Below are 144,179 nucleotides of genomic sequence, written 5' to 3'. Positions count from 1 at the left end.
TTGTAAGGCCACGCCTATTTTCCTAGGAGAGCGCGTGCATTAGGGGTGGGGCTTAAAAAAATGGCCCGCGAATGATGTCGAAAAAATCCAAATGGCCCTTGGCAGGAAAAAGGTTCCCCACCCCTGGTATAGAGAATACGCAAGTGTGATTTGTGTATAAGTGTATAGGGAGTTTTCGCTGGTCTCTCTAAGGAAAATCTCCAACGGTGTATATTCACTGGAAATAGGTAAGTCACTCCTAAACACTTCCAGTGAATAGAAATCAGATAGGGACCTCACTGGGTACGCGGTGGTCATTCTTGGAGTGAGTCGTGGTACCCGGCGGAGAAGGAGTGGGTGATAACGCTTTAAGAACTTTCACCGTCTATTCGTATTGTGCATTGGGGATTGCGTAATAGGAAAAAGTCCGCGATGGGATCCAATTGCACAATCGGTGGACGTTTAACCAGGGTTCAGGTTGAGGTGCCGCGGCCCAAGGGGTCAGTGAGGTTTGTTATGTGTGGTAAATATGGATCACACACTGAAGACTTTTTGTCTGAATGGGTACGTATGACTGACAAAGATAGGGTACCATTCCCTAAAGTGGGCAGTTTTGAACCAGAGGTATTGCAGAATTTAAGGATAAGGATATGTCTAATAAAATCCAGAAAACAAAGGATTAGACATACAGATTGTTTAAATTTATGGCAGCAAGAGGGGGATATACAAAGAGAATAAGCTCGCGCAGCAGGTTCCAAACCTAGCGGGAAAATAATGGCGACCGCACCACCACCGTATATTGTGGGGGAGAAAGTGGCTACAGACAATGGCACATTGGTACAAGATAACAGTGCTACGGGTATGTTTACCCTCCAATATTGACCCCGCGAAGTTCATAACTGATTGTAACCTAGACGCAGAGGTACCTCTCACTGAGGAGTACACTCAGGAGAATGTGCGGCAAATAAATCTGCATTAGGAGTATATTTCCCTACTGTTGTCAAATGGAATAAAATCTTTTCCATAAGACAAAAAGAAGGTGAAATGGCATCTGAATATTTCCATCCAGCACTGCAGGAAATGGCTAGATACACTGGGGTTGAGGATATTAAGGACAATGCACATCACAGGCAGGTAGCCGTTTCTGTATTAATGGACGGGATGAAGGACACACTGAGGACAAGGGTACAGACCTCTCTACCAAACTGGAGAGGTATCTCAGTGGCTGCATTGAGAGAGTCCGCTGTCGAGCATGATAGGAACATTGTTAAACACAGGGAGTCACAGGGGGAAAAACTGATGACTGTAAGTATAGGTGCACTTACCACAAAGCGACATCAGCCGAAACCCCAGACCCCTGATGGTAAGTCACGTGAAGCAACATGCTATAATTGTCACAAGGTAGGACATTACTCAAGGGAATGTAGGAATAAAGGTTCACATAATGTATACCGACCCCCTAGACCAGGATATGAACCACACTACAATACACATAATTGGGATCAGGGACCGCATAGGAGAAGTTACGAGCCACATGCAGGGGAAACAAGGAGGTACCCCCCAAGGAGAGATGGGCAGACCTATGAAAATTCTCAGCTACACCCCTCACATATTGTAGCTGCCAGTGCGCTGCGGGACGGTCTCACCACACAATAGGGGTTGGGCCACACCTGTAGTCTGCAGCCAGTGAAGTTGATTGCTAGCCTTGGTAGTGAACCTGAGGTCACGGTTGATGTAGCTGGCATACCATTACCTTTTCTTGTAGACACAGGGGCGGCCAGGTCAGTGTTAAATTCGACTGTAGGTATAAAAACCACGGGTAAAACAATTGCGGCAATGGGAGTAACAGGAACAGTGCAACACTACCCTTTGAGTAGACCTGCAGAGATTACGATAGGGCCCTTGCAAACCAAGCATTCTTTTTTGCTGGCTGCAGCGGCTCCGACTAACCTGCTTGGAAGAGATTTATTGTGTAAAATGCGGTGTGTCATATACTGTACTCCTGAGGGTGTCTTCTTGGATATACCTGAGAATCACGTTCAGGAAGTACAAGATATATTAGACACCCCTCAAAGGCTAATGTCGCATTCTGCTGTTATAGACAAGTGTCCAGCAAAGGTAGAGGAAATGATCTCACAAATACCAGGTTCCCTTTGGACCAAAGATGGACAAGACACTGGATTGATGGCTCCTGTAGTAGTGCAAGTAAAAGACGGTAGGATAGCTCCAAAAATCCCCCAGTATCCTCTGAAGCCAGAGGTAGAATTAGGAGTGTACCCCGTCATAGAGCGGTTGCTACAACAGGGCATACTAGTCAGGACGTCCAGCACTGCCAATAGTCCCATCTTCCCTGTGAAAAAGAGTGGGGGGAGGGGTTAAAGGCTAGTGCAGGATCTAAGGGGGGTAAACAAGATAGTTGAGAGCCAATTCCCCGTAGTGCCCAATCCAGCTGTTATCCTCATGCAAATTCCTCCTACTGCAACATTTTTCACTGTCATCGACCTCTGTTCTGCTTTCTTTTCTGTCCCTCTGCACCCTGACAGCCAATACCTCTTTGCATTTACATACAGGGGAGTACAGTACACCTGGACTCGTCTCCCCCAAGGTTTCATTGGCAGCCCAAGTATTTTCTTCCAGGCTTTGCATGACTGTTTACAATCCTTTCAACCTGAGAGTGGATCAGTGCTAATACAGTATGTCGATAACTTATTGTTGTGTTCTGATTCACTCGAATCGTCCTTGAAAGACACAAAACAGCTTCTGTTTCATCTTTCCCAAACGGGACACAAGGTTTCTAAGGATAAGTTACAGTTGTGCCAGACCAAGGTAAAATATTTGGGACATTGCTTGACTCAAGGACTTAGACATCTCACCGCTGATAGAATACAGGCGATTCGCGACATGACTCTGCCACAAACCCAGCAACAGATCCGCACTTTCCTTGGAATGTGTGGTTACTGCCGAAACTGGATCCCAGGGTTCTCCATGCTGGCTTTACTTTTGCAAGAAATGGTCTCTTCGAACAAACCAGATCAGATCTCGCACACAGATGAGTCCGAACTGGCGTTTGAGACTCAAACAGTGCCTATCACAGGCACCTGCATTAGGTATGCCAGATTATGGGAAGCCCTTTGAATTATACGGTACAGAAAGTGCAGGGTGCGTGGCAGGTGTCTTAACCCAGAGACATGGTGATGCCAGCAGGCCGGTAGCTTACTACAGTGCACAGTTGGACACCGTAGCACGGTCTCTCCCCACATGCTTGCGAAGTGTTGCAGCGATAGCTTTGCTAGTAAGTAAAAGCGAAGACGTAGTGTTAGGACACAACCTGACCATCCATACACCTCATGCAGTATCAGCCTTACAAAACTCCGCCCAAACCAGACATGTCTCATCGGCACAGTTTACAAAATGGGAATTATCACCGATTTGTGTTCTTCACAGGAAAAGGCGGTCTGGAGGTCAAAGGGGTATGGCCAGGAGTCCTCAGGACTCTGGACAGGTGGGCACGGTAAGCCAGTAGCCCCCAGAGCATATCTTCCAGGTCTAGCTGAGGCGGCACACGGTCTGAGTCACCTAGGCAAAGAGGGTATGTGCAAGCTAGTGAGAGCCTACTGGTGTGCGCCAGGATTCTCTACTCATGCAGGTAAGAGAGCAATGACATGCCTTACTTGCTTGAGGAAGAATATTGGAAAGTCAATACCAACAGAGCCATCCCATATCCCTCCGACAGACGGCCCTTTTCAGGTAATACAAATTGATTTCATGGAGTTACCACCCTGTAGGAATTTAAAATATGTGTTAGTCTGTATTGATGTATTTTCCAATTGGGTAGAAGCGTTCCCTGCTGCCACAAATACTGCTACGTTCACTGCAAAGAAAATTGTGCAGGAATTTGTGTGTAGATATGGTATTCCTAGAATAATTGAAAGCGATAGGGGTACCCATTTTACAGGTGAAGTCTTTCAGGTCATGTGCAAACTAATGGGAATTAATAGCAAGCTGCATACTCCGTACCGACCACAGGCGAGTGCGAAGGTGGAGAGAATGAACAGCACTATTAAGAACAAGCTGAGCAAAGTGATGGCTGAGACTGGATTGTTGTGGCCAGAAGCTTTGCCACTAGCATTGTACAGCATCAGAACCACTCCCAGGTCTCCCCTTAACCTATCACCCTTTGAGATTCTTTTTGGTCGACAACCTCATGTAATGATAGACCCCCAGGATGATTTGAAATGCAATAATGAAGTGACTGTGAAATATTTGGTTGGGATGAGCCAGCAGCTGAGAAATCAAAATAGAAATCTAAAGCTGGTGATTCCTGACCTACCGAACAGTAATTGTCATGACATTGAACCTGGGGATTATGTAATGATTCGAAATTTTCTACGCTCAGGTTGCCTCATTGACAGGTGGGAAGGACCGTACCAAGTCTTGCTAACCAGCACGACAGCATTAAAGGTTGCCGAAAGAGAGACTTGGGTCCACTCGTCCCACTGTAAGAAGGTCGCTGACCCGGAGAGAACCCGTGACAAAGAGCAGAGTGTAGAGAACATCGTATCACTGGAGTGTCTGTTCCGGAAAGGTTGAGAGGCAGGACTGTTGAGACGGCACCTGAGCGCGGAGAACAACAAGACCAGAGGCGGCTTTCGCACCAGTTTTTTTTCTTTTTCCATCTCGCACTACCCTCCTTCTCTTTCTCCCCCCCCCTTCTTTTCTCCCTTCTCTCCCCTTAACAAGATGGATCTACCCCAAGAGACTGTGTTTCTGGTTTTTCTGTTAATCCTGTTGTTGACCAGGATAGTCTGTTACGGTGAGGGTCCCAGAGAGGTCGAGCAAGGATCTGGAATGGGTTCTGATGGCGAGGATGGATTTGTAGAATCTCAGGAGCAACACATCACTCGAGCAAAGGCGGGTATCAGAAAGCACTCTGGTAGTCAGGGAGCTTGGAGGCACTGTGAAGGGTTATTGTCTGAGGAAAATTGCATTTATAGGAATTGTGAGAACATAGTCAAGGATGGGTGCATCCAGAGATGTCAGTCCAGCCTTAATATTGACATGGACCGTCATCCATTGAGTGATTACCACTCACTAGTGGGTAAGGTCTTAAACCAGACAGAATGCTGGGTGAGCTCACAAGTACCTCAAGGTCAGAGCAAGTCAGGATTAATACCGTACCCTTTAGCAATAGATGAGGTACTCGAATTACGGGGTGGGAGACCGGTGGACAAGAAATTCAATATTTTTAGGCCCCCTAGTTTGAAGCTCCACCAGTATCATGTAGATAGATCCTTATTATGTTTCAATATTTCCAATTACCAAAAACCAGGAAATTGGGAAGTGACGTGGAATAACCAGACAATTACCTTTTCACACAGAGCTGATAGGATACCCATAGACTCTGAACTTGTACGCCAAATAGCCAACAGTGGAAGGTATTTCCGGTATAGGTATACTCGTGGAAGCAAGACCATGTGGGTTGGAAAAGTATCGCCAGGGTATTGTGCCCATATCATCCAGCCCGATACTTGTACTGAGCAGATGGGAGAACTAGGGATTGGTTTCTTCACTTGGAAAGTTTGTAATATGGTGATGTCATATTCTGTCCCCTATGTTCTCCCGGATGATGCCTATTTCATATGTGGGAGGAAGGCGTACAAGTGGCTTGCCCCGAGCTCAGAGGGATTGTGTTATATTGGGAGAGTACTGCCAGAGGTCATGACCATAACCCATGATAAGATGAAAGATGTTCACCGCAGTGCTCAGGCTCCTAATACTCATACTCACTACGAACACATCATCAAGAGACACCTCATAAATAGGGCAGAGCACGCAGCCTCTGATTTGATCCACGAATCCACCGGGATTCAATTCCTTCTCGCATTAGACATCACCCGTACTGTCAGGGAATTATAAATTATAGGTATATCCATGCGCTAGCGAACTTAATAGATAATATCACTGAGATGTATGACGACACCTTCAAGTATACGGGAAGGGAGTTGCAAGCTTACAAGAAGGAATTGATCCAGCACAGGATGGTCCTTAATTATATCACAGCCGTGACGGGTGGGTATTGTGTCACTTTGGCAACTCAATATGGTGTGAAGTGCTGTACGTATATTACAAACAGCACTGACGACCCCACAGAGATTATCGATCAAAAGATGGACGATATCTTGCAGTTGAAGTGGGAGTTCCAGAGGAGACACAACCTTACCCTGACGGCTGTGGGTAATGAGCTGACCGGCTGGGTCTCATGGTTGAACCCACGAAATTGGTTCTCAGGATTAGGAGAGTGGGCTCAAAATGTTATTATGAGTGTAGGGAAGTTTCTCCTTTGTATCCTGGGAGTCGTCATAATTATTGGTCTGATATTTAGGTGTGTTCGAATTCTGACGCGGTGCAAGCACGGCACAAAGTTGATGAGTCTAGGGAGCGAGGGCATTGTTATAGCAGCAGATTTAATTTACGACCCATCCATAGAGACAGTGTTATGATAAGGATTGCAAATGAATTCCATGGCCTGTTTCTTTCACCCGTTTTTATTTTGTCTCCCCCTCTGCCCAGATACACCCATCCGGAAAAGATATTAGCCCTACCCAAGAATGTTTATGTAAATGTTTATGTGAATGTATTTTAGATATGTGTCTTATCTTCATCTCTACAACCTTCAGTTAACGACACACATAGTCGACAGGTGATATCTACATATACTAGCACTCACATATGTTCCCCCTCCATGTATCATCAACTAAATGTGCACCCCATTTGTTGGAACAAGAAGCCAAAAAGAGCTCGGTAGTGTTTGTTGGCCCATTTACAGACCCTTAATACGGGATGAGAAGGATTTAATGTATACTTCGCAATACCTTGAAGCTTATTTAGAACATATACGGCACGATGATACATGCCCCTCAGACATGGAATCATACATACATGCTTTTTACTATCCCACTAGGTCATACATTTCCTACCTACCACTCTCCCCCGACCATCCAAAACTTCTGTAGATATTGTGTAGATATTTTTCTGTTTAGTGATTAGATAGTGGCAGTTATTGGTGACTGCCAAAGGGTGGACTGTCAAAGTCGAAAAATATTGCAGTACACACATTACGTACGAACTACACACAGATGGCCTCCGCGCGTGTACTCGTTCTGCTGTGCGTGCACATATTCGCAATTTGCGTATGGTCACTCCCGCGGGCGTGCGCATCAGTGCGTGGTATGGGTATTTACCGTAGAGTTTGTGAACGCATGGAGAGCTATCAAAACACATTACATATTTAATCCAAATAGTGCACAATGTACACATAGTCCCCCTGCACCACACCAGAAAATAACAACAGTTTAAATGGTTTCAGAACAAGGGGATTCACCTTTACAGAATAGGAGGGGACAGAACAAGGTCATAAGGTGGTGTTTGGTATCCAGCTGTAGGGTATTTTAAGGGTAACATTCCGGTGTTGGTTTGAGGAAGATCGCATGTTCCTGCGGATAGTTATGTGCAGAAGCAGAATATAGATAAAAACTGTATTTACTGTACATTATGTATGCGGCGGGAATCCAGAGGAGACCACCCACAAGAGCAGTTAGAATAGACATCGCCCACCAATTCAAATCGACCTATGACCTCTCCTGTACTGTAAAAGTGCATTCCTGTGTCCAATGTACAAAGGGATTACAGTATCCATTGTATTGCTTTTGGAAGAATTGTATAAATAAAGTCTGCTGCAGCCTGGTCTGGCACAAGACTCACAACGTTATCTATTAGATTACGGAGGACCGGACCGGGAAGCGCACACGAATCCACTCACGTATGTACCATTAACTGTAGCCATTATTCTGTTATATTGTCTTATATTGTATTGTATATATTGTTACTCCCTTTCAGCAATATTACGCTGTGGTGTCGGAACCCAGTGATTTAACTACAACTCGGTGTTGTGTCTTCCTTTCCCCGCTATGGTTTAAAGTGTATTAGTAACGCATTGCATTGCTGTAAAAGGTTTAAAGCGTATTCATTGGGTGTGTACGCGCTGCGGGTGCATTGTACCGTCAGCACGGCGTTTGTACACAGAGTCCGTACATCGTACAGGACTCTGTACGCTAATAGCGTAAAAAGTACGTAGCGTGTGTACCAAGTATAGCGGCCGCAGCGGCTAAAGGTTTAAAGTGTGTTTAGAGTGTATAGAAGGTATAGCTTTTCATTCCTGTATATAAATCGACATCAAAACCACGTCCTCGACCTCGTCTACCAGGCATGGCTGTTCCTCTGCCACGCCCGCGAAAGGACTGAGGTCTAAAGGATTTGAACGCAGGTCCAGAGTATCTCCGTCTAGGTACTGTTGGAGGCAATGGTAAGAAAACAGACTTTCCTCCCGTGGCCTCAGAAATCCATTTGTCCAATTCAGGACCAAACAACTTCTCGCCACCGTAAGGTAACGCCTCTATACCTTTTTTGACCTCCGCTTGCCAAGACCGCAGCCAGAGTGCTCGTCGTGCTGTAACTAGCGAGGATGAAATACGAGAAGTGAGCTGACAGACGTCAGTAGAAGCTGTACATAGATAATCAGCAGCTTCCCAGATTTGATCAGCGAAAAGTATAAGGTGATCGTCACTTAAGGCAGACTTGAGTTCTGTTATCCATACCATTAACGCCTTAGTTACCCAAATGCCAACCAACCCAGGTCTAAGCAACACTCCTGCTGCTGTATACATGGACTTTAGCATAGCTTCTATTTTACGGTCCGTAGGGTCTTTAAGCGTAGTAGCAGTTGGTACTGGAATGGTTAATTTCTTTGTAAGTTTAGACACAGACGAATCCACCAATGACGGATTCTCCCATGTAGCTGTCACAGACTCTGGAAACGGGTAATTAGACTTAAATCTGCGAGGTATAGAAAACCGTGTATCCGGATTCTTTCGTGTTTCTAGTAACATCTTATTAAGAGATTCCGAAACAGGAAAACACATTGGAGTTCTCTGTCGTTTAGTAAAGACGACCTTATCATTTGTCAGAGGCTCCTCAGTTTCTGTAAACTTCAGAGACTGACGCACCGCTCTGATGAGATTATCAATGCCCGGGCTGTCAAAATCGTCACTATCTGACTGCTGGTCTACTTCGCCCTCCTCACCGTCATCTTGCGCAAAGAGGTCTGGCATAGAATCGTCAAAATGCAACATAGCAGAAACTGGTAAATCATAAGACAAATGAAATTTCTCCCTTTTACCCAAAGTGGACTTGGACTTTTGGCAAGGCTGAGACCCCTCCGGTAGTTCTAGCGGTCTCACCCTAGACTCAGATCTTGCCGCTTCCCGCTCTTGTCGAGCAGCGGCCAATTCTGATTGCAATCCAGCCATAACCTGTGTTAGCATAGCCCATGGAGGGTCCGGGGATGAAACCGGCTTTGTAACCGGAGTCAAACTTGTATTCGTAGCTGAATCCACAAAACATACTGTACATGTGGTAGATCCATCCGGTAACACATTCTTACAGACATGGCAGTGAAACTGCTTTTTTGTTTTTGCTGGTGCCTTACTCATTATGCAGACAGACAACACAAAATACAAAGACAGCCAACTTGCACGACTCAGTAAAATTGTAATAAGGTGTCTCTATATATATATATCTATCCAAGTGCAGTGCACGCCAGTCTATATGAAATCTGATCCCAAATTCCCACTAACACCCCTGCGCCTTCTGTGGAGTAGAGATGTAGTACAGGAAAGTCTGGAATCACAACAGGAAGAAACTGGAAGCATGGTTAAAATGGACCCCCCATGCTTACAGTATAAAACAAAGTGCAGATTATAACTTCCCAAACAGATATAATCAGTGAATATCCTGTTAAAAAAGGCTTAATAGCCTCTCTATCTAATAACCCATGCAGCGTTCTGCTGCTGCTATGGGCACACTCTCCCCCCTTGTGTGTGTGCTTCTCCCCCCCCCCCCCCCCCCGTACTCCGTGTACCGCTATCTATTACACGGTGCCGGGGATTACCTGCGGGGAGCTGAGGAAGAGGGAGCCGGGGAGCGGTAGCGGGAGCCGGGGAGCGCACTGCATAGAGCCGTAGAGCGGCGGCTATGCAAGGTGAATGCGGCCGGCGCGGATCTGTGAGCGGCGGGAGGCAGCACAGCGGCGGTGACCAGGTAGCGGCGGCGGGCCATCACATAGCGGCGGTGTTCCTGGAAGCGGCGACGGGCGGCTACAAACAACAGTGTCCCCACACAGCGGGGCGGCAGCGTGAGCTGACGCCCCGTCCCCAACATACCTGGACGCCTTGTAGTGAGGGCTATGACGGGGCTTCTTCTGCAAGCTCCGTCCAGCTTCTCCTGCAGGTAATCCTGCACGTGGCTGTGAGGGAGCTCTTTTTAGAGAGGCCCGACACGCCAGTAGCTGCTTGTAAGCAGCTTCCACTATCCCGGACCCACGCCTATTGGAAGGGGGGAAGAGATGTGGAAAATGTTGTAAAAAAATAAAAAAATTAAAAAAAAAATATTCAAAAAATAGTGTGGATATTCCACACAAGCCTTGTTGCTACTATGAACACAGAAAAAACACTGAGGTACTCTGGGATATTGAGGGGAGGAGAGTTCTAAATTTAACTATTCAGTGCCTTGTTCCTATGGAAGCCGTCCATATCCCAAGAGTACTCCAGTGACCCCTAGTGATGAAAAAGAAAAGGGTTTCTTCGTAGAAGGCGTAGCTGATGGAAGAAAAGGTGACTTACCCGTGGTTGCCGTGGAAATCCACGCATCCAACGCTTCCCCAAATAGAGCCTGACCTGTGCAGGGTAGGTTCTCCACACTTCTCCTGGATTCTGCATCTGCCGACCATTGGCGTAGCCAGAGTCCCCTGCGAGCTAAGACAGACATGGAAGATATCCGTGCATTCAGCGTACCCAGGTCCTTCATGGATTCCACCATGAACACTGCAGAATCCTGTATGTTATGTAAAAACAGTTCAATGTCACTTCTATCCATTGTATCTAAATCTTCTAGTAACGTGTCTGACCACTTTACTATAGCTTTTGAGATTCATGCACAGGCAATAGAAAGCCTTAACGCCACCCCTGAAGCAGTGTCTATGGATTTGAGCGTAGTGTCAAGCTTACGATCAGCCGGTTCTTTTAACGCGGTAGATCCAGGGACAGGTAAAACCACCTTTTTAGACAGTCTGGAGACAGATGCGTCAACTATGGTTGGGTTATACCATCTTTTTCTATCCTCCGACGAGAAGGGCATCTGGAATTTTTTCTCCGGGGTTTCCCAGGAGTTATCAAATAAAGCATTTAATTCTTTAGATGCAGGGAAGGTTAGCGAGGCTTTCTTATTGTCAGTAAGCACATCCCCATCACCATCTGCCGTGTCAGAGTCAGTATCCGTGTCATCTTGCATAATCTGGGCAAGTGCACGTTTCTCTGGGAATATGCTAGGGGATTGAGAAGGAATCGGAACAGAACCTGACCAAACAGCCATAGAATTCTTTAAAACCTGAGTTTCCGTCTCAGTATGAGCTACCCTAGTATAGATCTGAGAGATCATTCCCTTAATAGAAGTCAGCCATTCTGGCTCTTTAATAGGAATCTGAGACAATACATAAAATTCCTGGGTACATGGAATGGATTCCTCTGGGGATGAAACGTCCTCTGCAGCATAAGACACAGAGGGGGTCACTCCGAGTTGATCGCTAGCTGCCGTTGTTCGCAGCGCAGCGATCAGGCAAAAAAAATCAGCATTTCTGCGCATGCGTATGAGCCGCAGTGCACACACGCGGCGTACTTTCACAAAAAAAACTATGCAGTTTCACACATGGTCTAGTGACTCTTTTAAGTCGCTCTGCTGATCGGTGAGTGATTGACATGAATGGGGCGTTTCTGGGAGGTAACTGACCGTTTTCCGGGAGTGTGCTGAAAAACGCAGGCGTGTCAGTTGAAAACGCAGGCGTGTCTGATGAAAACGCAGGCATGCCTGGGGAAACGGGGGAGTGGCTGGCCGAACGCTGGGCGTGTATGTGACGTCAAAACAAGAACTAAACTGTCTGAACTGATCACAAGGTAGGAGTAGGTCTGGAGCTACTTAGAAACTGCATGAAAAAATTTTTCCCAGCAGAACTGCGAACCTTTCGGTCGCACTTCTGCTAAGCTAAGATACACTCCCAGAGGGCGGCGGCTTAGCGTTTGCACTGCTGCTAAAAGCAGCTAGCGAGCGATCAACTCGGAATGAGGGCCCGGTCCCTGGACATGACTATGTGAGGAAACATACACCCACACACACAGGAAAATGTCAGACACAGTTTCCCCCAAGTACTTTCAGAGAAACACAGAGCTTGGAGCCAGCACGCACAGAGCGCTTCCCTAGGTATAAATAATACAAATACCTGGCGCTGACTGTGTACCTTAATACACTACACAGTAATTACACAGCCCCCCCTTCTACAACCCCCTGGTACCGCACAGGATAGCTGGAGTCATGTGGAGGGACAGCTCTCCCTGTCAGCCTCTCTGTAGCTGGATCTGCAGGGAGGAAAATGGCGCCGAACACTGCTGAGTCCGCTGTGAGAAGAAGCTCCGCCCCCTGATACATGGCGCTGTTTCCCGCATTTTACATCTTTATACTGGCCTGAGGTATGATGCTGGCAGCGTTACCGAGGTCCCTGACAGCCTGAGTGACCAGTGTAGGGTATAGGCGCTGGCTCAGGGTGCCCATCATAGCGCCGCACTGTGTACCACTGAGCCTCTGGTTAGTACTGCGTTCCCACCCTGTTGCCGCCATCTTCACACCGGCTCCCCGCTTGCCGGGGCGCCAGTGACTCACTCGCCACCGGAATCTTCTGGCTCTGTTAGGGGGTGGCGGCATGCTGCGCGATTGAGCGGTCGCCTCGGGCGGCTAACGATCATCACCCTCAGGAGCTCAGTGTCCTGTCAGCGGAGATAGTGACCATTAACCTCTCAGGGTTGGACACTACTCCCCCCCCCTAAGTCCCACGAAGCAGGGAGGCTGTTACCAACAGCCTCCCTGTGCCTAACTCTAAGAAAAATAATAAAACTAGAAAAACTCCTATGGAGCTCCCCTAGCTGTGACTGGCTCCTCCGGGCACATTTTCTAAACTGAGTCTGGTAGGAGGGGCATAGAGGGAGGAGCCAGCCCACACTGTTAAACTCTTAAAGTGCCAGTGGCTTCTAGTGGACCCGTCTATACCCCACATAATAATGTGGACCCCAGCATCCTCTAGGACGTAAGAGAAAATAATAATAATAATAATAATAATAATAATATACTGCCTGTCTCTCCCCCTCTCTAACACACAGCATCTCGCTCCCTCTCATACACACACACACTGCCTGTCTCTCTCTCACACACATACACACACACAGCATCTCGCTCCCTCTCATACACACACACACTGCCTGTCTCTCTCTCACACAGACTGTCTTTCTCTCACACACAGCATCTCACTCCCTCTCTCATACACACACACACTGCCTGTCTCTTCCCCCAGTAGTGTCAGATACTCATAATACCCCCAGCAGTGCCAGATACACGTAATACCCCCAGGAGGGCCACATACACGTAATACCCCCAGGAGTCCCAGATACACGTAATATCCACAGTAGTGCCAAGTACACGTAATACCCCCAGTAGTGCTAGATACACATAATGTCCCCAGTAGTGCCAGATACACGTAATACCCCCAGGAGTGCCAGATACACGTAATACCCCCAGCAGTCACAGATACACGTAATACCCCCAGCAGTCCCAGATATACAAAATACCCCCAGTAGTACCAGATACACGTAATATCCCCAGTAGTGCCAGGTACACGTAATACCCCCAGTAGTGCTAGATACACATAATGTCCCCAGTAGTGCCAGATACACGTAATACCCCCAGGAGTGCCAGATACACGTAATACCCCCAGCAGTCACAGATACACATAATACCCCCAGCAGTCCCAGATATACGTAATACCCCTAGTAGTGCCAGATACACATAATACCCCCAGCAGGCCAGATACACGTAATACCCCCAGCAGGCCAGATACACATAATGTCCCCAGTAGTGCCAGATACACAATTTCCAACAACACAGTGCCGGATACACATAATACCCCCATGAGTGCCAGATACATGTAATACCCCAGCAGTCCCAGATACACATAATACCCCCAGTAATGCCAGATACCCATAATACCCCCATGAGTGCCAGATACATGTAATACCCCCAGGAGTCCCAGATACATATAATACTCCCAGTGATGTCAGATACACATAATATCCCCAGCAGTGCCAGATACACATAATACCCCCAGGAGTGCCAGATACACGTAATACCCCCAGGAGTGCCAGATACACGTAATACCCCCAGCAGTCCCAGATACACGTAATACCCCCAGCAGTCCCAGATATACAAAATACCCCCAGTAGTACCAGATACACGTAATATCCCCAGTAGTGCCAGGTACACGTAATACCCCCAGTAGTGCTAGATACACATAATGTCCCCAGTAGTGCCAGATACACGTAATACCCCCAGGAGTGCCAGATACACGTAATACCCCCAGCAGTCACAGATACACGTAATACCACCAGCAGTCCCAGATATACGTAATACCCCTAGTAGTGCCAGATACATATAATACTCCCAGTAATGTCAGATACACATAATATCCCCAGCAGTGCCAGATACACATAATATCCCCAGCAGTGCCAGATACACATAATACCCCCATAAGTGCCAGATACATGTAATACCCCCAGCAGTCCCAGATTCATATAATACCCCCAGTAATGTCAGATACTCATAATACGCCCATGAGTGCCAGATACATGTAATACCCCCAGCAGTCCCAGATACACAGAATACCCCCAGTAATGTCAGATACACATAATACCTGCAGCAGTGCCAGATACACCTAATAACCCCAGGAGTGCCAGATACACATGCCCCCCAATAGTGGCAGATACACGTAATGCCCCCAGTATAATGAAAGATACACATACTGCCCTCAATAGTGTCAGATACATATAATGCTCCCCAATAGTGGCAGCTACACATAATGCCCCCCAGCCCCTGCTCGGCACTGCTACTGCTTCTGGTTTCTGCTGCTGTTGCTACTACTGGCGGCTGGCCTCTGTGTCACAGTGTCCGAGGGAAAGAGTTCGGTCTCCCTCTCCCGTCTCTGGCCATCTCAAATATGGCGCCGGTTCATGAGCCAATCAAAGCTTGTGGTCCGACAGCCAATCAGGAGCCGATGTTGCTAGTCCACGAGCTCTGATGGGCTGACACCGCAGTAAAAATGGACGGCTGTCCTTAAAAGCCCAGTGACCCGTGCGGCCGCTCGGGTCGAATGTGTCTGGAGCCAGCCCTGCCTACACCATCTCTCCCTCTCACAACTTTAGACCATTTCTCTCGCAGCCTGTCTCAGATCATATCTCTATGACAGCCTGCCTTAATACCATCTCTGTCTCTCTCAAAGCCTCTCTCAGACCATGGCCGGGAAGTGTGGACTTCATTAAATCCTGGTCACATGTCTCTCACAGTCTTTCTCAAATCGTCTCTTTCTCTTACAACCTGTCTCACACCCTCTGTCTCTCCATCCCACATCCTGTCTCATGCAATATCTCTGTCTCTCAGACCATAGCTCTCTCTTTCCATCTTCCCCCCTGTCACTGCCTTTCTTAAACCATCTATCTTATTCTATAATCCATGTCTAATGCTAGCCATACATCAGAACGATTTCTTTCCAGCCAGCCAGTGGCAGTGTGTGGGATGAAACGATGATCAGCCGTTTGCTCCCACACTCTAAAAAACGTCCAGAAACGTGTAGGGGGAAAGTTTCCCCCAACAGAACGATTAGTAGGCGGACACTTCCGCCTACTTCTGTCACCAATGTGCCTGTACTACAGCAACTCTATGTGGTGCCGCTCCATGCCAGCAGCACACCTGAGAAAGGTGCAGCCTCCAGAACCAGTTGGGGTTCCAGTCCCGGGGGTGAGGCCGGGACCCCTCGTCGCACTGATAGGGTCTCTTCAGCCAGTACATGCGCTTCTCCAGCGGGTTCAGGCTGCACTCGAAGGATTCACACTGCGCCCCCAGGAAGCGTTGACACATGGCGCACAACCGGGCACTGACCCCCGGGATCAGCGGCTCCGACCCGGGTACAGGGGAACAAAGCGCAGCCCTCCTGGGTACCAGACTGTCAGCCGGACCTCACGCCCCCGGGGCACCCCTCTCCCGCAGATGAAGCAGTAGAGCAGCAGCCCATCACCCGCTGCCAGCAGCCGCTGCTTGTGGGACAATGGGGCGGCCCCAAGCTCACTCTTGCCCCCCGGGCGCATCTCAGCCCGAGCCCGGAGTTGGCACAAAGTTTCTGTGGGTGTCAGGGGCGGGTTGAGAGGGCTGTGCGCTGACCCGCCCCCCTGGGGTTCCCGACAGTCGCTGCTGGTCTGGGAGTAGTGAATGACTCGCCCGCTGTGAGCTGAGGCTGAGCACAGGATTTAGGATCAGCCCCCACCATACCCGTCCCCTGGCAAAGCACATGGCCACCCGGTGCAGGAAGGGGGCAACACAGCGGCAGCAGCACACCCCACTGCCAGTTACCCCTGCTTTGCCAGGCTCACCCGCTGCACAGTGATCGTGTATTAGGGCTGAGTATCTCCCAGAGCAGGAGAGTCAGCGGGTGTCACCCTCTACAGTGTACTGACTATAATACTAAACTCATCCGCTGCTGTATACGTCAGTCCTGAGTATCTCCCAGAGACAGGACAGTATATTAATACAGACTACACCCATCAGTGAGTGACTTATAGAGCAGCTGACTATAGTCAGCACTAATTCACTATATAGGGAACCCACTGACTGTGCTGTCTGTGAGCTACTTATTACTGACCATTCTCATCAGCTGCACTATAGGGCAGTACTGAGTATCTCCCAGAGACATGACAGGGGATCAGTACGAGCTCCCGGCGGTCAGAAGACAGACGCTGGGAGCCTGACAGCCGGGATCCGGGCGGCTAGCGCAGCGTGTCCTGCTCGCCATGTGTCGGTCGCCCCAGGGTTATATTCCCCTCTTGTTGGTGGCGTGGACCACAACCCCAGAGGGGTAACCAGCCAGCGGTTGGGACTCCGACCGCCGGTATTTCAGCTGGTGTCGTGATTCTGGCGTAGGTATCCTGACCGCTGTGATCCCTACAGGCGGGAAATTGCCTCCCTATGACAGGAACTGGGTGCCCTTTATAGTATATCAGTACAGAGTGTACTCTTCAGCTGCTCTGCAGGTCAATATGGAGTATGTGGCAGAGACAGGACAGTGCTACTAGTACTGACCATCATCTTCCAGTATTACTGTAGCTGCACCATACTGTAGGTCCACACTGAGCATGCAGCCCAATGCGTCTTCTTTCATCCCGGCATGAACAGGCTGTATCCCCTGCCCCCCTCACCTGACAGCAGTGGCTAATGCTAGCCATACATCAGGAGTGTGTGGGGGTGCGAGATAGACGTGATGGAGATCGGCCGAGGGTATGGTGCCATCGAAGGGAGTATAGAGTATAACATAGTGTAAGAGAAGGAAAAGCACATGAGGGGAGAGGGCCCTGCTCGTGAGAGCTTACATGTACAGTAATAATGAATGGTGTTTAGCTGCAGTGAGAATACCATTCTTAGGGGGGAAGCCAATTTGGTGTGAACAGCTCGAAAGTAGGTGGTTAGAATAAAAATCTGAGTCCGGTGGTAGTGCGAGTACCACATACAGCCACACTTATTTGTAGGTGCGAGCTGTTTGTCAATGTAATAAATGTATGGTGGTGAAAGAAAAGCCCAGTTTCACTGACACTGTCCACCTACTTTGGTGACTTCACAAGTTGGACAGAAGTTGGCAGGTTGGTTGGTCTGATGAAAAGTTGGTTAGATGTGTGGAGCACTGATTAAAAGTTGGTGAGATGTGTGGAGCACTGATGGAAAGTTGCTTAGATGTGTGGAGCACAATGAAAAGTTGCTTAGATGTGTGGAGCACTGATGAAAAGTTGGTTAGATGTGTGCAGCACTGATGGAAAGTTGGTTAGATGTGTGCAGCACTGATGGAAAGTTGGTTAGATGTGTGCAGCACTGATGGAAAGTTGGTGAGATGTGTGGAGCACTGATGGAAAGTTGGTGAGATGTGTGGAGCACTGATGGAAAGTTGGTGAGATGTGTGGAGCACTGATGGAAAGTTGGTGAGATGTGTGGAGCACTGATTAAAAGTTGGTGAGATGTGTGGAGCACTGATGGAAAGTTGCTTAGATGTGTGGAGCACAATGAAAAGTTGCTTAGATGTGTGGAGCACTGATGAAAAGTTGGTTAGATGTGTGCAGCACTGATGGAAAGTTGGTTAGATGTGTGCAGCACTGATGGAAAGTTGGTTAGATGTGTGGAGCACTGATGAAAAGTTGGTTAGATGTGCGGAGCACTGATGGAAAGTTGGTGAGATGTGTGGAGCACTGATGGAAAGTTGCTTAGATGTGTGGAGCACTGATGGAAAGTTGGTGAGATGTGTGGAGCACTGATGGAAAGTTGGTGAGATGTGTGGAGCACTGATGGAAAGTTGGTGAGATGTGTGGAGCACTGATGGAAAGTTGGTGAAATGTCTGGAGCACTGATAGAAAGTTGCTTAGATGTGTGGAGCACTGATGGAAAGTTGGTGAGATGTGTGGAGCACTGATGGAAAGTTGATGAGATGTGTGGAGCACTGATGAAAAGTTGGTTAGATGTGTGGAGCACTGATGGAAAGTTGGTTAGATGTGTGGAGCACTGATGAAAAGTTGGTTAGATGTGTGGAGCACTGATGGAAAGTTGGTGAGATGTGTGAAGCACTGATGGAAAGTTGCTTAGATGTGTGGAGCACTGATGGAAAGTTGGTGAGATGTGTGGAGCACTGATGGAAAGTTGGTTAGATGTGTGGAGCACTGATGGAAAGTTGGTGAGATGTGTGGAGCACTGATGGAAAGTTGGTTAGATGTGTGGAGCACTGATGGAAAGTTGGTGAGATGTGTGGAGCACTGATGGAAAGTTGGTGAGATGTGTAGAGCACTGATGGAAAGTTGGTGAGATGTGTGGAGCACTGATGGAAAGTTGGTGAGATGTGTGGAGCACTGATGGAAAGTTGGTGAGATGTGTGGAGCACTGATGGAAAGTTGGTGAGATGTGTGAAGCACTGATGGAAAGTTGCTTAGATGTGTGGAGCACTGATGGAAAGTTGGTGAGATGTGTGGAGCACTGATGGAAAGTTGGTTAGATGTGTGGAGCACTGATGGAAAGTTGCTTAGATGTGTGGAGTACTGATGGAAAGTTGGTTAGATGTGTGGAGCACTGATGGAAAGTTGGTGAGATGTGTGAAGCACTGATGGAAAGTTGCTTAGATGTGTGGAGCACTGATGGAAAGTTGGTGAGATGTGTGGAGCACTGATGGAAAGTTGGTTAGATGTGTGGAGCACTGATGGAAAGTTGGTGAGATGTGTGGAGCACTGATGGAAAGTTGGTTAGATGTGTGGAGCACTGATGGAAAGTTGGTTAGATGTGTGGAGCACTGATGGAAAGTTGGTGAGATGTGTGGAGCACTGATGGAAAGTTGGTGAGATGTGTGGAGCACTGATGGAAAGTTGGTGAGATGTGTGGAGCACTGATGGAAAGTTGGTGAGATGTGTGGAGCACTGATGGAAAGTTGGTGAGATGTGTGAAGCACTGATGGAAAGTTGCTTAGATGTGTGGAGCACTGATGGAAAGTTGGTGAGATGTGTGGAGCACTGATGGAAAGTTGGTTAGATGTGTGGAGCACTGATGGAAAGTTGCTTAGATGTGTGGAGTACTGATGGAAAGTTGGTTAGATGTGTGGAGCACTGATGGAAAGTTGGTTAGATGTGTGGAGCACTGATGGAAAGTTGGTTAGATGTGTGGAGCACTGATGAAAAGTTGGTTAGATGTGTGGAGCACTGATGGAAAGTTGGTGAGATGTGTGAAGCACTGATGGAAAGTTGCTTAGATGTGTGGAGCACTGATGGAAAGTTGGTGAGATGTGTGGAGCACTGATGGAAAGTTGGTTAGATGTGTGGAGCACTGATGTAAAGTTGCTTAGATGTGTGGAGTACTGATGGAAAGTTGGTTAGATGTGTGGAGCACTGATGGAAAGTTGGTTAGATGTGTGGAGCACTGATGGAAAGTTGGTTAGATGTGTGGAGCACTGATGAAAAGTTGGTTAGATGTGTGGAGCACTGATGGAAAGTTGGTTAGATGTGTGGAGCACTGATGGAAAGTTGGTGAGATGTGTGGAGCACTGATGGAAAGTTGGTGAGATGTGTGGAGCACTGATGGAAAGTTGGTGAGATGTGTGGAGCACTGATGGAAAGTTGGTGAGATGTGTGGAGCACTGATGGAAAGTTGGTGAGATGTGTGGAGCACTGATGGAAAGTTGGTGAGATGTGTGAAGCACTGATGGAAAGTTGCTTAGATGTGTGGAGCACTGATGGAAAGTTGGTGAGATGTGTGGAGCACTGATGGAAAGTTGGTTAGATGTGTGGAGCACTGATGGAAAGTTGCTTAGATGTGTGGAGTACTGATGGAAAGTTGGTTAGATGTGTGGAGCACTGATGGAAAGTTGGTTAGATGTGTGGAGCACTGATGGAAAGTTGGTGAGATGTGTGGAGCACTGATGGAAAGTTGGTGAGATGTGTGTGAAAGGATTTGCCCTTATATTCATTAACCCTCGATGTGATGGCCTCTTAGACGTCTGGAGTGTAAATCTTTAGCCACAAGGTACATGCACAACACAAGCAGTAAAAATTCACACTGTTTTATTATGAGGTTAACAAAAGTATATAAGGCAATGCATATGGGTGTAACTGACATGTCGTTACACTCCCATTGGCTCGTTAATAGTTACCAGGCAGAACAGAAAAGGCGGATGTCCATATATGGGTTTTCTACAAGTTTCTCAAACATTTAACAAAGTTTTTGTAACACAGTATATTTGGGTAGAAAGAACAAGTTTCATCTGGTATGGAACTGACCTTGGATGCCAGACCCACACAGGCCTGGTATCTGTATGAGAGACAAAGGCACCTAGCACAGGGCAGCACGCATCCATGCAAACACATAAGAGTTCATATAGCATGTTTTAACCCTTCACTAGGGAAATAGAGATATTCACTTTTACACTGTAACCATTATAAGGAAATTGATCATATAAAAAGTAATATTTACAAAGCACAGAAGAGTTAACCCTTCAATCCCCTCTTAGAATCATGATTATTATATGACATGATTCTTGAGTGAGGCTCCTTTTAAATTTCTCCCTGTGGTGGTGTTAGATGTATAACAGGTATAGTTTCCAGGATATATGGTTATGGTGCTTCCTGGGTTGGGATTTTTTGACAATATGGGATATTCCCTTTTCCACATTTCGCACTGACTGTCATTTGTTTTGGTGTCATTGGAAAGGCTGAAAAAACAATTTTCCTGTTCTAGGGGTGTATTAAGGGGCACTGTACCTAGGTGGGGCCTAGATTTGCCACAGACATAACAGTTGCTTTTATTGTGTTTGTTAGCACTATACTTCATCCATTCCAACCAAAAATTAATGTCAGGGAAACCAGTTTCAATAGCTAGGGTGTCTTCAAAGGTAGGGTTAGTAATAGCCACCATATCTTTAGAAGTGGCAATATGGGGCTTTAAAGGTTTGTTTTGGGGATATTTGCTATATCTATTTTTTGCAAATGATGGGCCATATTTCCAATCTGCTCCTGTATTCCACCCCACAGCTTCCCAGGAATTACAATTAGATCCATAATATCTAATGTCATAGTACCATTCGTCAGTAACACAAATATATACTGTCTCAGACATTCCTGATTTCCTTTTCTGCTGTATGAAATGTTTGTTGTCAGCAAGTTTAGGGAACATGAAATAATCAAGGATGTATGTGGCTACGTGTGTATTGGAGGAATTGTACCACAAGGTGGGGACCCCATCTGTTTGTGTGATGTCGACTTCACATAGTGTGAGGTGAATGAGGGCCAGTAGGGCTATCGAGATAGTCCCCAGGATAAAGATAGGGGACAGGTTCCTCATCTTCTTCTGTTCTTCTTTCTTCGCTAGGTGGGAGGTCAGGGCTGTCTGCCCCGGTTCGTACCTCACTGGAATCACTTGCTTCCCTCTCTAGGTCTGGTCTAGGAACCTTTTTTACTCGGGATGCATGGATCCAGGCAGGACTTTCCTCTGTCAGGACTGCTGTTCGGGTAACTGCTACGACCTCTGTCTCTGACTTTAAAGGGGTGTGTAGGTTCCTGTGGATTCAAAGGGTTTTTACAAACAACCTCATGTTCAATTTCATTCAGTTTTGTTATCAGGGACCTGACATACTCTTCTCTGATGAGTTCTAGATCTCCTTCCTGTATTACTAGTGGTTTCTTAGCCCAGGGTGTAGGAAAAGGGTCTACCCATTAGTATTTCAAAGGGTGAGTATCCTAGAGTTTTCTGTGGGGTATTCAAGATGCTGGTGTTTAGCTTTATTAGGGTTGTTCCTGAGGCAAGTGATGCATCTGCTAACATACTGGTCCACAAGTGATTTGGCATTAGTAACATAAAAATCATTGGTTAGTAGGAGGAGTGTTGTGGCTTCACCACGGTGACCAACACCACGGCACTGGGCAACGAGCAAAGGGGCACTGGACTGGGGTACACAGGGTTTCCCCTCTTTGCAGATTAATCCTGATTTAGGATTTTTTCTGCAGAATTGGGTAAGTTCAGTCGGAGAGATCAGTATTAGTCGCAGCAGCTTGAAGTTGAGTGAGCAGATGGACGTTGTCAAGGGAGGGACATGCTCTAGTGAGTGCAATGAGTTCTGCAGCTTGCGCGGACTGATAAGGTATTGGTAGGGTTTCCAACACAGTGTCAGGGAGGGTGACAATGGCATAGCCAGCCTGGTATGTATTGTCATTGGGCCCACTACAGGAGCCGTCAACAAAAACTATGTCTGCGCCTGGTATGGGAACGGGAGACATGTCAAGTCTGGGAGAGGTTTCAGCTTCAATGGAAGCAGCACAGTCATGTAGGTCGGGTGGTTCATCCTCGGGACCTTTCAAGCCTAAAAGGGCATTGAGAATGGGTGCAGGGCCAGAAGAACTAGCAGTGTACTTAATGGTAAGGGTAGGGTTACTCAAAAGGAGTACTTCATATCCACTAAGGCGTTGTGCTGACATGTGCTGTGTGTGTAAGCCTTTAAGTATTGCCAGGACATCATGTGTGGTGTGGAGTACTGTGATGTGGCCTAAAGTGAGGGTAGTGGCCATTTCTGCAACCATTGCACAGGCTGCCAAAGCCCTGAGGCAGGCAGGCATACCTTGCACAGACACTGGCATGACTTTGGAAAAAAATGCCACGGGGCGCAACTTCCCTCCATGAAACTGTGTGAGCACCCCCGCCATGGTTTTACAATTGTCCCTTGCATATAGATGGAAAGGTAGCACATAATTGGGGAGGCCAAGTGCCGGACTTTTTATCAACATACATTTTAAACTTTCATATGCAGTTAACATTTCTTGTGACCATTGTACAGTTTTAGGTTTGTCCTTCAGTGTGGCTTGTCTCAAAATGTTATCATAATAAGAGCAATCAGATATCCACTGTCTGCAGTAATTTACCATACCCAGGAAGGACAGTAGTTCCTTCTGGGTAGTTGGGGTGACCAGGCCCAATACAGACTGTATGCGTTGTGGACTGACTTTCCTCTCTCCCTGAGTGAGCACAAAACCTAAGTAATCAACATGCTTTTTACACCATTGCATTTTTATTTTGGACACCTTGTGTCCACATTCACAAAGCCAGTTTAGTAATGAAACACCATCCACTCGGCAGGCCTCCTCAGTTTTACTACAGAGCAGCAGATCATCTGCATACTGTAGCAGGACTGAACCATGGTGAGGTTGCCAGGGCCTCAATGTGGCCTGGAGACAACAGGTGCGTCAATAATCTGCACCAGGTAAGTTGTTTACCCTCAAAAGAAAAGGCAAAAGTAATTGTGTCTGTGAATCTACAGGTATGCTGAAAAAAGGCATTCTTCAAATCAAATACAGAGAAGAACGCAGCATCTGCAGGGATTGCAGAAATGAGTGAGTTTACATCTGGAACAATTGGTGCAATTGGGACAATTAGCTGATTGATCGCTCTGAGATTCTGTACGAATCTTATACTGCCATCAGCTTTGGCAACAGGGTTCACAGGAGTACAGTATGGTGATACAATATGTCTGAGAATACCCTGTTGTAAGAATTGCTGTATCATGGGGCGGAGACCTTCTATCTTTTCTGGTGAGAGGGGACACTGCATAGGTCAGAACACAAAACACTGGTTGTTGCACCGCTGTCCACTAAAAAGGGAATTTTACTTCCATTTATAATAAGTGGCAGCAGAGGTGATTTTTACTATGACGGGTGAGTTGAATAAAGGCTGGGATACCCTCCTCCGGGCCCCGTCAGTGCGCGGGGTCTTTGGAATGTTCCCTGACTGCGGGGTTGGTTCTGTCTGTCAAAGCGTCTGGAGTTCTGATAGGCATGAGTGGGTGGGGAAATGAGTAAGCTTTCTGAGTTAAGCAAAGGTAAGCCAGCGTCATCTGTCCAGCAGTCCTTAAACCTTTTCCAAAACGCAGTAACAGACTATGAAGGTTTCTGTTTACAAGCCACAGCGACAGGCAAAACAAAAAAAAAAAGCACAGGCAAAAAAGCCTTCCTTCATATGTGTATAGCTGCGTCCTTTGCAAGCTTTGCGCAAATAAGATATACAGCCATCGAGGGTAATAGTGGGCTTGGGACAGTGTTTTACTATTATCTAAACTCTGGGTTATTGGTGCGTTAGGGATAGAGCTAGTGGACGCACTCTCCAGCAGTGGAGCTGGAGGCAATCCCATTTGGTGTGAAAGGGTTACTGCTGCCAAGAGATCTGTGTCCTCAAGCGCAGGATACATTGGAATGCAAGGGGGGGAGGCGAGAGGGATTTAAAAGATTTACAGTTCTCTGCAGTTTCGCTTCTGTGCTAAACTGACATTTTTTCTTAAATCTCCATATAGAAAGGGTAATTACTGCCTTCCCGTAGGAATGGGTCCTGTCCTGCTTTCTCTGTCCATCCCGCTAAATTATCCACCCATGGGTTAACTAAGTAATACTCTGAGGTAGAGTTGCGGGCGACATACATCTTGCATGTCTCACCAGGGAGGGGCGGGGAATATGCAGGTTTTTTTACTCTGACTAGAGCCCATTGTCAGACAGTAATATAAATCAACAGTACAACTTTAAAGGAAAATATCTAAAATTTACAACTCTACTATACATGCATCAGCTAACCAGTTAATTAGTCATTGACAATATCACAATATTATCTGTATAGTGAGAACATGAAATCTTTTGACGGTACGATACTTACCATTCGTACAAGATGTCAGAAAAATACAGCGTTTTAGACAGGAAGCAAGAAAAGTGTTTGAGTAAAGATATCTGGCAGACGAAAACTTACCAGCCGTCTGGACCAAATATAAGAACTTATCTCACTACAAACATACAAGAATATAGACGATCAAATCGAGGTATTCTCTACGTTACGTATAGACTCCCAGGTCTATTTTTTTTAAGTATCCCAGATACTGACGTCTTTGGAGAATTGCGCTTGGACCCCGGGTCCTTTCTCAGACGTATCTTTAAGTCCCAGACATTAAAGATTCTATGGTATCCCTGATACCTGTTTTATGCTTTTACATAAAACTTCGTAATATTAAGTCCCGGACTTAAATATTACCTTGTCACGTGTTCCCGGAACACTGACACGGATTCAGCTTCAGTGTATGACCGCAATCCTGTATGGCAAAGACAGACAATAAATTCTCTATCTTACCATTCAGGGACGATCACTGAATTCCGGACATAGCCCCCAGCTGAAAGGATTTGCCCTTATATTCATTAACCCTCGATGTGATGGCCTCTTAGACGTCTGGAGTGTAAATCTTTAGCCACAAGGTACATGCACAACACAAGCAGTAAAAATTCACACTGTTTTATTATGAGGTTAACAAAAGTATATAAGGCAATGCATATGGGTGTAACTGACATGTCGTTACACTCCCATTGGCTCGTTAATAGTTACCAGGCAGAACAGAAAAGGCGGATGTCCATATATGGGTTTTCTACAAGTTTCTCAAACATTTAACAAAGTTTTTGTAACACAGTATATTTGGGTAGAAAGAACAAGTTTCATCTGGTATGGAACTGACCTTGGATGCCAGACCCACACAGGCCTGGTATCTGTATGAGAGACAAAGGCACCTAGCACAGGGCAGCACGCATCCATGCAAACACATAAGAGTTCATATAGCATGTTTTAACCCTTCACTAGGGAAATAGAGATATTCACTTTTACACTGTAACCATTATAAGGAAATTGATCATATAAAAAGTAATATTTACAAAGCACAGAAGAGTTAACCCTTCAGTGTGGAGCACTGATGGAAAGTTGGTGAGATGTGTGGAGCACTGATGGAAAGTTGGTGAGATGTGTGGAGCACTGATGGAAAGTTGTTTAGATGTGTGGAGCACTGATGGAAAGTTGGTGAGATGTGTGGAGCACTGATGGAAAGTTGGTGAGATGTGTGGAGCACTGATGGAAAGTTGGTGAGATGTGTGGAGCACTGATGAAAAGTTGCTTAGATGTGTGGAGCACTGATGGAAAGTTGGTGAGTTGTGTGGAGCACTGATGGAAAGTTGGTGAGATGTGTGGAGCACTGATGGAAAGTTGGTGAGATGTGTGGAGCACTGATGGAAAGTTGCTTAGATGTGTGGAGCACTGCTTTTGTTGGACAGACCAGTTGGACGGTTGGAGGTTTGGAGAAAAGTTGGTCTGATGTATGGCTAGCATTAGTCGCAATGCGATGCAACTAGGACGCACCAGGAGACTGTGCTATATATTTCATATAATAAGAATTTACTCACTGGTAATTCTATTTCTCGTAGTCCGTAGTGGATGCTGGGAACTCCGTAAGGACCATGGGGAATAGCGGGCTCCGAAGGAGGCTGGGCACTCTAGAAAGATCTTAGACTACCTGGTGTGCACTGGCTCCTCCCACTATGACCCTCCTCCAAGCCTCAGTTAGGATACTGTGCCCGGACGAGCGTACACAATAAGGAAGGATTTTGAATCCCGGGTAAGACTCTTACCAGCCACACCAATCACACCGTATAACTCGTGATATGAAACCCAGTTAACAGTATGAAACAACTGAGCCTCTCAACAGATGGCTCAACAATAACCCGATTTAGTTAACAATAACTATTGTAACACTGTAGGGGTGCAAGGTGCCTTTTCCTGGGGAATATGGCCGCACGCAGCAGCTGAGGAACAACACAAGTCCAGTTTCTGGTACAACTGACCCCGGCCAGTTTTATTGAAACAGAAAATAAAACAAACCCCAAAATAAAAATACCTTGCCTGTCCGGCACTAACTAAACATAAGATGTTCCTAACTGTCACTAAACAAAACACAGAGTTCTTCAGTACATACTGTATAGCTTACTTGCATCAGAAAGCGTGTCTCTCACACACAGATCCTGCAGCCTTCCCAGGCAGTCTGCCCATACTAATCAGGTTAGAAGCACTATATCACTCTTACACAGCTGAAACCCTGATTAGCCCTCTGTGAGGCCAAAGACCCGAACTGGGCCCAATGTCTAGAACTCGCCTTATCTCTCTCTCAGAGCCTTTTCCCAGCTTTTACAGCAAACTGAAAAGGTTCAGACAAAACAAAAAGCATTTTTCCTAGAAGTTAACATTTTCTAAAACATGTAAGACAAGAACCTGGGACAAATATACCTGCCCTCAAACACTATCCCAGTGTTCTTGTCACATATCCCCCTCCCCTGTTTCGACCTAGGGGCCGGAACACTTGTAGCCCCCAAACAGAAGATGCGAGACAATGCATCTGCGTTGGCCAATTGTGTTCCCGGTCTATGTTCGACAGTAAACTTAAAGTCCTGCAACGCTAGAAACCATCTAGTTACACGAGCATTCTTGCCTCTATTTACATACATCCATTTTAAAGGGGCATGGTCTGTCACTAGTCTGAATTGTCTACCCAAGAGGTAATATCTCAAGGTATCTAGTGCCCACTTAATGGCCAAAGCCTCCTTTTCCACAATGGCATACCTTTTTTCATGCTCATTGAGTTTCCTACTCAAATAAATGATAGGGTGTTCGTCCCCATCTCTGGTTTGGGACAGCACAGCACCTATCCCTACCTCTGAGGCATCTGTCTGTACCACAAATTCTTTTGAAAAATCTGGTGTTATCAACACCGGTTGTGAACACAAAGCCACTTTTAACGCTTGGAACGCCTTTTCTGCATCAGGGTTCCATTTCACCACATTTGACTGCTTCCCTTTGGTAAGGTCTGACAACGGCACCGCTGTGGTCGCAAAATTAGGAATAAACCGTCTATAGTACCCAGTAATTCCCAAAAAAGCCCTTACCTGTTTTTTATTCACTGGACGAGGCCAGTTTTGAATAGCATCAACTTTATTCAATTGGGGCCTAATCAGACCTCTGCCTATGGTGAAGCCCAAGTATTTGACCTCCTCCATTGCGAGGCAGCACTTCTTTGGGTTAGCAGTTAACCCTGCCTCTCTGATTGAGTCCAGTACTGCTTGTACTTTAACCAAATGTGACCCCCAGTCTGTACTGTGAATTACCACATCATCCAAATAGGCAGCTGCATATTTTCTATGGGGCCTCAAAATTTTATCCATCGCCTGTTGAAAGGTTGCTGGAGCCCCATGCAACCCAAAGGGTAACATCTTATACTGGTACAGCCCCTCCGGAACCGAAAAGGCTGTTTTTTCTTTGGCGCTATCAGATAAAGGTATTTGCCAGTAACCTTTGGTCAGGTCCAATGTGGTGAGAAACCTGGCTGTTCCCAGCCTTTCTACAAGCTCATCCACACGGGGCATGGGGTATGCGTCAAACTTGGACACCTCATTTAACTTACGAAAGTCATTACAGAAGCGTATGCTACCGTCGGGCTTCGGGATGAGCACTATGGGACTGGACCACTCACTGTTAGACTCCTCTATGACTCCAAGTTCTAACATGGTTTTAACTTCCTTAGAAATAGCTTCTCGCTGAGCTTCAGGAATCCTATATGGCTTTAAATGAACCCTGACCCCTGGTTCTGTGACAATGTCATGTTTTATTATGGTCGTTCGGCCAGGCAGCTCTGAAAATACCTCCCTATTTTGGATGAGAAATTCTTTAACCTGATTGTTCTGATCAGCTGATAATGTCTCTGACACCTTCACTGCGGGAAGCAACCGGGGTGAAGACACCGAAGGGCAAGGCTCCGCTGACAGAGACAACCTATCTTTCCAGGGTTTGATTAAGTTAACATGGTAGATCTGTTCGGGTTTTCTCTTTCCCGGCTGGTATACTTTGTAATTAACCTCATTCACTTTTTCCCTAATCTCAAATGGACCCTGCCATTTAGCTAGGAATTTGCTTTCCACAGTGGGTACCAAAACAAGAACTCTATCTCCAGGAGCAAATTCCCGTATCTTGGCACTCCGGTTATAGACCCTCTGTTGAGCACTTTGGGCCTGTTCCATGTGCTCTCTGACAACAGGTACCACGGCTGCAATCCTATCCTGCATTTGTGTTACATGCTCAATAACGCTTCTATAAGGAGTGGGCTGTCCTTCCCACGTCTCTTTGGCAACATCCAACAGCCCTCTGGGGTGTCTACCATACAACAAATCAAATGGAGAAAACCCCGTAGAGGACTGAGGAACTTCTCTGATGGCCATTAACAAGTAGGGCAACAACCAATCCCAGTTTTTCCCATCTCTCTCAACAACCTTTTTTAACATACTTTTTAATGTTTTATTAAACCTTTCCACCAACCCGTCAGTTTGGGGATGGTAGATGGACGTCCTGAGGTGAGTGACCTTAAATAACTTGCACAATTCTTTCATGATCCTTGACATAAATGGAGTACCTTGGTCAGTCAAAATTTCTTTTGGTATTCCCACTCTACTAAATACCTGCACCAGCTCCCTAGCTATCGCCTTGGTTGTGATAGTGCGTAAAGGGACAGCCTCAGGATATCGAGTGGCATAGTCCATAATTACCAGGATATACTGATGGCCCCGAGCAGACTTTAACAAGGGCCCCACGAGATCCATGGCTATTCTGTCAAACGGGACCTCTATAATAGGCATGGGAACTAGTGGGCTCCTGAAATGGGGTCTAGGGGCATGATACTGGCATTCAGGACAGGAAGAACAATATTCAGACACTTCTTTATAAACCCCTGGCCAAAAGAACCTTTGTAAAACTCTTTCAGTGGTTTTTTCTGCCCCTAAATGTCCTGCGGTAACGTGACTATGAGCTAAATCTAGTACCGTTCTCCGATAAGGCTGGGGAACTACCAGCTGTTCCACCACATCCTCACCCCTTTTGACAATGTGGTACAAGAGCTCATTACAGATGGCCATGTGGGGATACGTAACCCTGTCACCTGGTACCACAGGTTCCCCATTAACAATCTTAACATTCTCTCTAGCCTTTATTAAGGTAGGATCCTTTAACTGTTCAGACGCAAACAGATCCTTCTTTACCTCCAGGTCAGGCACGCTTTCAGTTCTAACTACTATGTCTCTGTTCCCGGCAAGAGGGTCCTCACTGGACTCCCCATCTGTCACTTCCCCAGCCAAACTAGCAAAAGGCAAAGGGCAAGAAAGTTCCGAAGACCCACGTACATCCATAAAATCACCGGTATTATCAACTGGCTTTTTACTTCTCACATCTGTTGATAACCGTGATTCCCACAGTTTCCAAAAATGAGGAAAATCCCTCCCTATTATGGCCTCATGCACCAAGGTAGGGACCAGTCCCACTTTAACCATTGCTGACCCACAACAAGTTTCTATATTCACCTCAGCAGTGGCATAATGTTGGGTATCCCCATGTATGCAAGTTACCCCAATAGGTATTTGCTGGACCTTTAAGGGGTTCACTAACCCAGCTTTCACGAGGGTAACTAAACTTCCTGAATCTAGCAAGGCCTCTACCCGGTTACCTTCTAAGAACACATCACACATTTGTTTTTCCAGCTCAGGTGAAGGTACCACAGTACAGGCTAACCTAGCAAAGAAAGACATTCTGCGACATTCAAAGGCAGCATCACATTGCATGGGTTCTTGCGTGACTGGGCAATTGGCAATAACATGACCTGGCATACCACACCTAAAACATTTAACCACACGATTATCAACCCATTTGGGCAGCATAGACCGTTCTAGCCCCATTGGCCTGTTTCCAGGGCCAGTGTTTACAGTCTCTCCAGCCTTGCGTTCTCTTAACCGCCCAGCAACGTTTTCCCACGGAACAGTCTTACCAGTCTTTACTGAAGGGCGCTGTCGAGGATCTATGGGTTGCTGGGTGGTCATCAGTAGTTCCTCTGCTGCCAAATACCTCTCTACCATGTCCACTAATTGGTCAGCAGTACCCGGGTTTCCATGGCTCACCCACTTGCGCAGGACCATGGGCAAAGATCTCAAGTAGCGGTCCATGACGACTCTTTCCACCATCTGGGGACCAGTTAATGTCTCTGGCTGTAGCCATTTTTTTGTTAGCTGAATAAGGTCGTGCATCTGGGAGCGCGGAGGCTTCTCCATGGCGTACAGCCAACGGTGCACCCGTTGTGCTCGTACTGACAGCGTGACTCCCAGGCGGGTCAGGATCTCAGTCTTTAGTTTATCATAGTCCCGAGCCTCAGCAGGGCTTAAATCAAAGTAAGCTTTTTGGGGCTCACCTGACAGGAAAGGTGCCAGCAGACTGGCCCACTGTGCTTTCGGCCAGTTCTCACGCTCGGCAGTCCTTTCAAACGTGGTCAGATAGGCCTCCACATCATCAGCCTCTGTCATTTTCTGCAGGAAGTGACTGGCTCGTATAGAACTAGAGCTGGTTGGAGCACTGACGGCCACATCTCCAACCCGAGCTGCAAGTCTCTGCACCACTTCTGCTAAGGCCTCTCTATCCTGACGCTGTTGCCTGTAAAGTTCATCAACAACTGCCTGCTGTTGTCTCTTATTTTCCTCCATTGCCACCTGCTGCTGTCGGTTGGCCTCCTGCTGAGCCGCTGTAGCTTGCAGCAAGGCTTTAAGCAGATCCTCCATGTCAACAGATTTTTCAGGCGGCTTTGCAGCTGCTTTCACCCAGGACATATATCAAACCCTCAGGGGTGAGTCTCAGTAACTTCACACTGGGCTGTATCTGCATAAACCACCGTTTTCTGCAGGCCTCACAAAGCTGCTGCTTTCACTTATGCGCAGAACGGTGTGCTCGCATTCTCCACCAAGTTGTAACACTGTAGGGGTGCAAGGTGCCTTTTCCTGGGGAATATGGCCGCACGCAGCAGCTGAGGAACAACACAAGTCCAGTTTCTGGTACAACTGACCCCGGCCAGTTTTATTGAAACAGAAAATAAAACAAACCCCAAAATAAAAATACCTTGCCTGTCCGGCACTAACTAAACATAAGATGTTCCTAACTGTCACTAAACAAAACACAGAGTTCTTCAGTACATACTGTATAGCTTACTTGCATCAGAAAGCGTGTCTCTCACACACAGATCCTGCAGCCTTCCCAGGCAGTCTGCCCATACTAATCAGGTTAGAAGCACTATATCACTCTTACACAGCTGAAACCCTGATTAGCCCTCTGTGAGGCCAAAGACCCGAACTGGGCCCAATGTCTAGAACTCGCCTTATCTCTCTCTCAGAGCCTTTTCCCAGCTTTTACAGCAAACTGAAAAGGTTCAGACAAAACAAAAAGCATTTTTCCTAGAAGTTAACATTTTCTAAAACATGTAAGACAAGAACCTGGGACAAATATACCTGCCCTCAAACACTATCCCAGTGTTCTTGTCACACTATGTACAAGTATTGCAGATAAACCGCACTTGGGATGGGCGCCCAGCATCCACTACGGACTACGAGAAATAGAATTACCGGTGAGTAAATTCTTATTTTCTCTGACGTCCTAGTGGATGCTGGGAACTCCGTAAGGACCATGGGGATTATACCAAAGCTCCCAAACGGGCGGGAGAGTGCGGATGACTCTGCAACACCGAATGAGAGAACTCCAGGTCCTCCTTAGCCAGGGTATCAAATTTATAGAATTTTGCAAACGTGTTTGCCCCTGACCAAGTAGCAGCTCGGCAAGTTGTAAAGCCGAGACCCCTCGGGCAGCCGCCCAAGATGAGCCCACCTTCCTTGTGGAATGGGCATTGACAGATTTTGGCTGTGGCAGGCCTGCCACAGAATGTGCAAGCTGAATTGTACTACAAATCCAACGAGCAATAGTCTGCGTAGAAGCAGGAGCACCCAGCTTGTTGGGTGCATATATGATAAACAGCGAGTCAGATTTTCTGACTCCAGCCGTTCTGGAAACATATATTTTCAGGGCCCTGACCACGTCTAACAACTTGGAGTCCTCCAAGTCCCTAGTAGCCGCAGGCACCACAATAGGCTGGTTCAGGTGAAACGCTGACACCACCTTAGGGAGAAACTGGGGACGAGTCCTCAATTCTGCCCTATCCATATGGAAAATCAGATAAGGGCTTTTACATGATAAAGCCGCCAATTCTGATACTCGCCTGGCCGAAACCAAGGCCAATAACATGACCACTTTCCAAGTGAGATATTACAGATCCACGGTCTTTAGTGGTCCCAAGGTGCCACAGGAGGCACAAACGGGGGCTGAATATGCAGCACTCCTTTTATAAATGTCTGAACTTCATGTACTGAAGCTAGTTCTTTTTGAAAGAAAATCGATAGAGCCGAGATCTGTACCTTAATGGAACCTAATTTAAGGCCCATAGTCACTCCTGCTTGCAGGAAATGCAGAAATCGACCTAGTTGAAATTCCTCTGTTGGGGCCCTTTCGGCCTCACACCATGCAACATATTTCTGCCATATGCGGTGATAATGATTTGCTGTAACCTCTTTCCTGGCTTTAGTAAGCGTAGGAATGACTTCCTCCGGAATGCCCTTTTCCTTCAGGATCCGGCGTTCAACCGCTATGCCGTCAAACGCAGCCGCGGTAAGTCTTGGAACAGACAGGGCCCCTGCTGCCGCAGGTCCTGTCTGAGTGGCAGAGGCCATGGGTCCTCTGATATAAATTCTTGAAGTTCTGGGTACCAATCTCTTCTTGGCCAGCCCGGAACCACGAGTATCGTTCTTACTCCTCGCCTTCTTATTATTCTCAGTACCTTTGGTATGAGAGGCAGAGGGGAGAACACATAAACCGACTGGTACACCCACGGTGTTACCAGAGCGTCCACAGCTATCGCCTGAGGGTCCCTTGACCTGGCGCAATATCTTTTATAGCTTTTGTTGAGGCGGGACGCCATCATGTCCACCTGTGGCCTTTCCCAATGGTGTACAATCCTTTGGAAGACTTCTGGAGGAAGTCCCCACTCTCCCGGGTGGAGGTCGTGTCTGTTGAGAAGATCTGCTTCCCAGTTGTCCACTCCGGGAATGAACACTGCTGACAGTGCTAACACATGATTTTCCGCCTATCGGAGAATCCTTGTGGCTTCTGCCATCGCCATCCTGCTTCTTGTGCCGCCCTGTTGGTTTACATGGGCGACTGCCGTGATGTTGTCTGATTGGATCAGTACCGGCTGGTTTTGAAGCAGAGGCCTTGCCGGCCTCAGGGCATTGTAAATGGCCCTCAGGTCCAGAATGTTTATGTGTAGGGAAATCACCTGACTTGACCAAAGTCCCTGGAAGTTTCTTCCCTGTGTGACTGCCCCCCCAGCCTCAAAGGCTGGCATTCATGGTCACTAGGACCTAGTCCTGTATGCCGAACCTGCGGCCCTCTTGAAGATGGGCACACTGCAGCCACCACAGTAGAGATACCCTGGTCCTTGGAGACAGGGTTATCAGCCTATGCATCGGAAGATGCGATCCGGACCACTTGTCCAACAGGTCCCTCTGAAAAGTTCTTGTATGGAACCTCCCTAATGAGATTGCTTCGTAGGAAGCTACCATTTTTCCCAGGACTCGCGTGCCATGATGCACCGCTACCTGTTTTGGCTTCAGGAGGTCTCTGACTAGAGATGACAACTCCTTGGCTTTCTGGTTTATGTCCAGAACCATCCCCAGGAACAGTAGACGTGTCATAGGAACCAGCTGTGACTTTGGACTGTTTAAAATCCAACCGTGCTGTTGTAGCACTTTCCAAAATAGTGCTACCCCGACTACCAACTGCTCCTTGGACCTCGCCCTTATAAAGAGATTGTCCAAGTGCGGGATAATTAAAACTCCCTTTTTTCGAAGGAGTATCATCATTTCGGCCATTACCTTGATAAAACACCCTCGGTGCCATGTACAGTCTAAACGGCAGTGTCTGGACTTGGTAATGGTAATCCTGTACCACAAATCTGAGGTACTCCTGGCGAGGATAGTAAATGGGGACATGCAGCTAAGCATCCTTGATGCCCCGGGATACCATGTAATCCCCCTCGTCCAGGCTTGCAATAACCGCCCTGAGCGATTCCATCTTGAACTTGAATTTTTTATGTATGTGTTCAAGGATTTTAAATATAAGAAGGGTCACACCGAACTATGCGGTTTCGGTACCCCAAACCGTGTGGAATAGTAACCCCGTCCTTGTTGAAGTAGGGGCACCTTGAGTATTACCTGCTGGGAATACCGCCTATTAATTGCCTCTAGCACAGCCTCCCTGCCTGAGGGAGTTGTCAGCAAGGCATATTTAAGGAAACGGCTGGGGGGAGACATCTCTAATTCCAGCTTGTACCCCTGAAATACTACTTGAAAGAAACAGGGATCCACCTGTGAGCGAGCCCACTAATTGCTGAAATTTTTTGAGACGGCCCCCCACCATACCTGGCTACACCTGTGGAGCACCCGCGTCATGTTGTGGACTCACAGGAAGCGGGGGAAGAATTTTGATTCTGGGAACAAGCTGCTGGTGCAGCTTTTTCCCTCTTCCCTTGTCTCTGTACAGAAAGGAAGCGCCATTTGACCCGCTTGCTTTTCTGAAGCCGACTTTTTAGGACTGTACCTTTTTCTGTGAGGAAACCTGAGGTAAAAATATTTCTTCCCAGCACATTGCTGTGGATACGAGGTCCCAGAGACCACCCCCAAATAATTCCTCACCCTTATAAGGCAGAATCTCTATGCGCTTTTTAAGTCAGCATCACCTGTCCAGTGACAGGTCTCTAATACCCTCCTGACAGAATGGACATTACATTCATTTTGGATGCCAGCCGGCAAAATATCCCTCTGTGCATCCCTCATATATAAGACGACGTCTTTAATATGTTCTCATATTAGCAAACTAGTATGCTTAACAGGGTCACCGACCATGCTGCAGCAGCACGATCTGCAGGTTTCAGTCTAGTACCTGAGTGTGTAAATACAGACTTCAGGATAGCCTCCTGCTTTTTATCAACAGGTACCTTCAAAGTGGCCGTTCCTAAAACGGCAGTGCCACCTTTTTTTTGACAACCGTGTGAGCGCCTTATCCACTGATAAAGCTAAATATTTATCTTATATAATATCCTTTATGAGGTCTAAGAACACTGTACGCTATTTACGTATGGAGTACCGTAAGGGTACGCATGTTGCGTAACAATCGCTTAGCCGTAGTCGAGACGCTCAAGCGTCACGTTCGCTCACGGCCAAGAGATCACAGGCAGGCACGCTATTGGCTGCCGACTAACGTAATGATTCGCTATAGCGTAGCGGACGCTCGGGACCACGAGGAGATCACCAGCGGCGCTGACGCTCACAATGTTAAACCTTTATATCTAAACCATAAACAGTGTATTATGCAGTAAGACCTTAGTGTAGATATAGAGTGTAAATGCAGCACAGTATAACCTTATTAACTTAAAAGCTGTTCGAGCGTCACCGACGCTCTGAGAATACTTAACACTATAAGAAATACACAGATACCGTGCTTAGGGTCCAACGCCTTATATATATATTATGAATGTTATACTTGCAAAAGAATTAATACAATACAAGTCATACACTACAATATAACATAGACTAACTAACCAGATAACTACACGGGAAATACAATACAATTACGTTTTAAGGGAAAATAAGAGAGAAAGAGGAGAAAAGAGAGAGAGAGAGAGAGAAATGGCTCACAATAACAGTAAGATCAATATGATTGCGGATAAAACTACACATGTGAGAGACAATCGCTGCGCAGTTAGTCAATGCTGAGAATCTTTGTGGAGAAAATACTTGACCTTACCCATACTGGCTGTCCCTATATACACAACCCTACAATACCGCATGGGACAGAAGCTAGACTCCATTTTGGGAAAACTCCCATGATTCCAAAGACTGCACCACATGGTTGAAAGGGGGAGGGGAAAATACCCGGCAGCAGCCATTTTAGATTTGCAGGTCCAAACACATGGCACTCTCTGCTACACCACAATCACATAGCAGAAGACACAAGACTCCATTTTATTCCAAAATGTCCAAGCCTCAAAACAATGCATATGTTCTGATTTTACAATTCCAAACCATCTAAATCACCTTTCACAATTACAATCCAACTTCCTAGAACCATCTTATTCAATTTCACATTCCAAACAACTTCAGTATCTCAATAACCAGAGCATATTCATCACAAGACCAGATCACAATGTAACCACACATATCAGCCTGCCATTGCTACCAGCACATATTCCCAGATCTATCACACAAACAAGTTACAATATCCTATTTAAACCAGCACCATTGACCTTAAAGCAATCTGTCTATATTTCCTTATCTAGCCATGTGAATTCAATACTTAGCCTTTAGTTTGGAGGTCAGTCCTGGGGATGTAGCCGCCATGCTGCTGGGTGCCAGGTAGCTGTGTGAGTAGCTACAGTATATCTGTCCTCAGAGGCCCCAAGCAAACTGAAACTGACTTCTTTTCTAGCCATGCCTGTTTTCCTAGTTCCTGGGGGAGGGGTCTCTTTTGCTTTGTATATGCTAATCAGGTTCAGCCCTGAAATCTTAGTAAAGGGTTGGCTTGATCATTCATTGTTCTAACAAAATGATCTTAGCTTTTATACATATAATCATATCTATCCGCTGCAATGTCCCACAACTTCACAACAATCCTCAAACTAACCCACACATCAATCTGCTTGCTTCAATACCAAACATGACGGGCGCATCTGGTTCTGTTCAAATAATACACATTCATGACATCAATTCATCAGCCAATTCTAAATCTCCATGATGTCTGGTGCCCGACATTATCATAACCATGTACTGTATGAAACAAGCGCCGAATCCATCTCCGTGCCATGTCTGAGCAAATGCGTGTGTTACCATATATTGCTGTGCTCGCTGCGCATATTTGCAAGTATAGCGACTTAAATGTGTGTAGTTTGTATGTTCTCTCTATGTAATATTTTTGACTTTGGCAGTCACCAATAACTGCCACTTCCTAAAACATTTCAAAAAGAGAAAAATATATGTCATATGTAAATACATTTCTATGATTGGGTAAGGGAGGAGAGAAGAAGGTGGGAAAAAGGTATGACCTAGTGAGATAGCAGAAGCATGTGTGTATGAATCCATGTTTGGGGGGTCATGTATCATCGTGCCGTACATGTTTTAAATCAAGCTTCGAGGTATTGCGAAGTATACATTTGAATTCCTTCTTATCCCGCGGTACGGGTCTGTGGATGGGCTGTCAAACTTTACCGAGCTCTTTTCGGATTTTGGTTGCAACAAAATGGGGGAGCACATTTTAGTTGATGATACATGAATGGGGGAGGTATGTGATTGCTGATATCTGTGCCTGTATTCCCTATCGACTATGTGTGTCATTACCTGAGGGTCGTAGAAATGAAGATAAAGAACACTTATGGTAAATGCAGTGGTATTCTATGTCAGGTTAATGTACATTTGTCGGTTGAAGTCTTGTTCGGTGTCTGTTGGTTGCAGTCTTCTTTGTGCTTTTGCCCATAAGGTGCGAGCAAAAGCTTTGTCAATGTCCATAGGCTTACAAAAGTGTTGGGCTAGCGTAATTTTAAAATTTCTAGGGAAACTGGGGGTCTATGGCATTGTTCATCAAAAATCTGTGTATAAGGTTGTCAAAACTTCTTCTTTAATCCATCAGTTGTCTGTATACAGGATCATCAAATTCCTCGTCCAAGTGGGTCTTTTTACCTTGGAGAAAAAGGAAAAACAGGTGAAAGAAACGGACCGTAGAAATCGCATTTTCATCACATCATTGTTTCTACATTTGGGTCATAAATCAAATCCTTTGGAATTACAATTTCCTCACTCCTTAAACTCATTACCCTGGTACGACGTTTGCACTTCATTAAAGCCTGACCGCATCTAAATATCAAGCCAATGGCTATGACAACACCTAAGATACATAGAAGAAACTTCCCAACATCCATTATGACTCCTTGAGCCCATTCTCCTAAACCAGAGAACCAATTTCGCGGGTTCAACCATGACACCCAACCAGTCAGCTTATTACCTACAGCAGCAAGAGTGAGATTGTGTCTCCTGCGAAATTCCCACTTCAATTGGAGAATATCGTCCATCTTTTGGTCTATGACCTCGACCGGGTCCTCGGTGCTATTCGTAATATATGTGCAGCATTTCACGCCGTACTGCGTTGCCAGTGTGACGCAATATCCGCCTGTCACTGCTGGGAGATAATTAAGAACCATTCTATGCTGGACCAGTTCTGTTTTATAAGCTTGAAGTTCTCTTCCAGTATACCTAAACGTGTCATCATACATTTCTGTGATATTGTCTAACAAATTTGCAAGCGCAGATATGTATTTATAATTCAACACTCCTCTGGCGGTGCGAGTGATGTCTAACGCGATTAGAAACTGAATCCCGGTGGATTCATGGATCATGTCAGAGGCCGGATGCTCTGTTCTTTCTATCAGGTACCATTTAACTACGTGCTCGTAATGGGAGTGAGTATAAGGAGCTTGGGCAACACGGTGTATATCTTTCATTTTGGCATGTGATACAGTCATTACTTCAGGCAGTACTTTTCCAATATAACACAATCCTTCAGAGTTTGGGGCAAGCCACTTATACGCCTTCCTCCCGCATATGAAATATGCATCATCGGGGAGAACATATGGGACGGAGTAAGACATAACCATATTACACATCCTCCATGTGAAATCTCCTACCCCTAATTCTCCCATTTGTTTAGTACACGTATCAGTTTGTACGATATGTGCGCAGTATCCTGGTGATACCTCTCCAACTCTCGTAATCCTACTTCCTAGGGTATACCTATATCGGAAAGATTTTTCTCTACTGGCTATGTGGCGTATAAGTTCTGTATCTGTAGGCATTCTATCTGCTCTATATGAAAAGGTCATGGTTTGGTTGCTCCATGACACTTCCCAACTTCCCGGCTTTCGGGGATTGGTAATGTTAAAACATATTAGGGATCTATCCACATGATATTGGTGGAGCTTCAAACTAGGAGGACTGGAGATATTAAACCTCCTGTCCACCGGTCTCCCACCCTTTAGCTCAAGTACCTCCCCTATCGTTAAAGGAAATGGTACTAGTCCTGATTTGCTATGACCTTGAGGTACTTGAGAGCATACCCAACAATCTGTTTGATTTAACACACACTACCCACTAAGGAGTGATAGTCACTCAATGGATGCCGGTCCATGTGGATATTAAAACTGGATTGGCATTTCTTAATGCACCCATCCTCAACTACGTTGTCACAGAGCCTACAGATACAGTTTTCTTCAGCTAACAATCCAAAAAAAAAATGTTTACAAATAACATGGCTGTTAGATTGTTTCCGGTACTCGCCTTTGTTCGGTGCTTGTGTTGCTATTGGAAATTTACACCTCCGTCTCAGTCATCAGAAACCCATTCTGGATCCTTTCTCGACCTCACTGGTACTCTCACCGAAACAGACTGCTCTGGTCAACATCAGGGTCAACATGAAAACACGGATCACAGTCTCTTGAGGCGAGTCCATCTTACAGGAGGAGAAAAGGAGAAATTTGTAATGGGGGTACAGGAAAACCAGTTTGAGGGGGAGAGAAACTTGTTACGATAATTAAGTTCTCTAGTCTTTGTCGTTCTTCCTGTTCTGTCGTCATCTCAAAGGTGCTGTCTCTCAGTCTTCCAACCGAACATTCCGGTGATGCAATATTCCTTCCAAACCAGCGATCTCTCTGTAAGGAGCAAAAATCTTGCATTACCATTTGTCTAACTGATGTGTGACATACCATCTTTAAAACATGAAAACATGAGAAAGAAGAGAGAAAACAAAAAAAAACAAAAGAGAGAGAGAACAATTCATATATGTATATATCACATAAATCAACAGAGAACAACAACAGGAAAAAAAAACATTTTTCAAACATTTTAAAACATTGTCAGATCATCAGGCTGTCATATCTACATGTCCAATGGTTTCCTTGCGCAGTCCCTCCCACCAGCACCTCCATACTCCACCCTCTGTATCTGGCCAGAATACATTGATGCGGATAGGTCATGCTGGGGTTTGGTAGACTTCTGCAAAGACCAAGTAGATATGCAATGTTTGAGTCCTATCAATAATCGTCAGAGATGGGGAGAGAGAGAGAGAGAAAAAACATTTTTCACAAATACATTTACAACGTTTCACCTTGTCATTCCTGTGTCTTCAGTGAATGACCTCCCAATTTATTAACCGTTACCTCAGGCTTACCATCAGTCCTAATGATCACCTTTCCTGACTACATATCATGGGTGTGGCCCAAAATTCTTCCTAAAAGATCCCTGATTATAATTGTGTGTGTTATAATTTTGCTCATTTCTTGGTCTAGGGGGTCTGACTTTATGTGGGTTATTACAGTTGCTGGCATAATGCCCTTCTCTTCTACAATGATAACAAATCCTTGGCTTTCTCCATGTGCTAGGGGCCTGGGGTTCCGGTCGACTTGATGCCTCCTCTAGTGCTTGGATGCTCAGTACCATCAACCGCTCTCCCTGTGCTTCCCTGGTTCTTTGGATATTTTGGTCATGCTCGATAGCGGACTCTCTTAATGCAGCCACCGAGATACCTCTCCAATGAGATATAGAGGTTTGTACCCTAATTTTTAGTGTGTCTTTTAAGCTGTCCATTAATACAGACACAGCTACCTCTCTGTGGTGTACGTTAGTTTCAATGTCATCTATACCAGTGTACCTAGCCATATCCTGCAGAGCCCGGTGAAAATACTCTGATGCGGATTCACCTTCTTTTTGTTTTATTGTAAAGATTTTATTCCACTTTACTACTGCAGGAAAATATTCTTTCAACTGTAGATTGATTCTTTTTACATTATCTTGGTTATACTTGTCTGTTAGTGGTACTTCCTCATCTAGCTTACAATCAGCGATAAATTTCAATGAATCAACATCGGGGGGTAAACATGCCCTCAAAACTGTCCTCCAATCTTTGTTATTTGGCTCTGCAGTGTTTCCTAGCACTCTAATGTATTTTTGACAAGCAACTAAGTCTTTCCTGGGATCAGGAAATTCAGACAGAATTGTTCTTAATTCTGTTCGGGAAAAGGGGCAGTACATGGCGATGTTCCTGACAGGAGTGACTCCTGAAGAGTCAGTTTTCCCATTTGGTACTGCAATTACCCTGACAGGATTAAGTCCAGTAACGTCATTCTGAATTGATTCCACGATATGAGGTACATTTGTTTGTGCGTGATGTATAATACCATACGTGCCTGTGGACACGACCTCACCTGACCCTCCGTTAGGGGGTTTGATTACAGTCTTTACCGATTTGGTCGCGTCCACCTGGATGTCTTGTGTGATGGCTGCTGGAAAAGGCTCCGACATTGTGCTGGGCTCACTTTCTTGTTGGTGTTCCTGAGGAAAGTTTAACAAGGGGTGCGACTTGCATGGGTTAATAGTTGTCCATTTAACACTTTCATTTTTATAAACCTTATTACGTTTGTTACATTCATTCTTAATATAGTTACTAAGTGCACTTTTATCGCACCCCATTGTGCCTTTCTCCGCAACCATAATCCTCTCCATTGCCATGTCTCTCCTCTCAAGATGAAAGTTAGGTATGTAAGTTACATTTCTTTGCATGTCACTTTCCTGTAGCCATATCTGCAAACAATCATCATGTTTAACTCGTTGTTTCCAGGATTTTATGAGACAGATCCTTTGCCTTAAATTATGCAATACCTCTAAGTCAAAACTACCTATCCCGGGAAATGGTGCCTTATCCCCCGCAGTCATTCGTGTCCATTCATCACAAAAGGTCTCAGTGTGGGGACCATACCTCCTCCACATTACTAACCGAGCAGACCCTCGGGGTCTGCAAGCCTCTGCAGTCTGAACCCTGACTGCTGAACGTCCCTGTGTTGTGCACTTGGCTTCCATTGTGGACCTTACACAGAAAAACGTCCTAAAATGCACCAAACACAGTCTACGGTGGGAGTTTTCCAAGCTCTTCCACCAGCTTCTTCTGCTCCGGGTATCTCCGGTCCGCCTTCTAGCCGACACGTGTAACCGTTGCAGGCCCTATCTCTAGAGATTTTCCTGTGACCAGTGAAAATTCCCTTCCTTTTTCTTTACACAAATCACGCTTGCATGTGCTTCCCACAACACGTATGAGGGCAATTTACCTCGTATCACGTTGCGTTATTGGTCACACCTACAACCGTGCGGTCCAATCGTACCACTTATAAACACTTGTTGCCCATAAATGGTAGGATCATTGGAGTCTCCCTACTGTGCTCCAAAACAGCCAGAGCGTAATACAACGAAAACGTTATCACACTCTGTTGCACGTTTTCACTCAGACCGTGCTCATCACGTTCCACCAAAGATCACCCAGATCACTCAGTTCACAAAGCGGGATTCAATACACTCATACCGTTTTCAACCCACTATCATTCTTATAGTTTTCTGATCAGAAAAATCATTTCCCGTAGTCTGATAGCTGTCCCCAGAGGCATTACAGTAAAGTAAGGTATTTAAACTAAGTTTTGGAAAAACTGAAATCAATTTGTGCTATTATCACGTGGCTATGCTATACCGCCCCCACTAAAACAATGCTATTGTGCGATTTGAGTTTCGGTGGGCGTACCCAGATGCTCCGTTGCGTAATATACGCTGCGTGCGTCGGCCTTTGGGTTGTGTTCGCGAGTCTCAGCCTTTTGTTAGAGACACGTGTACGCTGGCCACAAAATACAATTAGCACGTTTATTAATTATACAATGGCAAACAGGAGAGTGATATGAATATACACGAAAAAGGAATGCAGATATATGCGTGTGTATACAAAACAGAAATAAACAGTTTTAAAAGACACTAGTGTGTTGTTCTTACCTCCGGTTCCCGGATTCCTTCAGCACCCTTTACTAAGCGAAGCAGACGCTTATCCCGTCAGCACTGCGAAGAATATGATCTCCCGCCCTTTGCTGATGGATAATGTCTGCTGAAATTACCTAGCAGAGATATGTGAAGGACTGGACGAGCAGCCAATTGACAATGTCTATAATATTTGTCCTATTAAAAACACGTTAAAGAACACAGTACGCAATTGGCGCAAAAGGTACCGCAAGGGTATGTGCAGACGCTGTGCACAGGGTGTGAACACAGGCATTGCAGATACTTACAGAATTAAACTAGAATAACTATACCTTAAGGAATGTACTTATACTGTAAACCTCTGTGTAGATATAGAGTGTAAATGCAGCACAGTATAACCTTATTAACTTATAAGCTGTTCGAGCGTCACCGACGCTCTGAGAATACTTAACACTATAAGAAATACACAGATACCGTGCTTAGGGTCCAACGCCTTATATATATATTATGAATGTTATACTTGCAAAAGAATTAATACAATACAAGTCATACACTACAATATAACAGACTAACTAACCAGATAACTACACGGGAAATACAATACAATACAATTACGTTTTAAGGGAAAATAAGAGAGAAAGAGGAGAAAAGAGAGAGAGAGAGAAATGGCTCACAATAACAGTAAGATCAATATGATTGCGGATAAAACTACACATGTGAGAGACAATCGCTGCGCAGTTAGTCAATGCTGAGAATCTTTGTGGAGAAAATACTTGACCTTACCCATACTGGCTGTCCCTATATACACAACCCTACAATACCGCATGGGACAGAAGCTAGACTCCATTTTGGGAAAACTCCCATGATTCCAAAGACTGCACCACATGGTTGAAAGGGGGAGGGGAAAATACCCGGCAGCAGCCATTTTAGATTTGCAGGTCCAAACACATGGCACTCTCTGCTACACCACAATCACATAGCAGAAGACACAAGACTCCATTTTATTCCAAAATGTCCAAGCCTCAAAACAATGCATATGTTCTGATTTTACAATTCCAAACCATCTATATCACCTTTCACAATTACAATCCAACTTCCTAGAACCATCTTATTCAATTTCACATTCCAAACAACTTCAGTATCTCAATAACCAGAGCATATTCATCACAAGACCAGATCACAATGTAACCACACATATCAGCCTGCCATTGCTACCAGCACATATTCCCAGATCTATCACACAAACAAGTTACAATATCCTATTTAAACCAGCACCATTGACCTTAAAGCAATCTGTCTATATTTCCTTATCTAGCCATGTGAATTCAATACTTAGCCTTTAGTTTGGAGGTCAGTCCTGGGGATGTAGCCGCCATGCTGCTGGGTGCCAGGTAGCTGTGTGAGTAGCTACAGTATATCTGTCCTCAGAGGCCCCAAGCAAACTGAAACTGACTTCTTTTCTAGCCATGCCTGTTTTCCTAGTTCCTGGGGGAGGGGTCTCTTTTGCTTTGTATATGCTAATCAGGTTCAGCCCTGAAATCTTAGTAAAGGGTTGGCTTGATCATTCATTGTTCTAACAAAATGATCTTAGCTTTTATACATATAATCATATCTATCCGCTGCAATGTCCCACAACTTCACAACAATCCTCAAACTAACCCACACATCAATCTGCTTGCTTCAATACCAAACATGACGGGCGCATCTGGTTCTGTTCAAATAATACACATTCATGACATCAATTCATCAGCCAATTCTAAATCTCCATGATGTCTGGTGCCCGACATTATCATAACCATGTACTGTATGAAACAAGCGCCGAATCCATCTCCGTGCCATGTCTGAGCAAATGCGTGTGTTACCATATATTGCTGTGCTCGCTGCGCATATTTGCAAGTATAGCGACTTAAATGTGTGTAGTTTGTATGTTCTCTCTATGTAATATTTTTGACTTTGGCAGTCACCAATAACTGCCACTTCCTAAAACATTTCAAAAAGAGAAAAATATATGTCATATGTAAATACATTTCTATGATTGGGTAAGGGAGGAGAGAAGAAGGTGGGAAAAAGGTATGACCTAGTGAGATAGCAGAAGCATGTGTGTATGAATCCATGTTTGGGGGGTCATGTATCATCGTGCCGTACATGTTTTAAATCAAGCTTCGAGGTATTGCGAAGTATACATTTGAATTCCTTCTTATCCCGCGGTACGGGTCTGTGGATGGGCTGTCAAACTTTACCGAGCTCTTTTCGGATTTTGGTTGCAACAAAATGGGGGAGCACATTTTAGTTGATGATACATGAATGGGGGAGGTATGTGATTGCTGATATCTGTGCCTGTATTCCCTATCGACTATGTGTGTCATTACCTGAGGGTCGTAGAAATGAAGATAAAGAACACTTATGGTAAATGCAGTGGTATTCTATGTCAGGTTAATGTACATTTGTCGGTTGAAGTCTTGTTCGGTGTCTGTTGGTTGCAGTCTTCTTTGTGCTTTTGCCCATAAGGTGCGAGCAAAAGCTTTGTCAATGTCCATAGGCTTACAAAAGTGTTGGGCTAGCGTAATTTTAAAATTTCTAGGGAAACTGGGGGTCTATGGCATTGTTCATCAAAAATCTGTGTATAAGGTTGTCAAAACTTCTTCTTTAATCCATCAGTTGTCTGTATACAGGATCATCAAATTCCTCGTCCAAGTGGGTCTTTTTACCTTGGAGAAAACGGAAAAACAGGTGAAAGAAACGGACCGTAGAAATCGCATTTTCATCACATCATTGTTTCTACATTTGGGTCATAAATCAAATCCTTTGGAATTACAATTTCCTCACTCCTTAAACTCATTACCCTGGTACGACGTTTGCACTTCATTAAAGCCTGACCGCATCTAAATATCAAGCCAATGGCTATGACAACACCTAAGATACATAGAAGAAACTTCCCAACATCCATTATGACTCCTTGAGCCCATTCTCCTAAACCAGAGAACCAATTTCGCGGGTTCAACCATGACACCCAACCAGTCAGCTTATTACCTACAGCAGCAAGAGTGAGATTGTGTCTCCTGCGAAATTCCCACTTCAATTGGAGAATATCGTCCATCTTTTGGTCTATGACCTCGACCGGGTCCTCGGTGCTATTCGTAATATATGTGCAGCATTTCACGCCGTACTGCGTTGCCAGTGTGACGCAATATCCGCCTGTCACTGCTGGGAGATAATTAAGAACCATTCTATGCTGGACCAGTTCTGTTTTATAAGCTTGAAGTTCTCTTCCAGTATACCTAAACGTGTCATCATACATTTCTGTGATATTGTCTAACAAATTTGCAAGCGCAGATATGTATTTATAATTCAACACTCCTCTGGCGGTGCGAGTGATGTCTAACGCGATTAGAAACTGAATCCCGGTGGATTCATGGATCATGTCAGAGGCCGGATGCTCTGTTCTTTCTATCAGGTACCATTTAACTACGTGCTCGTAATGGGAGTGAGTATAAGGAGCTTGGGCAACACGGTGTATATCTTTCATTTTGGCATGTGATACAGTCATTACTTCAGGCAGTACTTTTCCAATATAACACAATCCTTCAGAGTTTGGGGCAAGCCACTTATACGCCTTCCTCCCGCATATGAAATATGCATCATCGGGGAGAACATATGGGACGGAGTAAGACATAACCATATTACACATCCTCCATGTGAAATCTCCTACCCCTAATTCTCCCATTTGTTTAGTACACGTATCAGTTTGTACGATATGTGCGCAGTATCCTGGTGATACCTCTCCAACTCTCGTAATCCTACTTCCTAGGGTATACCTATATCGGAAAGATTTTTCTCTACTGGCTATGTGGCGTATAAGTTCTGTATCTGTAGGCATTCTATCTGCTCTATATGAAAAGGTCATGGTTTGGTTGCTCCATGACACTTCCCAACTTCCCGGCTTTCGGGGATTGGTAATGTTAAAACATATTAGGGATCTATCCACATGATATTGGTGGAGCTTCAAACTAGGAGGACTGGAGATATTAAACCTCCTGTCCACCGGTCTCCCACCCTTTAGCTCAAGTACCTCCCCTATCGTTAAAGGAAATGGTACTAGTCCTGATTTGCTATGACCTTGAGGTACTTGAGAGCATACCCAACAATCTGTTTGATTTAACACACACTACCCACTAAGGAGTGATAGTCACTCAATGGATGCCGGTCCATGTGGATATTAAAACTGGATTGGCATTTCTTAATGCACCCATCCTCAACTACGTTGTCACAGAGCCTACAGATAGTTTTCTTCAGCTAACAATCCAAAAAAAAAATGTTTACAAATAACATGGCTGTTAGATTGTTTCCGGTACTCGCCTTTGTTCGGTGCTTGTGTTGCTATTGGAAATTTACACCTCCGTCTCAGTCATCAGAAACCCATTCTGGATCCTTTCTCGACCTCACTGGTACTCTCACCGAAACAGACTGCTCTGGTCAACATCAGGGTCAACATGAAAACACGGATCACAGTCTCTTGAGGCGAGTCCATCTTACAGGAGGAGAAAAGGAGAAATTTGTAATGGGGGTACAGGAAAACCAGTTTGAGGGGGAGAGAAACTTGTTACGATAATTAAGTTCTCTAGTCTTTGTCGTTCTTCCTGTTCTGTCGTCATCTCAAAGGTGCTGTCTCTCAGTCTTCCAACCGAACATTCCGGTGATGCAATATTCCTTCCAAACCAGCGATCTCTCTGTAAGGAGCAAAAATCTTGCATTACCATTTGTCTAACTGATGTGTGACATACCATCTTTAAAACATGAAAACATGAGAAAGAAGAGAGAAAACAAAAAAAAACAAAAGAGAGAGAGAACAATTCATATATGTATATATCACATAAATCAACAGAGAACAACAACAGGAAAAAAAAACATTTTTCAAACATTTTAAAACATTGTCAGATCATCAGGCTGTCATATCTACATGTCCAATGGTTTCCTTGCGCAGTCCCTCCCACCAGCACCTCCATACTCCACCCTCTGTATCTGGCCAGAATACATTGATGCGGATAGGTCATGCTGGGGTTTGGTAGACTTCTGCAAAGACCAAGTAGATATGCAATGTTTGAGTCCTATCAATAATCGTCAGAGATGGGGAGAGAGAGAGAGAAAAAAAACATTTTTCACAAATACATTTACAACGTTTCACCTTGTCATTCCTGTGTCTTCAGTGAATGACCTCCCAATTTATTAACCGTTACCTCAGGCTTACCATCAGTCCTAATGATCACCTTTCCTGACTACATATCATGGGTGTGGCCCAAAATTCTTCCTAAAAGATCCCTGATTATAATTGTGTGTGTTATAATTTTGCTCATTTCTTGGTCTAGGGGGTCTGACTTTATGTGGGTTATTACAGTTGCTGGCATAATGCCCTTCTCTTCTACAATGATAACAAATCCTTGGCTTTCTCCATGTGCTAGGGGCCTGGGGTTCCGGTCGACTTGATGCCTCCTCTAGTGCTTGGATGCTCAGTACCATCAACCGCTCTCCCTGTGCTTCCCTGGTTCTTTGGATATTTTGGTCATGCTCGATAGCGGACTCTCTTAATGCAGCCACCGAGATACCTCTCCAATGAGATATAGAGGTTTGTACCCTAATTTTTAGTGTGTCTTTTAAGCTGTCCATTAATACAGACACAGCTACCTCTCTGTGGTGTACGTTAGTTTCAATGTCATCTATACCAGTGTACCTAGCCATATCCTGCAGAGCCCGGTGAAAATACTCTGATGCGGATTCACCTTCTTTTTGTTTTATTGTAAAGATTTTATTCCACTTTACTACTGCAGGAAAATATTCTTTCAACTGTAGATTGATTCTTTTTACATTATCTTGGTTATACTTGTCTGTTAGTGGTACTTCCTCATCTAGCTTACAATCAGCGATAAATTTCAATGAATCAACATCGGGGGGTAAACATGCCCTCAAAACTGTCCTCCAATCTTTGTTATTTGGCTCTGCAGTGTTTCCTAGCACTCTAATGTATTTTTGACAAGCAACTAAGTCTTTCCTGGGATCAGGAAATTCAGACAGAATTGTTCTTAATTCTGTTCGGGAAAAGGGGCAGTACATGGCGATGTTCCTGACAGGAGTGACTCCTGAAGAGTCAGTTTTCCCATTTGGTACTGCAATTACCCTGACAGGATTAAGTCCAGTAACGTCATTCTGAATTGATTCCACGATATGAGGTACATTTGTTTGTGCGTGATGTATAATACCATACGTGCCTGTGGACACGACCTCACCTGACCCTCCGTTAGGGGGTTTGATTACAGTCTTTACCGATTTGGTCGCGTCCACCTGGATGTCTTGTGTGATGGCTGCTGGAAAAGGCTCCGACATTGTGCTGGGCTCACTTTCTTGTTGGTGTTCCTGAGGAAAGTTTAACAAGGGGTGCGACTTGCATGGGTTAATAGTTGTCCATTTAACACTTTCATTTTTATAAACCTTATTACGTTTGTTACATTCATTCTTAATATAGTTACTAAGTGCACTTTTATCGCACCCCATTGTGCCTTTCTCCGCAACCATAATCCTCTCCATTGCCATGTCTCTCCTCTCAAGATGAAAGTTAGGTATGTAAGTTACATTTCTTTGCATGTCACTTTCCTGTAGCCATATCTGCAAACAATCATCATGTTTAACTCGTTGTTTCCAGGATTTTATGAGACAGATCCTTTGCCTTAAATTATGCAATACCTCTAAGTCAAAACTACCTATCCCGGGAAATGGTGCCTTATCCCCCGCAGTCATTCGTGTCCATTCATCACAAAAGGTCTCAGTGTGGGGACCATACCTCCTCCACATTACTAACCGAGCAGACCCTCGGGGTCTGCAAGCCTCTGCAGTCTGAACCCTGACTGCTGAACGTCCCTGTGTTGTGCACTTGGCTTCCATTGTGGACCTTACACAGAAAAACGTCCTAAAATGCACCAAACACAGTCTACGGTGGGAGTTTTCCAAGCTCTTCCACCAGCTTCTTCTGCTCCGGGTATCTCCGGTCCGCCTTCTAGCCGACACGTGTAACCGTTGCAGGCCCTATCTCTAGAGATTTTCCTGTGACCAGTGAAAATTCCCTTCCTTTTTCTTTACACAAATCACGCTTGCATGTGCTTCCCACAACACGTATGAGGGCAATTTACCTCGTATCACGTTGCGTTATTGGTCACACCTACAACCGTGCGGTCCAATCGTACCACTTATAAACACTTGTTGCCCATAAATGGTAGGATCATTGGAGTCTCCCTACTGTGCTCCAAAACAGCCAGAGCGTAATACAACGAAAACGTTATCACACTCTGTTGCACGTTTTCACTCAGACCGTGCTCATCACGTTCCACCAAAGATCACCCAGATCACTCAGTTCACAAAGCGGGATTCAATACACTCATACCGTTTTCAACCCACTATCATTCTTATAGTTTTCTGATCAGAAAAATCATTTCCCGTAGTCTGATAGCTGTCCCCAGAGGCATTACAGTAAAGTAAGGTATTTAAACTAAGTTTTGGAAAAACTGAAATCAATTTGTGCTATTATCACGTGGCTATGCTATACCGCCCCCACTAAAACAATGCTATTGTGCGATTTGAGTTTCGGTGGGCGTACCCAGATGCTCCGTTGCGTAATATACGCTGCGTGCGTCGGCCTTTGGGTTGTGTTCGCGAGTCTCAGCCTTTTGTTAGAGACACGTGTACGCTGGCCACAAAATACAATTAGCACGTTTATTAATTATACAATGGCAAACAGGAGAGTGATATGAATATACACGAAAAAGGAATGCAGATATATGCGTGTGTATACAAAACAGAAATAAACAGTTTTAAAAGACACTAGTGTGTTGTTCTTACCTCCGGTTCCCGGATTCCTTCAGCACCCTTTACTAAGCGAAGCAGACGCTTATCCCGTCAGCACTGCGAAGAATATGATCTCCCGCCCTTTGCTGATGGATAATGTCTGCTGAAATTACCTAGCAGAGATATGTGAAGGACTGGACGAGCAGCCAATTGACAATGTCTATAATATTTGTCCTATTAAAAACACGTTAAAGAACACAGTACGCAATTGGCGCAAAAGGTACCGCAAGGGTATGTGCAGACGCTGTGCACAGGGTGTGAACACAGGCATTGCAGATACTTACAGAATTAAACTAGAATAACTATACCTTAAGGAATGTACTTATACTGTAAACCTCTGTGTAGATATAGAGTGTAAATGCAGCACAGTATAACCTTATTAACTTATAAGCTGTTCGAGCGTCACCGACGCTCTGAGAATACTTAACACTATAAGAAATACACAGATACCGTGCTTAGGGTCCAACGCCTTATATATATATTATGAATGTTATACTTGCAAAAGAATTAATACAATACAAGTCATACACTACAATATAACAGACTAACTAACCAGATAACTACACGGGAAATACAATACAATACAATTACGTTTTAAGGGAAAATAAGAGAGAAAGAGGAGAAAAGAGAGAGAGAGAGAAATGGCTCACAATAACAGTAAGATCAATATGATTGCGGATAAAACTACACATGTGAGAGACAATCGCTGCGCAGTTAGTCAATGCTGAGAATCTTTGTGGAGAAAATACTTGACCTTACCCATACTGGCTGTCCCTATATACACAACCCTACAATACCGCATGGGACAGAAGCTAGACTCCATTTTGGGAAAACTCCCATGATTCCAAAGACTGCACCACATGGTTGAAAGGGGGAGGGGAAAATACCCGGCAGCAGCCATTTTAGATTTGCAGGTCCAAACACATGGCACTCTCTGCTACACCACAATCACATAGCAGAAGACACAAGACTCCATTTTATTCCAAAATGTCCAAGCCTCAAAACAATGCATATGTTCTGATTTTACAATTCCAAACCATCTATATCACCTTTCACAATTACAATCCAACTTCCTAGAACCATCTTATTCAATTTCACATTCCAAACAACTTCAGTATCTCAATAACCAGAGCATATTCATCACAAGACCAGATCACAATGTAACCACACATATCAGCCTGCCATTGCTACCAGCACATATTCCCAGATCTATCACACAAACAAGTTACAATATCCTATTTAAACCAGCACCATTGACCTTAAAGCAATCTGTCTATATTTCCTTATCTAGCCATGTGAATTCAATACTTAGCCTTTAGTTTGGAGGTCAGTCCTGGGGATGTAGCCGCCATGCTGCTGGGTGCCAGGTAGCTGTGTGAGTAGCTACAGTATATCTGTCCTCAGAGGCCCCAAGCAAACTGAAACTGACTTCTTTTCTAGCCATGCCTGTTTTCCTAGTTCCTGGGGGAGGGGTCTCTTTTGCTTTGTATATGCTAATCAGGTTCAGCCCTGAAATCTTAGTAAAGGGTTGGCTTGATCATTCATTGTTCTAACAAAATGATCTTAGCTTTTATACATATAATCATATCTATCCGCTGCAATGTCCCACAACTTCACAACAATCCTCAAACTAACCCACACATCAATCTGCTTGCTTCAATACCAAACATGACGGGCGCATCTGGTTCTGTTCAAATAATACACATTCATGACATCAATTCATCAGCCAATTCTAAATCTCCATGATGTCTGGTGCCCGACATTATCATAACCATGTACTGTATGAAACAAGCGCCGAATCCATCTCCGTGCCATGTCTGAGCAAATGCGTGTGTTACCATATATTGCTGTGCTCGCTGCGCATATTTGCAAGTATAGCGACTTAAATGTGTGTAGTTTGTATGTTCTCTCTATGTAATATTTTTGACTTTGACACCACCCTAGGGGATACCTCCCAGCGTAACTTATCCTCCTGGCGGGAAAGGGTACGCCATCAGTAACTTTTTATAAATTACCAGTTTCTTAACGGGGGAACCCACGCTTTTCACACACTTCATTTATTTATCTGATGGGGGAACAAAACACTGCCTGTTTTTTCTCCCCAAACCTAAAAACCCATTTTCAGAGGTGCTTGGGTTAATGTCAGAAATGTATAACACATTTTTTATTGCCGGGACCAAGTCACGGCTGTTCCTAGTGGATTTTGTATATGTCTCAACCTTGTCGACACTGGAGTCAAACTCCATGTCGACATCTGTGTCTGCCATCTGAGAGAGCGGGCGTGTTTGAGCCCCTGATGGCCTTTGAGACGCCTGGGCAGGCGCGGGCTGAGAAGCCGGCTGTCCCACAGCTGTTACGTCATCCACCCTTTTATGTAAGGAGTTGACACTGTCGGTTAATACCTTTCACCTAACCATCCACTCTGGTGTCGGCCCCACAGGGGGCGACATCACATATATCGGCCTCTGTTCCGTCACCATATAAGCCTCCTCATTCAACATGTCGACACAGCCGTACCGACACACCGCAGACACACAGGGAATGCTCTAAACGAGGACAGGACCCACAAAAGCCCTTTGGGGGGACAGAGTGAGAGTATGCCAGCACACACCAGAGCGCTATATACTGCAGGGACTAACTGAGTTATGTCCCCTATAGCTTTATATATAATGTATACTGCGCCTAAATTTAGTGCCCCCCCTCTCTTTTTTTAACCCTTTTCTGTAGTGTAGACTGCAGGGGAGAGCCAGGGAGCTTCCCTCCAACGGAGCTGTGAGGGAAAATGGCGCCAGTGTGCTGAGGAGATAGGCTCCGCCCCTTTTTCGCGGCCTATTCTCCTGCTTTTTATGGACTTCTGGCAGGGGTATTTACCTCATATATAGCCCCTGGGGCTATATATTGAGGTATTTTAGCCAGCCAAGGTGTTTTTATTGCTGCCTCAGGGCGCCCCCCCCCAGCGCCCTGCACCCTCAGTGACCGGAGTGTGAAGTGTGTATGAGGAGCAATGGCGCACAGCTGCAGTGCTGTGCGCTACCTTGGTGAAGACAGGATGTCTTCTGCCGCCGATTTTCCGGACCTCTTCTTGCTTCTGGCTCTGTAAGGGGGACGGCGGCGCGGCTCCGGGACCGAACATCAAGGCTGGGCCTGCGGTCGATCCCTCTGGAGCTAATGGTGTCCAGTAGCCTAAGAAGCCCAATCCGGCTGCAAGCAGGCGAGTTCGCTTCTTCTCCCCTTAGTCCCTCGCTGCAGTGAGCCTGTTGCCAGCAGGTCTCACTGAAAATAAAAAAATCTAAGACTATAACTTTCTAAGAGCTCAGGAGAGCCCCTAGTGTGCATCCAACCTCGGCCGGGCACAAAATCTAACTGAGGCTTGGAGGAGGGTCATAGTGGGAGGAGCCAGTGCACACCAGATAGTCTAAGATCTTTCTAGAGTGCCCAGCCTCCTTCGGAGCCCGCTATTCCCCATGGTCCTTACGGAGTTCCCAGCATCCACTAGGACGTCAGAGAAAACTGTGTGCGATTAAGTCTGAATCTTTATACAAAGTGCTGCAATGTAGTGCCTGTGGCTTTTTGTCACGCCACGTTCGTATACAGATTCAGTGCCTATCAGATGAATCAGCGCAGTCAGCTGGTGCGTCCTGGTCACATCGCGTTGCAGCGAAGATGCATTTTTGGCAATCACTAGCAGAGGTGCGAGGCATATTGTGGCCAGCTGTATTTATAGGCCAGTGTCTGCGCACTGTCTCTGTCGGTACATACAGTGAAATCAAGTTTGAAATAGACTTTTTCTTTAGAAGATACACCTGTAGAAATTAGTTGTATAGCTGATATAGCTTTTTTTTAAAAGAAACAGTCCTCAGAATTTGAAACAGTGTTAATCTGTGTAAAGTGTCCTATTGTAGCGATCTTTGCTACAAATTAGCTTTGTTTAAAATGGACAAAGTTCACTGAGTCACTGCTGTGCACAGCTTTTGGTGTTATTATTAAGCATGCATTATGGATTATTACACCACTTGACCAAATAACACAGCTTGATCCCTCCAGACTTATAGTACCTCTATTCGGTTGCCGTGTTTGTATTCTGCCGGGATTCAGGTGTTGCTGCTGGTTCCGATTTCTTTGGGGTCCGTGGCTGTCACCGTGGTGATTATGAATGGGCTCCTTTGAACGTGTAACGCGTTTCTCCGCCTTATTCCGTTGATATCAGCGGCTTCTTCAGAACCAGCAGCAACACCTGAATCCCGGCAGAATACAAACACGGCAACCGAATAGAGGTACTATAAGTCTGGAGGGATCAAGCTGTGTTATTTGGAACCAGGGGAAAATAACGTGGATGCAAGGTCAAGTGGTGTAATAATCCATAATGCATGCTTAATAATAACACCAAAAGCTGTGCACAGCAGTGACTCAGTGAACTTTGTCCATTTTAAACAAAGCTAATTTGTAGCAAAGATCGCTACAATAGGACACTTTACACAGATTAACACTGTTTCAAATTCTGAGGACTGTTTCCTTTAAAAAAAAAAGCTATATCAGCTATACAACTAATTTCTACAGGTGTATCTTCTAAAGAAAAAGTATATTTTAAACTTGTGCCCAGCAATACATGCTTTTATATTGATGGAAAAATAAAAAATAAATTATAAGTTTTTTATAAGTTGTTTATATATGAAATTCTTTAAAAATAAATCATAACTTTTTGTTTTATGGAATTGTGTGAGGAGTATTAAACCCTTTCTTTATACATGAATATAGAGTATCATATGTACATGTTTATGAGCATTTTTATTCCTTTGCTAGTGGTGTAGCGCATCCCCAAAACAAAAAATTCTTCTTCAGTTTACTATCTTGAGGTTGGCAATTGCCTCATTAGGGGGAAGCAGCAGCACACACTAACAAATTAATGAAAAGCTAATTAACCTGAACTCCACCCAAGTCAGCGCACTTGTTTTTGTTTGTGTTTTGTAAATCACTGTAATACCAGAGTTGCTGGGTCACAGTTGTGCCTGCATGAGGCAAGATGGAGGCTACTCACTAACTCTACTCACCCTGGTATGCATTGTCGTATCTGTAATGGGTGCAGTATGCGGGGCACATGGACCCCGGAGTCCAGGGGGGCCCACCCTGCACTTATTTGTTTAATACTTACCTCTCTGGAGTTCCCCGTCGGAGCCATCCCTTCACTGCAGCGCAATAGTGTGTTAACACTAGGGGGAACAAACTCTATTGCACCTGCTGGAAACTCCATAAACGTGGCGGGTGTGGTTCATCAAATCGACAGTGTCTAGGTCGACAATGTTTAGGTCGACCACTATAGGTCGACAGTCACTAGGTCGACATGGATGGAAGGTCGACATGGTTTATAGGTCGACATGTGATAGGTCGACAGGTCTAGAGGTCGACATGAGGATTTTTTTTTTGTGTCGTTTTCTTCGTAGAGTGACCGGGATCCCAAATTAGTGCACCGCGTTCGCTCGCCATGCTTCGGGCATGGTGCCTTCGCTCCGCTACCGCTTCGCTCGGCACACTTTACCGTTCCAATCGTAGTCCACGTGGATCGTTAAGTATGAAAAAAATCCAAAAAATAATTTTTTTTTTAAAAACTCATGTCGACCTTTAGACCTGTCGACCTAGCACATGTCGACCTAGAAACCCTGTCGACCTTTCATCCATGTCGACCTAGTGACTTTTGACCTATAGTGGTCGACCTAAACATTGTCGACCTAGACACTGTCGATCTTCAGACCGGATCCCAAACGTGGCACGGCGGCAATGTTTCCGGAGTTTAGCACATGTGCATTAGGAAAATCTTCTGGAAAAAGGCCGCCGCGCCGTGTTCCCGGAGGTCTGTGCACGCACAATAGAGTCTGTGCTCAGACTCTCATGCCGCCGCGGAAAAGAATGGAACCACCGGGGGACTCCGGAAGAGGTAAGTATTAAAACCTGTGCATCGGCTGCACACGGGCCTCCTCCTCTCTTAAAACGCCCCTGCTGATATGTCACCCCCCTTGTGTAACACACAGACACAACGTGCTACCGCAACCTTACCCTGTGCTGTGTGATGGACCTACAAACTAGACGTGGTACACTATACATCCTCCACTGCAACTACACAATGCAAGCACAATACAGCGCAGCAGACAGTATGGTGACACTACACACAATGACGTACAGGACAGATACAGTAACACAACACTTACTACCAACACACTCATAGAAGACAGGTAGATAAATAGACCACACTTATGCTGTTGACAATGAAAACGCAGACATAATGTTGACGGGAGAATGCTGACACGGTGCTGACGTAACTTTGAACATGATGGTAAAACATTATGGGGGCTATTCAGAGATGGACGTAATCTTGTATCCGCAGCAAGACCTGCTTCCATCTGCTGACATGCGGGGGAGGGGGGGGGGTGCCCCAGCACAGGACAAGGCCGCACAGCATGCGTTTGGCGCCGCCGCGCAATTAAATTGCGAACGCATCAATTTGAGGTCGACCCCTGCCTGTGCAGCTTAGCTGCGCTGACAGCCGGTCCGGCGCCATTTTTTTTCTCAGATTGGCTGCGTGTGACGTCACGCAGCCACCCTGAAAATGGTCCGGACACGCCTGTGTTGTCTGGACCATGCCTGCAAAACGCCACGTTGACAGCCCCCCCCCCCTCCTCCCCCCAAGATGGTCGCCGCTGTCACACACTTTGTGGCCGCATCATTCCGGGATGTGGGCGTATGGTGATGGGTCACGCACGCGAACTATGACCGGTGCGAATGCGCAGACCTGATGGACGCGGCCGCTGCATGCCCTATGTTTATAATGCAGACAGTTCAAATACTACCAATGACATTACTACTGCGTCAGCACCTTCTATCGACATCACGTTGTCAACATTTTGCTTTCAACAGCATAACTGTCAATCAATCCCTTGTGGAAATAATAACAGGCCCCAGCCCTGGTTCTCACAGGTATTTATATAGCGCACACCTATTCTGTAGCGCTTTACAGAGAACGTATCAGTCACTTACATCCGTCCCTGCTCCAGGGGGCATTTTGGCGATGTAGCCGACAGATTTAAAGCGACACATTTTATAAGGCCACACCGGGCTGGTTTTGCCGGAGGACAAATTGCTGCTACAAATCTGGCAGCCACATTGCAGCAATCTTGCTGCTGCCGCATGTCACTGTTGCATGTGGGTGTCTGTGTCTCAGCCTGCGTCAGACACCCACCCCTCTCTCTGAGTATCAAATCACCCCTCTCACCCCATTCTGTGAGTGTCTCTATTCAGAGGGTCCAGTATTGCACTTAGTAGAGTCCTAGATGTAGGTTGAGAAGCAGCTGAAAAGGGTTCCTGGTTACAGACTCCGTATGCTAGAGTGTCAGCTCTTGTGACTACTGTCTATGCAACAAATAAGTGAAGTGTGCTGAAGAGTAGAGATGAACAATGGAGGTCATTCCGAGTTGTTCGCTCGGTAAAAATCTTCGCATCGCAGCGATTTTCCGCTTAATGTGCAATGTCCGCACTGCGACTGCGCCAAGTAAATTTGCTATGCAGTTAGGTTTTTTACTCACGGCTTTTTCATCGTTCTGGCGATCGTAATGTGATTGACAGGAAATGGGTGTTACTGGGCGGAAACAGGCCGTTTTATGGGCGTGTGGGAAAAAACGCTACCGTTTCCGGAAAAAACGCAGGAGTGGGCGGAGAAACGGGGGAGTGTCTGGGCGAACGCTGGGTGTGTTTGTGACGTCAAACCAGGAACGACAAGCACTGAAATGATCGCAGATGCCGAGTAAGTCTGAAGCTACTCAGAAACTGCTACGAGGTGTGTAATCGCAATATTGCGAATACATCGTTCGCAATTTTAAGATGCTAAGATTCACTCCCAGTAGGCGGCGGCTTAGCATGAGCAAATCTGCTAAAATTCACTTGCGAGCGAACAACTCGGAATGAGGGCCAATGTACTGTAATTAATGATCCAGTGCAGTGGCTCCCAAACTGGCTGCCCCGGGGCACTTACAGGTGTGCACGGACAGAAGCGAATCCCCCACCACACAACTGACCCTAAGGCTGGCATACAAACACAATATACTTCATTTGTTTTTCTGAATTCCACAATAAGGAACGTTTGGCCTAGGGGTGCCGTGAAAATAATTCTGATACCTTAGGGAGCCAGTGATCTAGAACATCACTGGAAACTGCTCCGTCCACTGTGTCTGCATTCCCGGGAGACAGACCGAGCTAGAGCCGGGGCACAGCAGAGGTAGGTAATGGATGAATGCACCGCCAGCAGGACAGGAAGTGAGACTAGCACAGTGTGAGGCCGGAGCACAGCAGAGGTAGGTAATGGATGAATGCACCGCCAGCAGGACAGGAAGTGAGACTAGCACAGTGTGAGGCCGGGGCACAGAGGTAGGTAATGGATGAATGCACCGCCAGCAGGACGGGAAGTGAGACTAGCATAGTGTGAGGTCAGGGCACAGAGGTAGGTAATGGATGAATGCACCGCCAGCAGGACAGGAAGTGAGACTAGCACAGTGTGAGGCCTGGGCACAGCAGAGGTAGGTAATGGATGAATGCACCGCCAGCAGGACAGGAAGTGAGACTAGCACAGTGTGAGGCCGGGGCACAGAGGTAGGTAATGGATGAATGCACCGCCAGCAGGACAGGAAGTGAGACTAGCACAGTGTGAGGCCGGGGCACAGAGGTAGGTAATGGATGAATGCACCGCCAGCAGGACGGGAAGTGAGACTAGCACAGTGTGAGGCCGGGGCACAGCAGAGGTAGGTAATAGATTAATGCACCGCCAGCAGGACAGGAAGTGAGACTAGCACAGTGTGAGGCCGGGGCACAGCAGAGGTAGGTAATGGATGAATGCACCGCCAGCAGGACAGGAAGTGAGACTAGCACAGTGTGAGGCCGGGGCACAGCAGAGGTAGGTAATGGATGAATGCACCGCCAGCAGGACAGGAAGTGAGACTAGCACACTGTGAGGCCGGGGCACAGCAGAGGTAGGTAATGGATGAATGCACCGCCAGCAGGACGGGGAGTGAGACTAGCACAGTGTGAGGCCGGGGCACAGAGGTAGGTAATGGATGAATGCACCGCCAGCAGGACGGGGAGTGAGACTAGCACAGTGTGAGGCCGGGGCACAGCAGAGGTAGGTAATGGATGAATGCACCGCCAGCAGGACGGGAAGTGAGACTAGCACAGTGTGAGGCCGGGGCACAGCAGAGGTAGGTCATGGATGAATGCACCGCCAGCAGGACGGGAAGTGAGACTAGCACAGTGTGAGGCCGGGGCACAGCAGAGGTAGGTAATGGATGAATGCACCGCCAGCAGGACAGGAAGTGAGACTAGCACAGTGTGAGGCCGGGGCACAGCAGAGGTAGGTAATGGATGAATGCACCGCCAGCAGGACAGGAAGTGAGACTAGCACAGTGTGAGGCCGGGGCACAGCAGAGGTAGGTAATGGATGAATGCACCGCCAGCAGGACAGGAAGTGAGACTAGCACACTGTGAGGCCGGGGCACAGCAGAGGTAGGTAATGGATGAATGCACCGCCAGCAGGACGGGGAGTGAGACTAGCACAGTGTGAGGCCGGGGCACAGAGGTAGGTAATGGATGAATGCACCGCCAGCAGGACGGGGAGTGAGACTAGCACAGTGTGAGGCCGGGGCACAGCAGAGGTAGGTAATGGATGAATGCACCGCCAGCAGGACGGGAAGTGAGACTAGCACAGTGTGAGGCCGGGGCACAGCAGAGGTAGGTCATGGATGAATGCACCGCCAGCAGGACGGGAAGTGAGACTAGCACAGTGTGAGGCCGGGGCACAGCAGAGGTAGGTAATGGATGAACGCACCGCCAGCAGGACGGGAAGTGAGACTACCACAGTGTGAGGCCGGGGCACAGCAGAGGTAGGTAATGGATGAATGCACCGCCAGCAGGACAGGAAGTGAGACTAGCACAGTGTGAGGCCGGGGCACAGCAGAGGTAGGTAATGGATGAATGCACCGCCAGCAGGACAGGAAGTGAGACTAGCACAGTGTGAGGCCGGGGCACAGCAGAGGTAGGTCATGGATGAATGCACCGCCAGCAGGACAGGAAGTGAGACTAGCACAGTGTGAGGCCGGGGCACAGCAGAGGTAGGTCATGGATGAATGCACCGCCAGCAGGACAGGAAGTGAGACTAGCACAGTGTGAGCCCGAGGCACAGCAGAGGTAGGTAATGGATGAATGCACGCCAGCAGGACAGGAAGTGAGACTAGCACAGTGTGAGGCCGGGGCACAGCAGAGGTAGGTCATGGATGAATGCACCGCCAGCAGGACAGGAAGTGAGACTAGCACAGTGTGAGGCCGGGGCACAGCAGAGGTAGGTCATGGATGAATGCACCGCCAGTAGGACAGGAAGTGAGACTAGCACAGTGTGAGGCTGGGGCACAGCAGAGGTAGGTAATGGATGAATGCACCGCCAGCAGGACGGGAAGTGAGACTAGCACAGTGTGAGGCCGGGGCACAGCAGAGGTAGGTCATGGATGAATGCACCGCCAGTAGGACAGGAAGTGAGACTAGCACAGTGTGAGCCCGAGGCACAGCAGAGGTAGGTAATGGATGAATGCACCGCCAGCAGGACGGGAAGTGAGACTAGCACAGTGTGAGGCCGGGGCACAGCAGAGGTAGGTCATGGATGAATGCACCGCCAGTAGGACAGGAAGTGAGACTAGCACAGTGTGAGCCCGAGGCACAGCAGAGGTAGGTAATGGATGAATGCACCGCCAGCAGGACAGGAAGTGAGACTAGCACAGTGTGAGGCCGGGGCACAGCAGAGGTAGGTAATGGATGAATGCACCGCCAGCAGGACAGGAAGTGAGACTAGCACAGTGTGAGGCTGGGGCACAGCAGAGGTAGGTAATGGATGAATGCACCGCCAGCAGGACAGGAAGTGAGACTAGCACAGTGTGAGGCCGGGGCACAGCAGAGGTAGGTCACGGATGAATGCACCGCCAGCAGGACAGGAAGTGAGACTAGCACAGTGTGAGGCCGGGGCACAGTAGAGGTAGGTAATGGATGAATGCACCGCCAGCAGGACAGGAAGTGAGACTAGCACAGTGTGGGGCCGGGGCACAGCAGAGGTAGGTCACGGATGAATGCACCGCCAGCAGGACAGGAAGTGAGACTAGCACAGTGTGAGGCCGGGGCACAGCAGAGGTAGGTAATGGATGAATGCACCGCCAGCAGGACAGGAAGTGAGACTAGCACAGTGTGAGGCCGGGGCACAGTAGAGGTAGGTAATGGATGAATGCACCGCCAGCAGGACGTGAGACTAGCACAGTGTGAGGCCGGGGCACAGCAGAGGTAGGTAATGGATGAATGCACCGCCAGCAGGACAGGAAGTGAGACTAGCACAGTGTGAGGCCGCGGCCTTGGATGTACAAATACGGGAATTATGTTCTGGGAATACTTTTCATTAATTAGCTATCAACATTTACTTATATAGCGCAGGCATATACCATTGCGATTTACAAATGGGAACAAATCCGTAATAACACTGGACAATAGGTGTCCGGTCTTTAGATCAACCACACTTAGGTTGACAGTCATTTGGTCGACATGAGTTTTTCACATTTTTGTTTCCATTTCTTGAACTTTTGCATACTTTATGACCCACGTGGACTACGTTTGCGAATAGTAACCTGTGCCGAGCGGAGCGGTAGAGGAGCGAAGCATGGCGAGCGAACATGGGCCCTCATTCCGAGTTGTTCGCTCGTTGCCGAGTTTCGCTATATTGCGATTAGTCGCTTACTGCGCATGCGCAAGGTTCGCAGAGCGCATGCGCTTAGTTATTTTACTCAAAAGTTTGGTATTTTACTCACGGCATTACGAGGATTTTTCATCGTTCTGGTGATCGTAGTGTGAGTGACAGGAAGTGGGTGTTTCTGGGCGGAAACTGGCCGTTTTATGGGAGTGTGCGAAAAAACGCTGGCGTTTCTGGGAAAAACGCGGGTGTCTGAAGAAACGGGGGAGTGTCTGGGCGAACGCTGGGTGTGTTTGTGACGTCAAACCAGGAACGAAACTGACTGAACTGATCGCAGTGGCAGAGTAAGTCTGGAGCTACTCAGAAACTGCTAAGAAGTGTCTATTCGCAAATCTGCTAATCTTTCGTTCGCAATTCTGCTAAGCTAAGATACACTCTCAGAGGGTGGCGGCTTAGCGTGTGCACTGCTGCTAAAAGCAGCTAGCGAGCGAACAACTCGGAATGAGGGCCATGGTCCTCATTCCGAGCTGTTCGCTCACTGCTATTTTTAGCAGAATTGCTAATAGGCTAAAATCCGGCAGTTCTGCGCATGCGTATGCACAGCAGGGCGCACGCGCTAAGCAAATTTACACAAAACTATGCTATTTTACTCACGGGCTTATGAAGCTTTTCAATCGCTCTGCTGATTGACAGGAAGTGGGTGTTTCTGGGTGGTAACTGGCCGTTTTCAGGGAGTGTGCTAAAAAAACGCAGGCGTGCCAGGTAAAAACGGAGGAGTGGCTGGAGAAACGGAGGAGTGGCTGGTCGGACGCTGGGCGTGTTTGTGACATCAAACCAGGAACTAAACGGACTGAGGTGATCGCAGTGTAGGAGTAGGTCTGGAGCTACTCAGAGGGGGTCATTCCGAGTTGTTCGCTCGGTAAATTTCTTCGCATCGCAGCGATTTTCCGCTTAGTGCGCATGCGCAATGTTCGCACTGCGACTGCGCCAAGTAAATTTGCTAAGCATTTAGGAATTTTACTCACTGTTTTTTCTTCGGTCTGGTGATCGTAATGTGATTGACAGGAAGTGGGTGTTTCTGGGCGGAAACTGGCCGTTTTATGGATGTGTGTGAAAAAACGCTACCGTTTCTGGGAAAAACGCGGGAGTGGCTGGAGAAACGGAGAAGTGTCTGGGCGAACGCTGGGTGTGTTTGTGACGTCAAACCAGGAACGACAAGCACTGAACTGATCGCAGATGCCGAGTAAGTTTCGAGTTACTCAGAAACTGCACAGAGAAGTCTTATCGCAACATTGCGAATCTTTCGTTCGCAATTTTAAGAAGCTAAGATTCACTCCCAGTAGGCGGCGGCTTAGCGTGTGCAAAGCTGCTAAAAGCAGCTTGCGAGCGAACAACTCGGAATGACCACCAGAAACTGCAAAGAAATTGCTTTCGTTAGCAATTGCTAATCTTTCATTAGCAATTCTGCTATGCTAAGATACACTCCCAGAGGTCGGTGGCTTTATGTTTGCATTTCTGCTAAAAGTAGCTAGCGAGCGAACAACTCGGAATGAGGGCCATGGTGCACTAATTGGGGTTCCTGGTCACTTTACAAAGAAAACAACACCCAAAAAATAAAAAAAAGCAAATTTTCGACCCTTTTCCATGATGACCTTCTTCACGTCGACCTATTTCAGGTGTCGACGTAACGACTGTCGACCTAAGTAGGGGTGACCCTATGATCCACACCCGGACAATGGCAGATAGACATAGAGGATGAGAGGCCCTGCTCGCAGGCTTACACTATATATGTATATAGGTGTGTGGTGCCCATTGCATATTGGTCCATCCAGATTTCAGCACCTCTTAGTGGGCTGTATGACCAGTGGTGGTTTTTACCTATGGGTTGCAGGACTGCAGCCCCCCAGGTAACAGCATACTTACCTACATTTTGGCTGCTCTCTGCGGGATAGAGCAGCCAGGTCAGCTCAGAGGGCGGGCAGGGGAGGCTGTGACGTCGTGGAGGGGGTGGGTCGGAGGCGGGACGGGGCGGAGAAAGGGTGGAGCAGGGGCGGAGCAAGGGTGGGGTCATGACAATGCCTCTTTTAAGCCACGCCCCCGCTCTGTAATGCCGCGATCATCGGCATTACACGGCAGGGGGCGTGGCTATGATGACGCGATTCAGCAAGAATCGCGTCATCAACTGCCCGGACCGCCCACTTTACACACTAAGTGGGTGGACGGGCAGGGGGGACCCCACGAATCGGGAGACTTGCCTGCTCTTCCGGAGGGCCGGGAGGGTCACCCGATTTTCGGGAGCCTCCCGGCCATTCCGGGAGAGTAGGCAAGTATGGGTAACAGCCACCACCCCGCTCAGTGTCACTGAGCCAGATGCAGTCCGTGAGACTGCCCTGGCTACACAGTGACTGACAGTGACTTCCTATTGGAAGACCTACCTGCCAATCACAGACACTGCAGACCATTCTATTGGGAGGTGTTTCCTCCCTCCAGGACTGCCAGGCCGGGCTACAATAGGTAGAGAGCTGGCTTCCTGTAGGGAGCCACTGACTGCCTCTCCAACCCTAGACGGCTTCTATGGGCTGCAGCCGATGCAGTCCGCAGAAGCTGCAGTTTTGCGCATGCGCAGTACCATCGCCGCAACTGCACATAGCACAGGCACCGGGACCCAGGCAGTGGGGCCAAGGAGGGGAGGACCGGTAGCATAGCAGCGGCAGCCCTCCTCCTACAGCAAGGTAGAAGCCGCCGCCAGTGTCGGACTGGAGCATGAAGGGCCCACCGGGGGTATGCAGTGGTAGGGGCCCATGATTAGAGGTGTGGCCAACCTCCAAAGGGGGTGTGGCCAGCCACCACACAGTTTTGGCTAACCATTATAGAAAACCTGGTCTGGACTCCTTGATAATTTATATAGTAATTAATGCAAGTGCATGTGTAATACCCTGCTAGACCCCTGTGTGGGGAAATGGATAATATAGATTTATTTTCTTTTGTTATGTCTATATATATAATCTGTACTAAGAAAAGCTAAAAAAATACATATGTACAAATACCCTCACAGAGGGATGTTAAGGTGCTACTGGTTGTACTCTCACAGAGAGGAGTTCTGTACTAAATAGTCCCCTCCCTGAGGAGAATTGAGATGTTCCCCGTCACCGGAGTTAGATACTGTATGGATATGGAACTATAGAGCCCAGGCGAGTCCATATTCCTGAAAGAAGGGGGGTTATCTCATAAGGGACAGAGAGACCCTGTCCAACTCGTGCGGGCAACAGCCGATGAGGTGAATCCGGGCACCTTAAGGAGAAAGTATAAGAGGAGGTACCTTGAAGACCGTTGGTGTCGCAGCAAGGGGAACGGACCTGGACGGAGAGGCAGTGATCCACAAGTAGAAAGCCCGCCGCCAATCCACAGAACCCGTATCCGGTGTGTGGGTGCCCGACCTGAATCTCCGTTAGCCGCGGTGTATTTTGAATAAACTCCGGGAGAGGTGTTGAGAGGGGCGGCGATCAGACTGAGGAGGACGGCGTCGGCGATCCGAGCCCCTGCATGCTAGAGAGAGAGAGGCGGCACATGTCTGACAGCACCCGCCCAGAAGGGACAGCCCAGCGGTGAGTGACGGTGAGAGGCGGGACTGGACGGAGCTTGGAACCGCAGGAGTGGGCGGCAGCTACCCAGTCACTCCAACCCCTGGGAGGGGGCGCCAGGCGTGAGTGACAGCGGAAGAGAGAGCTCCCTGTAAAGTATTAGTCACCGCCGTTCAGCCGGGGAGAGGCATTAACTGCTTTCAGTGTCATCAGCAGGTAATTGGACACTCTCATCCCAAAACCCATCACTACTATTACCAGCAGCTTTGACTAACCGCTATCCTAGGGCACTTCATCCCAATGAGAACCATCCTACTAACACCCGGCCAGCTGGCTTAAGAGCCGTCAGGGAGTGCGGAATTACATAGCCTGTATTGAACTCCCTTTCCGAGGTCAGTAACAATTAGTCGGAGTTACAGGATCCTAAAGGGACACAGTGGCAGGTGGACAAATAGACTTTGGTAAGGGTTAGTAGTCTATGCCCTTTTGCCTTCCGTAGCCATAAGACAGGCATTGGAGAGTCTCGATAGTTCGTGGACCTCGTAAAAGAGAGAAGCCTAGGATTCACAGGAACTAACCATAAGTAAACAGGGAGGAATTGCAGGAGTTACAATAAATAGCCTTTGCACTCCTATAGGAACGCTAACCCAACACGCTAACACTGATTAAAGATACTAATAACCGGCGAGCCAGCCACTTCCAGAGTCTCCTAGTTCACTAGATCGACCCCGACTCCCCGGTCACCATAATAGCCGCTATTAAAGTATCCTATCCTAACGCAGCGGCTTGCCGGAGGCCCGGAACGCATTAACTTTATAACCCCTTCGGATGTACATAACCGTGGAAACTAAGGAGGATTAGACATAGTATCACCGACCTAGGGTTTTGTCCTAAAAGTGAGACTAACCCCAGTTAACTGTAGCCTAAGCCTGATAGAACATCATTACCAGCGTACCACTCTAATGTGCACCAACGAGAGGTAAAAGAGTACTCCGGGAAAACCGGGACATTTTGTTGGGGAATAGAGGGGTTCCTCCTTCAGTTGGCAGTCGCCATACTGAGCGAACGATTAAGTAGCTGTACTGCTTTATTTGGTATATAGAGAAAGTAACGTATATGGTGATTTACTTGAAGTATTGTACAGCAAATGTTACGAGAATTTACCTAACCTTTTACATTTAGGGACCTGATACGACGGAGGGTCGTCCTGGATACAAATAAGGGTTCCAGTATAATAAACATTGCTTTAATATTCTACATTGTCATTGACGCTTAAGGTTGAGATGTTACCGCTAGTTAACCCTATGAGTGCCTTCAATTCCTTCTTCTTTTGTAAAGGATAAATATCATTAAATACATCACTTATAACCCTTCTTCATCGCTGGTCAGTGTGAAATTCTTGCCATACTCCGGAGCAGGACCATAAAGGGATTTTCTGAGGATCATAAGGTAATAGGGTAATCAGTATATCTTTGTTGGAACGACTACAAAAATAGTGCAGCGCAGTCACACCTGAAAATACGTGACTTAAAATACTCAGGTTATTACACATGCATGATAATGTGCCAGATTAATGACAGCAATGTACTGTAGAGAATACACCATAGTCCTGTGCAGTATAATGTAACATATGTATAATGTATAATGTACTGTAGAGAATACATCATAATCCTGTGCAGTATAAGGTAATATATGTATAATGTATAATGCACTGTAGAGAATACACCATAGTCCTGTGCAGTATAATGTAACATATGTATAATGTATAATGCACTGTAGAGAATACACCATAGTCCTGTGCAGTATAATGTAACATATGTATAATATATAATGCACTGTAGAGAATACACCATAGTCCTGTGCAGTATAATGTAACATATGTATAATGTATAATGCACTGTAGAGAATACACCATAGTCCTGTGCAGTATAAGGTAACATATGTATAATGCACTGTAGAGAATACACCATAGTCCTGTGCAGTATAATGTAACATATGTATAATGTATAATGCACTGTAGAGAATACACCATAGTCCTGTGCAGTATAATGTAACATATGTATAATGTATATTGCACTGTAGAGAATACACCATAGTCCTGTGCAGTGTAATGTAACATATGTATAATGTATAATGCACTGTAGAGAATACACCATAGTCCTGTGCAGCATAATGTAACATATGTATAATGTATAATGCACTGTAGAGAATACACCATAGTCCTGTGCAGTATAATGTAACATATGTATAATGTACAATGCACTGTAGAGAATACACCATAGTCCTGTGCACTATAGGGTAACATATGTATAATGTACAATGCACTGTAGAGAATACACCATAGTCCTGTGCAGTATAATGTAACATATGTATGATGTATAATGCACTGTAGAGAATACACCATAGTCATGTGCAGTATAATGTAACATATGTATAATGCACTGTAGAGAATACACCATAGTCCTGTGCAGTATAAGGTAACATATGTATAATGTATAATGCACTGTAGAGAATACACCATAGACCTGTGCAGTGTAATGTAACATATGTATAATGTATAATGCACTGTAGAGAATACACCATAGTCCTGTGCAGTATAATGTAACATATGTATAATGTATAATGCACTGTAGAGAATACACCATAGACCTGTGCAGTGTAATGTAACATATGTATAATGTATAATGCACTGTAGAGAATACACCATAGTCCTGTGCAGTATAATGTAACATATGTATAATGTATAATGCACTGTAGAGAATACACTATAGTCCTGTGCAGTATAATGTAACATATGTATAATGTATAATGCACTGTAGAGAATACACCATAGTCCTGTGCAGTATAATGTAACATATGTATAATGCACTGTAGAGAATACACCATATACCTGTGCAGTGTAATGTAACATATGTATAATGTATAATGCACTGTAGAGAATACACCATAGTCCTGTGCAGTATAATGTAACATATGTATAATGTATAATGCACTGTAGAGAATACACCATAGACCTGTGCAGTATAATGTAACATATGTATAATGTATAATGCACTGTAGAGAATACACCATAGGCCTGTGCAGTATAATGTAACATATGTATAATGCACTGTAGAGAATACACCATAGTCCTGTGCAGTATAATGTAACATATGTATAATGTATAATGCACTGTAGAGAATACACCATAGACCTGTGCAGTATAATGTAACATATGTATAATGCACTGTAGAGAATACACCACAGTCCTGTGCAGTGTAATGTAACATATGTATAATGTACTGTAGAGAATACACCATAGTCCTGTGCAGTATAAGGTAACATATGTATAATGCACTGTAGAGAATACACCATAGTCCTGTGCAGTATAATGTAACATATGTATAATGTATAATGCACTGTAGAGAATACACCATAGAGCTGTGCAGTATAATGTAACATATGTATAATGCACTGTAGAGAATACACCACAGTCCTGTGCAGTGTAATGTAACATATGTATAATGTATAATGCACTGTAGAGAATACATCATAATCCTGTGCAGTATAATGTTACATATGTATAATGTATAATGCACTGTAGAGAATACACCATAGTCCTGTGCAGTGTAATGTAACATATGTATAATGTATAATGCACTGTAGAGAATACACCACAGTCCTGTGCAGTATAATGTAACATATGACTAATGTATAATGCACTGTAGAGAATACACCATAGTCCTGTGCAGTATAATGTTACATATGTATAATGTATAATGCACTGTAAAGAATACACCATAGTCCTGTGCAGTGTAATGTAACATATGTATAATGTATAATGCACTGTAGAGAATACACCACAGTCCTGTGCAGTATAATGTAACATATGACTAATGTATAATGCACTGCAGAGAATACACCATAGTCCTGTGTAGTATACGGTAACATATGTATAATGTACTGTAGATAATACACCATAGTCCTGTGCAGTATAATGTAACATATGTATAATGTATAATGCACTGTAGAGAATACACCATAGTCCTGTGCAGTATAATGTTACATATGTATAATGTATAATGCACTGTAGAGAGTACACCATAGTCCTGTGCAGTGTAATGTAACATATGTATAATGTATAATGCACTGTAGAGAATACATCATAATCCTGTGCAGTATAATGTAACATATGTATAATGTATAATGCACTGTAGAGAATACACCATAGTCCTGTGCAGTATAAGGTAACATATGCATAATGCACTGTAGAGAATACACCATAGTCCTGTGCAGTATAATGTAACATATGTATAATGTATAATGCACTGTAGAGAATACACCATAGTCCTGTGCAGTATAATGTAACATATGTATAATGTATATTGTACTGTAGAGAATACACCATAGACCTGTGCAGTGTAATGTAACATATGTATAATGTATAATGCACTGTAGAGAATACACCATAGTCCTGTGCAGCATAATGTAACATATGTATAATGTATAATGCACTGTAGAGAATACACCATAGTCCTGTGCAGTATAATGTAACATATGTATAATGTACAATGCACTGTAGAGAATACACCATAGTCCTGTGCAGTATAATGTAACATATGTATAATGTATAATGCACTGTAGAGAATACACCATAGTCCTGTGCAGTATAATGTAACATATGTATAATGCACTGTAGAGAATACACCATAGTCCTGTGCAGTATAAGGTAACATATGTATAATGTATAATGCACTGTAGAGAATACACCATAGACCTGTGCAGTGTAATGTAACATATGTATAATGTATAATGCACTGTAGAGAATACACCATAGTCCTGTGCAGTATAATGTAACATATGTATAATGTATAATGCACTGTAGAGAATACACCATAGACCTGTGCAGTGTAATGTAACATATGTATAATGTATAATGCACTGTAGAGAATACACCATAGTCCGGTGCAGTATAATGTAACATATGTATAATGTATAATGCACTGTAGAGAATACACTATAGTCCTGTGCAGTATAATGTAACATATGTATAATGTATAATGCACTGTAGAGAATACACCATAGTCCTGTGCAGTATAATGTAACATATGTATAATGCACTGTAGAGAATACACCATAGACCTGTGCAGTGTAATGTAACATATGTATAATGTATAATGCACTGTAGAGAATACACCATAGTCCTGTGCAGTATAATGTAACATATGTATAATGTATAATGCACTGTAGAGAATACACCATAGACCTGTGCAGTATAATGTAACATATGTATAATGTATAATGCTCTGTAGAGAATACACCATAGGCCTGTGCAGTATAATGTAACATATGTATAATGCACTGTAGAGAATACACCATAGTCCTGTGCAGTATAATGTAACATATGTATAATGTATAATGCACTGTAGAGAATACACCATAGACCTGTGCAGTATAATGTAACATATGTATAATGCACTGTAGAGAATACACCACAGTCCTGTGCAGTGTAATGTAACATATGTATAATGTACTGTAGAGAATACACCATAGTCCTGTGCAGTATAAGGTAACATATGTATAATGCACTGTAGAGAATACACCATAGTCCTGTGCAGTATAATGTAACATATGTATAATGTATAATGCACTGTAGAGAATACACCATAGACCTGTGCAGTATAATGTAACATATGTATAATGCACTGTAGAGAATACACCACAGTCCTGTGCAGTGTAATGTAACATATGTATAATGTATAATGCACTGTAGAGAATACATCATAATCCTGTGCAGTATAATGTTACATATGTATAATGTATAATGCACTGTAGAGAATACACCATAGTCCTGTGCAGTGTAATGTAACATATGTATAATGTATAATGCACTGTAGAGAATACACCACAGTCCTGTGCAGTATAATGTAACATATGACTAATGTATAATGCACTGCAGAGAATACACCATAGTCCTGTGTAGTATACGGTAACATATGTATAATGTATAATGCACTGTAGATAATACACCATAGTCCTGTGCAGTATAATGTAACATATGTATAATGTATAATGCACTGTAGAGAATACCCCATAGTCCTGTGCAGTATAATGTAACATATGTATAATGTATAATGCACTGTAGAGAATACCCCATAGTCCTGTGCAGTATAATGTAACATATGTATAATGTATAATGCACTGTAGAGAATACACCATAGTCCTGTGCTGTATAATGTAACATATGTATAATGCACTGTAGAGAATACACCATAGTCCTGTGCAGTATAATGTAACATATGTATAATGTATAATGCACTGTAGAGAGTACACCATAGTCCTGTGCAGTGTAATGTAACATATGTATAATGTATAATGCACTGTAGAGAATACATCATAATCCTGTGCAGTATAAGGTAATATATGTATAATATATAATTCAAGTGCACAGTCTAGAACCTGATCCCTAGAGGAGGAGGGCCCCCCAGGCAGTGGGGCCTAACGGTGGTTTCCCCTGTAACCCTGTGGGCCAGTCCGAGCCTGGCCGCCGCTATGTATGACACACAGCATTGTTGGGGTCAGTGTGATGTGTGAGTGTAGAAAGAGAACATATGTATAGTTATGTGTGGACTGTACAGAGGGGATGTAAGTGATCTTATGAAGGTTATGCGAGCGGTTCTGGAATGTGATAAGCTGCCTGTAGAGGTGAGTTCTCAGGGAATGCCTGATGGTTTGGAGACTAGAGGAAAGTCTTATTGTGTGTGGGAGGGCATTCCTCAGAGTGGGTGCAGCTTGAATATAGCCCTGTAACAGTGACTGGGAGTGGGTATTGCTTGTGGATGAGAGAGCGGGGACGTCGGGTTGGGAGATAGAGATTAAAGGCTCTGGCATAGTGCCATAGTATTTGCTTCACTGCGCAGCGCCATCTTCGCATAGCTGTCAGGCGCCGCGGCGGAGGGACCTGCTTGCCGGCACAAGGTAGGTACAATGTTTCCGATGTGAAAACAGTTACATCTAGGTGATTTCAGCATGTGAAGAACAAATATGATAATTAAAGCTCTGAGCTCCGCGATACAGCCCATTTATAGTAATGTGGGGATATTTTGGCAGATACTGGGGAAGTTTAGGGTCTAGAGAATACACATGTGGGCAAACCAGATTACAGGGACACGGAGTGATTGTATGTAGGCCATGTCTGGTTTATTGTCTGCGTATTGCTTGCATGAAGTGAAGGTTATGAGAGAGGTTCCTGTCATTGTTTCAGTTTTGTGGTTAGAACTTATGTTAAAAGCCAGGATGCCACGAACATGTGATAAGATTGCTGACAATATGTGTTATGTGTGTGGTGATGTGACACGTCCCACCCAGAACGCCAGATGACTGCTCTCGTGAGGGCGTCCTGTCATTACTTTGGTGTCAAAGTAGGGGCACAGGACAAACCCTGGGCACCTCGTATTTGCTGTAATGCAAGTTCTGTGATCTAAACTCATCTCTTCAGGCAGCTTATAACATCCCAGACCCACCCACATTACCTTCATAAGCTTTCCTATCCAATTACATCCCCTCTGTACAGTCCTCACATATCATCACATAAGCTTTCCTATCCAGTTACATCCCCTCTGTAAAGTCCTCACATATCATCACATAAGCTTTCCTATCCAGTGGCATCCCCTCTGTACAGTCCGCACATATCATCACATAAGCTTTCCTATCCAGTTACATCCCCTCTGTACAGTCCACACATATTATCACATAAGCTTTCCTATCCAGTGACATCCCCTCTGTACAGTCCGCACATATCATCACATAAGCTTTCCTATCCAGTTACATACCCTCTGTACAGTCCTCACATATCACATAAGCTTTCCTATCCAGTGACATCCCCTCTGTACAGTCCACACATATCATCACATAAGCTATCCTATCCAGTGACATCCCCTCTGTACAGTCCACACATATCATCACATAAGCTATCCTATCCAGTTACATCCCCTCTGTACAGTCCACACATATCATCACATAAGCTATCCTATCCAGTTACATCCCCTCTGTACAGTCCGCACATATCATCACATAAGCTTTTCTATCCAGTTACATCCCCTCTGTACAGTCCTCACATATCACATAAGCTTTCCTATCCAGTTACATCCCCTCTGTACAGTCCTCACATATCATCACATAAGCTTTCCTATCCAGTTACATCCCCTCTGTACAGTCCGCACATATCATCACATAAGCTTTCCTATCCAGTTACATCCCCTCTGTACAGTCCTCACATATCATCACATAAGCTTTCCTATCCAGTTACATCCCCTCTGTACAGTCCGCACATATCATCACATAAGCATTCCTATCCAGTTACATCCCCTCTGTACAGTCCTCACATATCATCACATAAGCTTTCCTATCCAGTTACATCCCCTCTGTACAGTCCTCACATATCATCACATAAGCTTTCCTATCCAGTGACATCCCCTCTGTACAGTCCTCACATATCATCACATAAGCTTTCCTATCCAGTTACATCACCTCTGTACAGTCCTCACATATCATTACATAAGCTTTCCTATCCAGTTACATCCCCTCTGTACAGTCCTCACATATCATTACATAAGCTTTCCTATCCAGTTACATCCCCTCTGTACAGTCCTCACATATCATCACATAAGCATTCCTATCCAGTTACATCCCTTCTGTACAGTCCTCACATATCATCATATAAGCTTTCCTACCCAGTTACATCCCCTCTGTACAGTCCTCACATATCATCACATAAGCATTCCTATCCAGTTACATCCCTTTTGTACAGTCCTCACATATCATCACATAAGCTTTCCTATCCAGTTACATCTCCTCTGTACAGTCCTCATATCATCACATAAGCTTTCCTATCCAGTTACATCTCCTCTGTACAGTCCTCATATCATCACATAAGCTTTCCTACCCAGTTACATCACCTCTGTACAGTCCTCACATATCATCACATAAGCATTCCTATCCAGTGACATCCCCTCTGTACAGTCCTCACATATCATCACATAAGCTTTCCTATCCAGTTACATCCCCTCTGTACAGTCCTCACATATCATCACATAAGCTTTCCTATCCAGTTACATCCCCTCTGTACAGTCCTCACATAAGCTTTCCTATCCAGTTACATCCCCTCCGTACAGTCCGCACATATCATCACATAAGCTTTCCTATCCAGTTACATCCCCTCTGTACAGTCCTCACATATCATCACATAAGCTTTCCTATCCAGGTACATCCCCTCTGTACAGTCCGCACATATCATCACATAAGCATTCCTATCCAATTACATTCCCTCTGTACAGTCCTCACATATCATCACATAAGCTTTCCTATCCAGTTACATCCCCTCTGTACAGTCCTCACATAAGCTTTCCTATCCAGTGACATCCCCTCTGTACTGTCCTCACATATCATCACATAAGCTTTCCTATCCAGTGACATCCCCTCTGTACAGTCCGCAATATCATCACATAAGCTTTCCTATCCAGTTACATCCCATCGGTACAGTCCGCACACATCATCACATAAGCTTTCCTATCCAGTTACATCACCTCTGTACAGTCCACACATATCACATAAGCTTTCCTATCCAGTTACATCCCCTCTGTACAGTCCTCATATCATCACATAAGCTTTCCTATCCAGTTACAACCCCTCTGTACAGTCCTCACATATCATCACATAAGCTTTCCTGTCCAGTGACATCCCCTCTGTACAGTCCACACATATCACATAAGCTTTCCTATCCAGTTACATCCCCTCTGTACAGTCCTCATATCATCACATAAGCTTTCCTATCCAGTTACATCCCCTCTGTACAGTCCGCACATATCATCACATAAGCTTTCCTATCCAGGTACATCCCCTCTGTACAGTCCTCACATATCATCACATAAGCTTTCCTATCCAGTGACATCCCCTCTGTACAGTCCTCACATATCATCACATAAGCTTTCCTATCCAGTTACATCACCTCTGTACAGTCCTCACATATCATTACATAAGCTTTCCTATCCAGTTACATCCCCTCTGTACAGTCCTCACATATCATCACATAAGCTTTCCTATCCAGGTACATCCCCTCTGTACAGTCCGCACATATCATCACATAAGCATTCCTATCCAATTACATTCCCTCTGTACAGTCCTCACATATCATCACATAAGCTTTCCTATCCAGTTACATCCCCTCTGTACAGTCCTCACATATCATCACATAAGCTTTCCTATCGAGTGACATCCCCTCTGTACTGTCCTCACATATCATCACATAAGCTTTCCTATCCAGTGACATCCCCTCTGTACAGTCCGCAATATCATCACATAAGCTTTCCTATCCAGTTACATCCCATCGGTACAGTCCGCACACATCATCACATAAGCTTTCCTATCCAGTTACATCACCTCTGTACAGTCCACACATATCACATAAGCTTTCCTATCCAGTTACATCCCCTCTGTACAGTCCTCATATCATCACATAAGCTTTCCTATCCAGTTACAACCCCTCTGTACAGTCCTCACATATCATCACATAAGCTTTCCTGTCCAGTGACATCCCCTCTGTACAGTCCTCACATATCATCACATAAGCTTTCCTATCCAGTGACATCCCCTCTGTACTGTCCTCACATATCATCACATAAGCTTTCCTATCCAGTGACATCCCCTCTGTACAGTCCGCAATATCATCACATAAGCTTTCCTATCCAGTTACATCCCATCGGTACAGTCCGCACACATCATCACATAAGCTTTCCTATCCAGTTACATCACCTCTGTACAGTCCACACATATCACATAAGCTTTCCTATCCAGTTACATCCCCTCTGTACAGTCCTCATATCATCACATAAGCTTTCCTATCCAGTTACAACCCCTCTGTACAGTCCTCACATATCATCACATAAGCTTTCCTGTCCAGTGACATCCCCTCTGTATAGTCCACACATATCACATAAGCTTTCCTATCCAGTTACATCCCCTCTGTACAGTCCTCATATCATCACATAAGCTTTCCTATCCAGTTACATCCCCTCTGTACAGTCCTCACATATCATCACATAAGCTTTCCTATCCAGGTACATCCCCTCTGTACAGTCCTCACATATCATCACATAAGCTTTCCTATCCAGTGACATCCCCTCTGTACAGTCCTCACATATCATCACATAAGCTTTCCTATCCAGTTACATCACCTCTGTACAGTCCACACATATCACATAAGCTTTCCTATCCAGTTACATCCCCTCTGTATAGTCCTCATATCATCACATAAGCTTTCCTACTCAGTTACATCCCCTCTGTACAGTCCGCACATATCATCACATAAGCTTTCCTATCCAGTTACATCCCCTCTGTACAGTCCTCACATATCATCACATAAGCTTTCCTATCCAGTGACATCCCCTCTGTACAGTCCTCACATATCGTCACATGAGCTTTCCTATCCAGTGACATCCCCTCTGTACAGTCCGCACATATCATCACATAAGCTTTCCTATCCAGTTAGATCCCCTCTGTACAGTCCGCACATATCACATAAGCTTTCCTATCCAGTTACATCCCCTCTGTACAGTCTGCACATATCATCACATAAGCATTCCTATCCAGTTACATCCCCTCTGTACAGTCCTCACATATCATCACATAAGCTTTCCTATCCAGTTACATCCCCTCTGTACAGTCCTCACATATCATCACATAAGCATTCCTATCCAGTGGCATCCCCTCTGTACAGTCCTCACATATCATCACATAAGCTTTCCTATCCAGTTACATCACCTCTGTACAGTCCACACATATCATCACATAAGCATTCCTATCCAGTGATATCCCCTCTGTACAGTCCTCACATATCATCACATAAGCTTTCCTATCCAGTTACATCCCCCTCTGTACAGTCCTCACACATCATCACATAAGCTTTCCTATCCAGTTACATCCCCTCTGTACAGTCCTCACATATCATCACATAAGCTTTCCTACCCAGTTACATCCCCTCTGTACAGTCCTCACACATCATCACATAAGCATTCCTATCCAGTTACATCCCCTCTTTACAGTCCTCACATAAGCTTTCCTATCCAGTGACATCCCCTCTGTACAGTCCGCACATATCACATAAGCTTTCCTATCCAGTGACATCCCCTCTGTACAGTCCTCACTTATCATCACATAAGCTTTCCTATCCAATTACATCCCCTCGGTACAGTCCGCACATATCACATAAGCTTTCCTATCCAGTTACATCCCCTCTGTACAGTCCACACATATCATCACATAAGCTTTCCTATCCAGTTACATCCCCTCTGTACAGTCCACACATATCACATAAGCTTTCCTATCCAGTGACATCCCCTCTGTACAGTCCGCACATATCATCACATAAGCTTTCCTATCCAGTTACATCCCCTCTGTACAGTCCGCACATATCATCACATAAGCTTTCCTACCCAGTTACATCCCCTCTGTACAGTACGCACATATCATCACATATACTCTCTTCACTTTCCCTTCATCTGACCACAGGACAACATTGCTGTGTGACCATATCATGCAGCCCACCAAGCAGGGGCATTTCAACAGAGGAGGGGGCCCGTGTGCAGACTCTAGGCGGGCCCCCTCCTCTCCACGGTGCAGTAGGGTCCAGCATTGTGCCGAACTCTACTGCACATGCGCAGGTCTCCAGAAACATGGCGCCCACCATGTTCTGGAGACTAATTTCACTACTGCGCAGCGCCCATTTTGGCTGCAATTTTTGCCGCGGCTGCAGCGCCAGACCTTGGATTCTGGAAAGGTATTTAAATATGGGTGCAGGGTGTGCCTTGTGGGACCCTCCTGGACACAGGGGCCTGTGTGCACCGCACACACTGCACCGATGATAGAAACACCAATGTCACCAAGTATCTTTGCAACCTGGTGGACCAATATGCAATAGGCAGCACCTATTCTTGTGTACCAATGCCTATTTCCCTATAGACTGTAAGTTTGCGAGCAGGGCCTTCCTACCTCTAACTCTGGGGGTCATTCTGAGTTGATCGCTCGCTAGCTACTTTTTGCAGTGCTGCGATCAAGTGTACAAACGCGTGTGCAGCTGAGCGGTACAAAAAAGTTTTGTGCAGTTTCTGAGTAGCTCAGAACTTACTCAGCCGCTGCGATCACTTCAGCCTGTCAGCGTCCCAGAATTGACGTCAGACACCCGCCCTGCAAACGCTTGGACACGCCTGCGTTTTTCCTACCACTCCCAGAAAACGATCAGTTGACACCCACAAACGCCCTCTTCCTGTCAATCTCCTTGCGATCGGCTGTGCGAATGGATTCTTCGTTAAATCCATCGCTCAGCAACGATCCGCGTTGTACCCGTAGGCTGCGCCTGCACATTGCGGTGCATACACATGTGCAGTTCTGTCCTGATCGCTGCGCTGCGAAAAGCGGCAGCGTGAGATCAGGTGGGAATGACCCCCTCTGTCTGTTATTAACCAGTTTTGTGTTTTCACTGTTCTTTCCAATTGTAAAGCGCAATGAAATATAAATATATACAAGAAACTGTTAATAAATGTGGATGGTTGAATAAAAAAGAACATCCAATGCCTTGTAGCATTCCAGGGATTAGGAGGAAGCCTGCAAATCATACGGATAACTGCTATTTCTGCATGCTAGCTCCTCATCGGCATGGCAAGAAAAAACGAGTTTTATGGTAAGAACTTACCTTTGTTAAAACTCTTTCTGCAAGGTACACTGGGCTCCACAAGGAAAGACATAGGGTGTAGAGTAGGATCTGATCCGAGGCACCAACAGGCTGAAAAGCTTTGACTGTTCCCAGAATGCACAGCGCCGCCTCCTCTATAACCCCGCCTCCCAGCACAGGAGCTCAGTTTTTAGTTAACCAGCCCAATGCAGTAGCAGGAAAAGAGACGACAACAGTTAGTAGCCACATACACCACACTCTCACGACAGGAGAAGTGTCAGCGGCTAATGCCATACCAACCCAAAGAAGCTAAGTGCGTCAGGGTGGGTGCCTTGTGGAGCCCAGTGTACCTCGCAGAAAGAGTTTTAACAAAGGTAAGTTCTTACCATAAAACTCGTTTTCTGCTGTGGGGTACACTGGGCTCCACAGGGAATGACATTGGGATGTCCTAAAGCAGTTCCTTATGGGAGGGGGACGCACTGTAACGGGCACAAGAACCCGGCGTCCAAAGGAAGCATCCTGGGAAGCGGCAGTATCGAAGGCATAGAACCTTATGAACGTGTTCACTGAGGACCACGTAGCCGCCTTGCACAATTGTTCAAGGGTCTCACCACGTTGTGCCGCCCAAGAAGGTCCAACAGACCGAGTAGAATGGGCCTTAATGTGATCAGGAGCAGATAGACCAGCCCTCACATAAGCATGTGCAATCACCATTCTAATCCATCTGGCCAAAGTCTGCTTGTGAGCAGGCCAGCCACGTTTGTGAAATCCAAACAGCACAAAGAGAGAATCAGATTTCCTAATAGAAGCAGTTCTCTTCACATAGATACGGAGAGTCCGTACCACATCCAAAGACCGCTCTTTGGGAGACAGATCAGGAGAAACAAGTGCCGGAACCACAATCTCCTGGTTAAGGTGGAACGAAGAAACCACCTTAGGCAAATATCCGGGACGAGTCCGAAGAACCGCCCGGTCACGGTGAAATATCAGATATGGGGAACTACAGGACAAGGCACCCAAATCCGACACTCTTCTAGCAGAGGCAATAGCCAGCAGAAACACCACCTTAAGGGAAAGCCACTTAAGATCAGCGGAACCAAGAGGTTCAAACGGAAACTCTTGTAGCGCCTCCAAAACCACCGACAAGTCCAAAGGAGCCACAGTCGGGGCATAGGGAGGTTGGATACGCAACACACCCTGAGTAAAGGTATGCACATCAGTTAAGGTCGCAATTTTTCTCTGAAACCACACCGACAAGGCAGATATTTGAACCTTGAGGGAGGACAGACGCAGGCCTAAGTAAAGGCCCTGCTGAATAAAAGCCAACAACTTGGCTATACTAAACTTGGAAGCGTCATAATCGTTAGATGCGCACCAAACAAAGTAAGAATGCCAGACCCTATAGTAAATCCAAGCCGAAGCCAGTTTCCGGGCCCGCAACATAGTTTTAATGACCGCGTCAGAAAACCCTTTAGCCCTTAAGATGGAAGCTTCAAGAGCCACGCCGTCAAAGACAGCCGGGCTAGGTCCTGGTAGACACAGGGGCCCTGATCGAGGAGGTCTGGGCGTTGTGGATGTAGAATTGGACGCTCTGACGATAGGCCCTGCAGGTCTGAGAACCAGTGCCGTCTGTTCCACGCTGGAGCTATAAGAAGCAGATTTCCTTTTTCTTGCTTGAACTTCCGAATTACCCTGGGCAGGAGTGACACCGGAGGGAACACGTACGGCAGCCGAAACCTCCACGGCACTGCCAGCGCATCCACGAATGCTGCTTGAGGATCCCTTGTCCTTGCTCCGAAGACCGGAACCTTGTGATTGTGTCGAGACGCCATCAGATCCACGTCTGGAAGGCCCCACTTTTCCACTAGTAGTTGAAAAACTTCTGGATGGAGGCCCCACTCGCCGGCATGTACGTCCTGACGACTGAGAAAGTCTGCTTCCCAATTCAGGACTCCCGGAATGAAAATTGCCGATATGGCGGGTAGATGGCGTTCCGCCCAATGAAGAATCCGTGAGACTTCCTTCATTGCCAAGCGGTTTCGAGTGCCGCCTTGATGATTTATGTAAGCCACTGTGGTGGCGTTGTCCAACTGTACCTGAACAGGACGGTTCTGAATTAAATGCTGGGCCAGGTTCAATGCATTTAAGACCGCCCGCAATTCCAGAATGTTGATCGAGAGGAGAGATTCCTTCTTGGTCCACCGACCCTGAAGGGAGTGTTGCTCCAGCACTGCGCCCCAACCTCTTAGACTGGCATCTGTCGTCAACAGGACCCAGTTGGATATCCAGAATAAATGGCCCCTGCACAATTGTCGGTCCTGGAGCCACCATAGCAGCGACAGACGGACCTCCAGAGTCAATGAGATCATGTGAGACCTGATCCGGTGAGGCAGGCCGTCCCACTTGGCTAGAATCAGCTTATGGAGGGGGCGAGAATGGAATTGAGCATACTCCACCATGTCGAATGCTGACACCATGAGGCCCAGCACCTGCTTTGCCGAATGTATCGACACTTGCTCACGAGAAAGGAAGCAACGATTCCTGTCCTGAAGCTTCAGGACTTTCTCCTGAGACAAGAACAACCTCTGGTTGTGAGTGTCCAAAAGCGCTCCCAGGTGCACCATGCTCTGAGCAGGGACCAGGGAGGATTTCTTCCAGTTGATGAGCCACCCGTGGGCTTGTAGAAACTGGACAGTCATATCCAGATGACGTAGGAGAAGTTCTGGGGAATTTGCCTGGATTAACAAGTCGTCCAAATACAACAGTATCCTGACCCCTTGACGGAGGAGTACCACCGTCATTACCGCCATAACTTTGGTGAAGACTTGCGGAGCCGTAGTTAAACCAAAAGGTAACGCCCGAAACTGGTAATGGAGGTTGCCAATCGCAAACCTCAGGTATTGCTGATGTGACGCTGCTATAGGAATATGCAGGTAAGCATCCTGTATGTCCAGGGAGACCATGTAGTCCTCAGGTTCCAAGGCCAGAACTATAGAGCGAAGGGTTTCCATACGGAACTTGGAAACCTTCACAAACCTGTACAATGCCTTGAGGTTGAGAATGGGCCAGGAGGACCCATTCGGTTTCGGGACTAGAAACAGCGGAGAATAGTACCCCCTGGCCCCTCTGCGCAAGAGGCACCTGTACTACGACTCCTGTATCCAGGAGGGTCTGTACCACCGAATGTAGAGTGTTTGCCTTTGTCTGGTCCAACAGGACGTCTGTCCAGCAAAATCGATGAGGAGGTCGGCTTTTGAAGGCTATGGCGTAACCTTGAGTGACGACTTCCCGTACCCAGGCATCTGAAGTGGTCTTCAACCATTCCTGGGTATACCCTAGAAGCCGGCCCCCCACCCTGGGATATCGGTCTTGGAAGCTGGCTGACGGGCCGCCCAGGCTCTTTTGGGCTTTGGCTTACCAGGTTTGGAAGTGCGGGCCTGCTTGTTGTACGCCTGACCTTTTGCTTTACCTGAAGGACGAATGGGGCGAAAGGAAGTACCTTTAGCCTTCGAGACAGAAGGAGCGGTACTTGGCAGACAGGCGGTTTTGGCCGTAGCCAAATCAGCCACAATATTATTTAAGCCCTCCCCAAACAGAATATCTACCTTGAAAGGGAGTACCTCCAGGGTTTTTCTAGAGTCCAGATCCAGAGACCAGGATCTCAGCCACAATATCCGGCGAGCCAGGACAGACGAAGTAGAGGCCTCGGCTGCTAGGATACCGGCATCAGAAGCCGCCTCTTTAATATAGCGAGAAGCTGTGACAATATAAGACAAGCATTGTCTAGAATGGTCAGAAGAGATTTCAGCTTCTAACTCCAAGGCCCATGCTTCAATAGCCTCTGCAGCCCATGTAGCTGCAATAGTGGGCCTTTGTGCAGCACCCGTGAGGGTGTAAATCGCTTTCAGACAACCCTCCACACAGTTATCCGTAGGCTCTTTTAGAGACGTGATGGTAGTGACAGGTAGAGCTGAGGAAACCACCATCCTAGCCACATGTGAGTCTACTGGAGGTGTTTCCCAATTTTTAGACAGCTCTGGCGCGAGGGGATAGCGAGCCAGCATCTTCTTTTGAGGCACAAACTTCTTACACAGGTTTTGCCAGGGTTCCTGACGTATATCCACTAGGTGGTCAGAGTGAGGTAAAACTTGTTTAACCACCTTCTGACGTTTGAACCTATCTGGTTTCTTAGGAGGGACGGATGGCTCGGGATCATCCGTAATCTGTAAAATCAACTTAATAGCCTCCAAAAGATCAGGAACATCCACATGTGAATCACCCTCCCCACAGCAGTATCTGAGTTAGAATCTGTGGGGTCAGTGTAAGTGCCGTCTTTATCAGACGAGGGGTCAGTGACAGCAGTGGATTGTGAGGAGATAAGAGCTCGCTTAGAGGACCCCTTGGGCTTAGGCGAGCGATGGTCAGACTTTTTAGTAGTCAGGGACTGGTTCAACTTCTTCAACTGAGCAGATAAATTGTCCGCCCACGGCGGATTAGCTGCAGGGACCACATACGGTTGTACCGCATAGTGGGTCCCATAGTGGGTGTTAATTTATTAACTAGCGTATGCAGAAGCGTGGAAAAAGCAGCCCACGGTGGGTCATTATGGACCTCCGTTGCCACAGTTCCACTGGGGGGCAAGGAGCCCCCAGAACCAGAACCCACAGCTGCTATATTCTCCTCATATGGATCTGTGGCTTCAGCAACACCAGCAGTGTGTTCCGCCCCAGAACCGTTACAGTCAGAAGCAGACATGATACAACTTGCAGTATCAGGTAACACAGTACAATTGGCAGCAGCACAATACCTCTTACCCAAACCCCTGCGCAGTGTAGTCAGCACAAGCAGGGACACAGGAGAGATACGGTGACTAAAATCACAGAGAAAAATACGTACTAGAGTATATCTTGTGAATATCCTATATTATTATAAGACCTGACGCACCAAGCCCCCTCAGGTTATAGAATATAGGGATAGCAAGTTGAGTGAGAGACATGAAATGGAAACCACTCAGCAAGCTAATGCACACACAGATAGTCACAGTTATACAATGCAGAGGTTATTACCAACAATAATACTGCACTGGACCAGCTGATATAGCTATGTAGTCAATAGATATAACACTGCACAGGATGTATATCACAGGGTAATTGTATATCACAGGGTAATTGTACTAGAAAACCCTGACTAAGGGGGTAATTCCAAGTTGATCGCAGCAGGATTTTTGATAGCAATTGGGCAAAACCATGTGCACTGCAGGGGAGGCAGATATAACATGTGCAGAAAGAGTTAGATTTGGGTGGGTTATTTTATTTCTGTGCAGGGTAAATACTGGCTGCTTTATTTTTACACTGAAAATTAGATTGCAGATTGAACACACCCCACCCAAATCTAACTCTCTCTGCACATGTTACATCTGCCCCACCTGCAGTGCACATGGTTTTGCCCGACTGCTAACAAAAATCCTGCTGCGATCAACTTGGAATTACCCCCTAAATGCACTCTTTCTTACTAACACTGTCTAATTGACATGTAGAATACTTAAGTGTCATGTACAGTCACAGCGCTGACAACCAGGCGGCTTTGCATAGGAGGATTTGACCAAGCAGTCCCAGGAACAGTGTAGCTGAGAGAAATGGCGCCCAGACACTGACAGGGAGTGAGGAAAACACAGATATGCAGCTCCAGGGCGGGAACATTTGAGGGAAATGGCGCCGCCCTGGGGCTGGGGGAGGGGCTCCAGGTCTAAGCCTTATCCCCCTGCTGGCAAAACCACCAGGTACTGTGGGCTACTATTAAAATGGCTTTAAGAGAAAACCTGACCTGCACTAATGCCCTGGTGATCTAGTGGGATCGCCTGTACTGCCACAGTGTCCACCGCCAGAGCGCGCGGCCCGCCTCCCACTGACCGCGCTGGATCGCGATAAAGTACGGGTCCCGCAAGCGGGACCCACTCACCACCTCCCGAAGCGCGTCCACGCGATCCCGGAGAGCCCCCGTCGTGTGTGCCTGACCATGGAAGAAAACCGGAGCCTCCTGCTGTAGTTACCCGGCAACCAGGGCTCGGGAGTGTACAGCGCCGCTGGGGAGAGATGGAGCTGCAGCAGTGAATGTCAAAAGACATATACCACCGCTGCTGCCCTTGAAGTCTTCACTTTTCTTCTAAAAAGCTCTTCTCAGGGCTGCCCAGCGCAGCCCCTCTGTTATGTGCCTGCTATCTGCGGCACCAACTACAAAACTGAGATCCTGTGCTGGGAGGAGGGGTTATAGAGGAGGCGGCGCTATGCATTCTGGGAACAGTCAAAGCTTTTCAGCCTGTTGGTGCCTCAGATCAAGATCCTACTCTACACCCTATGTCTTTCCTTGTGGAGCCCAGTGTACCCCGCAGCAGAAAGAGGAATAATGTGAAAAGCTTCAACATCCTGGGTAACAAGAAAAGTATCATCAATAAGACTGCAACACGTCACTAAAACCCACTTTCTCCACTCACATCGAGGCTTCTTCCCTGACAACTGTGGCGCAGGAAGGGATTCCGCCAGGACAAGAATGGAAGGGTGATATCGGGGTAGGCGGAAACCTTCCATGCTTGCTGACTACTGTTGGACAGTGGGCCTGATTCATATTTGTAGGCAATAATGTATAAATTTGTGCAGAAATCTGATCCAGGTGCAGAACAGGTCTTGCGGTGTCGCTTGCAGCCCTGTCAGCCTTAGCAGAGGGCGGCACCTGGTACTGTTCTGCAAATATGCATTATCGGATACACCAGAGGTTCTCAAACTCGGTCCTCGGGAGCCCACACGGTGCATGTATTGCAGGTAACCCAGCAGGTGCACAGGTGTATTAATTACTCACTGACACATTTTAAAAGGTCCACAGGTGGAGCTAATTATTTCACTTGCGATTCTGTGAGGAGACCTGCAAAACATGCACCGTGTGGGCCCCCGAGGACCGAGTTTGAGAACCTCTGGGATACACGGTTCCTGGACCCCGGTTTCGGAATCCTACGGCCAGCCTGAGTACGCTTCAGTTGTTTCGATTTGTGAATATGCAATTGATTGATTGATTTTATATGTATCAAAATAATATCAGATGATTTTAAAGCTGCTCTTCCCTAGGACTATATTACTAAGCACACACAGCGCAGAATGTAGCGCTGATAAAATCATTCTGCAAATCAGATTAGTGTTTCTTGACCTGAAATTAGTAAAGTATGACTATATTTCTTTATTATTGTACAGTGTAACCAGTGCAGGAGGTAGTGATAAGATGGCTGACAGCGTTTGCTGCGTCCTGTGTAAGACGTATTCTGGATACATTAGTTACATGTATGTAACATGACTGTGAAACAGACTGAATGTGGGGAACACAGGACAGTTAGAGTGACGGAGGAGGCGAGCGGGTGGGGTGCGGCTGGTTTTTATCAGCTGTGATAGAGATATCGGTCTGGTAACTACTACTGGCCGGTGGAAATATCATGCGTTCAGTTCGGAAAGATTAAGCTTGAGGCTGCGAGAGGACATCACATAGAGAGATAACCGATACAAGATAAAGAGGAGGCGAGGGGCACGTCACATAGAGAGATAACCGATACAAGATAAAGAGGAGGGCGAGGGGCACGTCCCATAGAGAGATAACCGATACAAGATAAAGAGGGGGCGAGGGGCACGTCACATAGAGAGATAACCGATACAAGATAAAGAGGAGGGCGAGGGGCACGTCCCATAGAGAGATAACCGATACAAGATAAAGAGGAGGCGAGGGGCACGTCACATAGAGAGATAACCGACACAAGATAAAGAGGAGGCGAGGGGCACGTCCCATAGTGAGATAACCGATACAAGATAAAGAGGAGGCGAGGGGCACGTCCCATAGAGAGATAACCGATACAAGATAAAGAGGGGGCGAGGGGCACGTCACATAGAGAGATAACCGATACAAGATAAAGAGGAGGCGAGGGGCACGTCACATAGAGAGATAACCGATACAAGATAAAGAGGAGGGCGAGGGGCACGTCCCATAGAGAGATAACCGATACAAGATAAAGAGGAGAGCGAGGGGCACGTCACATAGAGAGATAACCGATACAAGATAAAGAGGGGGCGAGAGGCACGTCCCATAGAGAGATAACCGATACAAGATAAAGAGGAGGCGAGGGGCACGTCCCACAGAGAGATAACCGATACAAGATAAAGAGGAGGCGAGGGGCACGTCACATAGAGAGATAACCGATACAAGATAAAGAGGAGGCGAGGGGCACGTCCCATAGAGAGATAACCGATACAAGATAAAGAGGAGGCGAGGGGCACGTCACATAGAGAGATAACCGATACAAGATAAAGAGGAGGCGAGGGGCACGTCACATAGTGAGATAACCGATACAAGATAAGAGGAGGGCGAGGGGCACGTCCCATAGATAGATAACCGATACAAGATAAAGAGGAGGCGAGGGGCACATCCCATAGTGAGATAACCGATACAAGATAAAGAGGAGGGCGAGAGGCACGTCACATAGAGAGATAACCGATACAAGATAAAGAGGAGGCGAGGGGCACATCCCATAGTGAGATAACCGATACAAGATAAAGAGGAGGCAAGGGGCACGTCCCATAGTGAGATAACCGATACAAGATAAAGAGGAGGCGAGGGGCACATCCCATAGTGAGATAACCGATACAAGATAAAGAGGAGGCGAGGGGCACGTCCCATAGTGAGATAACCGATACAAGATAAAGAGGAGGGCGAGAGGCACGTCCCATAGAGAGATAACCGATACAAGATAAAGAGGAGGCAAGGGGCACGTCCCATAGTGAGATAACCGATACAAGATAAAGAGGAGGCAAGGGGCACGTCCCATAGTGAGATAACCGATACAAGATAAAGAGGAGGGCGAGGGGCACGTCACATAGAGAGATAACCGATACAAGATAAAGAGGAGGCGAGGGGCACATCCCATAGTGAGATAACCGATACAAGATAAAGAGGAGGCGAGAGGCACGTCCCATAGAGAGATAACCGATACAAGATAAAGAGGAGGCGAGGGGCACATCCCATAGTGAGATAACCGATACAAGATAAAGAGGAGGCGAGGGGCACGTCCCATAGTGAGATAACCGATACAAGATAAAGAGGAGGGCGAGAGGCACGTCCCATAGAGAGATAACCGATACAAGATAAAGAGGAGGCAAGGGGCACGTCCCATAGTGAGATAACCGATACAAGATAAAGAGGAGGCAAGGGGCACGTCCCATAGTGAGATAACAGATACAAGATAAAGAGGAGGGCGAGGGGCACGTCACATAGAGAGATAACCGATACAAGATAAAGAGGAGGGCGAGGGGCACGTCCCATAGAGAGATAACCGATACAAGATAAAGAGGAGGGCGAGGGGCACGTCCCATAGAGAGATAACCGATACAAGATAAAGAGGAGGGCAAGGGGCACGTCCCATAGAGAGATAACCGATACAAGATAAAGAGGAGGGCGAGGGGCACGTTCCATAGAGAGATAACCGATACAAGATAAAGAGGAGGGCGAGGGGCACGTCACATAGTGAGATAACCGATACAAGATAAAGAGGGGGCGAGAGGCACGTCCCATAGAGAGATAACCGATACAAGATAAAGAGGAGGCGAGGGGCACGTCCCATAGAGAGATAACCGATACAAGATAAAGAGGAGGCGAGGGGCACGTCCCATAGAGAGATAACCGATACAAGATAAAGAGGAGGCGAGGGGCACGTCACATAGAGAGATAACCGATACAAGATAAAGAGGAGGGCGAGGGGCACGTCCCATAGAGAGATAACCGATACAAGATAAAGAGGAGGCGAGGGGCACGTCACATAGAGAGATAACCGATACAAGATAAAGAGGGGGCGAGGGGCACGTCACATAGAGAGATAACCGATACAAGATAAAGAGGAGGCGAGGGGCACGTCACATAGTGAGATAACCGATACAAGATAAAGAGGAGGGCGAGGGGCACGTCCCATAGTGAGATAACCGATACAAGATAAAGAGGAGGGCGAGGGGCACGTCCCATAGAGAGATAACCGATACAAGATTAAGAGGAGGCGAGGGGCACGTCCCATAGAGAGATAACCGATACAAGATAAAGAGGGGGCAAGGGGCACGTCCCATAGAGAGATAACCGATACCAGATAAAGAGGAGGGCAAGGGGCACGGTCCCATAGAGAGATAACCGATACCAGATAAAGAGGAGGGCGAGGGGCACGTCCCATAGTGAGATAACCGATACAAGATAAAGAGGGGGCGAGGGGCACGTCCCATAGTGAGATAACTGATACAAGATAAAGAGGAGGCGAGGGGCACGTTCCATAGTGAGATAACCGATACAAGATAAAGAGGAGGGCGAGGGGCACGTCCCATAGTGAGATAACCGATACAAGATAAAGAGGGGGCGAGGGGCACGTCCCATAGTGAGATAACCAATACAAGATAAAGAGGAGGCGAGGGGCACGTCCCATAGAGAGATAACCGATACAAGATAAAGAGGAGGCGAGGGGCACGTCCCATAGTGAGATAACCGATACAAGATAAAGAGGAGGGCGAGGGGCACACCCCAGAGAGAGATAACCGATACAAGATAAAGAGGAGGGCGAGGGGCACGTACCATAGAGAGATAACCGATACAAGATAAAGAGGGGGCGAGGGGCACGTCCCATAGAGAGATAACCGATACAAGATAAAGAGGAGGGCGAGGGGCACGTCCCATAGTGAGATAACCGATACAAGATAAAGAGGAGGGCGAGGGGCACGTCCCATAGTGAGATAACCGATACAAGATAAAGAGGAGGCGAGGGGCAAGTCCCATAGAGAGATAACCGATACAAGATAAAGAGGAGGGCGAGGGGCACGTCCCATAGTGAGATAACCGATACAAGATAAAGAGGGGGCGAGAGGCACGTCCCATAGAGAGATAACCGATACAAGATAAAGAGGAGGGCGAGGGGCACGTCACATAGTGAGATAACCGATACAAGATAAAGAGGGGGCGAGAGGCACGTCCCATAGAGAGATAACCGATACAAGATAAAGAGGAGGCGAGGGGCACGTCCCATAGTGAGATAACCGATACAAGATAAAGAGGGGGCGAGGGGCACGTCCCATAGTGAGATAACCGATACAAGATAAAGAGGGGGCGAGAGGCACGTCCCATAGAGAGATAACCGATACAAGATAAAGAGGAGGCGAGGGGCACGTCCCATAGAGAGATAACCGATACAAGATAAAGAGGGGGCGAGGGGCACGTCCCATAGAGAGATAACCGATACAAGATAAAGAGGAGGCGAGGGGCACGTCACATAGAGAGATAACCGATACAAGATAAAGAGGAGGCGAGGGGCACGTCCCATAGAGAGATAACCGATACAAGATAAAGAGGGGGCGAGGGGCACGTCCCATAGAGAGATAACCGATACAAGATAAAGAGGAGGCGAGGGGCACATCACATAGAGAGATAACCGATACAAGATAAAGAGGAGGCGAGGGGCACGTCACATAGTGAGATAACCGATACAAGATAAAGAGGAGGGCGAGGGGCACGTCCCATAGTGAGATAACCGATACAAGATAAAGAGGAGGCGAGGGGCACGTCCCATAGAGAGATAACCGATACAAGATAAAGAGGAGGCGAGGGGCAGGTCCCATAGAGAGATAACCGATACAAGATAAAGAGGAGGCGAGAGGACATCACATAAAGAGATAACCGATACAAGATAAAGAGGGGGCGAGGGGCACGTCCCATAGTGAGATAACCGATACAAGATAAAGAGGAGGCGAGAGGACATCACATAGAGAGATAACCGATACAAGATAAAGAGGAGGCGAGGGGCACGTCCCATAGAGAGATAACCGATACAAGATAAAGAGGGGGCGAGGGGTACGTCCCATAGAGAGATAACCGATACAAGATAAAGAGGAGGCGAGGGGCACGTCCCATAGAGAGATAACCGATACAAGATAAAGATGAGGCGAGGGGCACGTCCCATAGAGAGATAACCGATACAAGATAAAGAGGAGGCGAGGGGCACGTCCCATAGAGAGATAACCGATACAAGATAAAGAGGGGGCGAGGGGCACGTCACATAGAGAGATAACCGATACAAGATAAAGAGGAGGCGAGGGGCACGTCACATAGGGGGTCATTCCGAGTTGTTAGCTCGTAAGCGGATTTTAGCAGATTTGCTCATGCTAAGCCGCCGCCTACTGGGAGTGAATCTTAGCATCTTAAAATTGCGAACGATGTATTCGCAATATTGCGATTACACACCTCGTAGCAGTTTCTGAGTAGCTCCAGACTTACTCGGCATCTGCGATCATTTCAGTGCTTGTCGTTCCTGGTTTGACATCACAAACACACCCAGCGTTCGCCCAGACACTCCCCCGTTTCTACGGTCACTCCTGCGTTTTTTCCGGAAACGGTAGCGTTTTTTCCCACACGCCCATAAAACGGCCTGTTTCCGCCCAGTAACACCCATTTCCTGTCAATCACATTACGATCGCCAGAACGGTGAAAAAGCCGTGAGTAAAAACCCTAACTGCATAGCAAATTTACTTGGCGCAGTCGCAGTGCGGACATTGCGCATTAAGCGGAAAATCGCTGCGATGCGAAGATTTTTACCGAGCGAACAACTCGGAATGACCCCCATAGTGAGATAACCGATACAAGATAAAGAGGAGGGCGAGAGGCACGTCCCATAGTGAGATAACCGATACAAGATAAAGAGGCGGCGAGAGGCACGTCCCATATAGAGATAACCGATACAAGATAAAGAGGAGGGCGAGGGGCACGTCCCATAGTGAGATAACCGATACAAGATAAAGAGGAGGCGAGGGCAGTCACATAGTGAGATAACCGATACAAGATAAAGAGGAGGCGAGGGGCACGTCCCATAGAGAGATAACCGATACAAGATAAAGAGGAGGCAAGGGCCACGTCCCATAGAGAGATAACCGATACAAGATAAAGAGGGGGCGAGAGGCACGTCCCATAGAGAGATAACCGATACAAGATAAAGAGGAGGCGAGGGGCACGTCCCATAGAGAGATAACCGATACAAGATAAAGAGGAGGCGAGGGCCACGTCCCATAGAGAGATAACCGATACAAGATAAAGAGGAGGCGAGGGCCACGTCCCATAGAGAGATAACCGATACAAGATAAAGAGGAGGCGAGGGGCACGTCCCATAGAGAGATAACCGATACAAGATAAAGAGGAGGCGAGGGGCACGTCCCATAGAGAGATAACCGATACAAGATAAAGAGGAGGCGAGGGCCACGTCCCATAGAGAGATAACCGATACAAGATAAAGAGGGGGCGAGAGGCACGTCCCATAGAGAGATAACCGATACAAGATAAAGAGGAGGCAAGGGGCACGTCCCATAGTGAGATAACCGATACAAGATAAAGAGGAGGCGAGGGGCACGTCCCATAGAGAGATAACCGATACAAGATAAAGAGGAGGGCGAGGGGCACGTCACATAGTGAGATAACCGATACAAGATAAAGAGGGGGCGAGAGGCACGTCCCATAGAGAGATAACCGATACAAGATAAAGAGGAGGCGAGGGGCACGTCCCATAGAGAGATAACCGATACAAGATAAAGAGGGGGCGAGGGGCACGTCCCATAGAGAGATAACCGATACAAGATAAAGAGGAGGCGAGGGGCACGTCACATAGAGAGATAACCGATACAAGATAAAGAGGAGGCGAGGGGCACGTCCCATAGAGAGATAACCGATACAAGATAAAGAGGGGGCGAGGGGCACGTCCCATAGAGAGATAACCGATACAAGATAAAGAGGAGGCGAGGGGCACGTCACATAGAGAGATAACCGATATTGATTTATGGAATCATATTTATGAATATTAATATTTAATATAACATATATGGTTATTAATATATGGATATATTTAAATTAATATGCGTTATCATATATATCTGCAAATATATTATGTCAGGCTTACAAACTAATTGGCTGATACATATATGCAGTCCTTATACATATGACTTATGAAGTTATTAAGTTAAGATTCCTTAAAGAGAGTTCAAGCTTGAATATTACCGCTCTTTTTATATGATTCTTTATTTACAGGCAGATCAAATCGTACAGAATAAGATATACACAGTAGTGATATATATACTAATTATAATTATATATGCTTCCTTCGTTACATAACATAAAACAACATGACATAAGTTTCACAAACAGTTTCAATTGCTAACATAAAATGTATACTTGCAAGTTAAAGATTGCCATCCCAAGAATCATTCCTTCTGCATGTTCTCCATGACTTCTCCTCCTGACTGACTTCCTTCCTTCTCCTTCTTCTTCTCCCTCTCCCTCTTCCTTCTAACTCCTAACTACAAGTCTGGTCCTTTTATCTCATATTTTACCAATTCAAACTATCATATTCTCATAGTTTCCAATGGAATAGGTAATTATAGGTTTGTCAGATTCCAAGGTGTAATAAAACAAACATTGAACTGGGCTGTCGTGTCCTGTTCACGGAGGCATGGTGTCATAAAAGTGTGGTGTCCACACTGCCTTAAGCAAGTATAGTATTGTAAAATCTGGAATGTCTTTTCATCCAAAGTTCTGTTGTATTGACAAGTTTTCCTGGGGTCGGTTACACAATGTTTTATCAATGGATGTGATCTCTTTTCATAGTAGTTAATTTATACTCCCTAGCTTTTAACCTTCACTGGACAATAGACAAACCAGTAGATTCTGATCTACTGTAAGCACACCTGTGAATTCCAATGACCAACAGAGCTCTGTCACATACCTATTATCATTTATGGCCTAATACCTTTTCTCTACAATGACTCTTGATCTTACTGTAACCTCTCTGGCCTTATTTATGACTAGAGCAGAATAAACCTGTTCCCTACACTATTTTTTACCATCTTGCTGTAAAACACAAATATACAGTATATCTATATAAACACATACACAAACCTAATCTCTTAAATCAGCTAAACATTACCTCATACATTCAAACTTATTTCATATCTATTCCTTACTATATATATCCAGTATACTGTCCACTATGGTAACATCGCCTATTTATAATGAATTATATTTTGATTCAGACAATATCCATTGCCCTAATATTATACTAAGTGCAGACAATTACCTATAAGGCAACAGTCGCCCCCTTGTGGCCATGAGAAATTCTTTTGATTGGCCACACATTAAACTAGCGTAATTGCTTCCAAATACATTTCAAAATATTCCTTCAAACATAACTTTCGTTGTAACCATAATATATACCATAAGTGTAATAATAATAACCATTATGATTTTAAAAATCTCTAAAAATTCTTAGCTTACCTAACCTTATTCTACTTTTTAACTAAAGCAGACAAAACTGAGGTTTTTATTCAGTATTCATGAGGAAAACTAATTTCTACAGACATTTGGAATACCATAGCCCAATTGTAGACCTTTTTTCTGTATCTGGATCAGTACGTTTGGACATTTTTGCTGTTCTTGTATGTAGCAATTTACTGGGATAAGACTGTCATCTGCGTGGTTTGCTTGCAATTGGAGATGCCTTGCGTTTGCATTATGGCCTTGCGTTTGCAACATTTGCACCATTACTAGAAGTAGAATTCTTCGTAGCAGCTGCTCCTTTGCTTGCCATTTCGCTGTTTGAGGCAGAGGGCTGTGTACGTCGAGTGCTGTGTCTTGAACATTCAGTACTTGTGACGACCCTCAGTAATAGTAATAGTCTTTATACAGTCTTTAGCAGTTCTGTTTCCTTTGCGTTTATCCAATGCCGCAGTTGTGACCAGTGTCCATATTGCTTTTGCACAAACAGGTTGTGATTTTGAATAGAACAGGCATATATGAAACAGTCTTTTTTTTTTTTTCTTTCTTTCTTTCTTTCCTTGCTTGTTAATAGTAGGTCTTAATTGTCTTCGGGCAATAGTACCACAAATGGCTGTGAGTAGTACACCTACTCTGTTCTGTATTTCCTCACTGAATAAATTACCATGCAGTCTTAAATCTCCTTATTCTACCTTGTACCTATTTATACATCTCAATCTTACATAAACTTATACCAGTTTAACCCATATAAAGGCGTTTTCTATCCTACCTATATTTTGACTAATAATTATTTAAAATGCTTTTGATGTGTATATAGTAACATCCTATCAATACAATAAATGAATATAATTTTGCTTCAAACAGATATTAAATATCATTTAGGAATGGCTTTAAATATATCTAATTCCATCCAATATTATTTTATATGCAGCCATGTGCATATACAGTGACCCTGTTATGCTACAAATAATTATCTTAGACTTGTGACAGTCTTTATTAAGAGAATTATTCATCCCACTTAATAATCTCGGCCCAATTTGTTATAACGTGGTATACCATCCTGTATTAGATATTTAATTACTTTTGAAGCTTTTACGAAGGAAGCATAGGTAGTATCTACTGTGTAATATTAAAAAAAACATAAAATATTTACAAGGTATATAATACAATTACATAATATATATATATATATCAGACAAATGTTTACATATATGTGATTAAGGTATATGAAGGGATGAGACAGTTCTGTATAATCACAGTGATGAGATGTGCTGTACACTGTTTTGGGAGTGTACATGTAGTTTGAAAGACAAGTAATGATTACTTGTGATGAAAAGGTTAATGAAAACATTCCCCTTTCTTGTGAAACTAGAAAACTCCTTGAGGATTTGTCCATATATCAGTCTTTAGGGATGCTATGTAGATTTTGCTGGATAGCAGCGATGAAAGGGTTAATGAAGACCTTTTCCCTTGTAAATTGGAGTCTTTTTGGAGTCTTGCACCATTCTGTATACAGGTTGCCAGGATTACTATGAATCAAACAAAAATACATACAATGACTATCACAGATATTTATACAGTGATTTAACATAGCTTGCTATGCATTCTGTCCTATCTGCTGCATGTTATCAGGTACAGAATTTACAAATGTGTCTTTTAACGATTGAATAACAAACAAACAATTGTTTCTGGCCTGTGCCAATCTTTCCTGTCACATTGTGTGTCAATGACAGCACAATTGTCGCTGCAGATATGATGCAGGTTTAATTTGGAAACTGTGGCTGTTTGAACATCAAAGCAAACAATGGCTTCATTGGATCTAACAAGTAAAGGAATGATACTACCGTATTCACTTGTGACCATACTCCCTTGTGATGCAGCCTGGTCCCAGACTGTCTTTAACCATAGCGTTTGCTGCTTGGTGTGGCTCCTTAGTTTGGAAGAATCTTGGAGCTTCTGAAAAAACCTACTTTTGTGGGGAGAGAAACTTGTTAAACTTTGCCAAATATGTATTGCAGGTCCCAGGGCTTTCTGTCTTTCCACACCTGTAATAAAATGGTTATGGCACCAGGGCATAAAAACATTTTCATCCTGGTGATCCTTTTTGTCATTGTTAATTGGTGTGTGGTTTGCAGAATGACACTCTGCATGTGGTCTCTCTGAGAGCATGCAAACATTTGCACCATCACTAGAAGTCTCTGAGTGCTCTGTGGGGGTTACATAAGTTTGGGAACTTTGTTTGTAAACATGCATTCCTGAATTAATTTCATGGATTTTCCCTTTAAACATGTTTCCAGGTGAATACATTTCAAGGTTTGCAACTCTGGTTGCCATGGGAGTTTTCACCATGGGGAACTTCCCCACCCCTGTGTGCACTGTACTGCTGCTATCAGTGTTTAAATCTGCTGACAATTCACCTTTGCCTAAGGGCATAACAAATTCTTCATTTACATTGGGAACTCTGAGAGTGTATTCAGCAGAATACTCATAATCTGAGTTACAATGATCTTCCCCCTTACTAGACACAGTATAGGGGACATCTCCTATTGCTGCTACCTCCTTTACATTAATGTGCTGTCTGATGATAGACACATCCGGCACATTGCTACTTTCTTCCTTTACCACAGAGGCTGTTCTGCTGGTGGTCTGTGTGACCATAGCAGACTCCATGCGCTGCACATTGATGCAGTCCTGCAACATGTAACTTTCCTTAATTTTAGGATCTTGACTGATTAAGTCATTTCTGACTCCTGTAGACTCTGTGTACAGAGTTTCACATACCTCAACACTATTCCTGTTTGGTGTTTCTATCTCAGCTTGCTTGCTGGATGTTATCTCTTCATCAGAGATCTTGACAATTTGATTACAAACTGTCAGGCTTTTCGCTTCTGCCCCAAACTTTTTCTGTTTATTTTTCTGTTTAAGGGACTTAAATAACGAATGCATTTTTGCATTAATGGTCAGGCACGCCTTACGAAGACGTGAACCTGATTCTTCTTTACATTTCTGTTTGGCTTCTAGAGCCGCAGTTCTGCGCATTTTTCTAAATGCTACAGAAAACTTTTGCATTTTTAACATTTCAATGCTAAATTTATATATTCTTTGTTTTTAGTACTGAAGGTATCCTCTCCTTAAGATTGACCGGTGTCTTAAGGTTAAACTCTAATACCTGGTACATTTATACATTTATTTGGAAATACTCTTTTCCACTGTGCACATTTTCTATTCTAGGCCTTTAAATTCTTTATTCTCATTTGTAACCTATTCCACTGTGATCTTGTATTTTGCCAGCAGGCTTATAGCCTTTGGTGCTGCTTCCTAATAGATATTATGTTAGTTAAAATAACGTATATTGCACTAACACATTTATCCTAGGTTATACAGAATACAAAATTGACATTACACAATGGTAATAAATTTTCATAGATACATCCCCACCGTGATTCTGCAGATTTGGTAGCCAGCTTATAGCATCTGCTACTCCTCATAAATATTATAGATCAGATAATCAGATTCAGTAATAACAAGTCCAATTCGTGGTCGCCAATATTGATTTATGGAATCATATTTATGAATATTAATATTTAATATAACATATATGGTTATTAATATATGGATATATTTAAATTAATATGCGTTATCATATATATCTGCAAATATATTATGTCAGGCTTACAAACTAATTGGCTGATACATATATGCAGTCCTTATACATATGACTTATGAAGTTATTAAGTTAAGATTCCTTAAAGAGAGTTCAAGCTTGAATATTACCGCTCTTTTTATATGATTCTTTATTTACAGGCAGATCAAATCGTACAGAATAAGATATACACAGTAGTGATATATATACTAATTATAATTATATATGCTTCCTTCGTTACATAACATAAAACAACATGACATAAGTTTCACAAACAGTTTCAATTGCTAACATAAAATGTATACTTGCAAGTTAAAGATTGCCATCCCAAGAATCATTCCTTCTGCATGTTCTCCATGACTTCTCCTCCTGACTGACTTCCTTCCTTCTCCTTCTTCTTCTCCCTCTCCCTCTTCCTTCTAACTCCTAACTACAAGTCTGGTCCTTTTATCTCATATTTTACCAATTCAAACTATCATATTCTCATAGTTTCCAATGGAATAGGTAATTATAGGTTTGTCAGATTCCAAGGTGTAATAAAACAAACATTGAACTGGGCTGTCGTGTCCTGTTCACGGAGGCATGGTGTCATAAAAGTGTGGTGTCCACACTGCCTTAAGCAAGTATAGTATTGTAAAATCTGGAATGTCTTTTCATCCAAAGTTCTGTTGTATTGACAAGTTTTCCTGGGGTCGGTTACACAATGTTTTATCAATGGATGTGATCTCTTTTCATAGTAGTTAATTTATACTCCCTAGCTTTTAACCTTCACTGGACAATAGACAAACCAGTAGATTCTGATCTACTGTAAGCACACCTGTGAATTCCAATGACCAACAGAGCTCTGTCACATACCTATTATCATTTATGGCCTAATACCTTTTCTCTACAATGACTCTTGATCTTACTGTAACCTCTCTGGCCTTATTTATGACTAGAGCAGAATAAACCTGTTCCCTACACTATTTTTTACCATCTTGCTGTAAAACACAAATATACAGTATATCTATATAAACACATACACAAACCTAATCTCTTAAATCAGCTAAACATTACCTCATACATTCAAACTTATTTCATATCTATTCCTTACTATATATATCCAGTATACTGTCCACTATGGTAACATCGCCTATTTATAATGAATTATATTTTGATTCAGACAATATCCATTGCCCTAATATTATACTAAGTGCAGACAATTACCTATAAGGCAACACCGATACAAGATAAAGAGGAGGCGAGGGGCACGTCACATAGAGAGATAACTGATACAAGATAAAGAGGAGGCGAGGGGCACGTCACATAGTGAGATAACCGATACAAGATAAAGAGGAGGGCGAGGGGCACGTCCCATAGTGAGATAACCGATACAAGATAAAGAGGAGGCGAGGGGCACGTCCCATAGAGAGATAACCGATACAAGATAAAGAGGAGGCGAGGGGCAGGTCCCATAGTGAGATAACCGATACAAGATAAAGAGGAGGCGAGAGGACATCACATAGAGAGATAACCGATACAAGATAAAGAGGGGGCAAGGGGCACGTCCCATAGTGAGATAACTGATACAAGATAAAGAGGAGGCGAGAGGACATCACATAGAGAGATAACCGATACAAGATAAAGAGGAGGCGAGGGGCACGTCCCATAGAGAGATAACCGATACAAGATAAAGAGGGGGCGAGGGGCACGTCCCATAGAGAGATAACCGATACAAGATAAAGAGGAGGCGAGGGGCACGTCACATAGGGAGATAACCGATACAAGATAAAGAGGAGGGCGAGGGGCACGTCCCATAGTGAGATAACCGATACAAGATAAAGAGGAGGCGAGGGGCACGTCCCATAGAGATAACCGATACAAGATAAAGAGGGGGCGAGGGGCACGTCCCATAGTGAGATAACCGATACAAGATAAAGAGGCGAGGGGCAGTCACATAGAGAGATAACCGATACAAGATAAAGAGGGGGCGAGGGGCACGTCCCATAGAGAGATAACCGATACAAGATAAAGAGAAGGCGAGGGGCACGTCCCATAGAGAGATAACCGATACAAGATAAAGAGGAGGCGAGGGGCACGTCCCATAGTGAGATAACCGATACAAGAAAAAGAGGAGGCGAGGGGCACGTCCCATAGAGAGATAACCGATACAAGATAAAGAGGAGGCGAGGGGCACGTCCCATAGAGAGATAACCGATACAAGATAAAGAGGGGGCGAGGGGCACGTCCCATAGTGAGATAACCGATACAAGATAAAGAGGAGGCGAGGGGCACGTCCCATAGAGAGATAACCGACACAAGATAAAGAGGAGGGCGAGGGGCACGTCCCATAGAGAGATAACCGACACAAGATAAAGAGGAGGGCGAGGGGCACGTCCCATAGAGAGATAACCGATACAAGATAAAGAGGAGGCGAGGGGCACGTCCCATAGAGAGATAACCGATACAAGATAAAGAGGAGGCGAGGGGCACGTCCCATAGTGAGATAACCGATACAAGATAAAGAGGAGGCGAGGGGCACGTCCCATAGAGAGATAACCGATACAAGATAAAGAGGAGGCGAGGGGCACGTCCCATAGAGAGATAACCGATACAAGATAAAGAGGGGGCGAGGGGCACGTCCCATAGTGAGATAACCGATACAAGATAAAGAGGAGGCGAGGGGCACGTCACATAGTGAGATAACCGATACAAGATAAAGAGGAGGCGAGGGGCACGTCCCATAGTGAGATAACCGATACAAGATAAAGAGGAGGCGAGGGGCACGTCCCATAGAGAGATAACCGATACAAGATAAAGAGGGGGCGAGGGGCACGTCCCATAGTGAGATAACCGATACAAGATAAAGAGGAGGCGAGGGGCACGTCCCATAGAGAGATAACCGATACAAGATAAAGAGGAGGCGAGGGGCACGTCCCATAGAGAGATAACCGATACAAGATAAAGAGGGGGCGAGGGGCACGTCCCATAGAGAGATAACCAATACAAGATAAAGAGGGGGCGAGGGGCACGTCCCATAGAGAGATAACCAATACAAGATAAAGAGGAGGCGAGGGGCACGTCACATAGTGAGATAACCGATACAAGATAAAGAGGAGGCGAGGGGCACGTCCCATAGAGAGATAACCGATACAAGATAAAGAGGAGGCGAGGGGCTCGTCCCATAGAGAGATAACCGATACAAGATAAAGAGGAGGGCGAGGGGCATGTCCCATAGTGAGATAACCGATACAAGATAAAGAGGAGGCGAGGGGCACGTCCCATAGAGAGATAACCAATACAAGATAAAGAGGAGGGCGAGGGGCACGTCCCATAGAGAGATAACCAATACAAGATAAAGAGGGGGCGAGGGGCACATCCCATAGAGAGATAACCGATACAAGATAAAGAGGAGGCGAGGGGCACGTCCCATAGAGAGATAACCGACACAAGATAAAGAGGAGGGCGAGGGGCACGTCCCATAGAGAGATAACCAATACAAGATAAAGAGGAGGCGAGGGGCACGTCACATAGTGAGATAACCAATACAAGATAAAGAGGAGGGCGAGGGGCACGTCCCATAGAGAGATAACCAATACAAGATAAAGAGGAGGCGAGGGGCACGTCACATAGTGAGATAACCAATACAAGATAAAGAGGGGGCGAGGGGCACGTCCCATAGAGAGATAACCAATACAAGATAAAGAGGAGGGCGAGGGGCACGTCCCATAGAGAGATAACCGATACAAGATAAAGAGGAGGGCGAGGGGCACGTCCCATAGTGAGATAACCGATACAAGATAAAGAGGAGGCGAGGGGCACGTCCCATAGTGAGATAACCAATACAAGATAAAGAGGAGGCAAGGGCAGTCACAGCTGTGTAGAGGCATCTCTGCACCAGCGCTAATGTGATAAATGTAATAAAGATAGCTTCCAGGTGGCCTCAGACGCATGGTTTTGCCCATTAGAAAAAAAATAGGATTTCTCTGACGTCCTAAGTGGATGCTGGGACTCCGTAAGGACCATGGGGAATAGCGGCTCCGCAGGAGACTGGGCACAACTAAAGAAAGCTTTAGGACTACCTGGTGTGCACTGGCTCCTCCCACTATGACCCTCCTCCAGACCTCAGTTAGAATCTTGTGCCCGGCTGAGCTGGATGCACACTAGGGGCTCTCCTGAGCTCCTAGAAAAGAAAGTTTAATTTAGGTTTTTTATTTTCAGTGAGATCTGCTGGCAACAGACTCACTGCTACGAGGGACTAAGGGGAGAAGAAGCGAACCTACCTGCTTGCAGCTAGCTTGGGCTTCTTAGGCTACTGGACACCATTAGCTCCAGAGGGATCAAACACAGGGCCCGACCTCGATCGTCCGGTCCCGGAGCCGCGCCGCCGTCCCTCTTACAGAGCCAGAAGCAAGAAGATGGTCCTGAAAATCGGCGGCAGAAGACTTCGGTCTTCAACAAGGTAGCGCACAGCACTGCAGCTGTGCGCCATTGCTCCTCATGCACACCTCACACTCAGGTCACTGATGGGTGCAGGGCGCTGGGGGGGGGGGGGGGCGCCCTGAGCAGCAATATTAACACCTTGGCTGGCAAAAAAAATCACAATATATAGTACTAGAGGCTATATATGTGAAAAATACCCCTGCCAGAGATCCATAAAAAAGCGGGAGAAGTCCGCCGAAAAAGGGGCGGGGCTATCTCCCTCAGCACACTGGCGCCATTTTTCCCTCACAGCTCCGCTGGAAGGATCGCTCCCAGGCTCTCCCCTGCAGTTTCAAGACTACAAAGGGTAAAAAAGAGAGGGGGGGCACTAAATTTAGGCGCAGCAGTGTATATATATATAAGCAGCTATAAGGGAAAATCACTCAGTTATAGTGTTCATCCCTGTGTTATATAGCGCTCTGGTGTGTGCTGGCATACTCTCTCTCTGTCTCCCCAAAGGGCTTTGTGGGGTCCTGTCCTCTGTCAGAGCATTCCCTGTGTGTGTGTGGTGTGTCGGTACGGCTGTCTCGACATGTTGGATGAGGAGGCTTATGTGGAGGCGGAGCAGATGCCGATAAATGTGATGTCACCCCCTGCGGGGCCGACACCTGAGTGGATGGATAGGTGGAAGGTATTAACCGACAATGTCAACTCCTTACATAAAAGGCTGGATGACGTAACAGCTGTGGGACAGCCGGCTTCTCAGCCCGCGCCTGCCCAGGCGTCTCAAAGGCCATCAGGGGCTCAAAAACGCCCGCTACCTAAGATGGCAGACACAGATGTCGACACGGAGTCTGACTCCAGTGTCGACGAGGTTGAGACATATACACAATCCACTAGGAACATCCGTTGCATGATCTCGGCAATGAAAAATGTGTTACACATTTCTGACATTAACCCAAGTACCACAAAAAAGGGGTTTTATGTTTGGGGAGAAAAAGCAGCCAGTGTTTTGTTCCCCCAGCAGATGAGTGAATGAAGTGTGTGAAGAAGCGTGGGTTCCCCCGATAAGAAACTGGTAATTTCTAAAAAGTTACTGATGGCGTACCCTTTCCCGCCAGAGGATAGGTCACGTTGGGAGATATCCCCTAGGGTGGATAAGGCGCTCACACGTTTGTCAAAAAAGGTGGCACTGCCGTCTAAGGATACGGCCACTTTGAAGGAGCCTGCTGATAAAAAGCAGGAGGCTATCCTGAAGTCTGTATATACACACTCAGGTACTATATTGAGACCTGCAATTGCCTCAGCATGGATAGTGCTGCTACAGCGTGGTCTATTACCCTGTCAGGACAGGGATTCTATTTTGCTAATCATAGAGCATATTAAAGACGTCGTCTTATATATGAGGGATGCACAGAGGGATATTTGTCGGCTGGCATCCAGAATTAATGCAATGTCCATTCTGCCAGGAGGGTATTAGGGACCCGGCAGTGGACAGGCGATGCTGACTTTAGAAGGCACATGAAGATTCTGCCTTATAAGGGTGAGGAATTGTTTGGGGATGGTCTCTGGGACCTCGTATCCACAGCAACAGCTGGGAAAGAAATTTTTTTACCTCAGGTTTCCTCATAGCCTAAGAAAGCACCGTATTATCAGGTACAGTCCTTTCGGCTTCAGAAAAGCAAGCGGGTCAAAGGCGCTTCCTTTCTGCACAGAGACAAGGGAAGAGGGAAAAAGCTGCACCAGACAGCCAGTTCCCAGGATCAAAAATCTTCCCCCGCTTCCTCTGAGTCCACCGCATGACGCTGGGGCTCCACAGGTGGAGCCAGGTGCGGTGGGGGGCGCGTCTCGGGAACTTCAGCGACCAGTGGGCTCGCTCACAGGTGGATCCCTGGGTTCTGCAAGTAGTATCACTGGGATACAAGCTGGAGTTCGAGGCGACTCCCCCTCGCCGTTACCTCAAATCAGCCTTGCCTGCTGCCCTCGAGGGGAGGTAGTACTGGCGGCAATTCACAAGCTGTACTCCAGCAGGTGATAATCAAGGTACCCCTCCTTCAACAAGGCCGGGTTACTATTCCACAATGGTTGTGGTACCGAAACCAGACGGTTCGGTGAGACCCATTCTAAAATTGAAATCCTTGAACACTTATATACGAAGGTTCAAGTTCAAAATGGAATCGCTCAGGGCGGTTATTGCAAGCCTGGACGAAGGGGATTACATGGTATCACTGGACATCAAGGATGCTTACCTGCATGTCCCCATTTACCCTCCTCACCAGGAGTACCTCAAAATTGTGGTACAGGACTGTCATTACCAATTCCAGACGTTGCCGTTGGTCTGTCCCCGGCACCGAGGGTATTTACCAAGGTAATGGCCGAAATGATGATACTCCTTCGAAAAAAGGGAGTTATAATTATCCCGTACTTGGACGATCTCCTTATAAAGGCGAGGTCCAGGGAGCAGTTGTTGGTTGGAGTAGCACTATCTCGTGAAGTGCTACAACAGCACGGCTGGATTCTGAATATTCCAAAGTCGCAGCTGGTTCCTACGACGCGTCTACTGTTCCTGGGTATGGTTCTGGACACAGAACAGAAAAAAGTGTTTCTCCCGGAGAAGGCCAAGGAGTTGTCATCTCTAGTCAGAGACCTCCTAAAACAAATACAGGTGTCGGTGCATCAATGCACGCGAGTCCTGGGAAAGATGGTAGCTTCTTACGAAGAAATTCCATTCGGCAGGTTCCATGCAAGGATCTTCCAGTGGGATCTGTTGGACAAGTGGTCCGGGTCGCATCTTCAGATGCATCGGCGGATAACCCTGTCTCCAAGGGCCTGGGTGTCGCTGTTGTGGTGGCTGTAGAGTGCTCATCTTCTAGAGGGCCGCAGATTCGGCATACAGGACTGGGTCCTGGTGACCACGGATGCCAGCCTTCGAGGCTGGGGGGCAGTCACACAGGGAAGAAACTTTCAAGGACTATGGTCGAGTCAGGAGACTTCCCTACACATAAATATTCTGGAACTAAGGGCCATTCACAATGCCCTAAGTCAGGCTAGACCCTGCTTCAACACCAGCCGGTGCTGATCCAGTCAGACAACATCACGGCGGTCGCCCATGTAAACCAACAGGGCAGCACAAGAAGCAGGATGGCGATGGCAGAAGCCACGAGGATTTTCCGATGGGCGGAAAATCATGTGTTAGCACTGTCAGCAGTGTTCATTCCCGGAGTGGACAACTGGGAAGCAGACTTTCTCAGCAGGCACGACCTCCACCCGGGACAGTGGGGACTTCATCCAGAAGTCTTCCAAATGATTGTACACCATTGGGAAAGGCCACAGGTGGACATGATGGCGTCCCGCCTCAACAAAAAGCTAAAACGATATTGCGCCAGGTCAAGGGACCCTCAGGCGATAGCTGTGGACGCTCTGGTAACACCGTGGGGGTACCAGTCGGTGTATGTGTTCCCTCCTCTGCCTCTCATACCTAAGGTACTGAGAATAATAAGAAGGAGAGGAGTAAGAACTATACTTGTGGTTCCGGATTGGCCAAGAAGAGCTTGGTACCCAGAACTTCAAAAAAATGATCTCAGAGGACCCATGGCCTCTGCCGCTCAGACAGGACCTGCTGCAGCAGGGGCTCTGTCTGTTCCAAGACTTACCGCGGCTGCGTTTGACGGCATGGCGGTTGAACGCCGGATCCTGAAGGAAAAGGGCATTCCGGAGGAAGTCATCCCTACGCTGATTAAAGCTAGGAAAGAAGTAACCGCAAACCATTATCACCGCATATGGCGAAAATATGTTGCGTGGTGTGAGGCCAGGAAGGCCCAACAGAGGAATTTCAGTTGGGCCGTTTTCTGCACTTCCTACAGTCAGGGGTGACTATGGGCCTAAAATTGGGTTCCATTAAGGTCCATATTTCGGCTCTGTCGATTTTCTTCCAGAAAGAACTGGCTTCACTGCCTGATGTTCAGACATTTGTTTAGGGAGTGCTGCATATTCATCCCCCTTTTGTGCCTCCAGTGGCACCTTGGGATCACAACGTGGTGTTGGATTTCCTAAAGTCATATTGGTTTGAGCCACTAAAAAACGTGGATTTGAAATATCTCACGTGGAAAGTGGTCATGCTGTTGGCCTTGGCTTCGGCCAGGCGTGTGTCAGAATTGGCGGCTTTGTCATATAAAAGCCCTTATCTGATTTTCCATATGGATAAGGCAGAATTGAGGACTCGTCCCCAGTTTCTCCCTAAGGTGGTATCAGCTTTTCATTTGAACCAACCTATTGTAGTGCCTGCGGCTACTAACGACTTGGAAGATTCCAAGTTGTTGGACGTAGTCAGGGCCCTGAAAATTTATGTTTCCAGGACAGCTAGTGTCAGGAAAACTGACTCGCTATTTATCCTGTATGCACCCAACAAGCTGGGTGCTCCTGCTTCAAAGCAGACTATTGCTCGCTGGATTTGTAGTACGATTCAGCTTGCACGTTCTGCGGCTGGACTGCCGCATCCTAGATCAGTGAAAGCCCATTCCACGAGGAAGGTGGGCTCTTCTTGGGCGGCTGCCCGAGGGGTCTCAGCTTTACAACTTTGCCGAGCAGCTACTTGGTCGGGGTCAAACACATTTGCTAAATTTTACAAGTTTGATACCCTGGCTGAGGAGGACCTAGAGTTTGTTCATTCGGTGTTGCAGAGTCATCCGCACTCTCCCGCCCGTTTGGGAGCTTTGGTATAATCCCCATGGTCCTTACGGAGTCCCAGCATCCACTTAGGACGTCAGAGAAAATAAGATTTTACTCACCGGTAAATCTATTTCTCGTAGTCCGTAGTGGATGCTGGGCGCCCATCCCAAGTGCGGATTGTCTGCAATACTTGTATATAGTTATTGTTAACTAAAGGGTTATTGTTGAGCCATCTGTTGAGAGGCTCAGTTATATTTCATACTGTTAACTGGGTATAGTATCACGAGTTATACGGTGTGATTGGTGTGGCTGGTATGAGACTTATCCGGGATTCAAAATCCTTCCTTATTGTGTCAGCTCTTCCGGGCACAGTATCCTAACTGAGGTCTGGAGGAGGGTCATAGAGGGAGGAGCCAGTGCACACCAGGTAGTCCTAAAGCTTTCTTTAGTTGTGCCCAGTCTCCTGCGGAGCCGCTATTCCCCATGGTCCTTACGGAGTCCCAGCATCCACTACGGACTACGAGAAATAGATTTACCGGTGAGTAAAATCTTATTTTTAATTACCTGCCGGTAAATCCTTTTCTCGTAGTCTGTAGAGGATGCTGGGGTCCATATTAGTACCATGGGGTATAGACGGGTCCACCAGGAGCCATTGGCACTTTAAGAGTTTAAGAGTGTGGGCTGGCTCCTCCCTCTATGCCCATCCTACCAGACTCAGTCTAGAAACTGTGCCCGAGTAGACGACATACTTCGAGAGAAGGAATTACACAGGTAGTGACGAGATTCATACCAGCTCACACAAACATGCGAATCCGGCCAACATGCCGGAACAACTCAGCAACAGCTGAAACATAAATAACGCAAAACTTACCTAGGAACCAGGTAACACTGAACCACAAACCCAAGGAAGGAAAACGCAGCATTCTCTACAGACGAGAAAAGGATTTAACAGCAGGTTATTAAAATCCTATTTTCTCTTACGTCCTAGAGGATGCTGGGGTCCATATTAGTACCATGGGGATGTACCAAAGCTCCCAGTACGGGAGGGAGAGCGCGGAGGCTCCTGCAATACTGCCTGAACAAACTTAAGGTCATCAGAGGCCAAAGTATCGAACTTGTAAAACTTAGCAAACGTGTTCGAACCAGACCAAGTTGCAGCTCGCCACAGCTGTAAGGCCGAGACACCCCGGGTAGCCGCCCAGGAAGAACCCACTTCACGAGTAGAGTGGGCCTTAACTAATTTCGGACACGGCAATCCTGCCGTAGAATACGCATGCTGGATAGCGAACCTGATCCAGCGCGAAATCGACTTCTTAGAAGCAGGACACCCAATTTTCTTGGGATCGTAGAGGACAAATAGAGAGTCAGATTTCCTATGACGAGCAGTCCTCTTCACATAGAGCTTCAAAGCCCGTACAACATCCAAGGCCTTTGAAGCAATTGAGGAGCCAGTAGCCACTGGCACAACAATAGGTTGGCTGATATAGAAAGCCGATACAACCTTAGACAGGAACTGTGGACGAGTCCTAAGTTCCGGCCTGTCTTCATGGAAGATCAGATAAGGACTTTTGCAAGATAAAGCCCCCAATTCCGACATGCGTCGAGCAGAAGCCAAGGCCAACAGAGTGACAGCCTTCCACGTGAGAAACTTGATGTCAGCCTCCAGTAGAGGCTCAAACCATGCTGATTGTAGGAACTGCAACACCACATCTAGATTCCAGGGTGCCGTGGGCGCCACAAAGGGAGGCTGGATGTGCAGAACCCCTATCAAAAAGGTCTGAACCTCACGGAGGACAGCCAATTGTTTTTGAAAGAAGATGGACAAAGCAGAGATTTGGACCTTGATGGATCCCAATCTCAGGCCCATATCCACACCTGCCTGCAGGAAAAGGAGAAAACGTCCAAGTTGAAACTCCACCGCAGGAAACTTCCTGGCTTCGCACCAAGAAACATATTTCTTCCAAATACGGTGGTAATGTTTAGACGTCACCCCCTTTCTAGCCTGAATCAGGGTAGGAATTACCTCACTCGGAATACCTTTCCGAGCTAAGATCTGGCGTTCAACCGCCATGCTGTCAAACATAGCCGTGGTAAGTCTTGATAAACGAACGGCCCTTGCAGTAGCAGATCCTCCCGAAGAGTTAAGGGCCTTAGATCTTCCAGCAGAAGATTCAGTAGATCCGTATACCAAGCCCTCCTTGGTCAGTATGGAGCAATGAGGATTGCCATAACCTTTGTTCTTCTTACCAGCTGAAGGACCTTTGGAATCAGAGGAAGTGGAGGGAACACATACACTGACCGGAACACACGCAGTGTTACCAGTGCGTCCGCCGCCACTGCCTGCGGGTCCCTCGACCTGGAACAGTACCTCCCCAGCTTCTTGTTGATGCGGGAGGCCATCATGTGTATGTGAGGAACCCCCAACCAACTGGTTACCTCCTCGAACACCTCCGGATGGAGGCCCCACTCCCCTGGATGGAGATCGTGTCTGCTGAGGAAGCCTGCTTCCCAGTTGTCTACTCTCGGAATGAAGATTGCCGACATCGCTACAGCGTGCCTTTCTGCCCAAAGGAGGATTCTGGACACCTCTGACATGGCAGCCCTGCACTTTGTTCCGCCTTGTCGGTTTATGTAGGCCACTGTGGTCACGTTGTCTGACTGCACCTGAACAGCCCGATCCTGTAGAAGGTGTGCTGCTTGCAGAAGGGCATTGTACACGGCCCTTCTGCAAGTAGCACACTCCTCCTCCTCCTCAAGCCCTGTTTGCGGAGGAGAACCATCATCTCCGCCATCACCTTGGTGAAGATCCTCGGTGCTGTGGAGAGGCCAAACGGCAGCACCTGGAACTGATAGTGATCGTCCATCAGAGCAAACCGGAGATATGCTTGATGCGGCGCCCAAATGGGAATGGGGAGGTAAGCATCCTTGATGTCCAGAGACACCAGGAACTCCCCCTCCGTCAGTCCTGAGATGACTGCTCTCAGAGATTCCATCTTGAATTTGAACTTCCTGAGTTAAGGGTTCAAAGACTTTAAGTTTAGAATAGGCCGTACCGAACCATCCGGTTTCGGTACCACAAAAAGGTTTGAATAATAACCCTTGTTCCGCTGCTGAAGTGGGACCGGTACAATGACCTCTGACACCACCAACTTTCTGATGGCCTCCAGAAGAATTGTCCTGTCTGCCAGCAACGCTGGCAAGCCTGACTTGAAGAAACGGTGAGGCGGGGGATTTTGAAACTCCAGTCTGTACCGTCTGGACACTATATAGAGAACCCAGGGGTCCAGACCCGACAACACCCAGAAGTGGCTGAACTGCCGGACTCTTGTCCCCACCTGACCGTCCTCCAGGCCTAGCTGTCCACCGTCATGCGGAGGACTTAGGGGTATTAGAAGCGGGCTTCTGGGTCTGGGAACCTGCGGGAGCGGGTTTCTTTCCATTGGCACGACCACCTCTGAAGAAGGTGTTCGAAGGCTTATTCTTTCTGGGCCTCGCGGCCGAAAGGACTGTGACGTGGCAGATGAAAAGTGCTTCTTCGTAGCCGATGCAGCTGAGGGGAGAAAAGGAGACTTACCCGCAGTAGCCGTGGCAATCCACGCATCCAGCGCCTTCCCATAGAGAGCCTGACCTTTATATGGCAGGCCTTCCACACACTTCCTGGATTCCGCGTCCGCAGACCAGTTGTGCAGCCAGAGACCTCTACGAGCAGAGACGGACATGGAGGAGATCCCCGCAGCCATGGAACCCAGGTCCTTCATGGAATCCACCAGGAACCCTGCAGAATCCTGAATATTACGTAAAAATAAATCGTCACCTTTATCCAGCGTAGTCGATTCCTCCTGCAGAGTGATTGACCACCTGGCAATAGCTTTAGCAATCCAAGCACAGGCTATAGTAGGCCACAATATAGCTCCTGAAGCCGTGTAAATGGATTTCAGCGTAGCATCTACCTTGCGATCTGCCGGGTCCTTTAACGCGGTAGATCCCGGTACCGGTAATACCACCTGTTTTGACAGCCTGGAGACAGAGGCATCGACTTTCGGTTCGGATTCCCATCTCTTCCTATCTTCCTCTGGGAAGGGAAAAGCCACCTAGACCCTCTTGGGAATCTGGAATTTCTTTTCCGGAGTTTCCCAGGCCTTTTCAAAGATAGCATTCAATTCTTTGGATGCCGGGAAAGTGAGGGGGTGCTTCTTATTATCTGTGAAGAAGGCCTCCTCCACCTGTTCCGGAGCCGTGTCTGAAATGTGTAAAACATCCCTAACAGCCTCAATCATCAACTGCACCCCCTTGGCAAGTGATGCTGACCCCCTCGACACATCCCCGTCACCGTCTGCAGCATCAGAGTCGGTGTCCGTGTCATCCTGCAAAATTGCAAGTGCACTTTTGTGAGAATGTACCGCAGGGGACACTGAGGAGGCAGTATCAGACCATACAACCATAGAGGACTGGAGGACCTGAGTGCCATGCTCAGTCCTAGCAACTCTATCAGAAATCTGAGAAATAGTCCCCCTCAGAGAGACTAACCATTCTGGCTCTCTAGCTGGGATCTGTGCTAAGACAGTGCAATCCTGATTACATGGAATGGAGTCTTTCTGTGAAGACAAATCCTCTGCAGCATATGAAATAGTGTCCCTAGACATGTTGCACACACACTCAAACACCCCACAAACACACAGGATATTATGAAGACAGAGGGGTATATTTACTAAGGTCCCGATTTTGACCGAGATGCCGTTTTTTCTTCAAAGTGTCATCTCGGGAATTTACTAAACTCAAATCTCGGCAGTGATGAGGGCATTCGTATTTTTTTTGAAGTCCAACAAAAAAAATAAGAATTTACTTACCGATAATTCTATTTCTCGGAGTCCGTAGTGGATGCTGGGGTTCCTGAAAGGACCATGGGGGATAGCGGCTCCGCAGGAGACAGGGCACAAAAGTAAAGCTTTCCGATCAGGTGGTGTGCACTGGCTCCTCCCCCTATGACCCTCCTCCAAGCCAGTTAGGTACTGTGCCCGGACGAGCGTACACAATAAGGGAGGAATTTTGAATCCCGGGTAAGACTCATACCAGCCACACCAATCACACCGTACAACTTGTGATCTAAACCCAGTTAACAGTATGATAACAGCGGAGCCTCTGAAAGGATGGCTCACAACAATAATAACCCGATTTTTGTAACTATGTACAAGTATTGCAGATAATTCGCACTTGGGATGGGCGCCCAGCATCCACTACGGACTCCGAGAAATAGAATTATCGGTAAGTAAATTCTTATTTTCTCTATCGTCCTAGTGGATGCTGGGGTTCCTGAAAGGACCATGGGGATTATACCAAAGCTCCCAAACGGGCGGGAGAGTGCGGATGACTCTGCAGCACCGAATGAGAGAACTCCAGGTCCTCCTTAGCCAGGGTATCAAATTTGTAGAATTTAGCAAACGTGTTTGCCCCTGACCAAGTAGCTGCTCGGCAAAGTTGTAAAGCCGAGACCCCTCGGGCAGCCGCCCAAGATGAGCCCACCTTCCTTGTGGAATGGGCATTTACATATTTTGGCTGTGGCAGGCCTGCCACAGAATGTGCAAGCTGAATTGTATTACACATCCAACTAGCAATAGTCTGCTTAGAAGCAAGAGCACCCAGTTTGTTGGGTGCATACAGGATAACAGCAAGTCCGTTTTCCTGACTCCAGCCGTCCTGGAACATATTTTCAGGGCCCTGACAACATCTAGCAACTTGGAGTCCTCCAAGTCCCTAGTAGGTGCAAGGCACCACAATAAGCTGGTTCAGGTGAAACACTGACACCACCTTAGGGAGAGAACTGGGGACGAGTCCGCAGCTCTGCCCTGTCCGAATGGACAAACAGATATGGGCTTTTTTGAGAAAAAAACACCAATTTGACACTCGCCTGGTCCAGGCCAGGGCCAAGAGCATGGTCACTTTTCATGTGAGATGCTTCAAATCCACAGATTTGACTGGTTTTAAACCAATGTGATTTGAGGAATCCCAGAACTACGTTGAGATCCCACAGTGCCACTGGAGGCACAAAAGGGGGTTGTATATGCAATACTCCCTTGACAAACTTCTGGACTTCAGGAACTGAAGCCAATTCTTTCTGGAAGAAAATCGACAGGGCCGAAATTTGAACCTTAATGGACCCCAATTTGAGGCCCATAGACACTCCTGTTTGCAGGAAATGCAGGAAACGACCGAGTTGAAATTTCTTTGTGGGGCCTTCCTGGCCTCACACCACGCAACATATTTTCGCCACATGTGGTGATAATGTTGTGCGGTCACCTCCTTTCTGGCTTTGACCAGGGTAGGAATGACCTCTTCCGGAATGCCTTTTTCCCTTAGGATCCGGCTTTCCACCGCCATGCCGACAAACGCAGCTGCGGTAAGTCTTGGAACAGACATGGTACTTGCTGAAGCAAGTCCCTTCTTAGCGGCAGAGGCCATAAGACCTCTGTAAGCATCTCTTGAAGTTCCGGGTACCAAGTCCTTCTTGGCCAATCCGGAGCCATGAGTATAGTTCTTACTCCTCTACGTCTTATAATTCTCAGCACCTTAGGTATGAGAAGCAGAGGAGGGAACACATACACCGACTGGTACACCCACGGTGTTACCAGAACGTCCACAGCTATTGCCTGAGGGTCTCTTGACCTGGCGCAATACCTGTCCCGTTTTTTGTTCAGACGGGACGCCATCATGTCCACCTTTGGTATTTCCCAACGGTTTACAATCATGTGGAAAAAACTTCCCGATGAAGTTTCCACTCTCCCGGGTGGAGGTCGTGCCTGCTGAGGAAGTCTGCTTCCCAGTTTCCATTCCCGGGATGAAACACTGCTGACAGTGCTATCACATGAATTTCCGCCCAGCGAAAAGTCCTTGCAGTTTTTGCCATTGCCCTCCTGCTTCTTGTGTCGCCCTGTCTGTTTACGTGGGCGACTGCCGTGATGTTTTTCCCACTGGATCAATACCGGCTGACCTTGAAGCAGAGGTCTTGCTAAGCTTAGAGCATTATAAATTTACCCTTAGCTCCAGTATATTTATGTGGAGAAAAGTCTCCAGACTTGATCACACTCCCTGGAAATTTTTTCCTTGTGTGACTGCTCCCCAGCCTCTCGGGCTGGGCTCCGTGGTCACCAGCATCCAATCCTGAATGCCGAATCTGCGGCCCTCTAGAAGATGAGCACTCTATAACCACCACAGGAGAGACACCTTTGTCCTTGGATATAGGGTTATCCGCTGATGCATCTGAAGATGCGATCCGGACCATTTGTCCAGCAGATCCCACTGAAAAGTTCTTGCGTGAAATCTGCCGAATGGAATTGCTTCGTAGGAAGCCACCATTTTTACCAGGACCCTTGTGCAATGATGCACTGTTTTTAGGAGGTTCCTGACTAGCTCGGATAACTCCCTGGCTTTCTCTTCCGGGAGAAATACCTTTTTCTGGACTGTGTCCAGAATCATCCCTAGGCACAGCAGACGTGTCGTCGGGATCAGCTGCGATTTTGGAATATTTAGAATCCACCCGTGCTGTTGTAGCAGTATCCTAGATAGTGCTACTCCGACCTCCAACTGTTCCCTGGACTATGCCCTTATCAGGAGATCGTCCAAGTAAGGGATAATTAAGACGCCTTTTCTTCGAAGAAGAATCATCATTTCGGCCATTACCTTGGTAAAGACCCGGGGTGCCGTGGACAATCCAAACGGCAGCGTCTGAAACTGATAGTGACAGTTCTGCACCACGAACCTGAGGTACCCTTAGTGAGAAGGGCAAATTTGGGACATAGAGGTAAGGATCCCTGATGTCCCGGGACACTATATAGTCCCCTTCTTCCTGGTTCGTTATCACTGCTCTGAGCGACTCCATCTTGATTTGAACCTTTGTAAGTGTTCAAAAAAAATTTTTTAGAATAAGTCTCACCTAGCCTTCTGGCTTCAGTACCACAATATAGTGTGGAATAATACCCCTTTTCTTGTAGTAGGAGGGGTAATTTAATTATCACCTGCTGGGAATACAGCTTGTGAATTTTTTCCCATACTGCCTCCTTGTCGGAGGGAGACCTTGGTAAAGCAGACTTCAGGAGCCTGCGAAGGGGAAACTTCTCGACATTCCAATCTGTACCCCTGGGATACTACTTGTAGGATCCAGGGGTCCTGTACGGTCTCAGCGCCATGCTGAGAACTTGTCAGAAGCGGTGGAACGCTTCTGTTCCTGGGAATGGGCTGCCTGCTGCAGTCTTCTTCCCTTTCCTCTATCCCTGGGCAGATATGATCTTATAGGGACGAAAGGACTGAGGCTGAAAAGACGGTGTCTTTTTCTGCAGAGATGTGACTTAGGGTAAAAACGGTGGATTTTCCAGCAGTTGCCGTGGCCACCAGGTCCGATGGACCGACCCCAAATAACTCCTCTTCCTTTATACGGCAATACACCTTTGTGCCGTTTGGAATCTGCATCACCTGACCACTGTCGTGTCCATGACATCTTCTGGCAGTTATGGACATCGCATTTACTCTTGATGCCAGAGTGCAAATATCCCTCTGTGCATCTCGCATATATAGAAATGCATCCTTTAAATGCTCTATAGTCAATAAAATACTGTCCCTGTCAAGGGTATCAATATTTTTAGTCAGGGAATCCGACCAAGCCACCCCAGCTCTGCACATCCAGGCTGAGGCGATCGCTGGTCGCAGTATAACACCAGTATGTGTGTATCTACTTTTTATGATATTTTCCAACCTCCTGTCAGCTGGACCTTGAGGACGGCCCTATCTATAGACGGTACCGCCACTTGTTTTGATAAGCGTGTGAGCGCCTTATCCACCCTAAGGGGTGTTTCCCAACGCGCCCTAACTTCTGGCGGGAAAGGGTATACCGCCCATAATTTTCTATCGGGGGGAACCCACGCATCATCACACACTTTATTTAATTTATCTGATTCAGGAAAAACTATGGTAGTTTTTTTCACATCCCACATAATACCCTCTTTTGTGGTACTTGTAGTATCAGAAATATGTAACACCTCCTTCATTGCCTTTAACGTGTGGCCCTAATAAGGAATACGTTTGTTTATTCACCGTCGACACTGGATTCAGTGTCCCTGTCTGTGTCTGTGTCGACCGACTAAAGTAAACGGGCGTTTTAAAACCCCTGACGGTGTTTTTGAGACGTCTGGACCGGTACTAATTGTTTGTCGGCCGTCTCATGTCGTCAACCGACCTTGCAGCGTGTTGACATTATCACGTAATTCCCTAAATAAGCCATCCATTCCGGTGTCGACTCCCTAGAGAGTGACATCACCATTACAGGCAATTGCTCCGCCTCCTCACCAACATCGTCCTCCTACATGTCGACACACACGTACCGACACACAGCACACACACAGGGAATGCTCTGATAGAGGACAGGACCCACTAGCCCTTTGGAGAGACAGAGGGAGAGTTTGCCAGCACACACCAAAAACGCTATAATTATATAGGGACAACCTTATATAAGTGTTTTCCCTTATAGCATCTTTTTTATATATTTCTAACGCCAAATTAGTGCCCCCCCTCTCTGTTTTAACCCTGTTTCTGTAGTGCAGTGCAGGGGAGAGCCTGGGAGCCTTCCCTCCAGCCTTTCTGTGAGGGAAAATGGCGCTGTGTGCTGAGGAGATAGGCCCCGCCCCTTTTTCGGCGGCCTCGTCTCCCGCTCTTAACGGATTCTGGCAGGGGTTAAATATCTCCATATAGCCTCCGGAGGCTATATGTGAGGTATTTTTAGCCAAAATAGGTATTCATTTGCCTCCCAGGGCGCCCCCCTCCCAGCGCCCTGCACCCTCAGTGACTGCCATGTGAAGTGTGCTGAGAGGAAAATGGCGCACAGCTGCAGTGCTGTGCGCTACCTTTAGAAGACTGAGGAGTCTTCTGCCGCCGATTCTGGACCTCTTCTTACTTCAGCATCTGCAAGGGGGCCGGCGGCAAGGCTCCGGTGACCATCCAGGCTGTACCTGTGATCGTCCCTCTGGAGCTGATGTCCAGTAGCCAAGAAGCCAATCCATCCTGCACGCAGGTGAGTTCACTTCTTCTCCCCTAAGTCCCTCGTTGCAGTGATCCTGTTGCCAGCAGGACTCACTGTAAAATAAAAAACCTAAGCTAAACTTTTCTAAGCAGCTCTTTAGGAGAGCCACCTAGATTGCACCCTTCTCGGCCGGGCACAAAAATCTAACTGGCTTGGAGGAGGGTCATAGGGGGAGGAGCCAGTGCACACCACCTGATCGGAAAGCTTTACTTTTGTGCCCTGTCTCCTGCGGAGCCGCTATCCCCCATGGTCCTTTCAGGAACCCCAGCATCCACTAGGACGATAGAGAAAAATACGAATGAATACACCATCGGTCAAAACGCGGCTGTTTAAGTATGAATCTCGGTCATTTACTAAGAAGTGCGAAGCAAAAAAAAAAAAACACTGCCGTGAAAAAATACAACTCGTAAAAAAGTGCTAAAAAAAAACAGACCTGCTTTTTTGAGCGTGTTTGGATAGGCATGCACGGATCCATGAGATCCGTGCATGTATATCAGTGGGAAGGGGTGGGAAGTGTTAATTTATTGAAAAAAAATTGCGTGGGGTCCCCCCTCCTAAGCATAACCAGCCTCGGGCTCTTTGAGCCGATCCTGGTTGCAGAAATATGGGGAAAAAAATGACAAGGGTTCCCCCATATTTAAGCAACCAGCATCGGGCTCTGCGCCTGGTCCTGGTTCCAAAAATACGGGGGACAAAAAGCGTAGTGGTCCCCCGTATTTTTAAAACCAGCACCGGGCTCCACTAGCTGGACAGATAATGCCACAGCCGGGGGTCACTTTTATACAGTGCCCTGCGGCCGTGGCATCAAATATCCAACTAGTCACCCCTGGCCGGGGTACCCTGGGGGAGTGGGGACCCCTTCAATCAAGGGGTCCCCCCCCCCAGCCACCCAAGGGCCAGGGGTGAAGCCCGAGGCTGTCCCCCCCATCCAATAGGCTGCGGATGGGGGGCTGATAGCCTTTTTGTAAAAGTGATTGATATTGTTTTTAGTAGCAGTACTACAAGGCCCAGCAAGCCTCCCCCACATGCTGGTACTTGGAGAACCACAAGTACCAGCATGCGGCGGAAAAACGGGCCCGCTGGTACCTGTAGTACTACTACTAAAAAAATACCCAAAAAAAGACAATACACACACACCTTGAAAGTAAAGTTTTATTACATCCATCCACACAAACATACATACATACTTACCTTATGTTCACACGAGGGTCGGTCCTCTTCTCCAGTAGAATCCATGGGGTACCTGTTGAATAAATTATACTCACCAGATCCAGGGTACCAGGCTCCTCGGATAATCCATTTGTAATCCACGTACTTGATTAAAAAAAAAAAAAACCGAGACCCGAGCCACGCACTGAAAGGGGACCCATGTTTTCACATGGGCCCCCTTTCCCCGAATGCCAGAAACCCACTCTGACTGATGTCTAAGTGGGTTTCTTCAGCCAATCAGGGAGCGCCACGTTGTAGCACCCCCCTGATCGGCTGTGTGCTCCTGTACTGTCTGACAGGCAGCACACGGCAGTGTTACAATGTAGCGCCTATGCGCTCCATTGTAACCAATGGTGGGAACTTTGTGGTCAGCGGTGAGGTCACTTTCGGTCAACCGCTGAGCAGAAAGTTCCCACCATTGGTTACAATGGAGCGCATAGGCGCTACATTGTAACACTGCCGCGTGCTGCCTGTCAGTCAGTACAGGAGCACACAGCCGATCAGGAGGGTGCTACAACGTGGCGCTCCCTGATTGGCTGAAGAAACCCACTTAGACAGAAGTCAGAGTGGGTTTCTGGCATTCGGGGAAAGGGGGCCCATGTGAAAACATGGGTCCCCTTTCAGTGCGTGGCTCGGGTCTCCGTTTTTTTTTTTTAATCAAGTACGTGGATTACAAAAGGATTATCCGAGGAGCCTGGTACCCTGGATCTGGTGAGTATAATTTATTCAACAGGTACCCCATGGATTCTACTGGAGAAGAGGACCGACCCTCGTGTGAACATAAGGTAAGTATGTATGTATGTTTGTGTGGATGGATGTAATAAAACTTTACTTTCAAGGTGTGTGTGTATTGTCTTTTTTTGGGTATTTTTTTAGTAGTAGTACTACAGGTACCAGCGGGCCCGTTTTTCCGCCGCATGCTGGTACTTGTGGTTCTCCAAGTACCAGCTTGCGGGGGAGGCTTGCTGGGACTTGTAGTACTGCTACTAAAAACAATATTCATAACTATCAACAAAGGCTATCAGCCCCCCATCCGCAGCCCATTGGATGGGGGGGGCAGCCTCGGGCTTCACCCCTGGCCCTTGGGTGGCTGGGGGGGGGACCCCTTGATTGAAGGGGTCCCCACTCCCCCAGGGTACCCCGGCCAGGGGTGACTAGTTGGATATTTGATGCCACGGCCGCAGGGCACGGTATAAAAGTGACCCCCGGCTGTGGCATTATCTGTCCAGCTAGTGGAGCCCGGTGCTGGTTTTAAAAACACGGGGGGACCCCTACGCTTTTTGTCCCCCGTATTTTTGGAACCAGGACCGGGCGCAGAGCCCGATGCTGGTTGCTTAAATATGGGGGAACCCCTGTCCATTTTTTTCCCATATTTCTGCAACCAGGATCGTCTCAAAGAGCCCGAGGCTGGTTTGCCTTAGGAGGGGGGACCCCACGCAATTTTTTTTTAACATTTAAACTTTTTTTTTTTTTTAAACAAAGTGCACAATGAAGCCCAGCACGGATCTCTCAGATCCGGCCGAGATTCATTGTATTAAAGTCGGCAGTGTTTTACAAGTCACTCACGTAAAACACTGCCTAAAAAAACGAATGACATCGACATCGGAAAACCCGAAAATGCAGAATACGGCAGCTTAGTAAATTAGTCGTAACAAATTCAAAAAGTTGCAGTTTTACACTTTCGATGTCATTCGTGATTATTCTCCCACCAAATCGGGAGAATTACGAATGTTAGTAAATATACCCCAGAGTTTCCCCCAAGAATGGCAGAGAGACACAGAGATTGGAGCCAATCCACACACAGCGCTATCAAAGGTATAGGGAGTTCCTTACCAGCGCTGGCTGTGCCCCTTAATAGGTGACACAGCCTGTACACAGCCTCCCCCCCTTCTATAACAGCCTTGGTACTGTACAAACAGCTGGAGATTGCTCTGGAGGGACCTGGTTCCACTTGTAGTAGGTGCAGGAAAGAGAAAATGGCGCTGAACACTGCAGGCTCTGCTCTGAGAAGCTCCGCCCCCTCAATGGCGCTGTCTTCCCGCTCCCTGATAGATTATACTGGCCGGAGGAGCTGCACTGGCCTGGATCCGCAGACCCCGACAGACTTGCAGTGGACAGTGTAGGGCTCGGCGCTAGCCCAGGGCGCCCCTCCTAGCGCCGCACCGCTGAGCCATCACGGAGCGTGGGTGAGACCGCGCTCCTTACCCTAAGGCCGCTGCTTCACACTGTCTCCCCGCTTGCAAGGGGGGCCAGTGACTCACTCGCCACCTCTTCAGGGAGACGGACATTTAGAGGAAAGGATTTACTTTCAATTTAACGGTGAGATTCATACCAGCTCACACCTCAACCATGCCGCACAACATGGCATTCAACATAACACATGCCAACGGGCATTAACAATTTGCAGCAACATGCTGAAAAATAACCGTAACACAACACTTGTGTAACTACAAACTTAACAACTGCAGGTAAAGTACGCACTGGGTCGGGCGCCCAGCATCCTCTACGGACTAGGAGAAAGGATTTACCGGTAGGTATTAAAATCCTGTTTTCTCATACGTCCTAGAGGATGCTGGGGTCCACTTCAGTACCATGGGGTTATACCAAAGCTCCAGTATGGGCGGAAGAGTGCAGATGACCCTGCAGCACCGATTGACCAAACTTGAGGTCTTCATCGGCCAAGGTGTCAAACGTGTAAAACTTAGCAAATGTGTTTGCCCCTGACCAAGTAGCTGCTCAGCAAAGTTGTAATGCCGAGACCCCCCGGCAGCAGCCCAGGAAGAGCCCACCTTTCTAGTAGAATGGGCATTTACCGACTTTGGTATCGGCAATCCTGCCGTGGAATGAGCGTGCTGAATTGTCCCTCTGATCCAGCGCGCAATGGTCTGCTTAGAAGCAGGACACCCAATCTTGTTGGGAGCATACAGGACAAACAGAGCCTCTGTTTTCCGTATCTGAGCTGTTCTTGCGACATAAATTTTCAAAGCTCTAACCACATCAAGAAACTTTGATGCAGTGAAGGTGTCAGTAGCCACTGGCACAACAATAGGCTGGTTTATATGGAAAGACGAAACCACCTTTGGAAGAAATTGTTGGCGACTTCTCAACTCTGCCCTATCTTCATGGAAGAACAGGTAAGGGCTTTTGTGAGACAAGGCCCCCAATTCAGACACCCGCCTTGCGGATGCCAAGGCCAAGAGCATCACCACTTTCCAAGTGAGAAACTTCAATTCTATCTCTTGCAGAGGTTCAAACCAATCTGATTGAAGGAACTGCAACACCACATTAAGGTCCCAAGGTGCCACCGGAGGCACAAATGGAGGTTGGATGTGCAGCACCCCTTTCACGAATGTCTGAACTTCTGGAAGGGAGGCCAATTGTTTTTGAAAGAAAACTGACAAGGCCGAAATCTAGACCTTGATTGAACCCAATCTTAGGCCTGCATCCACACCTGCCTGCAGAAAATGGAGAAAACGTCCCAACTCAAACTCTTCCGTAGGAGCCTTCTTGGATTCACACCAAGACACATATTTTCTCCAAATAGGGTGGTAATGTTTAGACGTTACTCCTTTCCTGGCCTGAATAAGAGTGAGAATGACTTCCTTTGGAATACCCTTTCGGGTTAGGATCCGGCGCTCAACAGCCATTCCGTCAAACGTAGCCACGGTAAGTCTTGATACACGAACGGCCCCTGCTGCAGCAGGTCATCACGAGGAGGAAGAGGCCGAGGATCTTCTATGAGCAACTCCTGCAGATCTGGATACTAAAGCCCTCCTTGGCCAGTCTGGTGCAATGAGGATTGCTCGAACCCTTGTTCTTCTTATTATTTTGAGAACTTTTGGTATTAGTAGAAGTGGAGGGAAGCCATATACCGACCGAAACACCCACTGGGTCACCAATGCATCCACTGCTATTGCTTGAGGGTCTCTCGACCTGGAACAATATCTCTGAAGCTTCTTGTTGAGACGAGATGCCATCATGTCTACTTGAGGAACTCCCCAAAGACTTGTCACCTCTGCGAAGACATCTTGGTGGAGGCCCCACTCTCCTGGATGGAGATTGTGCCTGCTGAGGAAGTCCGCTTCCCAGTTGTCCACTCACGGAATGAAAATTGCTGACAGAGCTCTTGCATGTCTATCTGCCCAGAGGAGGATCTTTGTCACCTCTGCCATTGCCGCTCTGCTTTTCGTTCCACCTTGACGGTTTACGTACACGACTGCTGTTACATTGTCCAACTGGATCTGCACGGGTTGATCTTGAAGATGCACCGCTTGTAGAAGGCTTTTGTAAATGGCTCTCAATTCCAGAACGTTTATGTGAAGACAGGTTTCCTGACTTGACCTATTTTCCTTGGAAGCTTTTTCCCTGTGTGACTGCTCCCCAGCCTCAGAGACTTGCATCCGTGGTTACTAGGACCCAGTCCTGAATCCCGAACCTGCGTCCCTTTAACAGGTGAGAACTGTGCAGCCACCACAGGAGCGAAATCCTGGTTTTGGAGGACAGGATTATCTTCTGGTGCATGTGTAGGTGGGATCCGGTCCACTTGTCCAACAGGTCCCACTGGAATACTCTGGCATGGAATCGGCCAAAATATATGGCCTCGTAGGCCGCTACCTTCTTTTCCAACAACCGAATGCATTGATGGATCGACACTCTTGTTGGTTTCAAAATTTGCTTGACCATTTTCTGGATTTCCAGAGCCTTTTCCACTGGAAGAAATAGCCTCTGTACTTTCGTGTCCAGTATCATCCCCAGAAAGGACAATCTTGTTGTCGGTTCCAACTGTGACTTTGGGTAATTCATGATCCAACCGTGTTGTTGGAGTACTGACAGGGAGAGTGCAATGTTCTGCACCAACCATTCCCTGGATCTCACTTTTATCAGGAGATCGTCCAGGAAAGGAATTATATTGACTCCTTGCTGTCGAAGGAGGACCATCATCTCTGCCATCACCTTGGTGAATACCCTCAGTGCCGTGGCGAGTCCGAACGGCAACGTCTGGAACTGGTAATCCTGTACTGCGAATATCAGATAAGCTTGATGAGGAGGATAAATGGGAACATGTAAGTAAGCATCTTTTATGTCTACTGATAACAAGAAGTCCACTTCCTCCAGACTGGAAACCACTGCTCTCAGAGATTCCATCTTGAACTTGAATCTTTTCAGGTAAAGATTCAGAGATTTCAGGTTTAAAATCGGTCTTACCGAGCCATCCGGCTTCGGAACTACGAAGAGGCTTGAATAAAACCCTTCTCCCTGTTGCGACAAGGGTACCAGTACAATGACTTGATCCTGACATAATTTTTGAATTGCAGCTGATACTACTTCTCTGTCCAGAAGAGAAGCTGGCAAGGTCGATTTGAAAAATCGGCATAGGAGGACGTCTTAAAACTCCAGTTTGTATCCATGGGACACTATTTGCAAGACCCATGGGTCCAGGACCGATTGAACTCAGAGCTGACTGAAAAGTTTCAGACGTGCTCCCACCCGAGCGGACTCCCGCAAGGGAGCCCCAGCGTCATGCTGTAGATTTGGCAGAAGCAGGGGTTGATTTCTGCTCCTGCGATCCTGGAGACGCTGCAGACTTCTTTCCTCTTCCCCTCCCGCTACCTGCAAACAAAGGGGAACCTTTACCCTTTTTGTATCTGTTGGATCGAAAGGACTGCATCTGAGAGTGATGTGACTTTTTCGCCGGCGTAGGAGTATGAGGCAAGAATGTCGACTTACCTGCGGTAGCCGCAGAGACTAAAGCATCCAGCCCATTTTCAAACAAGGCCTCCCCTTTATACAAGAGAGCCTCCATATTTCTTTTGGAATCTGCGTCAGCATTCCATTGGCGAATCCACAACGCCCTTCGAGCTGAGACAGCCATGATAGCGGCTTTTGAACCCAAGAGCCCAATATCTTTCATGGCTTCTAGCATGTATGCAACAGCGTCTTTGATATGACCTAACGTTAGGAGAATCTCGTCTCTATCTATTGTGTCAATTTCAGATGACAAATTGTCCGACCATTTCTCGATAGCACTACTCACCCACGCACAAGCAGTGGTGGTCCTGAGTAGCGTACCATTGGCCACATAAATAGATTTTAACGTTGTCTCCAACTTGCGGTCTGCCGGCTCCTTTAGGGAAGCCACCCCAGGCGCAGGGAGAATCACCTTTTTAGTTAATCGTGACAGAGCACTGTCTAAAACTGGAGGTGACTCCCATCTTTTCCTGTGCTCTGCCGGGAAAGGATAAGTAACCTGAATTCTTTTGGGAATCTGAAATTTCTTTTCAGGGTTTGCCCAAACTCCCTCAAAGAGAGTATTTAGTTCGTGAGAAGGAGGGAAAGTTACATTAATTTTCTTTTCCTTATAAAAATAAGCTTTCTCCTGAGGTAAAGGAGGGGCCTCCGTAACTTCTAAGACCTCCTTTATAGCAACAATCATGTATTGAATGCTTTTTGCCAATTTAGGATCTATTCCCCTGGAATCATCACTAGTGTCGACACAGGAATCAGAGTCCATGTCGGTATCAGTTTGTACTATTCGTGCAAATGGTCTCTTATGTGACCCAGAGGGGTCACCTATGGATGAAAAAGCAGAACTATGAAAAATCACATCTTCCACTGATTTTCTCCAAATTTTCTGCATGAGACTCAGACTTATCTAATCTATTACTGATATGATTCACACTATCATGTAATTCTTTCACCCATTCAGGCTCGTGTTGTGCCGGCAGAGCCACCACATTAAAACTCTGTGTCCCTAAAATGGTTCCCTCAGGGGAAGAGCTCCCTGCCTCAGACATGTCACACACGTGCACAATCACACCACAGACACTCCGGGGCTTATAGGGGATAGACCCACAGTAAAATCTGTCAGAAGGACACAGATAGGATTTGCCAGGTCACAACCCAGCCCCAGTTATAAAAATCCTATGAAACACAAAATGCCCACAGACCTATAGCGCTTTTAAATTGATTAATTCACAATATAGCACCAAATTACTGTGCCCCCCCCCCCCCCCCCCCCCCGTTTTGCACCCTGATACTTGTTCAGCAGTGGAGGAGGACCAACGTTGCTAGGAGAGAAAATGGCGCTGAGCAGTGTGCTGGCTGCCTGAGGAGGAAGCCCCTTCCCCGTAATGGCGCGTTTCCTCTCAGATTTTCTACTACTAATTTTTATACTGGCGGGGGTAGGACTGTGCCTCAGCATCTTATGTCCCCTTATCTGCCAGTTTTTGAGTAGGTATCATGCTGCCCAGGGCGCCCCCTTTCCCCCCCTGCACCCTGTTGTGCCTGTGTTACTGGGTAGCATGGCGCGCAGCATTCCCGTCCGCAGCGCGGTACCTTTTAGCCGTCACGATGAAGATCCTTCTTCTTCTACACTCACCTGTCTTCTGACTTCTGGCTCTGTAAGAGGGGTGACGGCGGGCTGTGGGAGTGAGCGCATAGCCGCAGCTAGCGTTCAGTTCCCTTCAGGAGCTAATGGTGTCCTGTCAGCCAGAAGCAGAGCCATGAAACGATTCAGGAAGTTGGTTCCTACTTCTCCCCCCTAAGTCCCACGAAGCAGGGAGACTGTTGCCAGCAGATCTCCCTGAAAATAAAAAACCTAACATAAGTCTTGCAGAGAAACTCAGTAGAGCTCCCCTGGAGTGCATCCAGTCTGCCTGGGCACATTTTCTAAACTGAGGTCAGGAGGAGGGGCATGAAGGGAGGAGCCAGTTCACACCCTTGAAAGTCTTAAAGTGCCCATGGCTCCTGCGGAACTGTCTATACCCCATGGTACTGAAGTAGACCCCAGCATCCTCTAGGACGTATGAGAAAATGCTCTGTACCTGGACATGTATGATTGCCATCACCTGTGGTGAGCTGGGTAATTGATAAGAAAGGTGTTTCACCACAGGTGATGGCAATCATACATTACCAGGAAAGTCCAGGAACAGAGCATTTTCTCCCTCATGGAGAGGGTCAGGTAGGCAAGTATGATATACTGCAGGCACCAACTTACAAACTGAGCTCCTGTGCACGGAGGCGGGGTTATAGAGGAGGCGGTGCAGTGCATCCTGGGAACAGTCAAAGCTTAGCATGTTGGTGCCTCGGATCAAGATCCAACTCTACACCCCAATGTTATTCCCTATTAAATACCAGTGTACCCCGCTGCAGAGACACTGCATAACATGGTATACACGCTATATAACCACAGCTGCAACCATAACACCCACAGGAGCAGCGCCGGCTGATGCCAAAGTTTCTGTGTCACTATCAGGAGTATATAGGAGAAGTGTGAGTGAGGGAAGAAAGCTTACACTCTGTAGGGGGGGGAGGGACAGACAGGGGTGACACAGAGGAGAGACAGTGAGTGAGGAGCATAGAGCGGTGGGTTAGGATGAGAGCTTACTCTATAGGGGATGGACAGACAGACAGGGGTGACACAGAGGAGAGACAGTGAGTGAGGAGCATAGAGCGGTGGGTTAGGATGAGAGATTACACTCTATAGGGGAGGGATAGACAGACAGGGGTGACACAGAGGAGAGACAGTGAGTGAGGAGCATAGAGCGGTGGGTTAGGATGAGAGCTTACACTCTATAGGGGAGGGACAGACAGGGGTGACACAGAGGAGAGACAGTGAGTGAGGACCATAGAGCGGTAGGTTAGGATGAGAGATTACACTCTATAGGGGAGGGACAGACGGGGGTGACACAGAGGAGAGACAGTGAGTGAGGGGCATAGAGTGGTGGGTTAGGATGAGAGTTTACACTCTATAGGGGAGGGACAGACAGACAGGGGTGACACAGAGGAGAGACAGTGAGTGAGGAGCATAGAGCGGTGGGTTAGGATGAGAGCTTACACTCTATAGGGGAGAGACAGACAGACAGGGGTGACACAGAGGAGAGACAATGAGTGAGGAGCATAGGCCCTCATTCCGAGTTGTTCGCTCGCAAGCTGCTTTTAGCAGCATTGCACACGCTAAGCCGCCGCCTACTGGGAGTGAATCTTAGCTTAGCAGAATTGCGAACGAAAGATTCTCAAAATTGCGAATAGAAATTTCTTTGCAGTTTCTGAGTAGCTCGATACTTACTCTTCCAGTGCGATCAGTTCAGTCAGTTTCGTTCCTGGTTTGACGTCACAAACACACCCAGCGTTCGCCCAGACACTCCTCCGTTTCTCCAGCCACTCCCGCATTTTTCCCAGAAACGGTAGCGTTTTTTCACACACTCCCATAAAACGGCCAGTTTCCGCCCAGAAACACCAACTTCCTCTCAATCACACTCCGATCTCCAGAACTAAGAAAAAACCTCGTACTGCCGTGAGTAAAATACCAAACTTCTTAGCAAATTTACTTGGCGCAGTCGCAGTGCGAACATTGCGCATGCGCAATTAGCGGAAAATCGCAGCGATGCGAAGAAAATTACCGAGCGAACAACTCGGAATGACCACCATAGAGCGGTGGGTTAGGATGAGAGCTTACACTCTATAGGGGGGGGGAGACAGACAGACAGGGGTGACACAGAGGAGAGACAGTGAGTGAGGAGCATAGGCCCTCATTCCGAGTTGTTCGCTCACTAGCTGCTTTTAGCAGCATTGCACACGCTAAGCCGCCGCCTACTGGGAGTAAATCTTAGCTTAGCAAAATTGCGAACGAAAGATTCTCAAAATTGCGAATAGAAATTTCTAAGCAGTTTCTGAGTAGCTCAATACTTACTCTGCCACTGCGATCAGTTCAGTCAGTTTCGTTCCTGGTTTGACGTCACAAACACACCCAGCGTTCGCCCAGACACTCCACCGTTACTCCAGCCACTCCCGCATTTTTCCCAGAAACGGCAGCGTTTTTTCACCCACACCCATAAAACGGCCAGTTTCCGCCCAGAAACACCCACTTCCTGTCAATCACATTACGATCACCAGAACGAAGAAAAAACCTCGTAATACCGTGAGTAAATTACCAAACTACTTAGCAAATTTACTTGGCGCAGTCGCAGTACAAACATTGCGCATGCGCAATTAGCGGAAAATCGCTGCGATGCGAAGAAAATTACCGAGCGAACAACTCGGAATGAGGGCCATAGAGCGGTGGGTTAGGAGGAGAGCTTACACTCTATAGGGGAGGGTCAGACAGACAGGGCTGACACAGAGGAGAGACAGTGAGTGAGGAGCATAGAGCGGTGGGTTAGGATGAGAGCTTACACTCTATAGGGGAGGGACAGACAGACAGGGGTGACACAGAGGAGAGACAGTGAGTGAGGAACATAGAGCGGTGGGTTAGGATGAGAGCTTACACTCTATAGGAGAGGGACAGACAGACAGGGGTGACAGAGGAGAGACAGTGAGTGAGGAGCATAGAGCGGTGGGTTAGGATGAGAGCTTACACTCTATAGGGGAGGGGCAGACAGACAGGGGTGACACAGAGAGGAGAGACAGTGAGTGAGGAGCAATGAGCGGTGGGTTAGGATGGAAGCAGGAAGGCTTTATAATATAAGTGTGGTAGGAGAGCCCACATAAAGCTCTGGAGATAAAGTCAGTATAACAGGAGACCCTGGCACTACTGCTGATATGTCTGATGTAAGTAACCTCTGGTTACAATAATGTCATGTATTTTCATGTCTCTGTAAAGGTTACGGGCCGGGTGACGGAGGGACACACACTGACTCACACAGTCACTACACAAATTGCGGAAGTTGAGAAAAGAAGAAAACAGACTGGAGTCCGGTAATCTTACAAGAAGCAGAGCCATGCACTGGGGCTGCGGGGGCCATGGTCTGATGACAGACCCCCCTCCCTGTATTTATCTGATATTTGCGGCTCTGCATCAGTTACTGTTTTCTGCTCATTACAGTTTACATGAGAATGCTGCAGAGTATAGATGGTTACAATGTAATGTATTATGGGCAGTAGTTGAAGTTTGCAGCATGCACCTAAAGTGTAACTGAATGTGGAAACACAATCAGCGGGGATGTGATGTACAGTGTAGCCTGACGTTGCACGTTTTCCTGCGGAATTCTATGGCGAGTGAGGTGAAATGTGCGCTGTAGCCATCAGGAGCAGGGGTTGTGGCCGTTCCTCTGGCACTGTGAGATTTTCACTATTGATCGAATTGCCCCCATCTACTTTAAAAATAGGATTTTGGTACTTACCAGGTAAATCCTTTTCTTTGAATCCATAGGGGGCACTGGAGTACTCTTGGGATATGGACGGCTTTAGCAGAACAAAGGCACTGAATATTTAAATTTAGAACTCTCCACCCCTCCATATCCCAGAGTACCTCAGTGTTTTTTACTGAGCCGAACAGGAACTATAGAGAGGTTGACAATGGAGAATTCCTATAACATAACGGACAACAACAAAGTTGACACATAACGTTACTGACAACGAAACAGTTGACACCATAACCGATAGAACCTTATAATTGAACCAGTCGGAGAAAATGTGTTACCATAAGATCCCCTGAGCTTAATACAACCCAGGTAAAACTGCTCTGGGTGAGCGTCCAGTGCCCCCTATGGATTCAAAGAAAAGGATTTACCTGGTAAGTACCAAAATCCTATTTTCTTTTTCATCCACTAGGGGTCACTGGAGTACTCTTAGGACGTACCAAAGCTTCCCCCGTGGGCGGGAGAGGTGTTTGGCACCTGTAACACTAGGCGGCCAAAGCTAGATGCTGATGCCGCAAACGTATCAAACTTGTAAAAGCGCACAAACGTGTGCACTGAAGACCATGTAGGCGCACGGTCAAGCTGCGTCGTAGAAGCTCCACGACCAGCTGCCCATGACGTTCCCACAGAACCTGTGGGATGAGCTATTACTGATGTAGGCGACTGTAACCTAGCCTTAAGGTAAGCCTGACGTATAGTCAGTTTAATACATCTGGATAAGGTCTGCTGAGAAGCTGGCCAACCCCACTTGGCAGCATCATAGAGAACAAACAACGTATCCGTATTACGAACTGTAGATGTTCGGGACATATAAACGCGTAATGCGCGTACCACATTCAGAGTTCTAGAATGTGCTGTCAACACAGGAACTACTATTGGTTGATTGATGTGAAAAGATGACACTAGCTTTGGTAAGAAATCGGGATTCGTCCGAAGTTCCGCTCTGTCATCAGGAAACACCAAATACGGTGGCTTGCATGACAAGGCACCCAAATTTGAAAAACGCCTTGCCGAAGCTAAGGCTAGAAGAAAAATCGTTTTCCAAGTGAGAAACTTAATATCCACTTGCTGTAAGGGTTCAAAATATGAAGACTGTAAGAAATCTAAAACCAGATTCAAGTCCCATGGCGCTGTAGGTGGAATAAATGGAGGCTGTACTCTGAGGACACCCTGCAGAAAAGTGTGTACCGACGGCAATAGAGCCAATCGTCTTTGAAAATAAATTGACAACGCAGATACCTGCACCTTCAGTGTAGATAAACGCAGTCCTCCATCCAACCCCGTTTGTAAAAGTAACAGAATACGGGATAACTTGAAAGATGATGTCGTAAACTTCCGAGCTTCACACTAACCTATATAGGCACGCCAAATTCTGTAATAATGAGCTGCTGTAACCGGCTTCCTAGCTCGTAACATGGTTGGTATAACCGATACTGTAATGCCCTCTCTTCTTAAGAGGGCGGTCTCAACAACCACCCCGTCAAACGCAGCCGCGCTAAATAGGGGTAAAAGAACGGACCCTGTTGTAACAGGTCTGGACGTAGTATGAGCGGCCAAGGATCGTCTGCGAGTAGTCCGCGGAGATTCGAGAACCAAGCTCTCCGAGACCAATGAGGCATCACTAGTATGACTGTGACGGATCTCTTTTGATCCGTTTTAGCAACTGAGAGAGCAGCGGAAAACGGTGGAAACAGATACACGAGGCTGTACGGCCACGCGATTGTGAGAGCATCCACCGCCACTGCCCTTGGATCTGTCGTTCTGGACACATACTGGGGCGTTTGTAATTGTGGCGAGATGCCATCATGTCCACCTGAGGGTAACCCCACCTGTGGACCAACATGTGAAACACCTCTGGATTTAATGCCCAGTCTCCTGGATAAAAATCCCGACGGCTGAGATCATCCGTCTAGCAGTTGTCCACTCTCGGAATGAACCCAGTCGACAATATCACCTTGTGGTATTCTGGGCAATTGAGGATTCGAGCTACGGGAGCATTGCCATGCGGCTTCTCGTTCCTCCCTGGTTGTTGTGTATGCGACTGCCGTCGCGTTGTCTGACTGCACTTGGCCAGTCTAAGAGCGAAGCATGTAGTGCATTGTAAATTGCACGGAGTTCCAGGACATTTATAGACAGCAATCTGTCGTGATCCGTCTAGAGACCCTGTCGCTGACCATTTTAAACTACAACTCCCCAACCTCTGAGACTCTCGCCCAGAGTAGAGACACCCTCGCCCCCCTGTGGGGAATCAGCCTATGTGAGGGCGACCACTGCTGTTGAAATGGACGCGAGTGAAAACCTCCGAACTGAAGCGCTTCGAAAGCCCATCATTGTTCCTAATAGGTGAATACACAAATGTACCGATAGTGTGCGTGGCTTGAGCACTAATTGTACCAGATGGCGTATAATCTGTACTTTCTGGTGTAGTAGGTAAATTATTTGATTTACCGTATCTGGAATCATACCTAGGAATTGAAGTCGTTGAGACGGAATTAGATGCGATTGTTTTTGAAGTTGACACTGCAACCGTGGTGTACGTTAGCAGCGCAAGTCGGAGGAGCATCTGTTGAGACGGAGCTCTTATGAGCAGATCGTCTAAGTATAGAACGATTGTCACTGCCAGGGATCTGAGATGAGCTATCATCACAAACATCACTTTGGTGAATACCCGAGGCGCTGACAAGAGGCCAAACGGTAGAGCCTAAAACTGTTAATGGTTGTGGCGTATTGCAAAACGCAAGAACCTGTGATGAGGTGACCAAACCGGAATGTGTAAGTATGCATCCTGGAGATCAAGCGCAATCATGCAATCTTGTGGCTCCAAATATGCAAAGACTGACCGCAGAAATTCCATCTTCAATCTGTAGTAAGTGACTTACTGATTGAGACTGCGACGGAGCCCTCCGGCTTCGGTACCACAAACAGACGGGAATAATAACCCTGACCTTGTTGGTGTACCAGGCCTAGAATTAAAAACTGCTGAATCCAGCAGAGACTGAATGGCAACCTGCCAAAACGCCTTCTTGTCGTCCGACAGAGGCAGTCCTGCCTTGAAAAACCGCAGTGGCGGGAGACAGCTTTCTTTTAACCCTAAATAGCGGATACATCCATGAGTGGATGTCTGGAAACCCGGCAAATGTAACGTGTAAAGGCGCGCTCCCACAATTGGAAATTCGAGATGGGCTGGGAGCCCGTCAAGCCACTGGCTTGTTGTGACTTTAGCGCCCTGGCGTTACAAGGCGTGACTGTTTTTGTACCACAGCCCTGAAAAGACTGAAGTCTAAAGGCTTTAAACGCCGGACCAGAGTATTTCCGTCTTGATACCGGAGGAGACAATGGCGGGAATTTGTCAAATTTAGGACCAAAGAACTTCTGGCCTGGTCGTGCTGAAACTAGCGACGATGAAAAGCGAGAAGCGAGCTAACAGGCGGCAGCAGAAGCTGTACAGAGATACTCAGCAGCTTCTCAGATGTGATTAACGATAAATATAACGTGATCGTCATTGTTTCCATACACAGAGCGCCCTAGTGACTCAAATGTATCTTGGGTCTTTATAAGGTTTGACACAAGACGAATTCACCAATGGCGGATTCTCCAATTTAGATGTCACTGTGTGGAAACGGGTAAATAGACTTAAATCTTAGTAAGATATCCTAAATAAGAAGCCCATTGAAGATCTGTCATTTAGTAAATACGACAGATTAGATGTTAGAGGCTCCTTAGTCTCTGTAAATTTCAGAGACTGACTCACTGGTCATTAGCAATGTATGGTTGTCAAAACCCGCACTATCTGACTGCTGGTCTAATGTGCCCTCCTCACTCGTATTTAGCGCTGTGAGGTTTGACATAGAATTGTCAGACTGCAACATAGCAGAAATGATTAAATTATAAGACCAGTTAAATTAACACCCTGGTACCCAAAGTGAAGTTGGACCTTTGGAAAGGCTGAGACTCCTCCGTTAGAGCTGGCGGAGTAACTTCCGAGACTCCGATCTTACCGCTCCTGTCGAGCGGAGTCAATTTGAATTCCCAATGCTTAACATAGGATCTGGGAATGAACCGGCTTCCGGAGTGGAAACCTACAAAACATACTGAACATGTGGTAGATTTATGTACCGACATTGTAGTAAAACTTATTTTTAGTCTGTGCTGGAGCCTTACTCCTTATACAGACAGACAACACAATAGCCAAAGGACAGACACTTGCACGACTCAGTAAAATTTTTACTTAAGGTGTGTAATATATATATATTGTCAAAGTCAGAAAAATATCACGCTGCACGTTGCCATATATGCACTTCATGCGTGTGCACGCTGCATATTTAATCAAAATAATGTATTTTATAAGTTAATATTCCCCTGAGTTCAACAGGTATCAGTGGGTCTCAAGATGGCTCTTTGACCTTAGAGATTCCCCAAACAATAGCTTTCATGTTGGGAGGGCTTCACATGTTCTTATGCATAGTTAAGCACAGGAATAGTAATTGAAGATTAATTGTATTCCGAATCAGTTTCTTTCCCGCAGACGGAGTACAATAGCCTTTAATTACACTAAGCTTTGAGACTCAATGAGGAGAGCCAACACCTGTGTTTACGAATGGGGCTGGGTTTGTCTCCAGAAGAATGATTGCTGAGATGTCATTGTCTCAACTGAAAGTGGACAGTGAGACAGTATTCGCCAAACAATAGCTTCCCACAAGACAGGAATTTGTTAGTCATCACCCAACGTTTTTGCATAACCAAGATCACATGCTCAGCTCACTGATACAGCTAGCCCACATGCTGTGAAAGACACACACTTCCTGTGGTTGACACCCCCCCACAGCTGTAATGCAGGTATGATATATCCACTGGAAATCACAGGGCACACTCACTCACACAGCTACATAGCACCCAGAAGCATGGCTGGCTCATCACCAGGACTGACCTCCTTACGAAGGCTAAGTATTGAATTCAAATGGCATAGAATAGTTTAAATATGTGTTTGTGGTAAAGTAGTTGTGAAATGATTGGCATAGAATAGTTAGTTTGGAGATACAAATGGCTTAAGGTTAATGATGCTTGTGCAGTTGTGTGATTGTTGGGTGTTTGGGATGATACTCTATGAAATCTGTAATGAATTGGAACAGTAGACAATCTGTAGCATAGCATCTCTGGTATACATTTATGGATGGTGATTTATAACAGATTATAGTAGTTTTACATGATACATCTTGCTGAAGGTTAGAAGTCAAAACATACTTCCTTTTGTTACTGTAGTCATGTGCTTGTAGCAATAGCAGGCTGATACTTGAGGGTACCTGGTTATTGAGATACTGTGTTGGCTTGAAATTGTGAAAGGTGATTTAGATGGTTTGGAATTGTAAAATCAGAACATATGCATTATATTGAAGCTTAGACATTTTGGAATATAGTGGAGTCTTATGTCTTCTGCTATGTGATTATGGCATAGGCTTTGTCAATTAAAGAATGCCATGTGTTTGGACTTGCAAATCTAAAATGGCTGCTAGCATTCCCTTTTAAATCATATGTTACAGACTTTGGAATCATGGGAGTTTTTCCCAAAATGGAGTCTAGCTTCTGTCCCATGCGGTATTGTAGGGACCATTGTGTTGTTCCTGTGTGATGTGTATATAGGGACAGCCAGCCTGGGTGAGCACAAGTTTCTCAACACAAAGGTTCTCAACATTGACTAACTGCGCAGCGATCGCTCCCACATGTGTAAATTCTCTGCAGACATATTTATCTCCTATTAATGTTGTAAGCCATCTCTCTCTCTCTCTCTCTCTCCTTCCCCCCTTTAAATGTAATCGTGTCGTTATTGTATTTTATGTGTAGTAATTCGGTTAGGTATTTTATGTTATTTTGGTAGTGTATGACTTGTATTGTATTATTCTTTTGCAATTGAACGTTCATTCTCTTCCTTAAAGGTGTTGTGACCTTAGACCGGTATTAGAGTGTTTATTATATTGCTAAAGGGTTCTCAGAGCGTCACATACGCTCATACAGCTTTTAAGCTAACAAGGTTACACTGTGTTGCATTTACACCTTATCACTGCACAAGGGTTTACAGTATAAGTACATTGTATAAGGTATAGTTATTAAAGTTTAATTCTGTAAGTGTCTGCGATGCCTGTGCTCACACCCTGTGCACAGCGTCTGCTACACTAAGGGCGTACCCTTGCGGTACCTTTTGCGCCAATTGCGTACTGTGTCTCCTAACCTTTTAGAGTGTTTTAAATAGGATAAATATATAGACTTTGTTAATATATATATATATATATATATATATATATATATTTATGGCCGAAATACAGTTCACATGGGCAGCCTATGTGAAACCTGAACCAAAATTCCCACTAACACCCCTGCGCCTCCGGTGGAGTAGAGATGTAGGGCAGGAACCTTCTGGAATTACAAACTGGAAGAAACAGGAAGCATGGTTAAAATGGCCCCCATGCCATGCTTACACTGATAATCACAGGACAGGTTACAATACCTGCTGCAGTGTAAATATAGGCTCAATAGTCTATTATACAGTGATAATCACAGTCTAGTATACAGTGATAATCACAGGCAGGTTTCAATACATGCCTCCAGTGTTAATACAGGCTCAATAGCCTATTATACAGTGATAATCACAGGCAGGTCACAATACATGCTCCAGTGTTAATATAGGCTCTGCCTGCTGACTGCAGTTTAAATAAGAATTTACTCACCGGTAATTCTATTTCTCGTAGTCCGTAGTGGATGCTGGGGACTCCGTAAGGACCATGGGGAATAGACGGCTCCGCAGGAGACTGGGCACATCTAAGAAAGATTTAGGACTATCTGGTGTGCACTGGCTCCTCCCCCTATGACCCTCCTCCAAGCCTCAGTTAGGAACTGTGCCCGGAAGAACTGACACAATAAGGAAGGATTTTTGAATCCCGGGTAAGACTCATACCAGCCACACCAATCACACCATATAACACGTGATAGGAACCCCGGTTAACAGTATGATAACAAATGGAGCCTCTGAAGAGATGGCTCACAACAAAACCCGATTTTTGTAACAATAACTATGTACAGGTATTGCAGACAATCCGCACTTGGGATGGGCGCCCAGCATCCACTACGGACTACGAGAAATAGAATTACCGGTGAGTAAATTCTTATTTTCTCTGACGTCCTAGTGGATGCTGGGGACTCCTTAAGGACCATGGGGATTATACCAAAGCTCCCAAACGGGCGGGAGAGTGCGGATGACTCTGCAGCACCGAATGAGAGAATTCCAGGTCCTCCTCAGCCAGGGTATCAAATTTGTAGAATTTTGCAAACGTGTTTGCCCCCGACCAAGTAGCTGCTCGGCAAAGTTGTAAAGCCGAGACCCCTCGGGCAGCCGCCCAAGATGAGCCCACCTTCCGTGTGGAATGGGCTTTTACAGATTTAGAATGCAGAATGCGCCAGCTGAATAGTGCTACAAATCCAGCGCGCAATAGACTGCTTAGAAGCAGGAGCACCCAGCTTGGTGGGTGCATACAGGATAAACAGCGAGTCAGTCTTTCTGACTCCAGCCGTCCTGGAAATATATATTTTTAGGGCCCTGACTACGTCCAGCAACTTGGAATCCTCCAAGTCCCTAGTAGCCGCAGGCACCACAATAGGTTGGTTCAAGTGAAAAGCTGAGACCACCTTTGAGAGAAACTGAGGACGAGTCCTCAATTCTGCCCTATCCATATGGAAAATCAGATAAGGGCTTTTACAAGACAAAGCCGCCAATTCTGAAACCCGCCTGGCCGACGCCAAGGCCAACAGCATGACCACTTTCCACGTGAGATATTTTAAATCCACAGTCTTAAGTGGTTCGAACCAATGTGATTTCAGGAATGCCAAAACCACATCGAGATCCCAAGGTGCCACTGGGGGCACAAAAGGAGGCTGAATATGCAGTACTCCTTTGACAAAAGTCTGAACTTCGGGCAGTGAAGCCAGTTCTTTTTGGAAGAAAATCGACAGAGCCGAAATCTGGACCTTTATGGACCCCAATTTGAGGCCCAACGTCACCCCTGCTTGCAGGAAGTGCAGGAATCGACCCAGTTGAAATTCCTCCGTCGGGGCCTTCATGGCCTCACACCAAGCAACATATTTTCGCCAAATGCGGTGATAATGTCTTGCGGTGACATCCTTCCTGGCTTTGATCAGGGTAGGGATGACTTCCTCCGGAATACCCTTTTCCTTCAGGATCCGGTGTTCAACCGCCATGCCGTCAAACGCAGCCGCGGTAAGTCTTGGAACAGACAGGGTCCCTGCTGCAGCAGGTCTTGTCTGAGCGGCAGAGGCCAAGGGTCCTCTGTAAGCATCTCTTGAAGTTCCGGGTACCAAGCTCTTCTTGGCCAATCCGGAACCACGAGTATGGTTTTCACTCCTCGCCTTCTTATTATTCTCAGTACCTTGGGTATGAGAGGTAGAGGAGGAAACACATAAACCGACTGGTACACCCATGGTGTCACTAGAGCGTCCACCGCTATCGCCTGAAGGTCTCTTGACCGGGCGCAATATCTTTTCAACTTCTTGTTGAGGCGGGACGCCATCATGTCTACCTGTGGTTTTTCCCACCGGTTGACCAGCATTTGGAAGACTTCTGGATGAAGTCCCCATTCTCCCGGGTGGAGGTCGTGTCTGCTGAGGAAGTCTGCTTCCCAGTTGTCCACTCCCGGAATGAACACTGCCGTCAGTGCTAACACATGATTCTCTGCCCATCTGAGAATCCTTGTGGCTTCTGCCATCGCCATCCTGCTTCTCGTGCCGCCCTGTCTGTTTACATGGGCGACCGCCGTGATGTTGTCTGACTGGATCAGTACCGGCTGGTTTTGAAGCAGGGGTCTTGCCTGGCTTAGGGCATTGTAAATGGCCCTTAGCTCCAGGATATTTATGTGAAGAGAAATCTCCTGATTTGACCACAGTCCTTGGAAATTTCTTCCCTTTGTGACTGCCCCCCAGCCCCGAAGGCTGGCATCCGTGGTCACCAGGACCCAGTCCTGTATTCCGAATCTGCGGCCCTCTAGTAGATGAGCCCTCTGCAGCCACCACAGCAGCGACACCCTGGTTCTGGCCGATAGGGTTATCCGCTGTTGCATCTGGAGATGGGACCCGGACCATTTGTCCAACAGGTCCCACTGGAACGTCCTTGCGTGGAACCTTCCGAATGGAATTGCTTCGTACGAAGCTACCATTTTTCCCAGGACTCGTGTGCATTGATGTACCGACACTTTTCCTGGTTTTAGGATGTCTCTGACCAGAGATGACAATTCCTCGGCTTGTTCCAGTGGAAGAAACACTCTTTTCTGGTCTGTGTCCAGAATCATTCCCAGGAACAGAAGACGTGTCGTCGGGACCAGCTGTGACTTTGGAATGTTTAGAATCCAGCCGTGCTGTTGTAGCACTTCCTGAGAAAGTGCCACCCCCACTATCAACTGTTCTTTGGACCTCGCCTTTATCAGGAGATCGTCCAAGTACGGGATAATTAAAACTCCCTTCTTGCGAAGGAGTATCATCATTTCGGCCATTACCTTGGTAAAGACCCCCGGTGCCGTGGATAACCCGAACGGCAGCGTCTGGAACGGATAGTGACAGTCCTGTACCACAAATCTGAGGTACTCCTGGTGCGGAGGGTAAATGGGGACATGCAGGTACGCATCCTTGATGTCCAGGGATACCATGTAATCCCCCTCCTCCAGGCTCGCAATTACCGCCCTGAGCGATTCCATCTTGAACTTGAACCTTTTGATATAAGTGTTCAAGGTTTTTAAATTTAAGATGGGTCTCACCGAACCGTCCGGTTTCGGTACCACAAACATTGTGGAGTAGTAACCCTTTCCTTGCTGAAGGAGGGGTACCTTGACGATCACTTTCTGTGAATACAGTTTTTGAATAGCCACCAACACTGCCTCCCTGGCAGAGGGAGTTGCCGGCAAGGCAGATTTTAGGAAACGGCGGGGGGGGGGGGGGGCCGAAATCCAGCCTGTACCCCTGATATACTACTTGAAGGACCCAGGGATCCACTTGTGAGAGAGCCCACTGTGTGCTGAAAAACCTGAGACGTGCCCCAACCGTTCCCGATTCCGCCTGAGCAGCCCCAGCGTCATGCTGTGGACTTACCGGACGCAGGGGAGGACTTCTGCTCCTGGGAACTAGCTGTGTGCTGCAGCTTTTTCCCCCTTCCTCTGCCCCTCGGCAGAAAGGATGAGCCTCTAGCCCGCTTATTTTTCTGGGGCCGAAAGGACTGTACCTGATAATACGGTGCTTTCTTTTGCTGTGGGGTAGCCTGTGGCAAAAAAGTCGATTTCCCAGCAGTAGCTGTGGAAACGAGGTCTGAAAGACCTTCCCCAAAAAGTTCCACCCCTTTATAGGGTAAAACTTCCATGTGCCGCTTGGAGTCGGCATCACCTGACCATTGCCTAGTCCATAACCCCCGTCTGGCGGCAATGGACATAGCGCTTATTTTTGATGCCAGCCGGCAAATATCCCTCTGTGCATCACGCATGTATAAGACCGCGTCTTTTATATGGTCAATCGTTCGCAAAATATTGTCCCTATCCATGGTATCAATGTTTTCCGACAGGGAGTCTGACCACGCAGCAGCAGCACTGCACATCCAAGCTGATGCAATAGCGGGTCTCAATATAATGCCAGTGTGTGTGTATATAGCTTTTAGGGTACTTTCCAGCTTTCTATCAGCAGGTTCTTTTAGGGCGGCCGTATCCGGAGACGGTAGTGCCACCTTCTTTGATAAGCGTGTCAATGCTTTATCTACCCTAGGGGGTGTTTCCCAGCGTGACCTATCCTCTGGCGGGAAAGGGTACGCAGCCATTAACCGTTTAGAAATGATCAATTTCTTATCTGGGGAAGTCCACGCTTCCTCACACACCTCATTTAATTCGTCAGATGTAGGAAAAACTACTGGTAGTTTTTTTTTCACCAAACATAATACCCTTTTTTGTGGTACCTAGGGTATCATCAGAAATGTGTAAAACATTTTTCATAGCCTCAATCATATAACGGGTGGATCTATTGGAGGGTACACTCGTCTCATCATCGTCGACACTGGAGTCGGTATCCGTGTCGACATCTGTATCTGTCATCTGAGGTAGCGGGCGTTTTATAGCCCCTGATGACATTTGAGACGCTTGGACAGGCACAAGCTGAGTAGCCGGCTGTCCTATGTCGTCAAACCTTTTATGTAAGGAGCTGACACTGTCACGTAATTCCTTCCATAAGTCCATCCACACTGGTGTCGACCCCGCAGGGGGTGACATCACATTCACAGGCATTTGCTCCGCCGCCACATCATTATCCTCATCATACATGTAGACACAGCAGTAGCGACACACAGCAGACACACAGGGAATGCTCTTACAGAGGACAGGACCCCACAAAGCCCTTTGGGGAGACAGAGGGAGAGTATGCCAGCACACACCAGGGCGCTATATAACACAGGGATATCACTATACAGAGTGTTTTCCCCTATAGCTGCCTATAATATATATACTGCGCCTAAATTGTGCCCCCCCTCTCTTTTTTACCATTTCTGTAGTGCAGGACTGCAGGGGAGAGCCAGGGAGCTTCCTTCCAGCGAAGCTGTGAGGGAATAATGGCGCCAGTGTGCTGAGGGAGTTGGCTCCGCCCCTTTTTCGGCGGGCTTTCTCCCGCTATTTTATCGTTTCTGGCAGGGGTTAATATACACCTATATAGCCTCTGGGGCTATATATGGTGTTAGTTTTGCCAGCCAAGGTGTTATTATTGCTGCTCAGGGCGCCCCCCCCCAGCGCCCTGCACCCATCAGTGACTGCAGTGTGTGGTGTGCATGAGGAGCAATGGCGCACAGCTGCAGTGCTGTGCGCTACCTTGGAGAAGACAGAAGTCTTCAGCCGCCGATTTTCCGGACCACCTTCTTGTTTCTGGCTCTGTAAGGGGGACGGCGGCGCGGCTCCGGGAACGGACGACGAGGTCGGGTCCTGTGTTTGATCCCTCTGGAGCTAATGGTGTCCAGTAGCCTAAGAAGCCCAAGCTACCACTTAGGTAGGTTCGCTTCTTCTCCCCTTAGTCCCTCGTTGCAGTGAGCCTGCTGCCAGCAGGTCTCACTGAAAATAAAAAACCTAAACTATACTTTCTTCTAGGAGCTCAGGAGAGCCCCTAGTGTGCATCCAGCTCAGCTGGGCACAGAAATCTAACTGAGGCTTGGAGGAGGGTCATAGGGGGAGGAGCCAGTGCACACCAGATAGTCCTAAATCTTTCTTAGATGTGCCCAGTCTCCTGCGGAGCCGTCTATTCCCCATGGTCCTTACGGAGTCCCCAGCATCCACTAGGACGT

Source organism: Pseudophryne corroboree, chromosome 3, assembly GCF_028390025.1.
Source record: "Pseudophryne corroboree isolate aPseCor3 chromosome 3, aPseCor3.hap2, whole genome shotgun sequence".
In the NCBI taxonomy this organism is placed as follows: Eukaryota; Metazoa; Chordata; class Amphibia; order Anura; family Myobatrachidae; genus Pseudophryne; species Pseudophryne corroboree.
Note: the sequence above shows the minus strand (reverse complement) of the source record.